Below are 144,179 nucleotides of genomic sequence, written 5' to 3' on the forward strand. Positions count from 1 at the left end.
GAGGCAAGATCAGACAGCTGCAATTTGTTAATCAGGGAGGATAGTGAGTGAATAACGACCTTGGTTATAGGTGCCCCTGACATATTGTTGTTATGGCTAGAAATACTAGAACTGTTTTGAGATAATTGTTAATTTGAAATTAGGAGAATTGGTGACCCAGCAGAGGTGGTTATGCTGACCCACTAGGAGTCACTATAGGTTATGTGCTTTGTTAGCATTCTAGATTAGTACAGGGGTCGGCAACCTATGGCACACGTGCCAAACACGGCACGCGAGCTGATTCTGAGTGGCATGCAGCTCCCTGCCGCGGTCCCGGCCCCCAGCCCCATTCAGCCCCCCCGCCCACCGCTCTTCCCTGCGGGGTCAGGAGGCAGAAGCTTGGTTCTGCGGCAGCCAAGCTTCCCCCGTCCCCTGCTTCTTCCCCCAGCGTGGTGCTTTCCTGCCCCTCCCCCTCTCCTTCCCTGCACCAATCAGCTGATGGCCCTAGCGAGGGGGAGGGGGAAGAGCGGCAGCGTGCACACAGCTCCGTAGAGGACGCAGAGAGAGGTAGGGATGGAGCCTGGGGGAAGGGGGTGGAACAGGGCATATCCCTTCCAGCCCCCTGCCTTGAGCCGCTCCCCACGAGTGAACCCCTACGAGCCGAGCACCCCAGCCCTCTGCCCTGAACCCCCCACACACTCAGCCCTCTGCCCTGACCCTTGAACCCCCCACACCCCCAGCCTTCTGCCCTACGCCCCACACACACCCCAGCCTTCTGCCCTGATCCCTGAACCCCCCCACCACACACACCCCAGCCTTCTGCCCTGAACGCCCTCCCTCAGCCCTCTGCCCTGACCCCTGAAACCCCCCCCACAGGTCTGGGGTCCTGGCCGCAGGCCCTGCTCAGCCCGCTGCTGGCCTAGGTGAACAGAACCCCCGGCTGGCAGTGAGCTGAGCAGGCTGGTGGCGTAAGATCAGCATTTTAATTTAATTTTAAATGACACTTCTTAAACATTTTGAAAACTTTGTTTACTTTACATACAATAGTTTAATTATATAATATAGACTTATAGAAAGAGACCTTCTAAAAATGTTTAAATGTATTACCGGCACGCGAAACTTTAAATTAGAGTGAATAAATGAAGACTTGGCACACCACTTCTGAAAGGTTGCCAACCCCTGGATTAGTAAATACCTTAGAGCAGTCCGAGGGAGCTTTTCTTTGGGCAAGGAGCTGACATCTAAACTCCCCATCTGCTGGATGGAAAGAGGGCTCCGGGAAGCCTGGCTGGTGATTTATTTGAAACATCTCAGATTGTGGGTAACTATATCTGGGATGTCCTAAACCGTGTGTGTGTGTGTGTGTGTGCTTAAAATCTAATAAATAGTAGTTTTAGATAAGAGCATGCTTGCTTATATCAATCTTTTATCAGACGGAAGTACTGTGTTCCGATTGATTTTATTCCTGACACCACCTGGAGAGAAACAGCTTTGGGTTCTGAAAACCCTGGGTAACAAACTAACCTCTTAAAAATGACCTGTAAAGATTATTGTACCAAAATATCAGGAACTGTATTAAATTCCAGTAATTTTAGGCCCAATTTTACTCCTGTGGGAGTTCTGCACCAAAAAATTAAAAATTCTGTGCACAATATTTTAAAATTTTTGCAAAATTCTTCATATTTTATTTGTCAAAATAACGCTATATAATCACACCACTTTCAATTATTTTGGTAATTTATTTCAAAATACCTGTAAGTAACTTTGTCTGTAACAATACAGACACACACACAAATTCCCCCAGGAGTAGAGAGTTAAAGAAACCCCTGTGACACTGCACCCCATAGTCTTCATAGCTGTATTATTATGATATGATTATGGCATAATTATGATGCATTTTGTACAAGATGGGTCATGTGAGGTGTCACTGAGCAAATCATAACTTTTCCAATATGATTATCCTGTTTGTATGCATGTATCATTTTTGTATCTGAAGTTATGAATATTGACTATGTATCTGTATTTCAAATGTCGTTACACCTGGGTGACACCCACTAGACAAGATGCTTTCAGTCTAGACAGCTGGTTGGGAAGGGCCTATTCAGGGTAATGAGCCATTAGGGAAAACAATAGGCCTTAGAAGAAGCTTCATCTCCCACCTGGTGAGTCTTCCTGAGAATGCTCCAGAAAGCCCGTAAGTAATGGCTGCTATGACTCAGCAAGGTATGCAAGGGCCTGTGACCAGGCCACATGACTCTGGACTCCATCTTGGGATGTCAGTGTTTTTCCACAAACTGAGTTTGGGACAAAGGGTTCCCGCCATATGCAAAAGCTATATAAGGCAGGGAGTGACATAATCTGGGTTTCTTCACTCCCAACACAAGAAGACTCCTGGAGACACCTGATGAACAAAGACTGAACTGGGGAAAGTGCCTGACCCAGGCAAAAGGGATTTCTAGCCTGTGTATGAAACACCTGGGGATTCCAAGCTGTAAAGCAAACGCAGCTTGTCCCTTAAGAATCTTCAGCCTGCTTGTATCATCTCTCAGGCTGAGAAACTACTAGTTCATATTCAGTCTAACTAGTGTGTTAAACTTAGTTTGCGTTTTTTGTTTATTTACTAGGTAATCTGCTTTGATCTGTTTGCTATCACTTATAATCATTTACAATCTATCTTTTTGTAGTTAAGAAATTTGTTTTTGCTTTATCTAAACCAGTGAATTGGAGTGAAGTGCATGGGAAATCGTAGCTCAAGGGGCAAAGGCTGTTGTGTATTCCTCTCCACATTGAGGGGAGGGGCGAACTCTATGAGCTTGCACTGTACAAATCCCTGTGCTGTACAAGACTGTATAATTTTGGGTTTATACTCTGGAGGGGGTGCGTGCCTGGGGAGCTGAGAATTACCTTGGCTGTAGCCTTTCTACTGTTGGTTCATGCAGTGGCTAGTCAGAGAGCCTGCATGTAACTGTAGCTGGCTGTGTCCCTACCTGTGTGAATGCTGGTGGAAGTGTAGGACCAGGAGCAGGTCTGCAGCTTGTCACAGCAGCACAGTGAGAGAGGGAGCCCAGGCTGGTGGGTCAGAGGGCTCAGTGGTACCCCAGTTCCAGGTGGCACCACAGGGGGAACCCATCCCCTACCCCGCCCCACCTACCTCCCCCCAGAGCCCAGGGATCCTGAGGGAGAAACAACCTGATGCTGGGTCCTGGGCTTGTGTGGATTTTCCTGCACACTACCTCCTTCCTTCAGGATATGCTGGGATATGCAGTTGCTGGGAACCCTCCAGCTCCTTCCTTCCTCCCCCTGGTAGGGTCTTCTATTTGTGAGCTGGGAAGCTGGGCTCTGCTGGGTCCAGCGGCCCCTAGTGGTGGCCACCATCTCTGCAGAGCCAATTCTATGGAGGAAAAAGAAAATTCTGTGCAGAACAATAATTTCTGAGCAAATTCTGCATTGAGGACTGGGGCAGAATTCCCCCAGGAGTAAATTATGCACCCTGCTCATTTGAGACTTCAAGAGCTGCAGAGATCAACCCCACTATCAGTAAATGCTGAATGCCTACAATAGCCAAGCTGAGAGGAACATTCAGAACACTAGAACCATAACACTTAATTCATTCAGGCCCTCTAATATCTCAAGCTGTGAGGGAACTGGAATTTCCATTCTGTGGAAATTTTTGTGTTTCTGAATTTGCTTTCATTCTGCAGTGGGAGGTGGACTAGATGACCTCCTGAGGTTCCTGCCAGTCCTATATTTCTATGGGTCTATGGACAGATCACCTGAATGTTCTACTTTTCATGCTGTTCAGTGTCTCTGACCTAATATTCAAAGCCCTGCATGAGATTGGCCCTAGCTACTGGAGAGATCACATCACCTGACATAACTGGGATCTGCCATGACAACTATATTGCAGTGGAACAATGAAACCGCCCCCAAGAGGGAGTGGTTTGTGAATGCAGAAGGCAAATCTTTAGCTAGAGCTGGCCCTGGATCAGGGGACTCATTCCTGCAAGAGGTAAGGATAATCATGGAACTAACCTCTTTCAGAGATAAATGCGAAACTCATCTCTTTGGCTTAGCTTTTCACACAGCACATACACAACAAAAAGAAATAAAAAAGAAAGACCTGTATGGGAGGCTGTCTACACCACAACCTATGTTGGCATAACTTATGTTGCTCGGGGGTGTGAATAAACCACCCTCCTAAGCAACATAAGTTACACGGACACAACCACTTGTGTGCACAGTTCTGCTGTTCGCCGAGGTGTGTTTTTATGCCAAAGGGATAGAATGTTGGCATAGATTGTTGTCACCAGACATGCTGCAGCGGCATTAGTACAGCTGTGCTCCTGTAGCGCTGTACGGGTAGACCTGGCCTAAGAGAAATGTATTATTGCTATTTTTAAATACTTGGGCAGCATTCAGATATAATTATTATGGAGCCATTTAAGCAGGTAGATGCTCATGTGGATAAGGCCCACAGTCAATTCAAAATTATGTTATCATGAAAATGGCAGCTGGTACAGAATTGTGCTTGGTGAAAATAACAATAACTTTGTTACTCTGAAACCAAATGGTGACTGGTTTCAGATAAAGCTTGAGGCCCAGAGCCTGCCAACACTTATACATGTGCTTCACTTTAATGGGAGTTATTTATGTTCTTAAAGTGAAGCACAAGTGTCAGTGTTTGCAGACTCGGGACTTAAATTAATTTGTCAGATGAAAATCTGTTTGACTTTCCTGGAGCCCCGCAGAATATCTGAAATGTAGATAATATATTTCTAAAATGTGCTAAGAATTTAAAAGTAGAAAATGTGTGTGTTTACGTCAGGAAAGAAAGAAACAAACAAAACCTCCCAGGCTAAAGCCAAGTTCAGCCTGAAAAATGTCACCCCCCTTCTCCAGGTTGTAAATAACTGAAAATAGGAAATCTTATCTAATCCTTACATGCAGTCTGTCGAAAGTGACTCTGTTATGAGGAATTGTGTCGCTTCATTGTTTAATTAATCATATGTCAAAAAAAAAAAGATTTAACTGAGCTTTTTAATTATGGAAAGGATATTCTTATTGAATATCTTGGTCTCACGAGAACATATAAACCATAAATGAGATGCCTTGTACCTACTAGTTTAAAAAAAATGACTACTGTAATATACATAAGCAAATAAGATTTATTCAGATTTCTTTGCAGGGAGCAAGCTGACTGTAAAGGATTATAAAAACCCCTATAAACTATTTAAACACATCCCACTTACATAGAAATGCAAATCTTGTAGGAGGAGAAATAAACTCAGATCAGAATTTATAGTACAATATACAGTGCAATAGAACTGATCAGAGTACAGTATCATGCAAACATTTTACGATGCCTTACACCAAAATAAATATTGAAATCAATATAGCTAGCCCACCAGCTAAATCAGTAAGGCTATGGCTACACTTGCAGACGCAGAGTGCCGGGAGTTAAACCAGCCCTCAGAGACAGCAGCAGGGGAAGCGCTGCTGTGTGTTCACACTTGCTCCTTGTGACTGTGAAGCATGTTTACATTAGCAGCTTTGGCAACGCCACAGAGAGCAGTGCGTTGTGGTAGCTATCCCAGTGTGTAAGTGACGGCAGCGTACTTTGGAAGGTGTTGCAATGCCTAATGGGGCAGGCACAGCATCACATGATGCAGGTTTCCCAATCCCATTGTTCCATGGGCATCCTATTAGATTGCCAGCTGCTTTTCAAATGAGGGGGTGAGAAGTGTGAGAGGGAATATGTTGTGTGTACGTGTGGGGAGAGACAGTGTGTTTTGGGGGTCAGCATGCTGTCTTGTAAGTTCAGGCAGGGGGAAGGGGGAAACCCTGACATCAGAACCCCCCCCCCCCACACACACACACACACAAACGCCTGCCTCGGCGGCAGCAGCAGCATTCCACAGTAATGGTTTGCTTAGTGTTCTGGAGCAGATAAGCAGCCAGCTGTCAGAAACTGAGCTTTGAAAGGGGATATCCGCATGCCTGCAGCCGAGTTCAAAACAATGACTAGAGTGGCTACTTGACTTCAGGGGATTATGGAACATTTCTGGAGGCCAATCACAGCTCAGTAATGCAACATGTTGTCCACACTGACACCCTGGTGCTCCAGCCGGGATGCAGCAAGCTCTATGCTTCTCGTGAAGGTAGATTACCAGGAGCGCTCCAGCAGCAGAGTTCAGGCGCTCTAAGTGCCTTGCCAGCATGGACGCCTCAGGAGTTATGGTGCCCGGGGCTGATTTAATGCACTCTAACTTGCAAGTGTAGCCAAGCCCTTTGACACCATTGAGTTTTGCATTTGAGAACACTAAGCAAGGAAGATTCCCTGAGAGCTTATGGAAGGGAATTCTAAATGATGGAAACATGGTGGATCACCGTCTATGGCCTAGTCCTGGATTTGACAAGACTGAACCATAAAAAGTTAATTTCTCATGTTTATCCTAACTTTGAGGCTCCACTCCTAAACTTCTCCATGACCCTCTAATTAATAGAACATAAGAACGGCCATACTGGGTCAGACCAAAGGTCCATCAAGCCCAGTATCCTGTCTTCTGACAGTGGCCAATGGCAGGTGCCGCAAGGGAATGAACAAACAGGTTATCATCAAGTGATCCATGCCCCGTCACCCAATCCCAGCTTCTGGCAAACAGAGGCTAAGGATACCATTCCTGCCCATCCTGGCTAATAGCCGTTGATAGATTATCTTCCATGAATCTATCTAGCTCCCTTTTGAACCCCGTTACAGTAGTGGCCTTCACAACATCCTCTGGCAAGGAGTTCCACAAGTTGACAGTGCGTTGCTTGACTTCTGCCTCCTTCCCTGTAATTCGCCAATAGTCCCCTTGCACCTCCCTGTTCCCTGGGTTCCTTTAATGAGAATTTCCTTATCTGTAACCTTCCAATAGATCCTGAAGCAGCAGTCAAAAAAGCTAACAATGTTAGGATCCATTAGGAAAGGGACAGATGATAAGACAAAACATATTATAATGCCACTATATCATCCATAGTATGCCCACAATTTGAATACTGCGTGCAATTCTGGTCACCCTATCTCATACAAGATATATTTGAATTGGAAAAGGTATAGAGAAGGGCATCAAAAATGATTAAGGGTATGGAACAGCTTCCATATGAGGAGAGATTAAAAAGACTGGAACTGTTCATCTTACAAAAAAAGACAACTAAGGGGGGAATATGATAGAGGTCATGAATGGTGTGGAGAAAGTGAATAGGGAAGTGTTATTTACTCCTTCACATAACACACCACCCCGGAGTCACCAATGAAATTAATAGGCAGCAGGTTTAAAACAAACATAAGAAAGTACTTTTTCACACAACGCACAGTCAATCAGAGGAACTCTTTCCCAGAAAATATTGTAAGGGCTAAAAGTATAATTGGGTTCAAAAATGAATTAGATAAGTTCATGGAGGATAGGTCCATCAGTAGCTATTAGTCAAGTTGGTCAGGGGTACAACCCCATTCTCTGGGTGTCCCTAAACCTCTGACTGCCAGAAGCTGGGAGTGGACAAAAGGGTCACTTGATAAGTGCTCTGTCAGAGACAATGGGCTAGATGGACCATTGATCTGATCTACTATGGCTTTTCTTATGTTCTTACATTACAGCAGTGTCTAAAGGTTCTAAATAGGTCAGATCCCCATTGTGTTAGCACTATACTAACACAAAGAAAACAATCTTTGTCCCAATGATCTTACACTTTAGATCCCACCAATTCATCCCAATAGGGTCTCCCTATCTTTGACCCCTCTTCTCTTCATCCTACATTTGAAGATTCAGCTTTTTTTTGCACTCCAGGGTGTACAGCACATTTTAGAATGCATACAATAGTTTCAATTTATTGAGGCCTAGGACAAGCAGAGAGAGAGAGATGCTGGATCCTACACTGGGAACTCCAAAGACACAGCAGTGCAAGAACAGGCCTACTGTATGGGATCTTCAGGTTGGAAGAGGCGGGAGTTTGGGGTTTATCAGAGGTTCATGAGGTGGAAAGAAACTAGGTGGTGTTTAAAGGTAAAAGGGTGGTAACTGCATTCATGCTTGGAGTCAGAGGGCAGAAGAAGGGGGAATTAATTGAAATTGGAACCAGTCTAAACCTGAATAAATATTTAGAGTCAGCTGTTTGGGTAGGGTGAAGATTTGAGCAGGCTATAATTCCCCCCCCCCCTCCATCCCTAGCCTTAGTTAAAAGAGGAATCTAAAATATAGATGGGCTATAGAGAGCTTATCCTGAGCAGGATTTATATGTGGGTAACAAGACTGTAATATCACATCACTGAGAGATCAGTGGAGTGAGTCAAAAGTCTACTGGAACAGTCATCGTAAAGAACGTGTGTGGGAGCAGCAACAACAGAATGCAGACAAGGCCAGCAGCATAAACAGTAGTGCGTACAGTAAATGAATGAAAGGCTCTGTGAAAACTGGCACTACTGTCCACAAATGAGAGCGAGCCAAGCTCAACCTGGTATTACTGTGCTTACCTAGTGCATTTACCAAAATGACCCAAAGGTATGCAAGAATGACAGCAATGGTATCCTATTCCATATTGCCCATAGTTTGCAACATGTAGGTGCTAGTGTTAATTTTGCCTTAGATACAGTAGATAGGTAATATTAGCTCTTGATATGCAGTATTACATAAATGGCCCCATATTTGCTATAGAGACTACCTAGAATACAGCAAAAACTGAGGTAAAGTTCTTTAGTTGCTGAAGGCAATTCATCAGTTGTTAAAGGTGACCACTTGTACTAAATATAACCTTTGGCAAACAGGAATATGGATACAAATAGTCCTGTTGATTTCACTGGGACTACTCACAAAGGTGTTTGTGGGATCTGGCTTTACATTGCAATTTAGAGGCTTCCATATTTTTTGTTAACAATTTAAGCCATCTGCGCTGGTGTAGTTTTACAAATATTGCACTAGCTCTTACTTAAACAGGTGGGGCAAGATCGACATCTGTTGTAAATCAGTGGCATTCTAAAGCTTCAATGGTGCTACACCAGTTTATATCCCCTGATGATTTTGACCCATTAATTACCATCCCCCCCTGCCACCTTTTTGTATACTTCATATATTGTGGTATATAAAGAAACCAAAATCTCACCAATAAATTAAATGTGGGCTGAGTTGCGATGATGCCAACGCTTCATTGCAAATGTATTAAATAAGGCCCCTGTCTGTAATTAGCTCTAAATGCTCTTTACAAGTTACATCAGCCGGTAACTGTATATAGCTTCAACAAGATAATCTTTAAAAACAGATAGAAAATCCTGATAGATAAAATATATTTACATTCAGGTACACCGCTTGGATACAAGCTGTACTTGGATACAGCTTCTCTGGAAATAGAGAGCCAAATTCAGTCTTGGCATAAGAGCATGCAACTTTCCTTTATCCCAGGGCTGAATTTGGCCCATAGGGTGTACAGTGAAAGAATTTGCAGTGTCATTCTGAAATCCATATGCTACAGAGCAAGAATGAGATGTCAGCATTCCCAAGGCAGTAATAGCGGGGGTCTTGATATATGCACTCTAGATGTATTCGGGCTTGGACACAGCCTGCATTTCCTGCCCATCAGTTCGGTCTTTGAAAGTTCCCCCTAAGTTTCTTGCTCTTCTTTTCCTAAAGGAAATAAAAGGTAAAAATTAAAATATAAAAAAAATAGAATTATCTACACACAATTGGTAAAGTTTAAAAATTGTATTTATGTCCCCCCCCCCCTTTTATTTTATTTTATTTCAGTTTTTTTAAGGGAAGAAGAATAGGTGATATACAGCAGCTACTGCAATAACGAAGCAGTACCCAAAAAAAGGACGGCAGAGGATGTTGCTGAAGATGCAGTAGATAAGGGGATTAACGGCACTGTTTAAAGATGGTAGATTTTGAATAATCACAGATGCATAGAAGCGTTTTTTGGTCTGAGGGAGTACATTGAAGTTGTCCAGGATATCAAAGAGAAAGTAAGGACTCCAGCAGAGGACAAATGCTGCAAAAGAGAGAGGGAGATTTAAAATGCTGAAGTTAGATGGGGTGAGTATTTAAGAAGATTACCATAAAACAGATTGGCCACATATATGTTTGCTTACGCAAGAGTCTCTCTCCCTATTAAAAAGTCCTAGTTAAGGGATTAGTTATTAGATCTTCATATATCTGCTCCTTTATTTTTATTGTAATAACCATAAAATATTGTGATTCTTCCAGTAAGTGTATTCATAAAGTGGTCCCCCTAGACACATCTAGGCATTATGAGAGAACTAGACAACTGAAATATAATCATAAGGATAAATAGATAGCCGATTAAAACATCATCAAATACAGTGAATGGCTGTGCTAATGGTCCCCTGTGCGAACAGCCAGTGTAAACTCAGTCACCGCAAAACTAACCCCATGTTAACTGCACTATGTTTACAAGATGTACGTAGGGTAAGAGACAAGACTCTCTTCTGCACTCTCACTCCAAACCACAGCAGACTCACTGTGGTTCTTCACAGTGGCTGGAGGGTGCTACAGAATGAATGCATGGGAGTACTCTTTGCCAGTTCAGCATAGGCCACCCCTGAAAGCAGGATTTGGAGAAGAAGAGGGAGGGTTGCAATAATGTAACATGCATGGTTCATGGCCCCTATTCTAGCTGTCCCAGCAGATATTAACAGGCTACAAAATAACCTCTTGCCTTGCCCGCAGGATGGATTCTGTCCTAAACAGCCCCCATGTAGTGCCCCCCACACAAAGAGTGTTGAGTCAAGATTTATGGGGAGCCATTGGAATGGGGGAATTCACCCTACAGAATATCACTCATTGGCTGTGAATGCATGTCTAGCTGTGGGCTCAGAAAAGAGCATGCTGCCCGATGTCCAGGAATACTTCAAAACAAAACAATGTTATTTCAGGCAAGCGCTACACTATAAACGTACATTGGTATAACTCCGTCGTTATGGGGTGTGAAAAATCTATGCTACAACAGCGCTAAGTCAACAGGAGACCGTCTCCCATCGACATAGCTACTGCCTCTCACGGAGGTGGATTAACTACACTGAAGAGCTTCTCTCGTTGGCGTAGCAGTGTCTTCTCTGAAATGCTATAGAGGCATAGGTGCACTGGTGCAGCTGTGCCGCTGCACTGTTTGAAGCATAGACCTGCCCTCAAATGCATAGCCTGAGCTTACATTTTGCCATCTTTGAATGTTGTTGTATTTCTCAGCTGACACTTGTCTGAGCACATTCAAGATATGCAAGGAATGTGCAAACTGCTTTCCTTCATATATATATAATGCCGGGTATTAACCCCCAATTCCCCAACATCCAGTGAAGTACAAAGCACAGGCACTGGCTTCCTCCGGGCCCTGGGGGAGCTCAACCCCCCGTTCTGCCAGTGGGTGCACTTGGTCTAGGCCGGTGGGTGCACCCATGGAGTCGACGCCTATGGTACAAAGGGATTTATGTACCTCTCTTGCTGAGTCTCCTTTGAAAATCCCAATCAGACATTTTTAATGAGCATAAGCTTCAACATTCAATAAGGTTAGCAGCTGTTATGGGCAGCCTCGTAGAGGCAGTAGACTGTAACAAAGGCTTTCTTTTATTGCCACCAGGGCTGGCTCCAGCATTTCTGCCGCCCCAAGCAAAAAAAAAAAAAAAAAAAGCCGCGATCGCGATCAGCGGTGGCAATTGGAAAAAAAAAAAAAAAAAAAAAAAAGCTGCGATTGGCGGCTGCAGTTCAGCGGCAGGTCCTTCGCTCCTAGAGGGAGTGAGGGACCTGCCGCCCCCGAATTGCCACAGGTGCCGCCCCTCTCCCTTGGCCGCCCCAAGCACCTGCTTGTTAAGCTGGTGCCTGGAGCCGGCCCTGATTGCCACACAGATGAGTTTAAAAAATAGCTGTGATTCTGTTCTTGTGAAAAGCATGATTCAGACAAATGTTTTTGGTAATTGCAAATTGTAGCACTAAACAATGAAACAAGCAACTACTGTATAGTTTTTTTCCCACAAAATATGTCAGTATAAATGCTGTGCTTGAAGAGAAAGGGTATGTGCATCTCTGAGTAAGCTACCATGAAAATACCCATCTGTAGATGCAGGCGTGGGTGTCAGCTGTATAAGTAAATGGCTACAATTGTCTTCCTGTGTAGCACTACCGGCTAATCTCAAGCCCTGGGTGCTGCAGCCTTTATTTATCTCCATGCAGTGTCAGCATCATCATTCCACTAATATAATTTTGTTTCCCTGGGAAATGAATGCAGAACGACACCTGCACCAAGACCTCCGCTATGCAGTGAGGTAGGGAAAGCTCACTGTTCCCATTTGGGCAATCAGCATGCTTCTAGCATTGAATCAGAGTGCTAAACTTTTCTCTCTTTACCCCCTGCTTCCCAGATGTCTTCACTTCTTAGTCACAGCAGATAGAACAGTAGAAAATGAAGTCGAAGTACAGTGGTTTTCACAGTGTCTTTTTATGCATGAATTGTGTATGCCTCACATATTAATCAGGAACACTGTGGGGTGTAAATATCTCCAAAAGAGGTCTCAAACCAGACGATGTCAACCATTTAATCTTCCAATGTGCTTGTTAATTTAAATGGTAATACATAAATCCGACATTCACTCATGAAGAACAAAAGACTTCAGCACAAGCAAGGATTGTGGAAGGCTCTGAACGCAGGTGTCACCAGCAGAGTTCCATTGTTCAGGAAGTGGGGAAGTAGATGATTGCACACTACAGAGCAGAACTCTGAGATAACCATGTAGGTCTATGCAGAGAGAGATGGGGGCAGATCAGATAAATGAGAAGAGTTGTATCCAATGGAGCCACAACCATACACATCCATCAACTACCTCCATTATTAAACATTCACAGAGTTCTTTTTAAATGACTGAGGGTAAGGAGAGACAAGGTGGGTGAGGTAATATTTTTTATTAGACCAACTTCTGTTGGTGAGAGAGAGAGACAAGCTTTTGAACTTACACAAAGCTGTTTTTCCAGTTTGGGAAACTTAATCAGAGTGTCATAGCTCAATACAATATGGGACAGATTGTTTAGCCTAAGTAGTTAACACATATTTCAAGGAACCATTCAAGGTGAAGTGGCCTGTTCACATCCCTACAGTCATAGGGAGGAAAGGGGTGGGTGGAAAGTTGTTAGTGGGTTACAAATTATTATAATAAGCCATAAACCCAGTATCTATCTATTCAGTCCCTGATTTTTAGTGTCTAGCAAAGTTATGGATTTAAGCTCCCAGGCTTGTCTTTTGAAAGCGTTGTGCAGGTTTCCTTTGAGGATGAGGTCAGATGATACTTTGATAAAGTAGAAAATCTCATTCTAGAAAGGAGTTGAACTTATCAGAGAGATCAAAACTCAGTGTGTATCCACTACATCACCTTTGGGAAAAGTCATCCTCGGGGCTCTACCCTTAAAGTGCTAGTTAAAATCCTTCCTTTGCAAATGAGTCCAGGTGGAACTTTCATTCTAACATCTCGCTCTGCGGGCCCGCCGACAGCAATTCCGGGCCCCTGGGCAGAGCAGTCAGTGTCAGCCTGACAGTTGGGGGGGGTGTTGCTGCGCCTGCGCTGGCTGGTGCCCAGCGAGCTGCCAGTTGCACTGCTGGGCATACTCTTCCGGCACGGCCAGGGCTTCCACATGTGCCCCCCGGTAGGGTTGCCAACTGTCTAATCACACAAACCCAAAGCCCTGTCTAATCGCGCAAAGACCATGCCCCTGTCCCGCCCCTTCTCTGAGGCCCCACCCCCTGCTCATTCCATCCCCCCTCCCTTCTTTGCTTACTCTCCCCCACCCGCACTCACTTTCACCAGGCTGGGCCAGGGGGTTGGGGTGTGGGAGGCAGTGCGGGGTGCAGGCCCTGGGAGGGAGTTTAGGTGTGGGAGGGAGTGCAGGGTCAGGCTCTGGGAGGGAGTTTGAGTGCGGGCGTGGGTGTGGAGTGCGGGCTGTAGGCTGGGACAGGGGGTTGGGGTGCAGGAGGGGGTCAGTGCTTACCTCGGGCAGCTCACAAAAGCAACCGGCACACCCCTCTGGCAGCGGCTCCTAGGCAGGGGGCCCAGGGGGTCTCTGCATGCCACTGCCCATAGGCACCGCCCCCCTACCCCCTCCCCCCCCGCAGCTCCCATTGGTCGCAGTTCCCGGACAATGGGAGCTGTGGAGTTGGCGCTCAAGCCTGGGCAACGCGCGGAGACCCCCTTCCAGGGGCTGCAGGGACATGCCAGCCACTCTGGGAACGGTGCGGAGCGAGGGCGGGCAGGAAGCCCTTTACCTATTGCTACTGTGGCACCATAGTCAGCCCTGAAGAGGATCTGGAATTATTTCGCTGAATGTTATGGACATAATGAGCTCAATTAACCAGTGACTACTGGAGTTGCTGCTGCTCCTGTTGAAGTCAGGGACACTTTGGGACTCATCTACAGCTGATGTAACCTGTTTTGTTCCATTGAAGTCAATGGTGCTACATTAGCTTATTTCAGCTGAGGATCTGGCCCTTACAGGGATGCTGGAGCAATGTGTATAGTGGGGGTGCTGAGAGCCATTGAACCAAAGTGTAAACCCTATATGATGGAAACCGCTTCAAGCCAGGGGGTGCAACAGCACCCCTACATCCTGCACTATGGGCCCTTGTCTTCAAGGGGTGCATGTTTAGACCTGTAAGGGTGAAAACTAGTTTGGGTTAGGTACCTGTATTTTATTTGTCTGTAAAGCACAATGAAGACACATGCCATTGTGGAAGTAATAATACACATACACTGGACAAATACAATTCCAAGTTAAAGTCATTCACAATTAAACATTTTCTAAATATCTTTACTATTTGCTGATGAACCATTTATATTGTCTATAGCTAAAAGAGCAGTTCTTCCATAAATACATTGTAACCAAAATTCTGGATTACAGTCAGTCAAATCCCTCTCTTATCTATACCAGCTCTTTTCATTCTCTTTACCTATATAGCTACCGACTGTATGGTTTTCACTTACCAAGAATAATTACAATGCTGTACTTGATAGCTTTAACTTTAGCCTTTGATATGATCCCTCGATGGGTGTAGCTGGCACAGAATTTGCCATCTGGGGAAATAAGAGGGAGAAAGGTTAAATGCAGGACTTCCGATTAACTAGCAGGAAATGCAGGGATCAATGGAGTTATAGAATCGGGCCAACCTTCCACTAATTGAAATCAACGTCCATCAGATGTTCAGCACTAGAACTGGATGGGAATCTTCTGAAAAACATTTTTAATTTTCAAAAATGCTGATTCATCAAAACCAAAACTTCCCAGGAAAGGATCAGAGATGTGATGGATTTTCCTATTTGAAACTTTTTTGGACAAAAGTTTCAAAATTATCAGTCGCCATTTTGACATTTTTGAAATGTTAAGTGTTGTTTTCTGGTTCAAAATGAGTTTTCATCTTGAAAATTTAATTAATTTATACTAAAAAAAAGTTTAAAAATAAAAAAGGTCAAAAATTAAACAAAACATTTCAGAATTATCAAAATGAAATATTTACGTTGACCCAATCTGTATATTTTTTTCTTTGGATTATTAGTTTTGTTTTATACATTCAAAAAAAATTTCATTGAGATTTTGACTTTTTGTACTGATTTTTGGGGCAGGTACATCTCAGGTTGGGCAGCCAAAAACTGAGCCACCCAAAATCACTAGTCACTTTTGAAAATCTTGGCCCTGGTAACCACTTACGCAGCAGCAACAATGCTACTTTACATGCGATATTTTGTGAAAGGTGTCAGAAATTGTCATAAAAAAAGACCTTGAAAAATACAATTACTATTCATTTCTTAAATGCATTTTATTGAGAAGAATTTTAAAAAGCTCTGTTCTCAGTTCCCTTAAATAATCCTTTTCTCTTTTTTATCCCTTAGGTAATCAATCATACATTTTCCCTTATTCATGTTTGTTTAATAATAATTAAAAAGGACTTTTGTTGAACAGCTTCTCAGAAACGAAATGTGCCTTGAATTTAGAAGCCATGAACCTGACTCTCTTCTCAGTTACAGTGATGTAAATCAGGTGCAACTCTGTGGAAAACACACTACGGTAACTGAGAGGAAAATCAAGAGCTATAATTGAATGACACCAGAGTGATTACTATAATATACATGATTTCTCTGTGATTATCCATTTTTCTTTTGTCTCTGTTGTGATGTCACAGGGTTTGAACCCAGTCTGAGGCCCCCCCAGACAGCTTCTACATCCTGGCCTACACCCAGGGTCTGCTGAAACTGGTTGGGATAAGAAGCTAGTACGACTATAGCCTCAGCCAAGGCTCCGCCCACAGGAGCCCTGATTGGTGGATTGCCCGGCTGCACTGGTTGGTCCAACCACGCTATTTAGGCCAGAAGATGGGACAGGAAGTTTCTCTCAGCTACAAGGTGATTTCTTGTTGTAGCTGCATTCAACCCTGCTTGTTCTCCTGCACCCAACCTTGTTCATGATTTTTGCTCTGTTCCTGCCTCACTCCTGCCTTTGGTCCTGTTCCCACTGTGCTCCTGCTCCATGCTTGGTCGTTATCTCTTCTCCATTTCCTGCCCTTATGTCTCATCTCCAATCACCAGTTACCATTCCTGGCTTTGATCCTGGCCTCCAACTGCTGACCCGACTCTGGCTTAAATGTTGGTTTTGGCATTTAGTCTAACCCAGACTCCGCTCTGACCTTCAGCTTTGATTCCTGGTTCTGACTCTGACTTGACCCCTGGCTGTGGTGATTGGCAGTTGACTCTGGTGCAGACCCTTGGCTTCATTCTCCAACCTGGATGCCTGCTGTGCCCACTACACCTGACTCCGGCTCTGACTACTAGCCCAGACCAGCTACAGCCTGGTCCATGGCAACTCTAAGGTAAAATTAGTTACATTCAATATAATAAACACATTTTGGGATCATATTTATTAACTGACCTCTTGTCTTGTGTAGCCTCAGCTTAGAAGTGAAACTTTAATGATCTCTTTGGTAATGGGAGACTGTGTATATTAATGTCTTCTGCACATCTTACAGCAAGAGCTTGTTGAGGCTACATAATTGGTGTAACTGGTAAAAAGGATCAAGATGGCTTTGTAGCCAGTGAAAGATCCCATCTGGAAGTTGAACTAGCTCATATTAATGTTAATGGGAGTTAAGGACTAGCCCCAAAAGGAGACTATACCTCTTAGATGATAAGATGGATTTATCTTTCCAGGCTACCTGAGCCTTGTTACATTATGAATTTGGGGTAGCTGGAAATCTAAACCAGCCCTGCTCAGACTTGCTGAGGGGAGGGAAATCTTTGCAAGTTTTGTGACTGGTAGGTTTGATAATTATGATGCAATGTTGATTGTGGAAGCATCATCATGTCATGTTTCTAACCCATAAGTGTTCATTGCTTATGTATAAATGGGCAAACTTCTGTATATTGATATATTCAAGTTTGCATAGCTGAATGTACCTGATTTATGCATGTCAGTGTGGGATCTGCTAGCATTAAAAAGGTGTGTGCAAATTTTGGATGCATAATTTTATTATTGGTAACCTAGAGTGTGCACATCAGAGTGGTATAATAATAAAATCCCGCTCCCATCCAGGCATTCAGATTATGTTACAATTAGTAATAAAATATAATTACAAACAATTTGAAATATGAGTTGAAGGTAAATCTCCAGAAACAGCAATGGCCTATGTGTAATTGGAACTGCAATTCAGGTGGTGTCACTGACTACACATTTTTGGTTTTATTAAATCATAGCTCTCCTTCCTATCTCAGTACTGTGGTTCCACTTAAGCTTCAGGGTTAATTGATTATTTCATAGCATGTACTGTTGTGAGTAGGGGAATGAGTAAGATGGTGACAGCTAGTGAGTAGGAAACATCCAGTGGCTGGTAGTTTGGGTTCAGAGCAAATAGCTTCCCCAAAACTCTCACTTTTCCAAATCACATCAGAACAGTCTGAGTCTCTTTGGCCTACAGAATAGGGATAGAAACCCCAGGAGAACATGTCTCTGTTACTTTTGCATTTGGGTATTTCTGATGCTGACTGGAATCCAGAAGTGCAAAGGCATATCAAAATGTAGCAAAAGTATTGTAAAAAAGGGTTGGTTCTAGGCATGGAAGCTTTAGAGGGAATAAGGGATCTCACTTTTTTCTCATCATCTATCCCCTGTGAAAATGGGCTCTCTGTCCAAGGAAAGAGGAAATTGTTCACAACTCATTTCTAACCTATTTGTGCAAACAGCCATTAAAAGAAAACAATTCCTTCAATAATAATAATTAGACATTGGGATCATACCAAGACTGAGTTCAGATGCTCTCAAACTTAAGGGGATCAAAAGTTAGAAGATCCACATCAGAATTGTATGGCTTTGGCCCATCTCTAAAGTCTAGACTCACCAGTACAGTTGGAAATAATCGCAGCATGAGGTTTACTTTTCATCCATATGGTTCGAATCACAATGAAGTAAATGACACTACAGGTGGGGAGAGAAGAGGAAAATAAAATAATCTTTGATACTATGAGGTGCAGTGAACTTAACTAAGGCCCTGGGGTCCTGCAATGACCTCTGCACCTACAGAGAGCTCTGGTTGTTTGGAGCTAATTGCAGGATCAGAATTTGATACTTAGCTCTTATTATCAGGAGATCTCAAAGTGCTTTACAAGAGAGGTAAGTATCAGTATCCCCATTGTATAGATGGGGGTCAGGGAGGAGAACCAAGGCACAAAGTTGAAGTGATTTGCCCGAGGTCACAGAGCAGATCAGTGGTGGAACTGAGGATAGATCCCACTTCTCCTGAGTTCCTGGCCAGTGTCTTGTTCATTGTCTCATGTTTAGGGAAGGACTCAGTACAAAAATGTCACTTTGCCTATGAAGTCTCATAGACTTTAAGGCCAGAAGGGACCATCATGATTATCTAGTCTGACCTCCTGCACATTGCAGGCCACAGAACCTTGCCTACCCACTCCTGAAATAGACCCATAACCTCTGGCTGAGTTACTGAAATCCTCAAGTCATGGTTTAAAGACTTCAGTTTACAATAGTTTAAACCTGCAAGTTTAAACTCCTGAGGGAATTCTGTGCCCAAAATTAAAAATTCTGCACCAAAAAATTAAAAGTTCTGTACATATCTCAAAATTCTGTAAATTTTATTTGTCAAATAAATGTGGAGACTCCAGCATGGCATTAGGGAGCACAGGCTACTGGCTGCACAGAGATGGGAGATCACTTTGCAGCTCCCCCCGGGACATGGACTCAATGGTGAGGTTACACCCAACCCTGACACAGTGCAAGGACCGGGCCTGCCCCAGAAACATACCAGGGCCCTGCCCCTCCATGCCAGGTGCACCAGGTGTGGGCAGGCAGGCTCAGCCCAGGAGGATCCAAGTATGGCGGGGAGCCAGGTGTGGGTTGGGAGGGTTCTGTGTGGGGTAATGTGGGTGTGGATGGCTCAGTGGGGGATCTAGATGCACAGGGGCTTGTTGTGGGGGTTCTGCATGCAACGGTAATGGGACTCTGCGGGGGGGTCCAGGTGAAAGTGGTTGGGGCTCAGTGGAAGGGGGATTCTGGGTGCAGGGGGTATAGAGCTCGGCAGGGGGGCCTGGGTATGGGAGGTTCAGTGGGGGGGGTCCAGATGCTGGGGGAGTGGGGCTTGATGTGGTATGGGGATCTGGGTGCCGGTGGCTCGTCGGTGTTCCAGGTGCAGGGGGAGTGGGGCTTGGCAGGGGGGCTTCTGGGTATAGGGGGTGAGGCTCGGCGGCAGGCTTTGCATATGAGGGGGTCTGGCTGCATGGCAGTTAGGCGGATGGGGGAGCAGCTCCCTGTACAGTGATACTTCCTCCTGCAGCTGAGGAGTAATGGGTGCAGGAAGTGGGGTGTGGGGGGGTGCAGAGCTTCTTGTAGCCTGGGGAAAAATCTGGGGGTGGGTCTGACCCAGCCCCGGATGCTGTGCAGGGGGAGAGGAAGTCCTGTCTTGCCCAGCCGGGACTAGCAGCTAAGCCCGGTGCAGGGTAGGAACCACCAGCTGGGTCTTCCCCAGTCTCATCCCCTGCCCCACAGTGATTTACCACTCTGCCAGCTGCCCTGGGCACCCAAAACATACTGCTGGGGAGGGTCACATGACTACTCTTGTGGCTTCCCTTTGCTTCTTCATCAAAATGATTTTTCTGTGGGGAAGCAAAAAAATCTGCACAGGATATGAATTCTGTGCATGAGCAATGGCGCAGAATTCCCCCATGAGTAAAGTGACCCATGCCCCAAGCTGTGGAGGAAGGTGAAAACCCCCCAGTGTTTCTGCCAATCTGACCCAGGGGAAGATTCCTTCTTGACCCCAAATATGGCGATCAGTCAGACCCTGAGCATATGAGCAAGACCCACCAGACAGGATACCTGGGAAAGAATTCTCTGTAGTAACTCAGAGCCCTCCCCATCTAATATCCTGTCTCCAGCCATTGGGGATTTTTGCTACTGGCAGTCGCCAATGGGCCACATGCATAGGCAGTCCCATCAGACCATGCCCTCCATAAACTCATCAAGCTCAGTCTTGAAGCCAGTTAGGTTCCCCCTTCCCCCCCTCCCCTTGGAGGTCTGTTCCAGAATTTCACTCTTCTGATGGGTAGAAACAGTCATCTAATTTCAAGCCTAAACTTGTTGATGGCCAGTTCATATCCATTTATTCATGTGTTCACATTGGCACTTAACTTAAATAACTCCTCTCCCTCCCTGGTATTTATCCCTCTGTATTTATAGACAGCAATCATGTCTCCCCTTAGCCTTTGTTTGGTTAGGCTAAACAAGCCAACCTCTTTGAGCCTCCTCTCGTAAGGTAGGTTTTCCATTCCTTGGATCATCCTAGGAGCCCTTCTCTGCACCTGTTCCAGTTTGAATTCATCTTTCTTAAATATGGGAGACCAGGATTGCACGCAGTATTCCAGATGAGGTCTCACTAGTGCCTTGTATAATGGTACTAACACTTCCCTGTCTTTATTGGAAATACCTCGCCTAATGCATCCTGGGACTGCATTAACCTTTTTCATGGCCCCATCATATTGATGGCCCAAAGTCATCCTGTGATCAACCAATACACTCAGGTCTTCCTCCTCCTCTGTCACTTTCAACCGATTAGACAACAAACCAAGATAATTGGAGAGATCTACTTTGAAGTCTGCTTATCTGTTTTCATAATGGCAATTCATAGTCATTCATAGTCTTTGGGCTAGGAAGGAGTTTGAGAATGACTCTACCCTGGTGGGGTTAGCACACTCACTTAGGATGTGGGAGACCCGGATTCCAGTCCCCCTATTCCATTGACTGTTTATAAAATATGGAACTGCTTCAACAGGAGAGGCTGAGCCGGTTCTGCCCCCCAAATACCCATAGATCAGTGAATAGGGCACTCTCCTACAATGGGGGAAGAACCAAGTTCTAATCCCTGCTCCATCTCAGGCAGAGGAGGGCATTGAATCCTGGTCTCCTACCTCCCAGTTGAGTACTCTCATCACTTGGCTAAAGGGTTCTAATGGTTTCTGTTGCCAGCAGACAGTTCATGGAGAGTTTAATGTCAACCAACAGTGAATTCTTTGTGAATAAAATATTTTTCCAGAACACTTGCCCCATTCTGTATACAAAGTGAGATCCTGTGCTGCACCTCTGAGAGCAGCACAAAGTCGCAGTCTAGAGGGAGAGGTTGCTACAATGGCTTTAAACCAGCTCTGCACCCTCCCAATCATGGGCTGCGCCAACCATCAGAGAGGACCTTGGTGTAACTTAGACAGCACTGGAGACATATCTAGGTAATAGCAGCCTCCTCGGGCTACCCTCTGGGCTCCAGTGCTGCTCAGAAGCTCTGAAATGCTGTGTGTTGGGGTCCCACCCTTGCATGCCTCTCTTATCCCCTCATTGTTCCCTGGTATCCGCCCCTATGCGCACACACAAGGGGTGGCCAGAAGGTCCTCAGGAGACATCCTTATGGCAGGCTTCAACAGTGGCTGCTCTGAAGGAATCCTCCTCCATCTTTCAGGGCTCTTTCATGTTGCTCTAGTTTTTACCCATTTAAAGGGGCCTGAGGGAATGTGTGAGGAACTGAATAATTCAAGTGGTAAAATATAAGATGAAACATCCCCTCTGCGCGTCTTTTAGTTGAAGAAATTGGACCTGGCCAGGGGTCGGCAACGGGTCTGTACACTGACACAAGTGTCCACAGTAAAAATGTTGAGGTCCGTGGGGGGTGCTCACGGACGGCTCCCCGCAAGTGGCTCCCCGTCCCTGTTGTTGCTGGCAGAGGTGCAGCCAGGCAGCTGTGCATGCTGCCTCCGTCCCCCTTTCCTCCCCGAGTGCTGACTCAGCTGCTCCCAGCCCATTGGCCGGGAACTGCGGCCAATGGGAGCTGCTGAGGGTGGTGCCTACAGATGGATGTAGCATGCCTGAAGAGCTGCCTGGCTGCACCTCCGCCAGCAACAGCAGGGACGGGGAGCCGCCTGAGATGAGCCTCCCTGCAAGCAACTCCCCTTCCCTGCTGTTGCTGGCGGAGGCGCAGCAAGGCGGCTCTGTAATCTGCACGTTGCCTCCGTCCCCTCCTCCCAGAGCGCTGACTCCGCAGCTCCCAGCCCATTGGCCGAGAACCATGGCCAATGGGAGCTGCAGGGGCAGCGCCTGTGAGCGGGGCAGCGCGCAGAGCCGCCTGGCCATGCCTCCTCGTAGGAGCCGGAGGGAGGACATGCCCCTGCTTCCAGGAGCTGCTTGAGGTAAGTGCTGCCCACACCCCCACCCGTGCCCCAACCCTCTGCCCCAGCCCTGATCCCCCTCCTGTCCTCCAAATCCTCGATTCCAGCCCGGAGCCCCCTCCTGCACTCTGAAACCTTCAGCCCCAGCCTGGAACCCTCTCCTGCACCCCAAATCCCTCATCTCTGGCCCCATACCAGAGCCTGCACCGGAGCCCTCGCACCCTGACCCCCGAATCCCAACCCCCTGCTCCAGCCCGAAGTCCCCTCCTGCACCCTGAACCCCTCATTTCTGGCCCCACTCCGGAACACACACCCCCAGCCCAGAGCCCATACCCCCTCCCACAACCCAATCCCCTGCCTCAGCCCGGAGCCCTCTCCCTCCCCCCGCCCATGTCCATCACTAAGTCCAGTAATTTTGTCAAGTGTCCATCACGCAACATGGTGGTTCTGACCCCTGCCTGTAACTGCACCTTCCTGGGATGAGTCCTGAGTTGGAAGGATATGAGAGAGAAGAAAAGCAGGTATATGGTTGTTTCCATTCTAGGACCTGATCATGCACCCATTAGACGACAATTACAGAGCCTCAGAAGCAGTTGCAGCTGCAGTCCCTGACACACATACATACTTCCTGTTTCCTCTTAGCTTTTCTAAACTCAAAGACTACAACTCCCAGCATGGGATCTGGATCTAGCAACTCCACAGTGAACTAGGCTGAAACTTGGGACTGTTTTTAGTAGCTTTATAGAGATCAAGAAGTGTCTTTCACTCCTATCTTTCTATCATACGGCTTCATTAACAATAAATAACCATTTCTTTTATAAGTCATCTTAATTTGAACTCACTTTCAGGTAGAGCTCGGAGAACAATGAAAGAGGCTTTTCTGTGGATATTCTCATTTTGAGATTTGCAATGGCTGTGCTTGCATCCCTTTTGGGTTCATTTCTGTAGAAATTAGTCATCTGGTTTCCATGCACAATATTTGTGAAAATTGAATTTCAGCATCTGAACCAGAAGCATTTGCAAATTCAGCCAATAAGGGTTTCATGTACATCAGCTAAAGATTCCAGCCTGCTCTCTTTGCTCCATTCATTCAAACATTTGGCTAACTCCTGGCTGACCTTAGAATTTTCCTTTTGATCTTCAGAGGTTTTCAATGACTGGATCATCTGCTTTGGCATGGGTGAGATTTCCTTTACATCTCTTTGCAACCTTTGAAAAATCTATTTCTGTCATTGACATTTCTCCTTTCATTACTCTGAGGCAAATAATTCATTCATTTTATTTTCTAACAAAGCCTACCTCTTCAGAAAAGAAATTATCTTGCCAGCTTGTACAGATCCTGTTTGTATTTTATTTACCTGACCTCTTTTTCTCTTTATGGGCCAGAACAATATCTACCTCATGTGCAATTTAGTCTCTAACCTTTGATTGTGGTGTTATCTTTAATAATTCATTCTCTTATATACTCTGTGTTTCTCATTCTTACCTTTAATTAATTCTTGCCCTTTCTAACATATTCACATAGGCCTTGATTCATTCTTGGTGCATTCATTGCTATCAGATGATACGTAAACAGTACTTAATTGAAATGGTTTGGTTTTATTATTGTTAGCTTTTTTCCCTTCTAGGCTCTTCCTTGACTGTTTTATCCCATTTCATCCAAAGTTTTCTGGTACCAAAATGGTGCTAAAAGCCATATCCTAAAGTTCTTGCTTTTTGTTTCCCCTCAGTCCACATTTGAACGCAACCAGAGTTCAGCTTGTTTAAGGGTTTATATAAGCTCTTGAGGATTTGAGATAATCAACAAAATAACAAATAGTAACAAACAATTTACATTTAAGTATCACTTTACGTGATGAAAGATCCCATAGTTTCAAAAACAATATACATACAAAAACATTTTAAATACAGCCACCTCTGGGACAGAGGGTGATGGTAGCACATTAGTGGGGCAGGAAAAATGGCACTCTTCATAAGAGTAGTGGTTTGTCCTCGTTATCTTGTCATGAGATTTTTCAGACTGTCTACAAAAAGCAATAAAACATATAGGATCAAATCCTGCCTTCACTGTCAAACAGCTGTGCAGCTGGTGTAGTGGGGGTTAACTAGTCCCATGTATGGCATAAAGAACGTCCTTCCATCCCATGGCAGAGCACCACAGTGTACTGGTACTTTCTGTCTAAGCATGGGCAAGGTGCAAGTCTGCTGCTGGTGAACCCTTGCCACTGAGGACATCCTACATAGTCTAGTTTGACTCCTAGCCTCACCCATTTTACAGAAAATGATGACCCTGTAGGTCATGAAGTACATCTCAGTGCATTACATGGCAGCAGCTTCCAGAACATTCTTGTGTACATATTCTGAAACATGCCGAACCAATTATTTTGGCTCTGCGTTTGGAGAAGGGTATTCTGAATTAGGTATTCAGTCTAAAAGTCAGAATACCTGGATCCCAGAATCTAAAACACTCTTCTGTAATCTCATTTAGGATATGTCCCTCTGCACTGTATTTAATTCAGGGGACACTATTTGGCCAGAGCTGATTTCCATTGTGGGAGAGAAGTATGAAGACCTGTGTTTATATCTAGTGCAGACTGAAGATGTGGATATCCTATTTTAATGCAGAAAAGATAAATCTGAGTCTTTAAGATTTCAGCCCAAAATAAATTGCATGCTATTCTATCTACAGTATGCAGAATGAAAGAATGAATGAACCCTTCCAGGATTTGAATATGTAGTTGCATCTAGGTATACAAGATCTGATGCTTACAACATCCAATTAGTACACTGACTTTCATGGCTACTATTATTCAGTTGTGCTCTCTAATGCACCCCCGGATTCTCCCCTGTGTATCTCACTGACGTTGAAATAAATGAGAGAACACTGCAAAAAATCAGAGAAGGGTAAACAGCTGAAAGGTAGTAGCTTCAAACAATGTCACTGAAGGCCTTGAGCTACTTGATGTACCATGCATAATGTTACTACTATTTCTATTTCTTTTTATCTGTGATATTCAAAAATCAGGGACACAGTTCATTGCAGGTAGCTTGTTCAAATATAGCTATACCATAAGTGATTTTCTTTTTGATGCTTCTATTTATTGTTTATTTTCTAGACTCATACAGCAGGCTGTATTTGGAAATGATTTGGGGATATTGGCTGCCTTGATTGACAGAGCCTAGATGTGTTGTAATGCTGCTAAGTTTGGGTTCCCAGGAGAAGCACATCACTCCGTGACTGCTTCCTGATGGCTGCTTTGTGGAGCACAGTGGCACCATGAGCTCAGTTAGGGCTCTAAGTGCTATTGTCATACAAATTAGAAGTACAGTTGCTGTTCAGTTCCATTGGTGTTTATTGTTCAGCTGCAAAGTAATGGAATTATAAATAATTGTAAAGTTTTGTACTTTTTAAAAAGTTCCACGTGTTATCAGCTGAAGTATTGGTTTTTGTTGTTTATTTTCAGTTTAAGTTAACCGAAGGCTTCTGCTTAGGTGTTCAAAGCCATGGCAAAATGAGAATGTATTTAAGACTCAGTCCTCACTTCTTTCTTAAGAAGGAAAAGCAAACAGAAAAGACAGTCCCAAAGAATAGGAAACAGTTCCCATTTGTGAGAGACTGAGATGGCAGACAAAGAAAATAAGACACAGATGGGGAATGTAGTACAAAAATACAGCCATCTTTATGCACTGTGCACAATTCCAGCCATCTCTCAACCTTGTTTACCATCTCTTTGTATCCGCGGTCATGGTCAAGATATAAGCAGACTTTGTAGATGGGCGCACAACCTTGTAGTCTCAACAGAACTCATTTAGCAACAGACAAGATTTTCTCTACACATCTCTTGATATAGATTTAATATTTCTGACAAGCCCTTTTCATAACCACTAGTGTGGTGACAGGAACTATGTGTGAAATCCTGGCCTCTTTGGAAAAAACTCCCATTGACTTCATAGATTTCATTGGGACCGAGATTTTGCCTGAGAACTCTAACCCCAACTTGTTACACCTGGAGGGTGTGGCAGCCTAAGGAAGGAGTTAAAAGAAAGGAGCCCAATGCAGTTGTGTGAAAGGGACTTAGGAGAGAGGTGGTTTGGGGGTGTTTACTCTGCGGGAAGGATGTGATGGCAGCCAGCCGGAGAACCCAAGATGGATTACAAGCTGAGGCCTGTGGTAGGCAGAAATTGCTTAGTTCCTATTTTTTGTTTCATTTTTGAGATTTGCTGAGGGACTCCAGAGGGACGCCCTGCAAGCTGCTGCTCTGGAAGGAGAGTCAGATCACTTTTCTTTGCTATAAAATGTCTGTTTGTTACAATACATACAGGTGTTGATGATCCTCAGAATCTGACAGGAAAACATTAGTGAAAATTAAATCTACTTAGTTTTAAAAAAAATAAAACTGTTGTATTTTTCATTTGATAAATATACTTTGGTAGAAGCTCATCCAGGCTCAATATTTATAGGCTCACATCACCAGTATGTTGTTGATAAACAGACTTAAATTCATTTTCTGTAAAATTGCTTACAGTTATCATCTAAGTTTGTCTATTGTTGCTTTTTCTCTGCTATGTGTAACACCATGCAGATGCATGGCTGTATTATGCCTTCTAATTGTTGACAATGACTCAGTGTTTGTAAATCGTTGACTAATTTGCTCTCACAAACCTATTATACCTACAATTATTTAAGTGAACTGTCAGGCTGACATTACTTGTAAAAAAACCTAGGTTCTTAGATGGACTCAGAAGCAGAAACTACTCAATCAAATCAATAAACTGGCTTTGATATTTTTATTCCTGTTCATTGATTTCTCACTAGCCTTTTGTCTTACCTAGCCTCTATTTCACTCCAGCATCTTGTTTTTAAACTCCATTTTCTTTTAAAATATTGATTACTTACTTTTTCTCTGCTTATTTTTTCCCTTGCTGCAGTCTGATTGTTCCACTGGAACTCTGATTCCTAACCCTCCCCCCCCCCCCCCGCATCTTGCAGATTTTGTTCATAGACTCATAGACTTTAAGGTCAGAAGGGACCATTATGATCATCTAGTCTGACCTCCCGCATGATGCAGGCCACAAAATCTGACCCACCCACTCCTCGAATAATTCTCTCCCATGACTCAGCTGTTGAAGTCCCCAAATCATGATTTAAAGACTTTAAGTCGCAGAGAATCCTCCAGCAAGCGACCCCTGCCCCATGCTGCGGAGGAAGGCGAAAAACCTCCAGGGCCTCTGCCAATTTACCCTGGAGGAAAATTCCTTCCCGACCCCAAATATGGCGATCAGTAGAACCCCGAGCATGCGGGCAAGATTCTCCAGCCAGACCCACATTGACCATTGATACTAATTACCAGCGATGGCACGTTATTGACTTATTGACTAAAATCACATTATCCCATCAAACCATCCCCTCCATAAACTTATCAAGCTTAATCTTAAAGCCAGAGAGGTCTTTCGCCCCCACCGTTTCCCTCGGAAGGCTATTCCAGAACTTCACCCCTCTGACGGTTAGAAACCGTCGTCTAATTTCAAGCCTAAACTTCCCGACGGCCAGTTTAGATCCATTTGTTCTCGTGTCCACATTAGTACTAAGCTGAAATAATTCCTCTCCCTCCCTGGTATTTATCCCTCTGATATATTTAAAGAGAGCAATCATATCCCCCCTCAGCCTCCTTTTGGTTAGGGTAAACAAACCGAGCTCCTCGAGTCTCCTTTCATACGACAGGTTTTCCATTCCTCGGATCATCCTAGTAGCCCTTCTCTGTACCCGTTCCAGTTTGAGTTCATCCTTCTTAAACATGGGAGACCAGAACTGCACACAGTACTCCAAATGAGGTCTCACCAGCGCCTTGTATAACGGAAGCAGCACCTCCTTATCCCTACTAGAAATACCTCGCCTAATGCATCCCAAGACCGCATTAGCTTTTTTCACGGCCACGTTGCATTGCCGACTCATAGTCATCCTGCGATCAACCAGGACTCCGAGGTCCTTCTCCTCCTCCGTTACTTCCAATCGATGCGTCCCTAGCTTATAACTAAAATTCTTGTTAGTCATCCCTAAATGCATCACCTTACACTTCTCACTATTAAATTTCATCCTATTACTATTACTCCAGTTTACCAGGTCATCCAAGTCTCCCTGCAGGATATCCCGATCCTTCTCCGAATTGGCAATACCTCCCAACTTTGTGTCATCCGCAAACTTTATCAGCCCACTTCTACATTCGGTTCCGAGGTCAGTAATAAATAGATTAAATAAAATCGGACCCAAAACCGAACCTTGAGGAACTCCACTGGTCACCTCCCTCCAACCTGACAGTTCACCTTTCAGTACGACCCGCTGCAGTCTCCCCTTTAACCAGTTCTTTATCCACCCCTGGATTTTCATATCGATCCCCATCTTTTCCAATTTAACCAATAATTCCTCATGCGGTACCGTATCAAACGCTTTACTGAAATCGAGGTATATTAGATCCACCGCATTTCCTTTATCTAAAAAATCTGTTACTTTCTCAAAGAAGGAGATCAGGTTGGTTTGGCACGATCTGCCTTTCGTAAAACCATGTTGTAATTTGTCCCAATTGCCATTGACCTCAAGGTCCTTAACCACTTTCTCCTTCAAAATTTTTTCCAAGACCTTGCCTATTACAGATGTTAAACTAACAGGCCTGTAGTTACCCGGGTCACTTTTTTTCCCCTTCTTGAAAATAGGAACCACATTAGCTATTCTCCAGTCCAACGGTACCACCCCCGAGTTTACAGATTCATTAAAAATTATCGCTAACGGGCTTGCAATTTCTCTCGCCAGTTCCTTTAATATTCTCGGATGAAGATCATCCGGTCCACCCGATTTAGTCCCGTTAAGCTGTTCGAGTTTGGCTTCTACCTCGGGTACTGTAATATCAACCTCCCCTCCTTTATTCCCCTCTGTCACGCTGCCTCTATTCCTAAACCCTTCATTAGCCTCATTAAAGACTGATGCAAAATATTCGTTTAAACATTGTGCCATGCCTAGATTATCCTTAATCTCCACTCCATCTACAGTCTTCAGTGGTCCCACTTTTTCTTTCTTTGTTTTCTTCCTATTTATATGACTATAAAACCTCTTACTATTGGTTTTAATTCCCCTCGCAAGGTCCAACTCTACACGGCTTTTGGCCTTTCTCACTCCATCTCTACATGCTCTGACCTCAATAAGGTAGGTTTCTTTGCTGATCCCTCCCCTCTTCCACTCTTTGTACACTTTCTGCTTTTTCTTAATCACCCCTCTGAGACGCTCGTTCATCCAGCTCGGTCTAAATCTCCTGCCTATGATCCGTTTTCCCTTTCTCGGGATACAGGCCTCTGACAGCTCCTGCAACTTCAACTTGAAATAATCCCAGGCGCCTTCCGCCTTTAGATCCATAAATATGTTAGTCCAATCTACTTCCCTAACTAGTCGCCTTAATTTATTAAAGTTAGCCCTTTTGAAATCGTAAACCTTAGTCTCCGATTTAATTTTGTTAATCCTTCCATTTAGTTTAAACCGAATTAGCTCATGATCACTCGAGCCAAGGTTGTCCCCTACAACCATTTCCTCAACGAGGTCCTCACTACTCACCAAAACCAAATCTAAAATGGCATCCCCCCTCGTTGGTTCAGCAACTACTTGATGAAGGAATTCATCAGCTAGCACGTCTAGGAAAATCTGAGCCCTATTATTGTTACTAGCATTTGTTCCCCAATCTATATCCGGGAAGTTAAAGTCTCCCATGATTACACAGTTCCTATTAGTATTTACTTCCCTAAAAACATTAAAGAGTTCCCTGTCCATATCCAGGCTAGATCCCGGCGGTCTATAGCTGTCATAACTATAAAGGGAAGGGTGACAGCTCTCCTGTGTACAGTGCTATGGAATCCCTCCTAGCCAGAGACTCCAAATCCTTTTACCTGTAAAGGGTTAAGAAGCTCGGGTAACCTGGCTGACACCTGACCCCAAGGACCAATAAGGGGACAAGATCTGGGGGGGGGGAAAGGCTTTTGTGTGTGTCCTTTGTTTAAGGGGTTGTTCGCTCTTGGGACTGAGAGGGACCAGACATCAATCCAGGTTCTCCCCATCTTTCTAAACAAGTCTCTCTTATTTCAAAATTGTAAGTAAAAGCCAGGCAAGGCGTCTTAGATTTACTTTGTTTTCTCAACTTGTAAATGTACCTTTTACTAAAGTGCTTATCTTGTTTGCTATACTTTGAACCTAAGACAGAGGGGATTCCTCTGAGCTCTTTAAGTTTGATTACCCTGTAAAGTTATTTTCCATACTGATTTTGCAGAGATGATTTTTACCTTTTGCTTTAATTAAAAGCCTTCTTTTTTAAAACCTGATTGATTTCTCCTTGTTTTAAGATCCAAAGGGGGTTTGGATCTGTATTCACCAGGAGTTGGTGAAAGGAAGGAGGGGGGAAGGGTCAATTTCTCCTTGTTTTAAGATCCAAAGGGGGTTTGGATCTGTATTCACCAGGAGTTGGTGAAAGGAAGGAGGGGGGAAGGGTCAATTTCTCCTTGTTTAAAATCCAAGGAGTTTGGATCTGTATTCACCAGGGAATTGGTGAAAGGTTTCTCAAGGCTTCCTAGGGAGGGAATTCTTAAGATGGTGGCAGCGGACCAGAGCTAAGTTGGTAGATAAGCTTAGAAGTTTTCATGCAGGCCCCTACATTTGTACCCTAAAGTTCAAAGTAGGGATACAGCCATGACATGGTGGCACAGCGGTGGGATCGTTTTAAACCCAAAAGCCAGTAAGATTTTTTTTTCCTTCTAGCTGCTTGGAAAGCAGAGCTGAAGGTAGATGCATATCTTATCTCTCCTTGCCTGAAGGCAGAGGTGTTAAGTTTTTTTTAACAAGGTCCTTTGTTAAGAGAAGGGTTCAATTAATGAGCAAACGACTGGTAAAAGGTAATTTACAAGGTGAATTGTTTTTTTTCTTTTTCTTTTTACATCCTCGGGAGTAGCTTGTTAGAAAGTCTCTGTTAACTCAGCAGCACTCAGCAGGAGCCTGAGCTAAGTACATCCCAGTTTCAGTCAACTGCAGAGGGGTGTGACCCAGCACAAGAAAACCAGGAAAATGACTACCAAAGAAGAAAAAGCTAAAGAGGAGGCCCACAAGAGAGCTATGGAGCTGAAAGAAAAAGAGATAGAGCTGAGAGACAGAGAAGAGAAAGCCAAAGAGGGGGCCCACAAGAGAGAGATGGAGCTGAGAGACAGAGAAGAGAAAGCCAAAGAGGAGGCCCACAAGAGAGAAATGGAGCTGGAAAAAGCCAAACAGGAGGCCCATAAAAGAGAGATGGAGCTGAGAGAAAGAGAAGAAAAAGCCAAACAGGAGGCCCATAAAAGAGAGATGGAGCTGAAAGAAAAAGAGATGGAACTGGAAGCAGCAAGGACTAGGCAGGGTGCATCAGACCATCCTAACAACTCCTCTCCAGGTACCACTTCCCATCCCAGGAAATTCCCCACCTACAAGGCAGGCGATGATACTGAGGCCTTCTTAGAAAATTTTGAAAGGGCCTGCCTTGGATACGACATCCCTCCAACCCAGTACATGGTAGAGCTGAGGCCGCAGCTCAGTGGACCCTTAGCAGAGGTGGCGGCTGAAATGCCTAAGGAACACATGAACAGTTATGAACTTTTTAAAAACAAGGCCAGAATCAGAATGGAGCTAATGGGCTAACACCTGAGCATGCCCGTCGGCGGTTCAGAGCCCTAAGGTGGAAACCTGATGTGTCATTTACCCGACATGCCTACCACATTGGGAAAAATTGGGATGCCTGGATATCAGGAGCAAATGTTAAATCTACAGAAGAGTTGCCCTTCCTATTGCAAATGGAGCAGTTTTTAGAGGGTGTTCCTGAGGAAATAGAAAGGTACATCCTAGATGGGAAGCCCAAAACTGTAACCGAGGCGGGGGAGATTGGAGCCAAATGGGTGGAGGTGACAGAAAAGAAAAAAGCTAGTAGCAGTTGGAGCGAATATCAGAAGGGGCAAACCGAAACAAAACCTTATCACCGGGGACAACCCAAGGCCCCACCCACATCCCAAGGGAAACCCCAGACGCCTTCTCACCCCACCACACCAGTCTCCATCAACCAACATCGCCCCGGTGATACCTTAGCAGGGCGATGTTTTAAATGTAATGAACTGGGGCATATAAAGGCTCACTGCCCCAAGAACCCCAACCGATTACAGTTCATTACACCCCAATCACACCAAAGAACCCCAGACCCAGATGCCTCTCTCATACCCTCGGAGCGAAGGGAAACCTTGAGAGTGGGCGGAAAGAAGGTTATCGCTTGGAGGGACACTGGGGCACAAGTGTCAACTATCCACCAATCCCTAGTGGACCCCAAACTCATCAACCCTGAGGCTACAGTGACAATTCAACCCTTCGTGTCACAGTCTGTAACCTTGCCTACAGCCCAGTTGCATGTCCAGTACAAGGGCTGGTCAGGAATGTGGACTTTTGCAGTCTATGACAATTATCCCATTCCCATGCTGCTGGGGGAAGACTTGGCCAACCACGTGAAGCTAGCCAAGAGGGTGGGAATAGTCACCCGCAGCCAGGCTAAGCAAGCTTTCACCCCCATCCCTGTTCCTGAGCCGTCCACCAGGGCCCCGTCTGTGTTACCGGAGACCCAAACACAGGTGGTGGAACCGGATCCCCTGCCAACGACTGCAACAGCCGTAGTGGATCCAATCCCAGAGACCCAGCCAAAGCCAGTCCCGGAACCGGAACTGGCAACGCACCCAGCACCAGAACCATTGCCAGCACTGAGTCCAGCGCTTGCAAGCCCGTCTACAACTCCAATGCCAGAGGGCACCAGCGAGTCTGAACTGGTGGAAGCAGCAGATAACCCTACCCAAGAGGCTCAGCCAGAGCCTGAAATACCACATAGTGCACCAGCGGACAGCGGTTCACAGTCAATGGAAACAGCCCCAGCACCTGCATCGCTTCCAGAGGGACCAAGCCTCAGTCCACAGTCCAAGGAGGAACTGATGTCTCCAGCATCAAGGGAACAGTTCCAGGCCGAGCAGGAAGCAGATGACAGCCTTCAAAAAGCTTGGGCGGCGGCACGGAGCACCCCACCGCCTCTCAGCTCTTCTAACCGATCCCGGTTTGTTGTAGAAAAAGGACTTTTATACAAGGAGACTCTTTCTGGTGGGCACCAGGAAGACTGGCATCCTCAAAAACAGCTGGTAGTTCCCACTAAGTATCGGGTAAAACTCTTGAGCTTAGCCCATGATCATCCCAGTGGCCATTCTGGGGTGAACAGAACCAAAGACCGGTTGGGGAAGTCCTTCCACTGGGAGGGAATGGGCAAGGACGTTGCTAATTATGTCCGGTCTTGTGAGGTGTGCCAACGAGTGGGAAAGCCCCAAGACCAGGTTAAAGCCCCTCTCCAGCCACTACCCATAATTGAGGTCCCATTTCAGCGAGTAGCTGTGGATATTCTGGGTCCTTTCCCAAAGAAGACACCCAGAGGAAAGCAGTACGTACTGACTTTCATGGATTTTGCTACCCGATGGCCGGAAGCTGTACCCTTAAGCAACACCAAGGCTAAAAGTGTGTGCCAGGCATTAGCAGACATTTTTGCCAGGGTAGGGTGGCCCTCCGACATACTTACAGATTCGGGAACTAATTTCCTGGCAGGGAACATGAAAAACCTGTGGAAAGCTCATGGGGTGAATCACTTGGTTGCCACCCCTCATCACCATCAAACCAATGGTCTGGTGGAGAGGTTTAATGGAACTTTGGGGGCCATGATACGTAAATTCGTAAATGAACACTCCAATGATTGGGACCTAGTGTTGCAGCAGTTGCTTTTTGCCTACAGGGCTGTACCACATCCCAGTTTAGGGTTTTCACCATTTGAACTTGTGTATGGCCGCGAGGTTAAGGGGCCATTACAGTTGGTGAAGCAGCAATGGGAGGGGTTTACGTCTTCTCCAGGAACTAACATTCTAGACTTTGTAAGCAACCTACAAAACACCCTCCGACACTCTTTAGCCCTTGCTAAAGAAAACCTAAAGGATGCTCAGGAAGAGCAAAAGGCCTGGTATGATAAACATTCCAGAGAACGGTCCTTCAAAGTAGGAGACCAAGTCATGGTCTTAAAGGCGCTCCAGGCCCATAAAATGGAAGCGTCGTGGGAAGGACCATTCACGGTCCAGGAGCGCCTAGGAGCTGTTAACTATCTCATAGCCTCCCCCACCTCCAACATAAAGCCTAAGGTATACCATGTTAATTCTCTTAAGCCCTTTTATTCTAGAGAATTAAACGTTTGCCAGTTTACAGCCCAGGAAACTGATGACGCGGATTGGCCTGCAGGTGTCTACTATGAAGGAAAAAGGAATGGTGGCGTGGAAGAGGTGAACCTCTCCACGACCCTGGGACGTCTGCAGCGACAGCAGATAAAGGAGCTGTGCACAAGCTTTGCACCGATTTTCTCAGCCACTCCAGGACGGACCGAACGGGCATACCACTCCATTGACACAGGTAATGCTCACCCAATTAGAACCCCACCCTACCGGGAGTCACCTCATGCCCAAGCGGCTATACAAAGGGAGATCCAGGACATGCTACAGATGGGTATAATCCGCCCCTCTACCAGTGCATGGGCATCTCCAGTGGTTCTAGTTCCCAAACCAGATGGGGAAATACGCTTTTGCGTGGACTACCGTAAGCTAAATGCTGTAACTCGTCCTGACAACTATCCAATGCCACGCACAGATGAGCTATTGGAAAAATTGGGACATGCCCAATTCATCTCTACTTTAGACTTAACCAAAGGGTACTGGCAAGTACCACTAGATGAACCCGCTAAGGAAAGGTCAGCCTTCGTCACCCAGGCAGGGGTGTATGAATTCAATGTACTCCCTTTCGGGTTGCGAAATGCACCCGCCACCTTCCAAAGACTTGTAGATGGTCTCCTAGCAGGATTGGGAGAATCTGCAGTTGCCTACCTCGATGATGTGGCCATTTTTTCTGATTCATGGACAGAACACCTGGAGCACCTGAAAAAAGTCTTCGAGCGCATCCGGCAGGCAGGACTAACTGTTAAGGCTAAAAAGTGTCAAATAGGCCAAAACAGAGTGACATACCTGGGGCACCAGGTGGGTCAAGGAACTATAAATCCCCTACAGGCCAAAGTGGATGCTATCCAAAAGTGGCCGGTTCCAAAGTCAAAGAAACAGGTCCAATCCTTCTTAGGCTTGGCCGGATATTATAGGCGATTTGTACCACACTACAGCCAAATCGCCGCCCCGCTGACAGACCTAACCAGAAAGAAACAGCCAAATGCAGTTCAGTGGACTGATAAGTGTCAAAAGGCCTTTAACCAGCTTAAGGCAACACTCATGTCTGACCCTGTGCTAAGGGCCCCAGACTTTGACGAACCGTTCCTAGTAACCACAGATGCGTCCAAGCGAGGCGTGGGAGCAGTTTTAATGCAGGAAGGACCGGATCAAGAATTCCATCCTGTTGTGTTTCTCAGCAAGAAACTGTCTGAGAGGGAAAGCCACTGGTCAATCAGCTAAAAGGAATGCTACGCCATTGTGTACGCGCTGGAAAAGCTACGCCCATATGTTTGGGGACGGCGGTTCCAACTACAAACAGACCATGCTGCGCTACAGTGGCTTCATACCGCCAAGGGAAATAACAAAAAACTTCTTCGGTGGAGTTTAGCCCTCCAAGATTTTGATTTTGAAATACAACACATTTCGGGAGCTTCTAACAAAGTGGCTGATGCACTCTCCCGGGAAAGTTTCCCAGAGTTAACTGGTTAACAATTGTTCTTAAAATAAAACATATTGTTAGTTTTTATATAATCAGTAGTATGTCTAAAGGTACATGTGTTTTATTAACTCTGTTTTCTCCTAAAGCTCCAGGAAGAAATCACAGCCAGTGTGGAACCGGACGTCCAACACTATCTGTGATTTGGGGGGCGTGTCATAACTATAAAGGGAAGGGTGACAGCTCTCCTGTGTACAGTGCTATGGAATCCCTCCTAGCCAGAGACTCCAAATCCTTTTACCTGTAAAGGGTTAAGAAGCTCGGGTAACCTGGCTGACACCTGACCCCAAGGACCAATAAGGGGACAAGATACTTTCAAATCTTGGGGGGGGAAAGGCTTTTGTGTGTGTCCTTTGTTTAAGGGGTTGTTCGCTCTTGGGACTGAGAGGGACCAGACATCAATCCAGGTTCTCCCCATCTTTCTAAACAAGTCTCTCTTATTTCAAAATTGTAAGTAAAAGCCAGGCAAGGCGTCTTAGATTTACTTTATTTTCTCAACTTGTAAATGTACCTTTTACTAAAGTGCTTATCTTGTTTGCTATACTTTGAACCTAAGACAGAGGGGATTCCTCTGAGCTCTTTAAGTTTGATTACCCTGTAAAGTTATTTTCCATACTGATTTTGCAGAGATGATTTTTACCTTTTGCTTTAATTAAAAGCCTTCTTTTTTAAAACCTGATTGATTTCTCCTTGTTTTAAGATCCAAAGGGGGTTTGGATCTGTATTCACCAGGAGTTGATGAAAGGAAGGAGGGGGGAAGGGTCAATTTCTCCTTGTTTTAAGATCCAAAGGGGGTTTGGATCTGTATTCACCAGGAGTTGGTGAAAGGAAGGAGGGGGGAAGGGTCAATTTCTCCTTGTTTAAAATCCAAGGAGTTTGGATCTGTATTCACCAGGGAATTGGTGAAAGGTTTCTCAAGGCTTCCCAGGGAGGGAATTCTTAAGATGGTGGCAGCGGACCAGAGCTAAGTTGGTAGATAAGCTTAGAAGTTTTCATGCAGGCCCCTACATTTGTACCCTAAAGTTCAAAGTAGGGATACAGCCTTGACAATAGCACACCCCAAGCACTATCCCAGGGGAGGCTCTAGTCGTTTTTTTACCCAATGTGAGTATTGCCCAGACAGACTCCGTCTTATCCATTCCATCACTTATTATTTCTTTACAGTTTACCTCATTATTGACTTACAGTGCTACTCCCCCACCTTTACCTTTGTTCCGGTCGTTCCTAAACAGCACATACCCTTCCATACCTGTACTCCAGTCATGACTACCGTTCTACCACGTTTCGGTTATTCCTACGATATCTGGTCTCATTTCTCGGACCAGGAGCTCCAATTCCTCCATTTTGTTACCTAGGCTTCTCGCATTGGTGTATAAACATCTTAATTTATGCCGTTTAGCCTCCCTCCCATTTGTTATCCGATTTGGTACGGACACCGTACAGCCAGTATGACCTATTAGTCTAGTATCCATCCCCCCCCGTCTTCCTTATGTCCAATCTCTTCCCCCCGGCTATGTCTGTTCTTGTCTCGTCACCCTCCTTCTCAATGTTGTAATTAGGCGTGGAGATTAACTGGACATCTCCCAACCGTCTCCCCTGAATTCCTAGTTTAAAGCTCTCTTGATGAGATGAGCCAGCCTCCCTCCCAGAAGTCTATTTCCTTCCCTACTTAGGTGAAGTCCATCCCGTGAGAACAGTTGCCTGTCCCCGAAAGCCTCCCAGTGGCCATACATCCCAAAGCCCTCCTTATAGCACAACTCCCTTATCCAACTATTTATCATCACAATCCTGTCAGCCCTTTGCTGCCCTTCTCTAGGAACAGGCAGAATCCCACTGAAAATGACTAGGGGTTATTAATACTACACATATATTTAACAGATTAAAGTACAGGAAAGGACAAATTGTGAGTTAAATAAACCACTAAACAGAACACAAACCTTTCACAGATTCTGAATTTCTGGAGGCACAAAGTTCTAAAGATCTCAAATGTGAGCTATTAACTATAGTGAAGCTCTGACACAAGAGTATTGCAAGCAAGAAACTTTGTCTCTGTCCCCTTTCACTGACTCCAGTGGCTACCGTTCCACAGAAATTGGCCCGTCATTAACGGGTGTGCATAGCAAGCGATTCCCAAGAGGTAATCGGCACCTTTGACTCCTATTGAAATTGCAGTATTCAGCATTTCTCAGAATCTGGCCAAGTGACTTCAATCACAGATGATGGCACTCTGTAGCAATGGACCCAAAATGAGACTGGACATGTCACTACTGCAGTTTTCTGATACTCCTAGTCATCTTGGTTTCAGGCAGGTTGGAAATACCACCTCCAGAATAGTTGGGAATTTTGTCTGAATAATGACTGAAGGAACAGGGCCACTGTGGAAAATGGTCTGTTTTGTCATGTTCTGGCATTTCTGATTCTCACCTGACAAAAAGCAATAACTTAGGAGGAGCTTTTGTAATGAAGAGTACATATAACCCACACAGAATTCATCATGTGCTTTGGGAAGAGGCTCCGATTACTTCTTTTTATATTTGAACTAGTTCTGGCTCATGCTTAGTGGAGCTGAGTAAAACATTCACACCAAAATGCATGAGAAACTGATTTTCATGGTGTATTGCAAGCTCCCAATTCAGCCCACTTTGCTGAAAGATTCACTAAGCCTTGTGAATGTTTTGAACAATCCTGGGCTGATTTATCATTTTGTGTTGAAAACATTATGGTTTTGAAGCAAAAAAAAACCAAAAACCCACCTTTTGTTGTGTAGGTTAAATTTTTCCTTTGTGTTCAGGTTTGTTCAAACCCTAAACGTGCACCTTGTAACTCAAGGTATACTAGATTTTTAGATTATAGATCATATTAGCTTATAACTGTATTAAGTGTTGCCTAACTGGTTCTTTAAATAAATGTATAGAAGAGGAGGAAAGTAAAATATATTAATTGGTTGCTGAGACTGAGGTTCTGAGGAGATAATTGTAGGAACAGATCTTCCTAGATTTAGGTCACTCTGGACCTTTGCAGTATTGCCATCCCCAACTGTGCAAAAGTGATGAATCCAGGCCCAAAAATGAGCTCTTAAGTAATATCAGTATATTTTTATTCGTATTGTTTACATTTTGGTTTCTGAGCCTTTAGGGTACACTCAGGTTACATTTTGGGGGCTTCTCTCTGCAACTAGGAGGGCGAGAAATGTACTTTGTTTTAACAAAAGCTTAGGTTCCATTCAGGGGCTGGGCCATTATCGAGAACACTAACTATTGTGAGACTTGTGATACAATTGCAAGAGTTGGTCATGTTGCCATTGCCTTAAATTTCAGTGTCCTGGGTGATGTTCCAGTGGAAGTAGACATTGATGAATTCTACAGTTTCCTTGTAAACAAGATTGCACCAAAGAAAATACCAAAGTCCTGTTTCTCCAAACTCAGAACAGACTAAGAACAAAAGGAGTGATTTCTTAGTTTACAGCCGAAGCCTTGTTGGCCAACAGACCTGTAAGCTCACTCTCCAGCTTTCTCCAGGGTACACACTGTGCTCACAGGTACTGCTCGGCTTTCTTGCCTCTGCGCCCCCGCCCCCCTGTTCTTGTCTGTTCAGTTTCTGTGTTCTCTCTTTTCCCCTCCCTACCCTTGTCACAGTACCCAGTGGAACCCTTTGACCACATGGTGCTAGTTTCTGGGCAGATTCTATTAGGCCTTGCTTTAGATGCAATCCTTTCCCTGTCTTTACTTATCTTAAATGAAGGTCTTGCTCGTGCATCAGTTTGAATGAGATTCTAATTCAACCCATAATAAGGTTTCACCCAGCTCATTACAATAGCAGGTGCTGTAAATCAGCTGCAGTATGAGAGAAACCTGAAAGACATGTATGGTAACTGGACTATGACAAGAAAACTGTTCAGTCAAACTTGCATATTTATAGTGAGTTACGTTTTGTGTCTGAAGACTTAAAAGCTTATCCCTTGGTTACACTATGGATGTGTCCTCCCAGACAATGTAATATCATTCTAATCAGTACACTTCTGTAGAGCAAACAGTCTTTATAGAGATTCAGACAGAGCTAACTTAGAATGAGTTGCACCTGACGGTGCCTTCAAACATGTTTCAAATGTATCTGCAATGTTGTTGAATCAAGAGTTGATTTGAAGAGTAGATGAAGCAGGTGTACAAAAGTTTATTAAAGAAATGTTCTAATGAAAATAGGGAGAGAACATGTTTTGTTGTGTATATTAAAAAAAAAATCTCTTTCTAAGTAAAATGCAGTAAGTTGTCTGACTTCCTGTCTAGATATATTCCTTTCTTCTGTGACACTGTGCTTGTGTGTTTGGTGGGGGTATTTGTTTCAAGTAAAATTGAAGGAGATGGGGGTGGGGGGATTTGACAGAAACAGAGGTGTGGGGGATTTTAAATGGCATCTTGATTTAAAGACAGTTTTTCTGTGTGACAAAAGAAAAGCCCTGTTCAGTTTACTGAATTATGGCTCTCATTTTTGTAATTACTGTAATATAGGAATATTACAGATCTAATACAAATTCCTCTCTCCCTCCTACTTTTGAGATGCTGCCTTCTTTGTGATCAAATGTAATATGCATCTAAAAGCATTAGCCTAATGCTTACATACATGGGAAATATAAGCTTTATGCACAGTTATAGTTATTTCAGAAATTTTTTAAGTGCAAATCTCCAACTGACTTGGCTTCATAAACCCATCAATATGGCTCACATAGGCACTTAAAGCCTTTTAACTAGGCCCTGATCCTGCACCCATTGGTCCCGATCATCAGTTAGTACATCCAGATGCTTAGCACAGGCATGGAAGAGGGGAACAAAGGTGACCCCTTTAAGTATTTTTGAGTTTCCTGGATACAGGTGTCATTGGGAGCCACTGCAATTCCTGGTGTCAGAGTAGCCTTGACACTGCTCTAATCTATGGTCTGCATCACATAACCCCCATGAGCCCTAACAATCAACGAATAGCAGAGGCTGGAGCATGTTGAGCTCTGACCATACCTCCTCCCGCCCCAGACTTCTCCTTCATTCCACTCCACATAAATGAAAGGCCCTGTATGTTGTGGGCTGGCATAAGCTTGCTCTGGCAACTCCACATGGGTGTGTTTTGAGGCCCCATTTAGGCCCCGTCTATGCCACCAATAAAGCATTAAAGGGGCCTTAGTGGAACTGAGGACCAGCCCCATCATATTCAATGAGAGTTTTGCCATTGTTTTTTTTTTTTTAAGGAGGAGTGGGGTGTGTCCCCATGAAATAGGATCACGCCTACAATACTGTGCAGCGTTGGTAGTTCCTATTGTATATTGTGTGTGACAGCCTAGAACATAGCAGTTGCCCCCACCACTCAAATTTTTAGCTGATTCTTGAGCACCACATTGACCATAGCTGACTTCAGGATCTTCAGATCAGAAAGGGCATACATCTTCCTGGAAGATCCACATTAGGAAACCAGAAATGTGGGATGGGTCCAATCTCCAGGCCTGCTCAGACCACACAGAAGCATGTTTGAACGAGCACGGTAACGTGCTGCAGTGCAAACATTTCCCCTGTTGAGACATCTCTGTGGAGTGGAAGGTTGTGGAATGGAGGGAGTCTTCATAACAGGGAGGTAATAATTTATCAAATCAAACTTTTGTTGGCCACCTCCACCCAGAGAAACACTTTTCCTCTCCTCCTCTTCCAACTAAATGGGTAAATTGCTAATAATAGCAGAAAGGGTTATTTCCCAATGGCCACTAGCAATTTTGGATATCCGAGTTTATACATTGCAGTTAGTGTAGATGGATTAGCTTTTTAAACTCCTGGGCTTCCAAGAAATAATACAATAGCTAAGGGTGGCTTGATACCATAGTGATGAGCACCACACACACAAAGCTTTTGAGGCTGGAGGTTGCAAAATACACTGTTCTCTGAAGAACTGAACTGAAACACATTTTAAAAAATAAGAAATATGTTTATGTTGCATGGCATTTGCTCACCCTTATATTGCTACTGATCTTATCATTGTATCCTGACTCTAATCCTCTGTAACAGTGTTTGTATTCATCTCTCTCCATCCTACAGGAAAATGTCATCGACATCTAGAAATGGCAATAAAAGTACTTTTTTGTTGTTTGTTGCAAAGCAACCAACCAAATAAGAAAATAAAGAGCCCCATTCACAGCACCTAGAACCTGATGTGAATTGGCCTTCCTTCTGCCATGAGTTGATACTTATGGTATTGCAGGGGTAGGTAATAATGAAAAGAGAGAGAGAGTGTGTAAAAGTAAGATTGGCCTAGCCTAGGACTTGGGAGACAGAGGTTCAAGTCACTGCTCTGCCACAGGCTTCCTGTGTGACCTTGGAGAAGTTACTTAGCTTCTCTGTGCCTCAATTCCCCCCTCTGTAAAACAGGGAAAATAGGGAAGTTCTATCTCACAGCACTTTTGTGAGGATAGAGAAAGATTTTGAGGTGCTCGGGCACTATGGTGAAAGGGGCCACACAAGTATCTAAGGTTGTATTCATGTAGCACATTTTCTTCTGTTCAGTGATTTCATATCAAAATACTGCAATAGCATCTTCCATACAAACTGTATCCACCAAAATTATAAGCTAAATAATGCAGTTACAAAGTTAAAATATAATTGTAATAGCAAAGATAGTGATACATTAAGAGGGATAGACAAGGGAGAAAAATGTATATTCAGCTGATGGATCTAAAAATAGTGAAAGCAGTAAAGGAGAAATAATGTGTGTGTATGTGTCCTTGTCTGAGATGTTGCAGTGCTGGAATCTCCTGGAAGATTTCTGTATTAGATTCTACATTGCCCTGGCGGTATCCTTCTCCAAAAAGAAGTAGGAAATTGAAGTTTTTGGAGTTCTGATGTTTTCCATGTTGCAACCTCTGGCCTGAGCCAGAACTTTTAAGAATTTTTACTGAATGGGTAGGCATATGCGAGTTCTCTACAGGCTTCCAAAATATTATGTTTGGAATTAACTATCTGCAAGAGACCATGATATTCACCTACAGAGCGGAAGGCTAATGTCACTCAAGGAGTGTAACCACCTGAAACCACAATCATTGTGAGCTAATATGGAGCCCTCCCCCCCTCACACACACACACACGTCTATGTTTGGACAAGAACTAGTCACCTAGCTCCACTGCTTAATTCTATAGCTGTGTCTTCAACAAAAACAATCAGCTCAATGCCATTCCAAATACTGTCTGTAAATTTGTTTCAATTGATGTAGTTGGTCCAGTTATACCAATGTCCATTTCAGGATTAGGCCCTTTCCTTTCAAAATCTAAGGGACAAATGTTACGCAGCACCTTTTTAAAATGGAAGGCCATGTTGATTCTGGTCACTTTCTTTTCACTCATTGTCCCCTTTTCTTCCATGTACTTTAGTGTCTCTTGAAGATGTGATTTTATTTATTTTTTACAGACTGGATTTTCATATGAACAAGAGTAAAACCACAAAATTAATATTTCCACTTTTCTGGTTTTGTCTCACTGCCCCTTGGCTCCCCGCCTAAGAGCCGGACCTGCTGGCCACTTCCGGGGCGCAACGCAGTGCCAGGACAGGTAGGGACTAGCCTGTCTTAGACCCGCAGTACCACCAACTGGACTTTTAATGTTCTGGGCGGCGGTACTGCCCGGAGCCGCCAGGGTCCGTTTTCGAGCAGGTTATTCCAGTCGAAAACCGGACAGCTGGTTACCCTAGGGCAGTGCTTCTCAAAGTTAGTCTGCCGCTTGTGTAGGGAAAGTCCCTGGCAGTCCGGGATGGTTTGTTTACCGGCCGCGTCCGCAGGTTTGGCCGATCACGGCTCCCACTGGCTGTGATTCGCCGCTCCAGGCCAATGGGGGCTGCGGGAAGCAGCGTGGGCTGAGGGATGTGCTGGCTGCCACTTCCAGCAGCTCCCATTGGCCTGGAGCAGCGAACCGCGGCCAGTGGGAGCCGCGATCGGCCGAACCTGCGGATGCAGCAGGTAAACAAACCGGCCCGGCCTGCCAGGGGCTTTCCCTGAACATGCGGCGGACCAGCTTTGAGAAGCGCTGCCCTAGAGTATACCAAGGATAATGTTTTGCTTAAAAATTATTCAACAAAAGGAAAGGCATTTGTGAAATATACATGTAAGCACATTCCCACCTGTGATCTGAGTATAAGGTTTTGAAATGCAGACAGAGCGAATATGCCTAACTCTCATTCATGAACCATGCTGCTCCCTCTTTCTTTCCTCCCTCCCTCCCCCCATGCTATGGGCCTAATCCTATGGGGTTCTGAGGTCCTTCATCTCCCACTGTGAGAACACCCGAGTCATGAATGTCTGTTACCCTGCAGCATGTGCACTCATTTACCCCTGTGTAAAGAGTATAAAATGCTACCACTCTGCATAGTACAACCCCACCTTGCACAATGTAAATTACTACTACAAAATTCAGAGCAACAGAAAATTAGGCTCTGATTACTGTAGGCATACAATGTGCTCCAGGGCTGGAGCACCCACAGAAAAAAATTAGCAGATGCTAAGCACCCATTGGCAGCCAAGCTCCCCCCTCCCTCCTAGCACCTTCTGTGGATCAGCTGTTCTGCGGCATGCAGGAGGCGCTGGGAGGATGAGAGAGGAGTGGGGATGGGGCATGCTCGGGGGAGGGGGCAGGAAGAGGCAGGGAAGGGGTGGGACCTTGGGGGAAGGAGTGGGGCGGGGCTAGGAGTGGAGTGGAGCAGGGGAGGGAGTGGGATGAGGTGGGGTGAGGGTGGGGCTTGGGAGAAGGGGTGGAGTGGGGGCAGGGCCTGGGCCGAGCAGGGGTTGAGCACCCCTGGGGAAAATTGAAAGCCAGCACCCTCATGGCCACCTGTCCCTGCCACTGTAATACAATAAGTATAAATTCATGGTAGAAGGAAGGCTAACGTCTATCTGGTCCTAGGTGCTGTTTGTATTTTCTGGCTTGGCTGGTTGCTCTGCCAGTGAAGTACTTTTATTGCAATTCATTTCTTAATGTCAATGAGCATTGGATTGATGGGGAGTTAAGGGTGCTCAAATTCTCCTAAGAGGTTCTTTGCACCATACAGGAGTGAGCCTATGTACAAAGGTAGCTTCTTGTTAGAAAATGCCAGGATAAAACAAAGTACATTTTGTTACAGTTCAGAGTGACTGCACCTGTATTTTCCCCCTCAGTGGCCCACCCAGGGCATCCACTCAGGCTTCCAGCTTCCAAGCTGTTACCTCTCCTGGGTGGAAACCTGCTCTGTCCTCTCTCCTGTCTGACTAGGGTATTGCCTAGCTGCATAGTTCCCTGCCTTCACTGTGTTGTTCTCAGCAGAGACAGGCTGCCCAAGCACACCTGTTTTCTACCTCTTCAGAGACAGACAACAGCATAATTGCTATATTATAAGCTACCACACAGCCCTTTCTGTGCAAGCCTATTTTTTTCTTAAGGTAAAAATCACTAGAGAGAAAACATACAAAAAACAATACATGAATACTAATAAGCTTACCAGAGTTCACCCCAACCCTAATGTAGATTTTGGCAGGAGCAGGAGCAGTCCTTCAAATCACCACACAAGGGGTTTCCTTATTGTTATAAGTGCATCACAGCTTCGGCTCACAACAAGCACACAGTCTTGAGGCCTCAGCAGGTCCAGTCCTTCCAACCCTACCCTAAGGATTGGGGCTCTCCATGGAACAGAAGTCCTGTCCATTTTCTGGATAAGGAAGAAGGCCCTGATCCAGTTTAAAACCAGGCTATTTATCCAAAAAAACCTTTCTCTGTCTGTTGGTCCCTGGGGAATCCAGTTTGAACAAGTATATGTTCATCTCTGTAAAGGGGGTGGCTTCAAAGGACTGCTAATGGAGAAAGAACATTAGCATCTGCCCCCTTCCAGAAAAAGTGCATACAATTCCACAATAACCTATATACAATTGATCTTTTAATATGATGTACCCCAAAGATATTAACCCTAATTCAGTAAGGTCTATCTTAATTCAGCAAAGTTAATCTTAATTCCATACAATTTGTTCAGGATACTGTCAGTCTGTTACACATTTCATTTGTTAATGAATTGCATGATGTGGAGGAGTGAAAACCATGTAATGCTTCTCTCACTTATATATGAAATTAGTATAATTAGGAATGTTTAGATTCAAGTATGCTTGTTAATGCATAATTCCACAGATGAAGGATCAAAAAAAAGCTATGATCTAGTCTCTTCAAGTACTTAGGCCATGATTCAGCAAACCCATCCAGTTCAGGAAAGCGCCTAAGTACTGCTTAACTTTGAAATAGGTGCTTAAATCTGATGGACCTTAATAGGGCTTAAGCACCTGCTTAAAGTTAAGCAGGGAACAGGGATGGAAATGGATTTAAGCACATGCCTAAGTACCTTCCTGAACTGAAGCCTTATTTAAAAACACATCTCAATATATTATATTTTGAATTAGAGGTGTATTTAAAGTCTCCTTGCTTGCTTTCTGATTCTGACTAGCTAGATACATCTAAGTCTGACCGCTAGACACAGCACAACTTTACAGTCAATGTATGTTATCAGCCACTCCCTATGACATTCTATGTAATGAGAAGTATACCAACATGACTAGGAAAGGGATGTTGATATCTATAATAGAGGATGTAGGAGTTTTCCCATGGAAAACTTCTAAATTTCAGACACAATTTCCTGAATTTTAGCAGTTCTTAAGACATTCCTGACCTCAAAATTATTCCCAAATTGTCTGTTTCTCTAGAATTTTGTCCTAGAATTGCAGTATAAAACATTACCCACAAAAGACACTATGCTTTTAAATTGCTTTGTATGTGCCTTGTTTATCCTTTTTTGTTCTCTAACTTCATTCAAGTTTCATTCTTATTTAAAACTAGGCTACCTTTAGAACGCTAAAATGTACAAGAAGAAACAATCCTTCCTGGGATGAAAGAATGATCCAGCAGGTGTTTTCCATCTGAGGCTTTTTTTTTTTTTTAAAGAGGAACAAATGATGACTTTGTTTGTTACAGCTGTGCAATCTAGAGCAGAGGATGGATGGCTTAACAAAGTTAACTAGGCTATGAGCAGAATTCAAAAGTTATTGCTTTTCGCTAGAGAATGACTTTAGGCCAAGTTGTATCAGCAAAAGCTTTGGTTGACAGATGCTCAGCTGAAATTGATGGTTTGAGCCACCAAAGGTCCCATGATCTTACAGTTATTTTGTTCTGCTGGAGATGTCAGTTGCTCCTGGAAGCTGCAGAACCAATCTCTACGACTAAACAATAAAGCTACACAACACTAATTGCCAAAGAAGCTGCAAACACAACACATCAAGCTACATCATCACATGTTCCCATCACTTTACATCAGCACCAATAGGCTTTAGCATTTGGCTTACCTAGGCCGTAGTATTGCAGTCTGGATGAGATGATCACAGCATCATCTGCTGCCACTTATGGTATAATGAAACAAAAAGCTGATAAAGGCCCACATGCTTCCTGCATCATCTGTGGGATAGATCAGACTGGTACTACTGTGTCTAATGAGAATTGTTTGAGAGAGACACAAACACAATAGCTCTTCTGTCATGTCATATAGGATGACTCACCAATTCATGTTGCCACAACTGTGCTTTTCTATTAACTTAATGAGGGACAGAGACAACTAAGAAACCCTCTTGGAATATTTATTCCAGAAGACAATAAAAGAAACAAAGCAAAACAACAAAGACTGGCTCCACCAGCCAGGAGAACCTACTGCTATGTATCCTGGGACCGACATGGCTACAGCTACACTCCATACAGCTACCTGTGGCATTTTCAAGGCTGTTAAGAAATGTGGTTCAATGTCTAGATCAGCAGCAGTGGTCTAGGCTGTGTGTCTAACACCACACTTCTCTGGATAATTACACATAGGACAAACACACTCTTTCATATGGTGGAGCTGCTTCTTTCACTCACAGGTAGGGGTCTGTGTCTGAGGTTAAATAGCTTCTGTAACTCTGGAAATTCCATCTGTCTAGTCACTCTATGTATATCCAAAATAATAGTCAATAGAAGTTAACCGTGTATTTGTGGTATTGAGGGAGCCTATTTAATGTTTCTCTTCCCCGTTCTTTAGTGGTTTCCCCAGGCTTTAGGTAGACTAGAATCACAACGTTAACAGTGTCTTATGGGAAAGGACTACCTGAGCTGTACCTTTAGCCATGAACCTATACTGGTCTTAGCCTCTGAGGCTAAGGAATCATTGACCTCTCCTGGGGATAGACAAGGAATATCCCTCAAAGCAGACTAAAACCAGAAGTATACTTAAATAAAGGAAAATGTATTAGAAAATTGACTCAAGTTCAAAGACATAGGGAACAAAAATGCTTAGGTCTAAGGCTGTATCTAGCCTTGGCTAGGCAGGCCAGAAGCTCTGAATTTACAGTAGAGAAGGAGAGTATGAGTCAACCTCTGATTCATAAAACACTCAGCCTGTGTCTATTCTGCTCTTTTTCAGGGTCTTCTCTCTCTCACTTCTGTTACTAGCCACCTAACCAACTTCTAGTATCCATGATGATTGGCCCCATACTCTCCTTTGGGTACATTCTTCCTACTTCTCCACCTGAGGGACATTAGGATATGTTCACACAGCAATAAAAACCTACGGTACCAAGTCTCAAAGCCCTGGTCAGTTGACTTGGGCTTGTGGGGCTAAAAATAGAAGGATAGACATTCTGGCTCAGGCTGGAGTGTGGGCTCTGAGATCCACCCTCCTTGTGGGGTCTCAGATCCTGGGCTCTGAGATGAGTTCTCCCCTGGGGTGCCACATGGAACTGGGGTTACCACTGAGCCCTGTGACCCACCAGCCTGGGCTCCCTCTCTCATTGTGTTGCTGTGAGATGCTGCAGACCCACTCCCAGCCCTACACTTCCACCAGCATTCACACAGGTAGGGACACAGCCGGCTACAGTTACATACAGGCTCTCTGACCAGCCACTGCATGAAGCAACAGTTGAAAGGCTACAGCCAAGGTAACTCTCAGCTCCCCAGGCTCGCACCCCCTCCAGAGCATAAACCCAAAATTATACTGTCTTGCAGTGCACAGGGATTTGTACAGTGTAAGCTCATAAAGTTTGCTTCCCCTCAATGTGGAGAGGAATATACAACAGCCTTTGCCCCTTGAGCTATGATTTCCCATGCACTTCACTCAAACTCACTGGTTTAGATAAAGCAAAACCAAGTTTATTAACTACAAAAGATTAAGTGATAGCAAACAGATTACCTAGTAAATTAACAAAAACAGCAAACTAAGCCTAAGCTACTAGAAAGATAGGATATGAATTAGCAAATTCTCACCCTGGCTGATGATACAAGAAGGCTGCAGTTTCTTAAGGCACAAGCTACACTTGCTTTACAGCAGTAGTTCTCAAACTTTTGTACTGGTGACCCCTTTCACCTAGCAAGCCTCTGAGTGCGACCCCCCTTTTAAATTAAAAACACTTTTAAATATATTTAACACCATTATAAGTGTTGGATACAAAGCGGGGTTTGGGGTGGAAGCTGACAGCTCACGACCCCCCATGTAATAACCTCATAACCCCGGAGGGGTCCCGACCCCCAGTTTGAGAACCCCTGCTTTACAGCTTGTAATCCCCAGGTTTTCATACACAGGCTAGAAATCTCTTTAGTCTGGGTCCAGCACTTCCCCCAGTTCAGACTTTGTTCCTCGGGTGTTTCCAGGAGTCTCCTTGTGTGGGGAGTGAAGTACAACAGATGATATCACTCCCTGCCTTATATAGCTTTAGCATATGGCCGGAACCCTTTGTCCGAAACTCAGTTTGTGGGGAAAAAACTGACATCCCAAGTTGGGGTCCAGAGTCACGTGGCCTGGTTACATGTCCTTGCATACCTTGCTGAGTCGTAGCAGCCATTACTTACAGGCTCTCTGGAGTATTCTCAGGAAGGTTAAGTTCTTCCAGGGTCCATTGTCTTTCCTGATGGGCCATCAGCACTGTCTGGCTTCTTCAATTTTGTACTAGAAAGGCTAGTTGTGGGTGTCACTCAGAGTAAGCATGATTGAAATACAGATACATCGTCAATATTCCTAACTTTAGATACAAAAATGATACATGCATACAAATAGGATAATCATATTCAGCAAATCATAATTTTTCCAGTGGCACCTCACATGACCTGACTTGTACAAACTGCATCATAATTTATGCCCTAATCATATCATAATAATAATATTACTGTGAAGAACATGGGGTGCAGTGTCACAGCGGGGTCTCAGATCCTGGGCTTCAGCCTGAGCCCAAATGTCTATACTACAATTTTAGAGCCCCAAAGCATGAACTAGTAATAGCCATGCCGCAGGTCTCTTATTGCAGTGTAGATGTACCCTTAATTTATTTCCTTGCTTAAAGAGATTCTGAGCTATTAGATTGAATCACTTCAAATTACGTTTGGGGCTCTCCAGTTGCTTGCTCAGATTGCTTCAATACACAATGTTAATGGTTCACCATTCAGGCCAACTAGCTTGCTGCTCTGCCTTTCCAACCAGATCAAATAGCTAATATAGCAGTATAGTTAATTACAGAAATATTGTCCTACAAAATTGCTTTCCTATTTCTCTAACAAATAGGGCACCCCTTAGTCACTATCCAATTTCCCAGATGATACAAATAAAGTATCATCTTCGTTGAACTGCTTCCAGGCCATAAATGGCTGAAATATCCTGTTCAGATAATCATAGAAGTTTCCTCTGGCCTTAACCTGTCCCCCCACCCCAATCTGACCTGCTGTATAACACGGGCCTTACACCCAGTGATTACTGCAAGTGAAATGGAAAGGAACAACTTTGTATCTGATTCTCTTCTCATTTACATGGATGTAAAACAGGAGTAACTCAACTGAAATAAAAGGAGTTACGCTGTAGTAAAACCAATGTGAGATGAGAATCAGTCCTAACTTAAAGCATGAGACATTGTAATAAAAAATGAAACACTTGACCCAGGAATAGTCCTGTAAAGCAAATACATGTAAGGCCTGATCCTATTCCCATTGAATGGGAGAGCTGATCCTTAACAGGCATCTTTGTCCTGAAACCATTTGCTTTTGAAGAGCAAACGCAGGAATTTGCCATGTCAATAAATATCCATCCCCATGAACTTCACAGTGATGGACCCATTCACTTCTCAAAATGCTCTCTTGTTGCCATTGCTGTGCATGGCTTACTAAATTCAGCTCTTTCTATAGACTTCTGTCAGGCCTTTGATTCAGTGCATTGAGTATGTTTGTGGCTCTGCAGAGACAACTCTGCATGCGTAGAAATAGTGTCACTGATAGAGCTCTACAATGGAACAGAAGGCTGTGTTTGAGACAGAGGCAGATACACCATGTGGTTTCCTGTCTCCATGGAAGTTCAGCAAGACTGTGTTTTGTCACAGTTGTTCAATATCTGCAGTGATTGGTTGATTCATAAGTTTGAGGAGGCAGCTGTTGGCATTGCGCTGAATACCATTCTGCTTTCAGATTCTGACTATGTTAATATTGTCTTGTTGGCTCGTCTGGTAAATCATTGCAGCGGATGGTGGATTTGGGTGGGCAAAAAGCAGCGGGCATTTGTCTGGTTATTAATCAGAATAAAACAGAGTTCCTGGCCATTGCCATCAAGAAGCCTCCAGCTCCAATATTAACTCTCTGGATGTGACATTGAGTTGGTGGCAACTATCAAATACTTGGGCAGAATCATAGACAGTGCTGGAGGATGCTTGCAAAATGTAGACGCTCAGATAACAGAAGCTGTTGCCATATTTCAGGACCTTCTATGGCCTCTGTGGGGACATCGTGACATCAAGCTTGCAATAAAGCTGCAGAGCTATAGAACCACAGTTATATAAACTCTGTATCAATGCTGCCTCCATCAGCACTGGTTTGGTTTCAGTAGCTTTCTTAGTACAGAGATTGGAATGAAAGACCAATGAATTGCAAAGCATGTTGTCATAACTATAAAGGGAAGGGTAACAGCTCTCCTGTGGACAGTACTATAAAATCCCTCCTGGCCAGAGACTCCAAAATCCTTTTACCTGTAAAGGGTTAAGAAGCTCAGGTAACCTGGCTGACACCTGACCCAAAGGACCAATAAGGGGACAAGATACTTTCAAATCTTGGGGGGGGGGAAGGCTTTTGTTTGTGCTTTTTGTTTTGGTTGTTGTTCGCTCTTGGGACTGAGAGGGACCAGACATCAATCCAGGTTCTCCACATCTTTCTAAACAAGTCTCTCATATTTCAAAACTTGTAAGTAAACAGCCAGGCAAAGCGTGTTAGTTTTCCTTTGTTTTCTCAACTTGTAAATGTACCTTTTACTAGAGTGTTTATCTTTGTTTGCTGTACTTTGAACCTGAGGCTAGAGGGAGGTCCTCTGAGCTCTTTAAGTTTGATTACCCTGTAAAGTTATTTTCCATACTGATTTTACAGAGATGATTTTTACCTTTTTCTTTAATTAAAAGCCTTCTTTTTAAGAACCTGATTGATTTTTCCTTGTTCTAAGATCCAAGGGGTTTGGATCTGTATTCACCAGGAGTTGGTGGGAGAAAGGAGGGGGGTGGTTAATTTCTCCTTGTTTTTAGATCCAAGGGGTTTGGATCTGTATTCACCAGGGAATTGGTGAAGGTCTCTCAAGGCTTCCCAGGGAAGGGAATTAGCTTTGGGAATGGTGGCAGCGGACCAGATCTAAGCTGGTAGTTAAACTTAGAAGTCTTCATGCAGGCCCCCACATTTGTACCCTAAAGTTCAAAGTGGGGAAGCAGCCTTGACACATGTGCATCAAGAGATGCTGCTACACAGCTGGTGATCACATGGGCTCCAAAAGGCTTCAGTGGCATGATAAGATTGCCGGTGTTACAGACAGACTGAATAACTAGCCAGACCACCATAAGGAGTTAGCCAGAGATCAATCTGGTTGATACTTGAGCTGTAAGGAGGCACGTCCCTTTGGGATTTGCCATGATGATCCATTACGTAATGAATGGTCACACGAGAGCTATTGAAATTTATGTAGTTTGCATGCTGTGTCTCCCTTGCAATGCATATTGGGAGTGATGCAGCCACTATTTTAGTCTAGTCTCAGTCCAGAAAGTATGTAGTTTACAACAGAATATTTACATTTATTCTTGCCATGTAGAAATGAACCAATAGTCCAACTACTCCAGTATTCTGTCCTTAACAATGACCAATGGCAGATGCCTCACAGGAAGGCATTAGACCCCTCAAATCTTGCCTCTCCAATCCCCTAAGTGCAGTTTGGGCTATCAGGAAATCCATGTTCTGTTGCAGACTTTCCGTGCGACACTGGGCAAGTCACATAACCTTTTTGTGGCTCAATTTTTCCCCACTTGCAAAATGGGAATAATAATTACCTACCTCACTGGAACGTTAGAAAAATTTTAATTCATTCATGTTTTTAAAGCACTTTGAGATCCGCGGGTGGACGGTGATCTACAAGTAGAGTATAAAATTGTATTTATTTATTATTATGCACCCAATTGTACAATACTATCATGGGGGAGGAGGGAAGAAAACTTCCTTACCTCTACTGGTAATCAATTTTTGATACACTGACATGAAATTGAAAGTGTCCTCACTCCCTAAGTTTCAGGGTAACTAGAGTAAATGCCGTTTCTGTTCTTTTATTAAAAATATTCTTCAATAAATATCAAGGGTAACCGCATATTATAAAGAGTCCTTTAAAAAGCCTGCAGTTATGGAGAGTCATCCACTTGTGGATTCTATTCTTGTCAAGATAGATGCTGATAACTATTACTCTTGGCAACTTCTATGCAATATTAAGTGCAGGGGCTCATACAGTAGGAGAGACCCATTAATAAACTGGACAAGTATGGAGTTCTACTCTGGATCAGTTATATCAAATCCGTTTAGGATAAAACATTTATATAAAACAAATGCCAAATTAATTAGTTTTAAAAACTACCTGCACACCTGCCAGCTAGATGTTTTCAGCAGGTATCCATTGTGTATAGTATCCCTACCGGGTCCTTACCTGATGATAATCAAAGGAATGAAATATACCAGGAAAGCGACCACAGTCATGTAGGGTATCCAGTAGGAGTCATCAGGCCAGAGGGCCCAGCACTGCACTTCCCCATTGGATAGCTGCCGTTTCCCAAATATAATCAGAGTCGGAATCGAAAACAGGAAAGAGAGGCTCCATGCCACCATGATGAGAACTTTCGCCTGCCTTTCTGTTCAACAAATCCAAACAGATTTTTGTTAGCATAGCTTCTGGCCCTTCTGTGATGTTTCTTTGGACATATACATCAGCCTAAAGGAAGGATAGGTAGGGGGGAATTCTAATTTCCAGGCTGATGCTGAAAATGGAAGGAGCTTGTCAGCTAATGTTATGACTGAATTTTTTGATTTCTTTGTTACTTTTGTAACAGAAGTCAGTTGATCAAGAAGTCAAGTGCTCTGTCAAAGACCCAGGTCACTGGCAACAAGTCAGAAATATAAGCTTTGAGAGATACCACCTAGACAAAGAAGTTTCTTCAAACAAGGATGGTATGAATTTGTGCAGAAGTGCCCACTTGTCTGGGCAAAGCAAGATTGAGGTCAACATGATGGCATGTCAGAAACAAAAGAAGCCTTCGCCCTGCAGGTGACAGAGGAAGGATGTTTTTATGACTTTAACCAGCACTGCAAGATGTAGATACTGAATTTTGAGAGAGTGGGCCAGCTAGTCAATGGAGCTACACTGACTTACTGCAGCCAAGGATCTCACTTACTGAGAATGCTGGAGGATTGCAGGAAGAAAGTTCAATGGGAAAATCATATCTCATACTGCCTGGGTACTCAGATATTTTGACAAGTGTTGTTCTAAATCCCCAGATGACTGATTGTATGCTGAAGTAGAAAATCCCATTAAATTGTGCCCAGAGGAGGCTATTTTTAAAATCTATACTCCTTGAAGCTCAATCATTTTAAAAGAGCACTATAAAAGTAAATAGAAGCATTTAAAAAAAAATTGCGGCATCCAACATCAGCTATAATATTTACCCTTACTTTTAAATGTTACACATGATCAGCACAATAGAAGCTTGATTATCTAAAGTGCTTTGAGGAGATCCGTAACATTTAGATCTGTGGTTTTCAAACATTTATGTTGCATACCCCTTTTCAAATGTTGTCTACTCCAGAGGTTCTCAACCTTTTTCTTTCTGAGGCCCCCCCAGCATGCTATAAAAACTCCATGGCCCACCTGTGCCACAATAACTGGTTTTCTGCATATAAAAGCCAGGGCTGGCGTTAAGGGGTAGCAAGCAGGGCAATGGCCTGGGGCCCCACGCCACAGGGGGCCCCATGAACTACATTGCTCAGGCTTCAGCTTCAGTCCTGTGTGGTGGGGCACAGGGACCTGGACTTCAGGCCCATGCGGTGGGGCTTAGGTTTTCTGCCCTGGGCCCCAGCGAGTCTAATGCTGGCCTTGCTTGGAGGCCCCTTTGAAACCTGCTCGAGGCCCCCTAGGGGGCCCCGGACCTCTGGTTGAGAGCTACCGATCTGCTGCATACCCCCATCTGAGATAGTGTCATACTATATCTACGATTAGATTGCCAAGTCTTACTAAATAAAATACGTTGTCTGCCATTATAGGATTTTTCTTGTGTACACCCTGCTGAGAGCTCGTGTACCTCAGTTTGAAAACCACTGATTTAGATAAACAAGAGGGTTAGATGAAGGAGGTAAATATTATGCAGGGAGAAGGATTATGTAAAGAAATACTGAGTGATAACAATTACATTTAATGAAAAGAAAATTGAGGGTACATATTGGGAATCATCTCCTGACAGATCTTTCAGTTAACCAGGAGATGAGGTTGAAAGTCCAAATGTTTGCAACTCGACTAGGCAAAGTGCTAGAAAATATTCTAGAGAAAAACCTGAACTGGCAGAAAAAGAGGCTAGATAACCTTCAAGGTCTTTATCTCAGATTTCTATAGGAACTGCTTATTTGCAATGAAGAACTGAGGCAGCAAGGTTGTCTAGTGGCTAAAATATTAGAATAAGGAGCTAGGAATATGAAGCTCTAACTTTTGGCTCTCCCATAGAATTTCTTACTGGCCCTGTGCAGCCTCTATAACCAGTTTTTCTCAGTATACCAGCCTGTAAAATGAGTCCAATAATACTTAACTGTTGTCCCTCGCTAAGGCAGGGTGTATGTGTGTGTGCACAGGCATCACATGTGTTTAATTATGGCCAGATTCTAATACCCTTAATTACCACAAGCAGCATCTTACTCAAGTAGTCCCTCTGAAATCAATGGAAACACTCATGGTGGAGGTACATTAGAGTCTGGTCTGCTATGTCTGAAGAACTTTGATATTAAGGCATGAAAGGTGCTATGTAATGTAAAGGGTTTATGTCCAGAGTTCTGATGTGATCATGCGAGATCCTGCTCAATGCACATCAGTGACATTATTTTTCTTTTCCTTTTAAAAACCTCCTAATTACAAATTAAAGTAGCGTTCTGAGAAATTCATGTCTCTTGCTTGTTTTTTGTATTATAATTTTTTTCTTTGTTTGCCATTAATGAAAATTTCTATTAAGAGGCTTTGGAATTTTCTTCCTTGCCCCTGGCTCCAACAGACCTTGTGCTTTTGGAGTACATGGCAGGGCTTGTTTCACAGTCTTTCCCTGAGGGCTTGTCTTAACTGGAGTGTTAACTCTGGTGTGGATCACTCAAGCCAACTCTTAAGTTAGCCTAGCTCAAGTGAGAGCAATTCCATTGTGCTGCTCACGTGTTGTTTTGCAGTGTTTAGATTAGTTGCACAGAGTAGCTGTGTCCCCACTGTAATACTAGCTCCAGTGTCATTAACACTTGAGCTTCCACCCACAACCCCTGATGGGCCAGCTAGCTCATGCTCAAAGCCAGAGGCAGATTAGGGTTTGTGGGGCCCTGGGCCAGAGAAAGTGGGGGCGCCTCCCCACCGCTTCTGCCTGCAGTTCCCCCCCTGCTGGGGAAATGGAGTCGGGGTGCAGGGGCTTGTCCCGCCCACCCAGTGCTCCTGTCGGGGAGTTGGTTCGAGGCACGGGGGCTTCTCCCGCTCCCCAGCAGGAGCACCAGGCAGGCAGAGCAGGGCATGCCCCTGTGCCCCGACCCCACTCCACGGCAGGAGCACTAGGCAGAGCGGGTCATGGTGCGGGGTGCCCATTTTTCCAGGGGCCCCCAATTGGCCAGGGCCCCTGGGCACGGGCCCCCCTTGGCCCAGTGGCTAATCCGCCACTGCTCAAAGCACCACTTAACTTGACCTAGAAATTTCTGTGTGAACAGGCCAGTATAGGGTAGCTGCCTTACATGTGTTCTTGTTTTTTGTAAATGCTCCAGTGCCTTGTGGCTGGTGTATCCTATAATTAGACTATGTAAAGTATAAATAAAACCTGTCTCTGAATAGGATGTTTTAATTGACAGATTTGAGAAACTTTTCTTTTACAAAAAATAAAATCATGACTTTGCTGGTTTAAAATGAGATTTGGATGTATTGTAGTGGTCATGGATAGAACTTGGGAATTTCAAACTTATAAATTCTAATCCCAGCTCTGACACTGACTCTTTATGGCTTTGATCATGTCACATTGTGTCTCAGCTCCATTTTCCCTGTCTAAAACTGAGACAGTATCACTTACTGAATACGTCAAGTTGTTGAGGATTAATTATATAATGTTTGAACAGCTCTCTAAATATGACAGAACTGTTTAAAAGGTCTGATTCTAGATGATCATTATCCTACCATTCTTTATTGCATGTTTTATTATTTCTGATGTGTTTTGTTATTGAATTAGATGTTGTGTATAGAGTAAAAGTTGGGGTTAGGCTATGGGCGGGACTTGATTTTCCACTGTCTTGCACCTTCTCTAGTCATTAACACCCATGCAAAGTGAGAGTAAAACACTTATCTTACTGTCAAAACTAATTTTTGTAAAGGACATGCCAAGCGCAACCTCTTTCAAAGCACTTTCCTGTCCTAACCTGATGTTAGTAACCATAGTCTCTGGTCTAGCACTAGATCTTGAACTCCTTCACAAAGGATGTTAAGTATACTTCTTTTCCTTTGCCTGCTTCTTTGCGATTTGCTGGTATGCATGTGGTCACTCCTGATTCTCTTACTAAAATTCACTATTTGGCTGGCATCATACTAGTAGGGTGACCAGATGTCCTGATTTTATAGGCACAGTCCCAATATTTGGAGATTTTTCTTATATAGGCACCTATTACCCCCCCACCCACGTCCCGATTTTTCACACTTGCTATCTGGTCACCCTACATACCACTGACTAACCAAAATCTGGCCGTGCACCTGAATGAAGCAGCATGCTTTGCAAAGGGCTTCTTCTCATCTGTGTCCATTGTAAATTCAGAAGGCTCTCCCAAGGTGTGTTTGCAGCTTGGCAGTCAGAATAAAATAGAAGGGTTAAATGCTGATTCACTGAGCTACTGCACTACAAGGGAGGGGGTTTGCTTCCCTTTCCCTGGAGTCAATTGGTGGCTCTTGGGCAGGGGGGGGGGGGTGGGGGGGAGGAGAGAGGACAAAGGAAATTGGCCCATGGGATTGTGGGATACTTCTAGTGAACTCCCAAGTCGGGGGTGGAGGGGACTGCATCTACATTACAAAGCAATAGGGTATGAACACTGGGTCTTCTCTTGACTCTGGTTCAAACCCTCCACCCTCATGCACTCCTAGGATCCTGGGTCTGAGCCTGAGTTTGAGAGAGGTGTGCAGACAGAAAGGAGCTTTGTGCTCAAGCCTGAGTCTGAGCCTCGGCTTCCGTTGCAGTGTAGACATAGTAAGGCAGCATGCAAAACTTGGACCTCAATAGGTCATTAGCAACAAGTTTGAAAAAATAGGCTTGCTCCTTTTCAATATGATAAATTATTCTGCGGCCCTTGGCATCAAGGGTATTATATCAAATACAGAGAGAACTTGATTGAGCATGTCAAGGATAACTCTGCATGGGACAAAGAATACTACCCTCCTCATGGAAGGAAAGGAAAAGATAGATATGATATGGGATTAATTCTTTAATGTAAATAATTTGCTATAATATGAAGCCTGTATTGTAGCTATTTATACCCTCAAAGTGCTCTACGAAGATTAATTTATAAATTCCTCACAATTAAACCCCTACACCGAGGAGGAAGTCTAATAACTACTGCTCTTTCTATTTCACAAATGAAGATACGGTGGCACTGGCAGTGAGGTTCACCTGCTCCACAGTTAGGCCCTCAAATAGCTGGTCAGAATGTGAGTAATGTTGAGCACCCAACAGCTTAACTTCAGCAGGAACTGGTGGCTGCTCAGCCCTTTTGAAAATCTGCCTCCTGGAGCTGAATTTTAGCCCCCTGGTTTTGAAAATGTTGTCCTAAGTGCCTAAACAGGGCAAATATTAGGATAAACTTCAGATTGGTATTTGATCTTATTCATGGGCCTAAATCACACAACTACCTAATCTGATGGATTCATAGATATTGTTTTCAGGCCAGAAGGGACCATTCGATCAGCCAGTTTGACTTCCTGCATAACACAAGCCAGAGAATTTTACCATGACGCTTGTAATGAGTACAATAATTTGAGTTTTGATTAAAGCATATCTTAAAGAAAGCAACCACTGCTGTAATCCTTGTTCTTCCTCACCTCAGCCCATCCCTACCTCTTTCCCCCAACACATCACATTTAATATTGTAAACTCTTTGAGTATGGAAACCTCCTTCTGTATTGTACAGCAGCCAGCATGCTTTTGGGTGTTGTAAAATTAATAAAAATAATAAAATTATTCCCAACATCTCTCTACACCTTCTGAATGTCACTTATCATGGAAAAGAACTACCCCTTTACAGATGGTTAAAACTCAACCTCCCCCAACCCCAATAATTTCATATAATGAGCCAGCAGATTGGAGGAGCTCATGCTGTATTTAATAATGTATTTATTTCCCCAGTTTTACCTATTTACATTGAAAAAGCTCATTCAAACACTATATGTTAAATTAAATGGTCCAAATTAATCCCTGCTGTGATGCCTGTAGTCAATGGAATTGCACTAAGGACAGTTGTTTGTCCATTGTGTATAGTAATTATTTTCTGAAAATGCTGGAAGATAATGGGAAACCTTTACACTTTTTAAAATAGTTTTATTCCACATAATATAATATTGCCAAGACCAGGAATTAATAAAGGATCTTAGTACGCTAATCATGATAACACTGCTTTCATTGAAAAGTTGTTTAGTGAAATAAAGATGTTAAAGCCACATCTAGAGCAGTAGCAAGGTACAAAATTTCTCCTACCTCCCTGAAGGAACTTCATTGGATAAACTATGGCATGGTAACGGTCTATGCTGAGTGAAACCAGAACATAAGTTGAGGCATACAGAAGGACAACCTGAGGTAGAAGGGGGGAAAAAAACACACTTATAAGCAATTTAAATTACAATGGGTAGAATTCACAAGGGGAACTTAGACTGAGCATTGCAGTGCCTAACTTTTAGGCACCCCGTGTGAAATGTACAGCCCTGAGTTGGACGCCCAGGCTCCCTATACAATGCATGGGGAGAGTTAGGTGTCTAAAAAAGATTCACAAAAGCCAGCACAATGAGTGGAGAGGTGCCTACGCTGCCAATAGGAAATGCTGAGAAGAGGGATGTGGCGTAAGCCCCCCCCATCAAAGGGAATTAGCTGCCTATGTCTGGATTTGAATGAAGTGGTTCCCTCCACTTGGGATTCACAGCCATGAATCCTCTTGTGGAGTTAGGCACCTAAACCAGGTCAGTCCTTCCTCAGGAAAGAAATCTGAGGTGGAGGAGCTGCTGCTCCCACCCCATGCCCAATAACAAGAGCACTCAGTTGCAGTATAGGGGACACAGGTTCAAATCTCCACTGTGTGAGAATGCCCGAACCTCTAGGCTATAGAGTATTGTGAGGGGCAGGTTTCTCAAGCTCTCCTGCTGAAGCTGTGCCACTTTCTCTAAAATACTTAAATAGTCATTGGGCCAGAAAGAGAGAGAGACTGACTCTATAACCCAGGGGCTAGGGCACTGACCTGGCATGAGAAGTTCAAGGCTTTACTCCAGTGACTATTTAAACTGGCTTCTGAGCACATCTGCTGGACCAGGCCATCAAGGCAGTGTCCACTTTGTGAATCCTCCTTGGGCTTAGGTGCAAGTTAGGTGCCAAACTACTAGTGGTGTCAAGACTGAGGCAGTTGTGTGCATGTCCATTGGCAGAAATGTAGGACTTTACCAGTGGAAATGTAGGCAGCTCATCAGGTATTCTGAGGATCTACATTTTGGTTGAGGCCACTTTAGGGACATAAGTCCCGCTTGTGAATTCCCTCCCCTCCCCCCGTATTTCTCAGTAGGTGATATTTGGCAAACACTTAGGGCAAGGTTCTGCCATCCTTTCTTTGAGTAGTACCTTACTCCATGAGTAGTCACACTGAAATCAATCAGTGAGACTACCTTCTGAGTAAGGTGCTACAGAGTGGTAGAATCTGTCCCTAAGATTCCATTTGGGATGTCCCCATGTGGAATTGTTTTAGATTGAGGAATATGAACACAGTATTTAAGTAGCATACCCTCTTGCAGCTCATTCAGTTATAATTTCCTCTCCCCGTCTCAAAATTTGGCTGTAATTGGCAAGGTCCAACAATCATAAAACCAGACACGCAATTTGTATACAAAACAGAAGCCCTATTAAATACCATCATTCTTCATGATCAAACTCCAATCGCGTGCGGGATTACTAAGAAGATATGGTTGGGCCAGCTAATAAATAACTATTGCTTTTGAGCCTTCTGCCACCCAGACATCCTTACTCGTGAGAATGCAAACCTCACTGTTCAGGATAATTTCTAGAACTGGACCAGATTTTTGCTCCCAATTACATCACTGTGAATTTGAAGTAACAGCACTGATTTCTGTGGAGTTGCTTTGGGTTTACAACAGGCTAAGTGAGATCAGACTCTGGCTTGCTATTTTTGGACTGAGATTAGAAATAGGTGGGGGGGAGAGAGACATGAAGAGAGAGCTTTTCAAAGACACAAATGTCAGCTAGGCACCCAGCTCCCAGGGAAGATCAATGTGAATTAGGGGTCTCTGACATTTTTGATTTTTGCAAAATCTCTCTTGGAGACTAATTACTTTTAAATACTGGTGTTATTGTCATTAAATGGCACTTTTAAAAAGTTCCTATGCTTAGGGAGTAGGAGACAGGGCACTACATACATTTAATGGCTAAGATTCTGGGACAAATTCAGCTCTGATGTAAGCAAATTCAAATCTATTGTCTTGAATGAAATTTGCACCTGCTTACAATTCTCTCCATGACTTTTTCCATTATCATATCTACCATTTAATATATAAGCAGTTAAACTTTCATGCCTTATTCTTTAAATGCCAGTTTTGTTAGCTTCTTTGATGATTGGGGGTGATTTAAGGGCTTTTATACAACAATTTAACAAGCACTTAATGTTACAGTACATTGGGATACAAGACTTTGAGCTCTTATCTAGTCAGGGTGTGCAGCTGTGGGTACTAGATATTGAATAGTTTCTGTACCTGCAGGTAGCGAACAACTCTGCAGACAATATCAGGGGCCATGAAATCTCCTGTGAAGCGCCAAATTATATCAGTCAGTATATTTATGAATCCTGTAAAGCAATCTGCAAACAAAAATAAATAAAGATACATTAATGGAAACAAACACATGGCAGTAGTTAGTTTAGTTATTTACTGTTACATCACTTACTTTGTACTGCACCTTTAAATCTCTAAGGACATACCTGTCTACTGAGACACACAGCCATTTTGTGAACAGTTCAGTGCAGACTGTTAGTCTGGAAATGCACCGAATGGAGACTTTACGTTCTGTTCTTCTTTTAACTTGTTCTCTTAATCTAAAATAAAATCCATTCAATTCATGACAGTATTTGGCACCTAAGTTCCATTTTTAGGCACCACTGAGATCCACAAGACTCCCACTCAGCTATCACCTAGCCCCTAGGTGCTTAAATCTTTCTCAGGCCTAAGTTTTTGCACTAAGAGTTCCTTTGATACCTATGTTTCTGCCTCTGGGCATGCCCACTTCAACCTCACGCTAGGCACCTAGACTCCTATTTCTCACTGAAGCACCAGAACGATTCCTAAATTGGGGAAGATAGGTGTTTCAGACATGCCAAACCCGTGAAAAAAATGCAGAAATTGGGCTTGTTTTTGGCTTAATTTGCTTGAGTTGCTTGTTGGCTAGTTTTTGGATTGTAGCTTGTTGCTTGTAGCTTGTTGCTTCTTCTTTTTTTATCAGCTCCCGGCAAGCAGGAGCAAGGGTAGGGGCAAGGGGGGAGAGAGTCAGAGGTGCCCAGTGGGCCCACCACAGTCCCAGACTGCACACTGGGGGGATCTAGTCACAGAGTGTTGGGGTGCTTAGGGACTGGCTTGTTTTGGCCTTGTTTTGAAATGGGATTAGCTTGATTTTTGTCTTATTGTGGAAGTTGGGGTGCTTATTTACTGCATGAAAGCTCGCAACTGCGAGGTGTTTAGCTGCCTGAGTCGTGGTGAGGGGAGTGTGTGTGTGGGGGTTAACGAGTAGGCATGCTCAGAGGGAGCCTACCAGATTGAGCCCCCCAGCTGAGTTCACACAAAACAGTTTCAGGGTGGGGGGGGAGGAAATAGACTCAATCTAACCAGGACCGGCTCTGGCTTTTTTGCCACCCCAAGCAAAACAAAACCTGCGGGGCGGCCGGAGCGGTGAAGCAAAAAAAAAACAAAAAACCTGCGAGGCGGCCAGAGCCAGGGTGCAGGGGGACTCCCTGCGTTGCAGACGTGCCCCGGGCAGCAGAGTGCACGCCCCGGCTAGCAGGGGGCGGGATCGGGGGGGGGAGAGAGAAGGGGGGTGGCAAGGGCTTCCTTCAGCGGGGCGCTCACCACGCAGCCCCTCCTGCCGCGCCGCCTGCGGGAGGGCTCCGCGCCGCTCTGGTCAGCGGGCAGGGAAGGACGTGGGCTGCCCTGCCGGGCTTGCTGCAGACCTGGCACCGGCTGGGGCAGACAGAGCGCGCAGCCCGCTCCCAGCAGGGCGCTCCCCTCCTCCGCGCCGCCGCCCCCTACAGGGCGGACGAAGCGGCAAAGCAAAACAAAAAAAAAGGATTGGAGGGAAGTCGCCCCTTAGAATCTTCCACCCCAAGCACGAGCTTGCTGGTGCCTGGAGCCAGCCCTGAATCTAACTCCCTCTGGTCCAATTAATAATAATAATAATAATAATAATTCAGTTATTGAAAGTGGAACAACTTCTATAGAAAAGACTAAGGGAGACCCACATCAGAATATCCAGTAGCCCAGTGAGACTTTGTTCAAATCCCTTCACCACCTCAGGAAGAGTGGGGACTTGAACCAGGGTTCTTCTGCATCTTGGGAATACCCTGCCCACTAGGCTAAAGGGTATGAGGTGAGCTCTTCCCCAGTGGCTATTTTATTTTTGGGTCACATACACAATTTAGGCAGCTGAATGCCCTTCTGTCCGGGTGCCTGAAAGTTAGGTGCTGTGACACTCAGCATTGCAATGCCCAAGTCCTTTCATGGACCCCACCCAAAGTAACTGCTTGCTTTTTGCATACAAAGAAACATAACGTGTTAGTTTCATGTATGAGTAACTGTTAAGGATTAGTATCAGAGGGGTAGCCGTGTTAGTCTGAATCTGTAAAAAGCAACAGAGGGTCCTGTGGCACCTTTAAGACTAACAGAAGTATTGGAGCATAAGCTTTCGTGGGTGAATGCCCACTTCATCAGACGCATTCACCCACGAAAGCTTATGCTCCAATACTTCTGTTAGTCTTAAAGTTGCCACAGGACCCTCTGTTGCTTGTTAAGGATTATTCACCCAGGGCTTGATTCTCAATATGACTATTCACATGCTTAAATTTAAGCATGTATTTAAGAGTTTTGCTGGATCCTGGACAGAGTGCTCAGCACCTTGTAGGAATGAGACCATGATGTTCTGGTTTTGTTACAAATTCCAAAGTAGGCCTAACCTAGAGCATAGTTTCAGTGTGATTTGTAAAGCATTCCTGTGAATGTTTCCCGGTAAGTCAAAAAGTCTGGGCCACTTTATGGCTTTGAATTGCATTTGCTTAGTTTTTAAACAGAAATTGGATTCGGTTTTGGTTTTGTAAAAGAAAAGTTTAGGTTATACTAAACCTAAACTGGGATTTTCCAAATATCACTTATCTGCCTTCTCAGAGTTGTTTTGTTTCAGCCATATGGGTCTGGATTTGATCCATCCCTAACTTCCACACATTTTCTATAAATTAGCATTAAAAGATCACATTTGGATAAGGTGTGGGATGTACAGGTATTTATCTCAACTGAACCAAATACCTAATTGTTTGAGGCTCATCCATCATTACATTTATTGTTCTTTTCACTGTAAAAGAGAAATATCTCTGCAGGAAAACATCTGGGGTGAAATCATGCCCCTTCTCTCCATTTAAGTCAATGGGAGTGTCAAGGCTGATTCCCCATTCTGGCACTTTGAGTGCAGAAGGTGGGGGCCCGCAAGGATTTTAAAAATTAATACTGGCCACTCCAGGCTGATATTAAACTCCGAAGGTCATAGCTTCTCTCTGACCTTGGATGGGTAGATGCTGCCACCACCCAAGTGCAACTCCCCCCCCCCCCCCCCGGCCCATTTTGAGAACCCAGGACGGAACACTTGGGAATTCCTTCCTGTGGGGTATCCTCAAGCCCTTTCACCCAGCTCCCTCCCCTCCCCACCAGGGAAGAGCTGAGAAAGAAAACAAAGGAAATTAGCTGTTGCCACCAGCTAATGAAACAACATATGCACAAACCTCTTAGGGACACAAAAATCCAACCCTGTTCTTAAAAAAGGTAAAATTTATTAAAAACAAAAAGAAAGGAAATACATTTGGAACTTAGGCTTTTTGCTAGATCTTAAAAAAAAAACAATTAAAAAAATTAAGCATCAAGATAGCTCTCTTGAGGTTCAGCTTAAAGGTTACAAGCAAAACAAAAGCATCTGGGCTTAGCACAGAGGAGTCCACAAGCCTTACAAAATACAATAAATAAAACCTAATCACATCTTTCTAGACATTTCTGATCTACTTACATATCTGAGTTTCAGATAAGTAGGTTTGAGGTATGAATTAATGCTTTTTCATACCTGGTTTTAAAGCTGCTTACAGCATTGCTGCTCTGTGTCTCCGCTCTCCGGAGAACAACAACACACAGACAAAGGGAAGGTTTTTTCCCCCCAATTTTAAAAAGTTCTAGCCCTCCCACTGGCTCCTGTGGTCAGGTGCCCACTCCTTTCCTTTTACCTGTGTTTTTTTTTTAAACTTTACAGGTAAAGCAAGCAGAGAACAGCCACCAAGAGGGACTTTATAGCTAACTGGCTGGATGGGGGTCCATAAAAGGGAGCTCCCACCCTCCCCCCTTCATTTATCACAGGGAGTTTTGCCATTGATTTTGATTAGGCCATGATTTCACTCCTGGACTAAGTATTTTGCAACCAACTCTCTTGTCACCTTAAAGCTAACCTCCTTATGTCTGTTTCTGGTCATGTAGCTCACTGTCACCGATAAATTTATGCCCCAAGCCCTGTTTTTGGAGTAACCCAACGCCAGTGCTCATAAAGGTAAGATGGTAGTTTCTCTGTTACCCAGCTGAACACATCAACATTCTAAGCAGTTCAGTATTTTATGAAAAGCTTTATACTGAGAGTCAACAAAACTGTGTTATTCCTCATAACCTGCTAAACAGTACTGAGTTCCTGTATTTTTTTTTAAATGTTCCTTCCTGGAGGACAGGATTAATTTTAAAGTGCTACAACTGCATGCATAAAAGCCACTCTTCAAAGGAAAATGATGCATCACTCCTGAAGCTTTCTACCATGCAAAAAGATGCTATGGGCAGGTTTCTCTGCAGAAATTGCTCGGTGAACTGGATTCTATTAACTGGATCTAGCTAATTTTTTTACTTCTCTTTTCTGCACATAAGGCATATATGAAATTAAAATACAAATGTTCTCATTATTGGTGCAAAAAATAAAATGAGACTGTATTCATGACTTTATCTTTCTTTTAATCCTCATAAATTACTTCTGTCCCTGCCTTAATTGTCCTTCCTCCTCCATTTCCATTTTCCCTTGCGTCTCTGCTCCCACTCCTTGATGCTTTCCATCCTCCTCTGGTCTAGCTAGGATTCTCTTTTGGAGCCTTTATGGTGAATGCTACTCCTTAAATTAGTGGAAGTGCCATATTTACATAATGTGAAGCATTCACCCTGATGCTTTAATGAATTCTTTCCTGCTGACATATCCCATGATAAAGTCAACTGTGCTTCACAAGGTGGTCCTTGTGAAGAAACCCCCATCACCCTTGTCTCTGCTACAGAACCAGCTGGGATTCAATTATTGTGTTTGTTTAGCAAGTGGATCTTGTTAACTTGCCATGTAGGGACTATAACCTCCTGACTCTGTCTGTGTGTGGCCTTGGACTCATACACCTGTAGGGAGTTTACTCAAGACAGCTAGCCCGGGTAGTTGGGAGGGGTGAGCATGCTATGTTATTGGAGTGATTTAGATAATCTACAGATGAGTATCCAAACTTTTGGGTGTTTTCTTGATTAGATTCAGACTTCCAGACACTTTGATGTTTGCCGACGGGTACTGTATATTGGTTCTTTCTATCAGCTAAGGGAATGGATAAACTCTTTGAGCTCATCACCTGTCCTTTTAGGTGCTCAAAGTGTTTTGTTTGAATCTTTATGCAGTACAGCATGTGTGTGATAGAGAGTGTAAATGCATGAGCCTGAATACAATACATAGTGTTCAGTTCAAAGCACCTGTAACCAAATGTAGAGATATGTAGATTCTAAATGTATTGTCTTCTCCTCTAACTTCAGAAACTCTCCCATGTAAAACCCAGTTTATTGCCTTCTGGAGATTAGATTTCAGAAACCCTTCTGTCTGTTTTGACCACAGCACACAGGTGACCAGCTCCTTCCCAGATGCCGGAAACCCTACTGCTCCTTCCCCCCAAACAAATCTGAATGTATTAAACATATATAGCTGTGACACAGATTCTGAACCCAAAGCCAGAGGTAAATTGCTCCTACAAATTCCTAGTCACTGATAAATAAACAGAATGCTGGATTATTATAACTACTAGAGTGACTCCTTAAAGAGTGAGGATTTTGTGTTCCTAGAACTTGCCTTCACAAAGATCAGGAACTTGGAAGTCAGCTGATTTCTGCTATAAGGTGGCAGCCAGACTGTGTTTGTATTTGGTAAGCCTTTTTTATTACCTGTATTGCTAGATTGCAGAATCAATGTACTATCCACAGTATGTGTGGCTCTAGGAGCCTACGATATCTGATTTATCTATCTGATCTTCAAGGTTCTCAGCACCATGGTACCAGTGCACACACCATTTAAACAGTTGGCTTCCTTCCAATGAATAGTCTTTTAATTATATTATAAGTTCAAAATGTAACTAACCTTTCCTTCCCCAAAACAATGCAATCTGTCCAGACTAGTCAACTTTCACTCACATCTGTGAATGTTTTTTTAATGCCAATATCACCTACCTTCCCTTCTTCAGAGGATCTTATCTGTGTGCCATACGCCTTCTGCCTATGTTGCTAGGCAATTGAAACAAACTGTAAATAATTATATTGTTTCTGTTTCTCCCCTCAAAGTAGAGAAAAAAGTCAGACTACTTCTTTTTCCTCTCCTTTTGATGGGAAAAATAATTGCTTACAATTGGTGAATCTGGAAGTATTCCATGACTCATAACAATATGATCTGACTCTGCATATACACAAAGACCAGACAAGATGTTTCCTTTTTAAACAAGAAACTATAATTGCAGTGATGTGGGGGAGGAAGGTTAGTGGTTCTATATATTGAGAGGAAAGGAATTTTTGTTTTGTTTTTTAATTGCTTTAAAAAAATTCCATGCAACATTAAATAAACAAATAAAAAATCTTAGTGGGATGGGATGGGTGAACTAGCATCTGCTGTTAGTAAGGACCAAATCCTGGTTGGGTTTCTAAGGTATGTTCCTTTGACTTAAGTGGAATTATTTGGCAAACAAGATTTGGCCTTCTGAGTATGAGGCTTTTTGTTCTTAAAGGACCTGATCCAAAGGGAGCTTAACTCGTTAAAGAAAATTTAAACTTTACAAAATGCAACCTTTTTTTAAGAGATTTATTAAAAAGAGACAGAATCACTGAAAAATGGAGGTGTGGAAGATCTTGTCATTTCTAGGAGACATGAAACAAAGCACTGACAATCCAGCTAGAACTTTTATGGCTGGAAAAGGTTACAGGGGCTGAGGCAAAATCTGAAAATAATGGACACCACAGGCCATTTCTGCTCTGTTACATATTGTGTTCTGTGGAATTACTTTGCATTTTCACTAGTGTAACTGAGAGCAGAATTTGGCCCTAGAGAGTTGTGACTGATGGAGCAACTAAATGCATAAGATGACTACAGAGATTCATGTGGAACAGCTTCCTGAAATGATTAAAGAGAATATAAAAATGAAAGGGGTGCACACTTCTGAATGCAGATATGCCATTGAAACTAACTAAACAAAAATAGAGACAATTCCATTACCCAGAACAAATGAAGGTAATTAATAGGGCTGTCAATTAATCGCAGTTAACTCACGTGATTAACTCAAAAAAAATTAATCGCTATTAAAAAAAATTCACTATTAATCACAGTTTTAATTGCATTGCTAAACAATAGAATACCAACTGAAATTTATTAAATATTTTTGGATGTTTTTCTACATTTTCAAATATATTGATTTCAGGTACAACACAGAATACAAAGTGTACACTGTTCACTTTATATTAGTATTTTTGATTACAAATATTTGCACTATAAAAATGATAAATAAAAGAAACAGTATTTTTCAATTCACCTCATACAAGTACTCAAGTGCAATCTCTTTATCGTGAAAGTGCAACTTACAAATGATAAATGCGTTATTCTGTGTTATAAGTGAAATCAATATATTTTAAAATGTAGAAAACATGCAAAATATTTAAATAAATGGTATTCTAATATAGTTAACAGTGCAATTAATTGAAATTAATTTTTTTAATTGCATGACAGTCCTAGTAATCAATAATCTAACATGGGAATACAGTTATGCATGGTCATCCTTACTGGGTCAAATTCAACCTTATTATATGGTCAATGGAATTGCTCATGTGATATATCTGGCTCAATATGGAGGATGGCTAGAACCAAGGAATGTTCAAAGAGAAAATGGCCTAACACCAGTGGATAGCTCATTCTAAAAACTAATTCAGCACACCATCTTGGTAACAAAAAGGAGGCAGACTCTCTCACCCAGAACAGCTCGATTATTTAATTATCTGTAATGGCATTGCTTTGTGTAGTCACGTCCCCTGAGGACTCTGCAGGACTTTTCTGTTGGAAGCGGGAAGTGGATTTCTATGAAGCCATCACTTTTTTCATATACTGTACATGGTTATCAGTTACAAATGTAGTTCTGATTATTGTTGAGAACAGTCCTGTTAAGCCAGACATGGTGACCTACTAGATTTTACTGAGGCTTTCTACTAAGTTGATTTTCTGCACTTGATACCATTTCGTGGTATTATTAAATTACTTTCTATAACATGGAAGTACAGTAAAGAGAACATAAAAATGGGTGTTTGGGGTTGTTTTATTCATAGCACCAAATTGCATGAGGTAAAACAGCAGCAGGTTTTGTAATGTAAGACAGAGGGCATTTCCTTGTAATGATACAGGGTTTCCCTTAGCTGAGTCTTCTGGGGGTTTCCTTGCATATACATTTTCTTCACCAACCTCGGCCAAAAGGACATTTCTTTCATGAATGTAGGAATCAATAGTTTGTTGTGCCTAGCATGTAAGGGAGGGATATAACTGTGTGATTGCCCTATTGAGCCGATAGGGCTCTACACCCATAAATACTGTGTCTTTGAAACGGCTTGACAGCTTTTCCCAGAACACTGTCTTGCTGGTTAGCTGTTTGTTGCTTTAGAGTCTCTTGATTTATATTTTACAGTTGGCATTTTGTGGCAGAGCTGCCTTCCAACTTGTTAAAACAGCTGATTTCATTATAACCCTTGAGACCCAGATGGACATAAAGTAAAATGAACTGAGTGCTCTTAAGGTGCTAGATTATCAGACCTGGAGACCAAAGTTTTTCATTTATCCACAGAATGGGTATAATATAAGCAGTAGCAGTGTAAGCTTCCATGTCCCCACCCTCCACACATGCACATCATCTGCTTATGTAGCTCAGAGAACTAGAAGGGCTCCTATGAGAGTAGAAAGGTCTCCATGCTCATCCATTCTTTGGACTGTCTTCTTCACTAACCCTGCTAATAAGGGTGCTAGTATTCCTGGCTTTGGAAGGGCCTCTGTGATATGGACTCATCCTTTCCTCTCCATCCCGTCACCTATCAAAACAATTTGATCACTTCTAACCTGGGTAGGATTTGAATGGTGACCTAGAGTGAAAGACTCCGTATCCCATTAGCAGCCTCCTGAATCATTCGGACAGAACATTGCTATATTCTGCAAAGGATTTTAAAGCCTGTTTTGTTTCTCTTTATTTTCTTCCTCTCCCGGTAACCAATCATTTAATCCTGGTTGCTAGCACTTGAGTTTGCAAAATCTCCCTCCAAACGTCATAATACCATTGCTTAAGCCCTGGCTTTTTATAAGCTAATGGCTAAAGCACCACAAAGCAGCTGGCAGTGCTCTGGCAGCAGCAATGAGTGCTATTTCTCCTGCCGTCATGCTGGACAGCACCACGAGCAGGTGGCAGAAGGGTCACAGATTGTGAATGGAGCCAAGCTGAATTTATTTATTGAAATGTTGATGAGAAACAGATGGAGATATTCATATTTCCTACTAGGTTACTAAGTCCCCAGTTAGGAATGCATTGCTAATAGCAGATGTATTGGCCCCATGGCATGTTGCTCTGAGCTTTCCTTGGAAACCAGCAAAAACATCCACAACTGCTTTGTTGTGGCACAGTGCTACATTAGTGTGTGCACCAGGCAGTATTATTGATGCTGAGTGTGCTCCATGCTTCCCAGAAAAGAACATCCCACCTGTGCCAATAAGATTATATCATAAATACATAATACAAAATGCACTGTAACATGGGTTGTAAAATGGGTGACAGCAGTGTTAATTGCCATGGGATAGCATTTTGGAGCTATTATTCTTGTGCTAAATGCTGTACAAACACACTGAAAGACACGGTCCATGGCCCAAAGATTTTACAGTTTAAAAAGACAAAAGGGTTGGGGAAGGGGTATAACATACAAGAAAGAGATCAGATATTTAAACTTTCATTTATTAATAAACCAATCCCTATCTGTCCCTTACCCCACCATTGGAACACTCAGCAACAGCTCAAAAATTACAACTGTGTGAACAAACCAGCTGTTTTGCCGTATGTACCATGCTTAACCTAGCATTCCACTGATTTAAAAGGCTACTAAAACAGTAGCAGTAGAGCAGATGTAGCAGAGGATTAGTAATAAAAGTGATCTTATTAATAGCCCCCCATAACATTCTACATTGTCTATGGTTTTGAGCATATGGTTTTAAGAGTCCTTCAGAAAAGTGGAGCATGTGCCCACATATGCCTGGAAGGATCAGGGTGTGGAATGGAGAGTACTGCCAATACAAAACTATGCTTCCAAGATCTAGTGTACCAGGGAGCCAGGCAGGAATGCAGAGGCAGGGGACCTTTGCCTCTGAAGGATTTGTAATGATTCACAGATCTGGAATATCCAGTTGCCTGTATGGTGGGAGTGAAGGGAAAACCCACCCACTAGACTGAAAATGTTCAGGGAAACTTCACTTGTTAAAATGGAGTTGCCACTCCCCTACCCTATTTATTTCCATGTAGAGAAGAATGTGGCCCTTCTACTGGGGAGGCCACCAAGACCAAGCAAGCATTTTGACTTTTTTTTTTTTTTTGTAACTCACAAATATTAGGTGTCAAATTGTTTTAAAGTAACATACAAAATCCAGTTGGGTGCTTATTGAATGAACTTATTGAATGAACAAGAGAGGAGCTTCAGATTCAGAACACGTCCACTCAGCAAGTCCTGACAAACGATGTGACATTTTGTGGACTATAGTCAAAGGATCCCCATTTATGGGGTCTTTCAATGTTGATCCAGGCTTTGCAGTGCAAATATAGGTGTACATATCTCTTCTTAACTTTTGTGTTCATATTTTTGCATGCTAAATCAACAAAGTTCTCAATCGTTAGTGTTAGGACAATTTAACCCAAATTCTCTTTCAGGTCATGAGAAGGAAGAAAAGAAAGAAATGGCAAGAGTTACAGAACAGGTACAAAGAACAAAGGCTTCAGGGAAATAATCCATTATATTGCAAACTACAGAGGGCCAACTTCTCAGGTGTATTTATGGGCGTAGTGCCTCTGAAATCACCAGCTGAGGAGTTGGCCCTAAGATTCTGAACAGATAAATAGAAAACAAAGATGGAGTTCCTCTAATCAAGGATATGGAATTCAGATTAATTTAATTACATTTTCAACATTTTCAGACATCTCTATCTTCCCTCCCCTAATACACAGTTTATTTTAAGATGCTGCCTAGATTTTTTTTCCAGATTCATTTAAATAGTTTCCTTCCCCAATATTTTACATATTATTTTATTGTCATCCCCAAGTTCCTTCCTAGGCCCTTTCCTGAAAATCAAAATGTCTGTCTCTGTAGTAATTCTAAAACTGCTCATCAATAGCTAAGGCTATGTTTACACTTAAACTGCTCCACTGCCACATCTGCACCACTGCACTCACTACGGCAAAGGATCATGCTGTTCCTATGACTGACAAATCAGGGTTAATGTAGTTTGACTCAACACAGGACAGCTCAGAATAATGAACTGAAATCACTACCTCCTCCTTAACTTCTTCACTGCTCTTCTAACATGCCAGGAATATCCAGCAGAATACTCCTCTACTACTGCTAGATGTCTCGAATGCTTCTGAAAGTGTGCCGTGGCTTTCCACTGTGATTTTGATGCAACTTCAGTTAGAAAGGCAGCATCACCAATGCTAGAGTGGAAGATGTTAAGGAGCTATACATTGATGAAAGATTCAAACCAGATCTTGTCACAAAAGTTTTCATGGGGAACTTGGAGGAAAATGCAGCTATTGCCATGCTATTTGTAGTCATGACATTGTGAAATACAGCATAAGGTGATGTAATTTGGGAGATAACTCCTGTGCCTCTTTTCTCAAGTACAGTATGATTGAGCCAGTCAAATGGGTTGAAGAACTTGTTTAATTTGTAAACATGTGTAGACTAAACCTAGTGAAACTGTACATTGGCTGACAGTACTACATGTGCTTTCAGCTCATTAACACAGCTGAGAATTAAACTGGGAACCTTATAATTCATAGGCAGCATTTCCCCCAGGTGAGCCAGAAGGGGACAGCGTCCCATTAGCTTACATGATGGACCATAATGATTACACAGCTTGTAATAGAAAGCACCCTGGGCTAGATTCACTAAGGAACTTGGGTGATCTGACACTGAGCATCAATGCATCTAACTTTTAAAGAGCTGGAATATCACAGGAACAAAACTGGAATCTGCAAAGCCTAGGCTCCTATACAATGAATGGGGAGAGGTAGGTGGCTTAGAATGCAATCCACAGAAGACAGCATATTAGGTGGGGAGCTACCCAAGATAGCCGATGGGAGATGCCAGCAACAGGGGTGTGTCTTAAGGCCCTCCCTTCTCTCTGAGATAGTCGCCTAAGCCTGGAATACTAGGGAGCACCCATCTCTGCTTAGCTATCCACAAACAGGAACACCTCTCCTACAGTCAGATGGCTTAGGTGCCTAATTCTTAGGTGTGAGATACCTGCCTCCACACAAAACAGAAGGGGGAGGTAGTAATGGTGTTGCCCACCTTATAACTCTTAGCCCAATGGTTAGAGCACTCAGTATGTGGGAGGCACGGGTTAGTTCTCCCCTCTGCCTGAGGATCAGAGGATTTGAGTGGGGTATCCCACACCTCTCAGAGTTCTCTAACCACTGGCCTATGGGATATTGTGACCTGGGGTTCCCTCAGCCTCTCATGTTGAAGCTGTTCCACTGTGGATAATTAATTAGTCATTAGAGATGGGGGACTGGACTCTGCGTCTCCCACCTCCCAGCCCTGACCACCAAACTACACAGTCGTTCTCTTTGATTCTTTCATTATTTATCCACAGTGGAACAGCTTCAGCAGGAGAAATTGAGGGAGCCCCACATCAGAATATCCCACAGTTTAGTGGTTAGAGCACTTGCCTGAGAGGTGGAAGACCCTTGTTCAAGCCTTTCTCCCTCTCCAGGAAGAGGGGGGAATTGAACCTGCATCTCCCACGTCCCAGATGAATGCTCTAACTGCTGAGTTAGAAATAATAAGGTGAGCAGCACCCTCATTGCCAATGCCACTGGTTCCCATTCCATATTTGGCAGGAGTTCTTCCATGCACACCTACCAGATTGGGCCCTGCATGCAAGCGAGGCAGGTGAATGCCTATCTTCCCTCAGTTGGGGGATTGCTCTGGAGCTTAGGTGGGAGATAGACATTCAGATGTCTAGAGGGTAGGGTGACCAGATGTCCCGATTTTATAGGGACAGTCCCGATTTTTGGATCTTTTTCTTATATAGTCTCCTATTACCCCCCACCCCCGTCCCGATTTTTCACACTTGCTGTCTGGTCACCCTACTAGAGGGAGGCAGCAGGGTGCATGCCCAGTGGCAGAAACTTAGGTACCTAGGGAACTTTTACCCTGAAAATGTAGGTGCCAAGTGAGTTTAGGCATCTGCAGGGTGTGGTGGGAGTTTTGTGGATCGCAGTGGAGCTAAAATGGGGACTTAAGTGCCTAAGTACCTTTGTGAATCACACCCCTTATACTAAAAGAAAAAAAATCCCAGCAGCAACAAAAGCGTCTTGTGGACGTGAACATCTGAAAAAGGCTGAAGGTGTAGGAAATGCAAGATCAATCCTTCTAAACAAGAAAACAATTGCCCAACGCTGTAACTGTCAGAACAAGAATGGTGTTTTGCGCTAACCTTGCAGAAAAAACAGACTATCTTAATTTAAAAGTACACAGGCCATGTTATTGGGTGTCAAGTGAACCTACACAGTACAAAAGCCAGAACAATCAAACAGGAGGCAGAAATGGCTGTTATAATAAGAAACATCATGGCATCTATTTTTACTCCTGGGAATCAAAGGAAAGCCTATTGCCCTGTATGTGTTTTTGTGGGAGCATATTAGGCAGGGAATGTAATAAATGTAAAAATAGCTGCTGTTTTTGCACCCTGGGACTGCAGAAAAAATGGTTTGTTATGAAGAGCGCTACATATAATGTAATACAGTGCAGAAGCACTAACATTTTGGTATCTGGGGATTATATTAAGAATACTTAGAATTTCACATTTTCAAAGCACTTTATTAATATTAACTAAGAGAACCAAACCCAGTTGGAGCTGTAAAGTTCTAAAGAATGTGATTAACCTTATATACCTGATCCAAAGCCCACTGAAGTCAATGAAATGTTTCCCATTGACTTCAATAGGGTATGGTGAGGATCAGGCACTACTTTTGGTTTTGAGGCCAGGCCCCAAAGCAGAAATACTAAAATACTGCATAAACAGCCTCTGCCATTCTGTTGTATTTCCAACCCAAATGAAACCACAAAAGAATTGACAACATTGCAAAAAGTCATGTGGCTTCAAGATTCTCAGCATTCTTTCTAAACCAAAGAGATGAACTTTGGATGAGTATCCCAAATTGTGGACGCTGACTTTAGCCAAGTTAAAGATGTGAACTGAGTGGCAAAAGCGCAAAAATATTCTCATTTTAAAAATGAGTTCATTGTTCGTGCCCTTCTTGTGTTCTTTCCATCAAGCTCCTAGCAAAAATCTTAACTAGCAGGAATGTTTGCTGAAACAGTGAGTTTTAAGTGAATGCTGAATGTTCACAGTAAGAGAATTTCAAATTTGTGGTGTATTCACACTGGCAACCTGATTCTAAGAGGTAAGCTCATCCCATCAAAACAGCCTGACTCTGTTTTTGAATAAAGAACAGTCAAATCAATATTGCAAATGAACAGTTTGTGACAGTTGATCAGCTAAATATATTGGCATAAAACAGTAATTGAATAACTTCCACCAATGAACAAATTTGATGAAAATCATCTGTTTGTGGACAATTTGTGAAAAGCGTAAAGAGTGAAGTTTGAAAAAACAAATCCAATTGATGCAAATAGTTAACCTATAGAGTTATACCTACCACAGCATTAAATTAAAGGCATTTTACTTTAACTAAGAGTCAAGCATTCTGGGTTCTATTCCAGGATCTGAAACTCACTTAACCTCTTAGTACCTCAGTTTTCCTGTTGTAAAATGGGGATAAGAAAACCTACCTGGCAGGGATGTTGTGAAAATTAATTTTGCATTTGTAAAGTGGTTTGAGATGCTCAAACAAGAGCAAAGTATTATTTATTTTTGTGACATTGTCTATATACAGCAGTCTAATAGGAGAGGTCAAAATCATTTCCCCCGAGGTACTCTCATTCTGCTTGTATTGTAAACCATTTTTACATGCAGGTTTATTTAATTACAAGAATATCAATAAGGGATTTGAATTAGATAGCCTCTACTTATTTTTCATGTGTCAGATCCACTTGAATTAATTTGTTCAATTCATTTGTATTAGCTGTGAAAATGTTCACAGAAATTGAAAGTTATGTATTCTAATGTCAGTTTGATTGTAGTAAATTCTCCCCTCCCCCGCCAACCCCCCCCCCCCCCCCCGCATTAATGTTATGGCAGCAGTGGATGTTGAACTGCATGCAGATCACTCAGCAGGGCCGGCTCCAGGCACCAGCTTATCAAGCAGGTGCTTGGGGCGGCCAAGGGAGAGGGGCGGCACCTGCGGCAATTTGGGGGCGGCAGGTCCCTCACTCCCTCTAGGAGCGAAGGACCTGCCGCTGAATTGCCGCCGCCAATCGCGGCTTTTTTTTTTTTTTTTTTTGCTTGGGGCGGCAGAAATGCTGGAGCCGGCCCTGTCACTCAGACAGTGCATATATGGCATTATTAAAGGTGAATGCCCTTAGTGTTCCTAAATTTTAAAAATGTGCAAGCTGAAGTGCTTTAATGCTTATTTCAGAAGGTAACACATTGAGAGACACTGCAGTTGAACCTGTGCTATGATTTTCCAGCTAGAAGCTTCTGCTGCCCTGCCAATCAAGCTGGTTTGACTCTCTGATTCGCGGTCTAATTCAGGGGCACTGCTGCTTGAATGGTGTTTGATAGGGAGCATGATGGAAAGCAGGTGATACGCTCCATGAAGCTGCCTCCAAAATCTTGAACATAAGGCTCTAATTAAGAGTGTACCAAACAATTTGGCTTGGTTTGATATTGACAAATGTAATCCTCCCAGACCTCAAGGTTTTGAAGAGCTCCCTGCTGAAATGAAGCGTCTCAGGCTAATCTATTTTCAGAAGTGTGTTGTGAAGACCCTGGCTAGTTTGGAGAGTTCTGAAGAACTTCCATCCCACTCCCAGAAAGAAAAAGCTCTCGGGCTGTCACTTCAATATAGGTGAATAAATGCTGTAGCGGTCTGTTCAACTGACCTGTGAAATCTCCCCTGTGTAAAACAATAATAGCTTTACTTAAAAGTAAAATATATTGCTGCCTGCAGGAGCTGTGACTTGGCTAAAGTAAAACAAATATTTCCATCAGGTCCTATCTTGCTCGACTTTAAGCATCAGCCTGATGTTCAAGCATGCTGGATGTGCTCGACTCCAACTGAGGTCTTTGGGAGCTTTTGTTGCTTGATGCCTCTGAAAATCAGCCCATAGCTGGGTAGCTAGTAGCTTGCCTGGACAGAATTGTGTAGTGTAGTGTAGTGCAGTGCACCATAGTTGCCAACAATATTTAAGAACTAGTGTGGCCCACGGATCAAACATGGGTTTGATGTGGCCCTTTGGCATCCAAAAAAAAAAAAAAATTCTAACGCCACTGAACCATTTTTTGCATCTTCAATTCAAACAGCACATTTTGACCACTGCACTGAGCATTGTGAAGCAGCCACAGGCACTCACTCTGCTAGCAGGCAGCTACCCCCTAAGGCAAAGTGTCCTCATTTCATGGTTTGAAAAGCTTTGTGTTCGTATCTAGCAACATATTCTTCTGCGCACAAATGGAGTTGTTTCAGGACACGAAACTTTTACACCATTTCAGACTGGTTCTTTGCAGGGAGTGAATCCTAATATTTAGGTTTCTTGATGTTGTAAAGATTTGTGTTCAGTTCCCAGAACATACAGGGTCTTTGGAACAAAACTATACAGGTGACCCCCAACGAGTTGTGCACAAATGTTTACATAAGATTCAGGGTCTACTGGGATAGTACTTTTGTGGCGCCTATTGCTCAGTGTCCTATGAAAGCTCAGTGTGTCCTAAAGTGGTCAACTTGCCATGTGCGATGTATTCAATGAATTTAACTCTTTTTTTCTAAACTTTTTGAAAACAGGCTGAATTTTTAATTTGTTTGCTATTTCGTGTTGTTCATTAAATGTTAGCTTTCAACCAATGGATGGCTCTCAAACTGTTGGCTGTGAATATTCCTCTGAGTTATCCAGATCAAATTACCAATATTTCAGCTGTGATTGGTCAGAAAGTCACATGGTGTTGTTCCTGTTCCCTGATTTGATGATGTAGTTTTTATAACAGACTTCCACTTCTTCCTGAAAATAATGTTGTTTCAATATATAAAAAGTTGTTTTGTCTCTAGATAAACTTCGGCTGCAGGCCAGAAATTTATTTTCTACCAACATCAGTCTGAACAAAAATTCACTTGCATAAGTGACAGGTTACAAAGTAGCAGCCGTGTTAGTCTGTATCCGCAAAAAGAACAGGAGTACTTGTGGCATCTTAGAGACTAACACATTTATTTCAGCATAAGCTTTCGTATGCTGTAGCCCACGAAAGCTTATGCTGAAATAAATTTGTTACTTGCATAAGTGTTGGTGCAAAACAAATAAAAAGAGGCTGCAAACCTAGTCTAATTGAAACTATAATTAGAAGCCACCTAAATATTACCTAATATTTTTTAATGCCAACTACCATTCCAGTGATCAATTGATACCTGTCCAGCAAAGTGAGGTTCAAAATAGTTACCTTGTGTTGGGTAATACCTTTTGTATTAAAAAAAATTATCATCTTTACTTTTTTGTGTAATATGCAGGAGGTCAGACTAGATGATCTAATGGTCCCTTCTGGCCTTAAAAACTGGCTTGGTCTACAATATCCATAGTAAGTCTGCTTTTTTCCTGCTTCCTTCCTCCAGTTCAGCCATTACTGATTTTATTCCCACTAACAAAATGTCTCTAACATAACAGGGGAAAAATCAGAACAAATGACAGTAGTAATAGAAGGAATAACAACAGAGTGTGGGTTGTATTTACTCTCTGTAAACAGCCCTGTGTAAAGTGTTGCCAATTGCCATGGTATAGGATTCATGTTGTACTTTGCCAGCCCACTTGACTCTGGGTGTATCATAGGAGATGTAATCCAGGGAGGCTGGCCTACACAGGAGAATGAGAGCATCAGGGATGGACTATCTTCCGCAACCCACCCAGACTAATTTCCGCAACCCACCCAGAGACACGAGTGTTCCCTAATACACCAGGAAGCTCAGTTAGCTGCCTTCATATTGCACTGTGAGAAGTGTAGTCCTCCAGGGAGCTCAGCCCATAGGAGACAATGGAGGTCTGAACTACAATCCCCATAAGGCAATGCACTAGGGAAATACAGTTTAATTATTTTTTAAATGATTCAAAGTTAAACATGTTGAGTAAATTCATTAAAATGAAATTCAAACTCAGGTCAAACTGATTCAAATAAAATATGCAGTGTTGTTGTGACCATGTTGGTCCCAGGATGTTAGAGAGACATGGTGGGTGAGGTAATATCTTTTACTGAACCAACTTCTCCCGGTGAGAGAGACAAGCTTTCAAGCTTGCACAGAGCTCTTCTTCAGGTCCTTCCAGGAATTGGTCCAATAAAAGATATTCCCTCACCCACCTTGTCTCTAACTTTGACTTTCTTGGCAGAAAATTTCAATTTTACAGATGTATTTTTTCCATTGGAAAATATTATCAATGGAAAATTCCTGACAGCTTTATAGTTGATACCAGATCGGTCCCTTGTGCTTACATTAGTTATTCTGCTACCAAACAATTATCATTCATAGGGTTTGTGGGATTAGAAGCAAATTAGTTTGCTGACAGGATTTTCAAGGATCTGCTAAAAGGTCTGCTATCTGGCCATGATATGATTTAATTTAAATTCAGAGTTAATCCTTCCCCTTCTCTCAAACCTTGTCATATCCAAACATTGCAACCTCTCTACCATTTCAATTTCTCAGGGGCTGATCTCCCCAGCCCCTCCCCTCAAAATCCCCACACAGGTTATGCTTTATACTCTTCCTCTGCCCCTTTGTGTTCTGAGGCCTTTTTGCAGTAAGCAGCAGCAACCATTAGCTAAAAGTGGGGAGTCGTGTCACATCTGAACTGTAAAAAACAATAGAATATCTGACTTGATCAGTTGTTAATAAATGTAGGTTAAGAATATTACTGTGTAAGGCTCTTCAACTGGGAAAAGGTCCTGCAGACCCATAAAGATGGGAGCCTTATGCCCTGAGTACCCACGAGAGGATAGGGGGACACTGAATTCTGGACCCAGGGAGGATAGGGGGGTGGGAGTCCTAAATTGTGTGGGTAACACCTGCGGCAATGGATACCCCTGGATAAGTCGAATCAGTGTGTGTGGAAAATTAGTATCCTCCCCATTATCCCTATTAACATAATAGGAAATCCACAGAAAAGTCAAAGTAGCCTGAGGCTGTTTTTTCAACAGCACATCCCTCGGCCTGCACCACTTCCCGCAGACCCCCATTGGCCTGGGACAGTGAACCGCAGACAGTGGGAGCTGCGATCGGCTGAACCCGTGGACGCTGCAGGTAAACAAACCATCCTGGCCCACCAGCGGATTTCCCTGGCAGGCCGCGGGCCAAAGGTTGCTGATCCCTGCTCTACTGCATGAGCTAAAAGCCAACTGGCTCTTAGTTAAGACTGCAGAGCAGACTCATTTTATCTCTCTCTTTAAGTCGTCTCGGTGCCACTAGATGGGGCAGAACACCGCACCCAGAAGGTGTGTGGGTTATACCATCTTAAAATTATATTTTATACAAAGATACCTTTTTTCATTACAGATCCAAAGGCGGAAACTACCCTGATCCATTTATGGATGATCTTGTCTTTTTTTCCCTCCATATTCATGAGTGATAAATCTCAAAGCAGATTTTGCCTGTTCTTGTGTCATGGGATCAGCTGGCAGCTAGAGATAAGGATACTCAATTCCAAGTCAGAGCCTGGGGCTAGCCTGGGGGAAGGGGGGGATCTGAGCAGGACAGACCTTTGCTGCTTGGGAACAGGAGTGGTATGTAACCCATACCCACTCTGTGCTCTCTCCCTATCTTGTGGTGTCTGGGCCTACACTACCAGAGAGGAGGTAGTTTGCTCTTTGATTTAAGATAAAGGGTTAGAACGACTGTTAGTTACAGTCAGCCTATGAATATAAGTGATATGTTAGCTCAAGGCTACTGGCTGCTAATATTAGACTGTGTTGCTCATGCTCAGTAACTGTATGCTTTAGGTTCTGTCAAATAGCCGAGCTCTGGGCTAGTTTTGACAACACCGTGGCTACAGTGCTGGGGGATTGTCTGTACTCTGACTATAGTGTATTCCCACTACAGCTAACAGTAGTAACGCTATATTGGGGTTCACAACACTGGGATTTTTTTCAGACAAAAAGGCTACTGAACACAAAGTCACTGTGGTGAAAACAAAGAAAATGATCAGTGTATTCCCCCTTTCTAACACAGAGCCCACTGAAAATGAGAAGAAAATGGATTTCAAAGAAGCTGTTTACTGTACAAGTATGTTTAATAACAAAGCAAAAATAGATTGGGAAGTGCACTGTACATGTTCCAACATGTTAAGCAATGTTATAAAAAAGGACTCTCATGCACCAACCACTTTACTGTGAGGATTGGCTTTTATATGATCACTGGTGGGTAAAGCTAGAAAAAACGTTTTTCTAATAAAAGCAGCATGAGGGAACAATTTATTCAGAAATATTTACCCAGTGACTTGATGGATACTGTTAAATCTGGAGTTAACTGGGACTCAGTCTATGGGCTGGATTAATCCAAAGTGGTCCCAATAGGTGAAAACCATATTCTATGAATGGGTTCACCCTGTGGGAGGGAAGGTGCTGGAATCACCACCATATGCCCTCTGTTGAAGATTCTGTTGAGGGAGTGCAGGTTTAGTTGGCAGAGTTTGCTCTGATTCAGTGCATCGCCAAGTCACTCTGTCTATACCCCCTCTCTGGTCAGCACAACCCAGTTTATGAGCTGCACTGGCCTCACTCAGAGTGGGGATTGGGGTTGCTTTCCTTCCACCCTCTGACAGACTTTCTTCTTTTCACCGTCCCTAGGAGACTTTTCTCTCCCTGGAACCTGTGGCAGGGATATTCATGCTTTGTAGAACCTCGGATAAATCTGCATCCAAATTTGAGATGAGTTCTAATTCAGCATTTGAACTGCAGGTGTGGAACCAACATGACGTTTGCTACCATCCCAATGATCGCTTGGCTTGTCTATTACTCTGTACAATGCCTAGGATCATGGGGCCCTGATCTTGGTTAGTTCTTAAGCACTGCCATAATAAACATGATAAAATAAGGTGTAAAGCAGTCAGAGATGCAACCATCCAAGCTTGCACGTAAACTGCAAAAGGACTTCCCCACAAGTGTAGTGGAGGCATTGGTCTGTAACCTGGTGTCACTGTATCATATCACCTCTGGAATTGGAGAGGCATTGCAAGATCCCTGTTCTGAACACCTCAGAACTTTGCAGAAGTTCAGATCCAAACTGCGTGGCTTAGGCCTGTCTCTATTTGAAATGAGAGAATGATTTTGAGGTGGTTCCCTTCCTCCTCTCACCCACATAGCTATGTAACTTTAAACACAGGGCATTTTGTCCCCTGTACAGCCCAGAGTGTACCAGATGCTTAATAAGGAGCTCCATTACTGTGCATAATGCTTTACTATGTGACACAGGTAGACCAGGTGCCAGCTCATGCCAAAGTCACCATGTCTCAATTGAACACTGAGAAATATGTAACTGGAATCAGTCTGGTTCACCTGTGTGTTAGTATTGTTAAAATAGGTCTTAGCATGATAGAATGTGTTTAGACTTTCTTGAATGCATGTGAGCTGCTGCATGCATTAATCTCATTTATAACATCTGTATCCCATATTGTAAGGTAATATTTGAGCAGTTGTATTGTGAGCCTCTGCGACTGTATAAGCCACCAGACAGGAGAGAGGCATTAATTAATGTAAAGTGCTGATCTTCAACAGAAGGTGTTACATCCTTCCCAGCAGGAAAGGGTCTATTGACACCACACAGACTATTGTGGGATGTTAAAGGTAACCAAAGACATTTGTTGTTCTACTCTCCTCCTCCCTCGAAGATGAGTCATGCAAGTGGGTTCCTCCTGTCAGCTGAACTTTCAGCTCAGAGCACAAGGCAGGAGGGAGGATAAAAATCCCTAACAAATAGGAACTGATTATCTCTATGTTGCTTGGACTCGTGGGGTGGGGGGGGCACATGTTTTCTAGGCAAAAGCAAGGGCTCCCCAGCTGCATTGAGCCTTGGGTAGCCCAGGCTAAAGGACATGACATATAAGCAAGCTCTGTAGAAGATTCTATTACCTTTTGAAACTTAAGATTGTAACTCATTTGTTTGTGTATGTTTACCTGCTTTAACCTTGTAAATAATTGTTTCCTTCTCCTATTTAATGAAGATTTATTAGTTTATTACAGGATTGGTTACAAGTATTGTTTTTAGTGCAAGATCTATGTTGCAACTGACCTGGGGTAAGTGACTGGTCCTTTGGGACTGGGAGTAACCTGAATATTGCTGTGATTCTTGGTGTAAGGGACTATCTACCACAAAAGTATGCGCCCATGGGTGGTGAGCTAGATGGGTGTAGTCCAGGGGACTGTCTGACTTGATGTCAAGGCTGCTATAATTCCTGAGAAGTTTACACTTGATAATTGGTAGATGAAATCTGAGTACAGAACTCACTATCACTTTGAGATTTGTGCCCGGCTTCCTAACAGTCTGCCCTGAGGTTGGTACTCATGCTCTTGAGTTACTGCAGGCAGCATTAGAAAGTGTAGCTATGGTTCCATAAGCTCCCCAGTGGTGTAAATCGCTCTGGGAATACTCTGAATCAGTGCATCTTATAGCTGCTCTAGCCATGCCTGCTTCCCAACCAGCACTACCCACTTTGGCTGCTCTGTCAGCAATTCCCAACCACTTTGGCAGATTTTCCACAAGCTCTGCTCTCCCTTCCAGAAAGTGACACATTCTAAGTAAAAGTGCTTCTAACTCATGACTGAGTAAGGACCTCCTCAGGATTTGGCACAGAGTTTGGGCTCAGATCCAAAAGAGAAAGCGACTTCCTAAGTGAACTCCCTCTGATTTCAAGGTCACTCATGAATCGAGCCGTCACTAGCTGATCCAAGATTATCTGTTTCTCGCATACAAACATAATCCCCTGCCTCCCTAGCAGATTTGTTCTGAAATAAGGCACAGAGAATAAAAGCTTGAAAATTGAGTGGGTTTGTGCAGCGATAAGCAGCCAAACATCATCTCTCTCCTGCACGTCACTACAAAGGTGAGAGCTACCAGTATTGATTAGAGCCTAGTGTAGGACAGGTTGAGTATTTAAAAATAGCCTGGACATTACTCAAAAATCACTCTGATTTTACTACAGAATAAGTCAGCCTCAAACAACCAGAGCAGGAGCTGTTCAGCCAGCTTCAGTACCAGACTAATTTAGAGGAAAAAGTCTTAGACGTGCCAGAGGCAGCAAATTATATTCTCCACTAGTCCCTGAAACGCATTATTTAAAAAACAGAAAACACGGAAGTTAAAAATGTATTTAAATACAACTGAGGCAAAAAAACCTGTTTAAAAATGGGTCTAGGCTAGTTAGAGCTCATTCTGTTTACATGAGCATAGAGAAAGCAGGGAACTATACTTGTCCTGATTCTCTACCACTTTGCTCCTTGTGTCGTACGAAGGAGGTGTACAGTGCCAGCAAATGAGCTCTGCATTCACTTTGCACATACATAAATGACTATGAAAGGTGCAAGGCAATGGAAAATCAGCTGAGCTGCTGCATTTTAAAGGGTTTTCCATTTATTGCCCCCTGTGTGTTTGTTTAGGTACCTTTTAAAAATGCCAAACATCCGGTTTGGTAGAACATTTCCCACTAAAATGAAAACAAGCTGTAGGTGCGCCCCACACTGAAAGAAATCCAGAGAATGTCTTTATTTAGATGCCTAGTTCCAGCACCCCACGTTTGAAAATATTGTCCTTCGGCTGTTCAGTGATCCAACAATTCTATGTCTAGTCAAGTATCTTAACATAACAGGGCTTTCAGAAGCAGCACCATCTACAACCTGGATCTGCAGAAACATCTATGTAAAGTGTCTTAGGCCTGGTCCCCACTAACCCCCCACTTCGGACTAAGGTACGCAAATTCAGCTACGTTAATAACGTAGCTGAATTCGAAGTACCTTAGTCCGAACTTACCGCGGGTCCAGACGCGGCAGGGAGGCTCCCCCCGTCGATGCCGCGTACTCCTCTCGCCGAGCTGGAGTACCGGCGTCGACGGCGAGCACTTCCGGGATCGATCCGGGATCGATTTATCGCGTCTAAACCAGACGCGATAAATCGATCCCAGAACATCGATTGCCTGCCGCCGGACCCTCCGGTAAGTGTAGACGTACCCTTAGACAAAGAAGAAACACCATTGTAACTGTTAATGTTTTACTTCCTTATATTCTCAGAAGATCTGCGCTCATACATTCATACAGGGTCTTTTGCAATGCCTTTATTTCCCAAAATAACAAGAATCTCTCCATTAACATCTGAAGCATATAATTTCCTCTCAGTAGGAGTACAGTTTGCTGCCCTCCTGCTCTAAATTCAGAAGTATTGATATGTGGTTCAAGCTGTTCCTGAACAATGTTCTCCTGGGTCTAGAAAATAGAACAAGAATCCATCTTGCCTTGCCATGGGAAGTACTTCTGAGTTTCCTTTTAATGATGTAACTTACACTGCCAACTTGTTTACGAAATGTAATTAGTACAAACTGCTTTCTTGGTCATTTCTAGCAGCTTCCCCATCACAAGGGCCGACTTTCAGCCGACCCCAGAGCACCCACAGAATTAGCGCCTATGTTTCCCATTTGTACTGGGCCAATGAAGAGTGTTAAAAGTGGAAGATCAGTTCCTAATGGAGATTGGCGAACCAGTTATTCTGGTGAGATTCTGAAATTACAGTTGCTGCTCTTCACAGAAACAAATTTTACTATTTGGAAAGCAAAGGTGGCACTGGGAGAGTTAAACAAAGCACCAGCCTGTTCATTGTAGGGTAATTTCTATGCCAGTGTTAACTTACAAAGCTACAAATACCACCGCCATGGATCAGCTAGGTGGGAAGGCAATGGAAAGTGTATTTTGGTGAGATAATAAAGACTCTCTTCTTCTGTTTGGTTGTCTTATCATTAGGACTCTCTTCCCCCTGCCATTCTAGGACTCTACCCCTTAACTGTAGTAACTGGCAGCCTTTGTGATATGCAGTTAGCAGTGCATGGCTCTGAGATGTATTTATACATTTTCAGGCCAGATGTTAGATAATATATAAAGGGGTATAAATTACACCTTGAATGGGGGATGTGGGGGTGGATAGATGAGTGTAAGGTCTTATTTTTAATGCTGAGGGGCTAGAAGAACATATGAGTTAGCGCATATATCTGCACGGGGGCTCCTAGTGTAACCTACACATTGTTGTAAGTGCCTCTTCCTGATAGACCCAGCTCTTCTGTCACTTGGACATGGACACTTAAAGCTGTGTGCAGTCACCTAGCCTGTGGCTTGCTGTCTACTGTGGATTGATGGGACTCCAGCCCCTAGAGTCCTTGTGACGTCTTCAGAGCCAGATGCATGCATCGCCCATCTGTTGTCAGTTCTTTAGTGTGCACGCGTACTTCTGTGTACTACAAAGCACAGGTGCAACGAAAGGAGAGGTCAAGTGCCACAGGGTCTACCGCACAGAACTGTTGGCTCATCATTTGTGATTGGGAGCCACAGATGGCAAATCACAGCGCTGTTGGCAGAACTGGAGTTTCTGATTTGAGCTTTTACTGAATGTAAGTATGTATTTATTATTTTGCTAGTGACTGGATTCCTAATCTTTGCGTGCGCCCTTTTTCATGGTAATGACTCCTGTGTTTGACAGAAGTGTGTTTTTGGCAGCATTTGAACTTAGTTTTTAGGAAAGAATAAGTGACAGCTGTAAACCTCCACTGCTTAGTCCTGCTATGAGTGCAGGGGACTGGACTAGATGACTGCTCGAGGTCCCTTGTAGTCCTGTGATTCTATGAGTAATATATACAGGCAGTTGCAGATGCATTCATATAGATCATGAACTGAAACAGCTACTTTAAAAAAAACTTTGTATGAAGAAGAAAAATCAGGCAGCATGAAGATCGTCAGAGTCTTCTGCTATTATATGACATGTAGTTTTAGGGATTAGGGAGGGAGTAGATGCTTGTGTGGTTAAGAAATGTGAGTGGTAGTCCGGATTCAGTGCCTGGCTCTGCCAGACTTCCTATGTAATCTAGTCAAGTCGCTTGTCTGTTCCTCAGTATCCTAAACTATAAAATAGGAATAATACTTTTTCTATGGTGTCAGGCTATTCATGAATATTTGTAAAGCATGTTGGATCCTTGGATGTAAGGTACTATAAATATGCAAAGGATTATCATAGCTATGCCCTTCCTGATCTTAGAGTGACAGTGCTGTTTTGTTGTTTGTGTGCGTTTGGGCTGGAGCTCTGGCCTTGAACCCACCCTCCACCCTAAGCTTCCGAGTTCAAGTCTGAATGTCTACACATCTATTTTTAGCACCGTAGCGTTAGCCTGTAGACCCAGCCTCTGAGACTTGCTGCAGACTTGCTGCGACTTGCCAGAGCTCACAAGGAACTGAATCCAGAGCTCCCAAATCCCAGGACAAATTGCTCTATTTTTTTCAAGCTGTCCTACTTTTCTTCCCTGATGTTATTTTTGCTCTTGATACATTGATGCTCAGGGGGGAGTGGAAGGGGAAGGAGTTTTATCAAACCTTATCCCTCCCTTTCCTTCAGGAGAAAGCTGGATATAATCCATTGCTTGCTTTTTTTTTTTAAGTCTGTCATTTAAGAAAAGATTCATCTCCTATACAGAGCCATTAGCCTCTTGGTTGGATTTTTGGGAAGCAAGGCAATAGTCACTTTAGATACCTTGATTATTTGTTCTGGGATTGAGGCTAAATTAACAAGAGCCATGGCAATAAGTTAAAACTTTTTCACTTTGCTATGCCTTGTTGGGACATATATTTTCCTGCATTTTTTCTATCCATATGTTAATGAGTTTCAAGAGTTTAGGTGTGTCCTGAGTGACTGATCTAAAGAAGAGCTCTGGGTAGCTTGAAAGCTTGTCTCTCTCACCCACATAAGTTGGTCCAATAAAAGATATTACCTCAACCACCTTGTTTCTGTAACTTGTTGGGGGGGAAAGATAACGTGATCCAAAGATGTTCTCTTCACTAAATGATACAGAAAATGCATAATTGCTTATGGGCTGAGTTCTTCTACCATATTCTATCCCTTCATAACTGAAGAAGTTGGCAGTGTGAGAGAGGGACCTTTCCAAAATGATGATGGGTGATCACTCATTACCGAGTATGATCATCTTCCATGGGAGTTATGGGTCCTCAGGTGGCTAATAAGGCCACTCCTTGAACCACAAGTTCTATTGCAATGAGGGCAGATGTTTTCAGGCTCAGCAGGAGGCTGTTGACCATGACTGGAAGCCAGTCTCTCCTTCCTTCTGCACCTCTTGTCCTCTTCAGCTTGTCGGCGAGCAAGTTCAAAATACAGGGGACCATCACTTAGGACTTCACTCCATTTTAAGCGATCCTGGGCAAGTGTCTCCCAAGTGTCAATGTCAATAGTACACTTTTTTAGGTTGTCCTTCTTCAGTAAGTCCTTATAATGCTTCCATTGTCCACCCATGTTATGGTACCCTTCTTTCAGCTGAGAGAACAGGACCTGTTTTGAGAGGTGATGGTCTGGCATCCGGACAATGTGACCAGTCCAGCGGAATTGCTGATGGATGATCATTGCCTCGATACTGGTGGTCTTTGCCTCTTCCAGGACACTAATATTAGTGCGCCTGTCTTCCCATTTGATCTTCAGAATCTTACGAAGGCAGCGTTGATGGTACCTCTCAAGGACTTTCAAGTGGTGTCTATAGGTTGTCCAAGTTTCGGACCCATACAACAGTGTTGGGAGAATAACAGCTTGATAAACAAGAAGCTTGGTGTCTGTTTGAATGTTGTGATCTTCAAAAACCTGTGCCATAAACGAGAAAAAGCTACACTGGCACAGCTCAGGTGATGTTGAATTTCTTGGATGAAAGATGACTTCCAAGGTACAGGAAATGATTGACATTCTCCAGTGCCACTCCATTGATTTTGATAGATGGGGCATTTGGAGCTCATTTGGAGAGGGCTGATAGAGCACTTTAGTCTTCTTGATATTAAGAGTGCGACCAAGACATGCGTAAGCATTGGCAAACACATTCAAGATAGTTTGAAGATCTTTCTCAGAGTGGGCAAAGATTGCGTTGTCATCAGCAGACTGAAGTTCCACAATAGATGTTTTGGAGATCTTACTCTTGGCTTTCAGCCTGCTAAGCCGGAACAGCTTTCCATCCATTCTGTAAATGATTTCAAGGCCAGCTGTAAACTTCCCAGCAACGAAGTAAAGAATGACGGCGATACAAACCGCAAACATGGTTGGAGCGATGATACAGTCCTGTTTTACTCCTGTTTGTACTTTGAAAGGTTTGCTCTGGGAGCCAGTGCTGCTCAGAACAGTCGCTTTCATGTTATCATGAAGCAATTTTAGGACATTGATGTATTTATCAGGACATCCAATCTTAGAAAGTACAGTCCAGAGGGCAGGGCCGGCTCCAGCATTTCTGCCGCCCTAAGCAAAAAAAAAAAAAAAAAAAAAGCCGCGATCGATGGCGGCAGTTCAGCGGCAGGTCCTTTGCTCCTAGAGGGAGGGAGGGACCTGCTGTCCCGAATTGCCGCAGGTGCCGCCCCTCTCCTTTGGCCGCCCCAAGCACCTGCTTGTTAAGCTGGTGCCTGGAGCCGGCCCTGCCAGAGGGCATGGCGATTCACTGAATCAAAGGCTTTAGTTAAATCAATAAAAGCCATGTACAGTGGTTGGTTTTGCTCCCGACACTTTTCTTGCAGCTGCCATGCTGTGAAGATCATATCCACAGTTCCACGATATGGTCGGAAACTGCTCTGTGACTCTGGTAAAATTTCTTCTGGCAGGGTCAGAAGGCGAATTGCAAGGATCCGTGCCAGAACTTTGCCTGCAATGGCTAAGAGGAGATACCCAGTGAAATGAGGGATGCCCTGATTGTCACCCTCTTCAAGAAAGGGGATAAAGCAGATTGTGGAAATTTTCGGGGTATCTCCTCCTTTATCCAGATTTTAAGGATAAGCAGGTAAATCTGCCAAATTAGCTCTGGTCCACCGTCTTTAAAGATTTCAGCGGGATCCCATCTAGACTCGCTGCCTTGTTGTTCTTCATCTGAGATAGAGATGGAGCTAATTTCCAAAATATCTTCCCTACTAATTATGAAGCCATCTCATAGGATTCAGTACTTAATTTGAAATTTAAAGTGATTCAAGACAAAGATTTGAACTAAATCTTTGATTAGAAGAATGATCCCAATAATATTACATTTGGTAAAGGGAGAGTCACACCTGAGACCTGAATGTTAACTCTTATTTTATAGTAATTAATTTAATGCAGAATTATTTCATTGATACAACATGGCCATTGAGTTACACTATCTTTTGTAGCAAAATGTTTTTACAGCACTTGTCACCAACAAAATGAAACTTGTATGGTGCTGTTCAGGAGAAGTGGTAAATCGATGTTCCTGATTCTGTATTGTATTTCTGTACGTGGTCATGGCTCTGATTTTCAGGAAGCATGCTAGTAGCACCATTGAAGTCAATGAGACTATGGTTATCTACACTGCAATCACAGGGAGTAATTGCAGCATGTGTAGACATACTCAAGCTAGCTCAAGTACTGGAGCGGTGAAGCTGCAGCAGCATGTGCTTCAGTGGAGGCTAGACACCTGAGTAATTACCTGGGCTTCAGGGTGGGCTTCTACAGCCTGCACTGGTTCCACAGCTAGCTAGATTAAAACTAGCTCCGCTAAGTCTACGAGGCTGCAATCACACCTGTAAATGCAGTGTAAACATACCCTATGCCCAAAGTTAGGCATGTGCTAAAGTGACTTTCTGAACTGAGGCCTATGAAAACAGAAGTTCTCAAAGCTCTTCTGATAGTATTTCTGGCTCCACACAAAGCAAAAAAAAAAAAAAAAAATCACAATAAAGCAAGATTTCCAGTTCAGCTTTCCAGGAGTAAGTTTTGAATAATATAGCTAAGATTTTGTATAAGCTTCTGAACTTTTGGACACTTATGTGAACCTTAATAGGTTCTGTAATCACTAGTATCTAGAGCTGGTTGAATGATAGACAAATAACGTGCTATTTGTCAGCTATGTTTTAGAGATGGAAAATTAGATGAATAATTTATCTGACAAATAGCATCATTTGTCCAGCTCTGCTATTGACACAAAGAGACACATTTGTCAACTATCAGAGCAGCGGAATAAGAAAAGAGCTCCCAAGAGCTCTCATTTGGTAGGGTTGGGTAAACTAATCTAAATTCATGGAATAATTATTCTCCAGAAACACTGTAATTCATTGACACTTTAAAGCAGCATTGCTGGGATTGTGCTATTGTAAATTGGGCAAGCGCTTTTAAAGAAAAAATATTCAGTATCCGTTTGTGCAAAGACTGCTTTACAAATTGCTTCTCATCATCTGCTCTGATACAAATCAATAGCACCCCATTCAAACTACATTCTCATTGTACTGTCCAAGATTTAATATCTACAGTCCAGTTACAAATAAATGCTAGTATTTAAAAACTGCTTTGCCATGTGAGCTCTGGATTTTCTCTTAGGATACAAGTCTTAATCTTAAAGCTACCTGCACAATATATTGCTAGTCAGCTTCTAGAAGAAGGAAAACTGTAAAATATTTTTATAAATGTAATTACACTATAGCCCTAATTCACTCCTCACCTTAGTTTTACTCTGGTGTAAATTTGTTGATTTCAGTGGAGGTACTCCTGATTTATGAGAGCAGAATCATGTCCTATGTTTGATAACAAATATAAAGAGAACAGGGTACAATAGAGTAAATTACGTATGAGCTTAGTACAGCTCCTCCTTGTTCAATCAGCTGAGGCTTAAGGATTAATACCTCAGTTCAGCACAGCATTTAAGTATATCCTTTACTCTACTCTAACGTCAGAGGGGCTTAAAGTTAAGCATATGCTTTGCTCAATAGGGATGGACTTAAGCATGATATAAAATTATTCTGCTTAACTGCCAGGGGGCAAATTTGTCACATACACATGGGAGAAAGAAGAAGGACAAAATGCAGGGTCAGCTATAGGTAGTCAGGAAGTTCCTTCAAGAGGAAATGTAGCCAAACTCCAAACCTGGAGACAATGGACCTTTCTGTGCCTGCGTCCTGTAGATAGCTAACCGCTTAGTTTGCAAAATAAGCAAGGAGGAGGGGGCAAATAGATGAACAATAAGGGGTCATAAGAGGGGCAGATACATGTAGCTTGCTAATTATGTATGGTAATGATGGCAAATTTTGGCCAATCATAGAGCGATAGCTTATCATAAGCAACTGCATATAATGCTTTGGTGTAAGTGTTTTCTTTGTTCTTGCTGACTTATGAGCTCGAACCCAATTGCAATTGAAATAAACGGATCGCCCCTCCCGGGGCTCCTTGCTTGATTAGCTGTGTCCGTCTCTCCTTATTCCTCAGCTGGAACGGACAGAAATTTCTATGACAAGCACATGTTTAAAGTTTTGCTGAAGGAATACCCATCTGAGTAGTTCCATTTTAAGTCGACAGGACCTCAGACATGTATAAACTTTGGACCATCTTTAAGTAGCTTGTTCAAGTGGGGCCTCGGAGAGGTCCAGTTTGAGTCTCATTTCTATGAATTTGCAAGTCCCCAAGCAACGTGAACCACTGGATTTTGGGGGGCGGGTGGAGGAAGTGCTCTAATTAGTTTATTCCCACTCTTGTGTCTGGTATAGCAGCTCACTGTCAGGCACAACATCGCTCATTAACTAGCCAGGTACGAAGGATGACACACGTTGTTGTTTCTATTCCCTGTGTTCATTTTATTTTTTTGCTCAGATAATTAAAGGACACATTCTCCTAACCATGCACCCAGCCACAGTTGAGGATAAAAAAATAAAGCTTGGAAATAACTGCAATAGTAAAGCAAAATCCACTTTCCACCTCCACAGGAGCACAAACAATAAATATTTTAAGAATCCAGAAACGGAACAAAGTAGTAATGTTGACTAAGCAGAAACCTCTTTTGCTAGAAGATTAGCAATTCAGGTTCTATCTTACAGGATCTGAATGTGTACCACCTACTGGCATGTCTCAAAATGATGTGATGAGCCATTGTTTTTCATAATACACTGAATACCATTCATAGTCTGGTATAAGCGCATGTTGACCACAGCTGAGTTTTTATGTGCCCTGATATCTTCTTTAAAAAAACCCAACAGCATCAAAGTTAAATGCCTACATTAATTAATGCCATTTCTTCACTCCAAAATAATCACAGGGACTCAATCCAGGGTCTGGATGTGAATAAATTAAACTTAAAGATCTGGCTCCTGCATCATAAAATGAAAGTCAACTCTAGTCTAAAGGACTAGACTGTTCCTAGCTTATGACAGTTTGCTTTAAATTGCAGACCTGAGTTCCAGCTGTGTTTGCAAAGAGTACTGCTGCAATGTAAGGGGAAACAAGCGGTTGAATGTATGTGAGCACTTATAGGGTTTGATTTTGAAAAGTTAGCTTGAGGGTTAATGTTAGGAATGGGCAAACCTTTGAAGGATCAGAGATTGTGTGCACCACACCCTCCTGACTGCAAGAGGGTTTGAGTCTAAACTTAACCTCTTGAATTTTAATCTTTACTCTACTCTCTTTGCAGCGAAGAATAAGACATCCTTTTCCTCTGAAACAATAAGCTAACTTCAGCTGCTTAGCTTCTAACCCTTGTCCCCTTCTAATGTGTTCACAGCTAATATTATTGTCTGGCTACTGAATTCTCTTCTGACACCTATGAACACTTTCACCAGTCACCTCTGGCCCTTACCCTGTCCTGTCTCAAACGACAATGCTATTCTCTATCTATGGAGCACATCCCTTTTCTAAAAGTGAGCTGATGAGAAACCTTGTTCTTTTCCCTGTACCCCTTCTGATCCCTTGCATCGACCTACAGAGTTAGGTCGATGCAAGGCAGCTTACATTGACTTCAGTGTCGACACTAAAATTTCACCCCCACTGATGAAACTTGCCCACTACACTGACTTAATTCCACCGCCACAAGAGGCATAGAGTTTGTTGATGTAATTAGGTCAACACAGTGTCAGCGTAGATACCGAGTTACTTACATCAGCTGCTGCTGGCTTTCAGAAGCCATCCCACAATGCCCCACACTGACAGTTCAATAGGTGGAAGGACACACATCGCCGATACAAAGAGCAAAGTGTAGACACGCACAAGCAGCATAATTACTATGGAATCTGTATGCCAAAGTAAGTTATGTCACTTCCATTTTGTAGTGTAGACATACCCTAACTTTCATCCACAACATTCCAAAGATACACCCTTTTGTCTCTCCACACTGTCAAAGCTCTTGTTTGTGCCTTTGTCTTGTACCGCAACTTCTGTAATCTCCACCTCTCAGGCCCAGGTTCCTCCAGTTTTCCCCTCCTTAAGTCCAGTCAAGATGCTGCCATTGGAACTATCATCCTGGCTCATTGCTCCAGTCAGGTCACCCACCTATTTGCATCCTTTCACTAGCTCCTCCTTTTCTACTGCATCAAACAGGAAGTTTGTCTTTAGGATAACACCCTTCATCTAGTGTTCCTAAGGGGCTTCATATTGTATTACAGTGCTGATGCCTGCCTTTGCTCTGACAACAATGCCAGCCTTCCTGTGCTGCCCCTTACAGGTGAGGGCCATCACCTTCTCCTCCTTTAAATCTCTCCTGCAGATGTTCCTTTGCCAAGATGTCTACAAGACACTGCTATCCCATAATGAGTAGTCAGGTAATAAACAGAGACTATCAATTGATTTTGCAAAGCATGCTTCACTGACTTTTGCCCCATCCTCCCTCCTCCCATCCTGCCACTCCTTTGTCTGTTTTTTTCCACCTGGTGTGTCTTAACCCTAGAGGTTGAGCTCTGTGGGGCATGAACTCTCTCTCCTGCTCATTTGTACAATGCCTAGCACAACAGGTCTCAAGCCTTGATTGGGGCATCTCAGCCAGTGCTTAATTTGTGCCGGGGCGTGACAGTTCATAGCTCCAGCACCTCTTTCATTACAAATGAAGCACTGATCTCAGCACTACTATAAATACAGTATCCTCTTATCCATGGGTGCCAGGTAAAAGAGGCCCCAACTAGAGGCGTGTCGGCCACTGCTCTGCCTGTGCTGCTCCTCTTCCTGCCCTGCCTCTTCCCCCCCCAAGACCCTGCCCTCACTCCCCCTCCCCCAAGGCTCCCACCGTGGGTAGCGGGGTAGGACCTCAGGGGAGGAGGCTGAGCAGGGGCGGGCCTCAGGGCACAGCAGGGGGCATGGCCTCCCACTTCTAGGGAGCTTCCAGCGCTTGCTCCCAGCCTCCCCAAATGCAGGAGTCACACGCCGCCCATGCTCTTATCTCCTTGAAAGAAGAGGCTTTCTAATGAAAAATGCTGCTGACGCATCCTTAAAAAGAGTGATAAGCAAAATCTTTCATTATGTATGAAATTAACAGCAGTAATAATCTGTCAGTATTGTACAAAGGAACTACCACAAACATTTGCTTCCTTAGCTTGTAAAAATCCTTGGCCCAGCTTGTCTACAGAGTTACGGACTGGCCCCTTTGCACCACTCAGCTATCTAATCTAGATATCTAATCTAAGCGAGAGAAGGGAACTCCCTGCTGGTACAAGTGTTCCCATTTCCAAACCTGAAGAGTTCCTGGCAGATGGGATGTGTTCTGGAGGCATGGCATGGTGGAGCAGAGCTGCGCAACATCTGTCCTTCATTGGCATAAGGTGCATTAAGAATGTTACACCAGTGGTGCAACTTAGAGCTGCTGCTGGGCTGCTCTAAATCACATGCAGGATGGGCCGGCCCTCAGAATCAGGGAGCAGTAATGAGCTCTTTGATTCTTCACTCACTTCTGTGCCAAGCAGAGCTCTAGTACAGGAGAGAATCTAGCCCCCTCTACTTCCCCATTGAGCAGGAATTCATTTACTTGTAAAGTGAGGGGGTAAGAGGCTGAGGAAGCTGTGCAGTTACTTTTCTAGTTTAAACAAAAACTGCATCTCCGAATCCTAAGGATGGCTGCAAAGTCATTGGGCAGGGGAACATATGAGTTTGTTCTTTATCGGAAATGTTTTGTTGTTCCTGAAACATATGCTGCATATGATGATAAATATAGCGCAAACGTCAACTTGCATCATTTTGTAGAAGGGATTATTGGGAGGACTTTTTTATGGGTTCTGGTTCTATTCTCACTGGAGGTTTTTTTTTTTTTTTTTAAATACCTGCAATCCAGACATTCCGAAGGCCACGGAAGAGTCTTCTTTAGACACAGGTGTGGACCATATCTGCACTTTTCATTGTCATGGTTTGATTTCATTCTTATCTGGCATGCTTACTACTTTACCAAACACTGATTTCCTATCAACTTTCTTTATACATTTAGGGCCTGCTGCAAAGCCCATTGCAGTCACTAGGAGTCTTTAAAACAGTGCCTCCCTCCTCCCATACACATTTTTGTGACAAAACAGAACCCCTGATTTTGCAGATAGGAAGCTGTTTTCTTGCAGCAGCGTATGCATGCATTTAGGGATATTAGTCTTTTAAAAGGTTTTAGCAGAAGAGCACTGGAGCCTCATTCTAATCCAGTGTAATATAAACAGGTCTGTGATGACACCTGGGAACTGGGAAGTGGCACAAATTTAGACTCCCAGATAAGCCTCCATTAAGCTGTCAAATTGGCACCTGTGTCCATCACAGCTAGTGGAGTGTCTTTTTAGATCAAGGACCAAATTCAAGCCTAGTTCAAACAGATATTGCATTGAATTAAATGGAGATGTACCTGCTTACTCCAGGGCTGAATTTGCCCTCAAGAGAAGTCTTTAGTCTACATGGAAACGGAATTATTCACCTTTCATCTTGCATTTTCATATCAAAGTAATGAAAACTGCTGATCTTAACCCTACCCCTCACCCCGGTCCATATCCCCCTTCCCAGACAATACCTGTGATGGCTAACTGTGTTACAAAAAAGGTCATTCGGGATTTCCTCTTCCTCTTCCACGTGGAGAGCAGCACGATGGAGTTTCCAGCAACTGTGACAATAAAGAGAATCCAAAGAGTAACCAGCTGCTCTGTCTGCATGGGGGAGGGAAAAAAAGAAACCAAGTAAATGGATCAGTGGGTGGGTGAAAGTGGCTTGGGTTAAACAAGGTGATGAAGACTTAGCTATAACAAGCAGGCTGGGAATTAATACAATGGGATTTAAATATGAGTTGACAATTGGTTTTTCACTTAATCCAAAAAGTCTATTTTTCATCAGAAAATGTTAAAATGCAGCAGCGTTTTTTTAAAAATGGAACAGTGAAGTCCTGGTTTTAATTTGATAGCAGCTAAGTGTGTGGGGTGGGGGTAATAATTTCACAAAGCCATCAGAAGCACATCATCAAGAATCACTGAAATGGGAAGTAACGTTCAGTTTTCTTATGTTGCTCTAGTGGACCATTCTGTCTGACTGTAGAAAAGAAATTTACAGATGGGCTCCTTGAAGAAACTAGAGGAATAAAATGCTTTGCTTTCTAACCCGAGCAAGTATGGGTCATGCAAGTACATCATAAAAATCAACTCATTATATAAGAGGAGGGCACTAAGACTAAAAAAAGAACATTGCCATATGGTACTAGTCAGTGGAATCTTGCTGTTCAGAGAAATTAATTAATTTTATTATTAATTAATGGAGATATCCTATCTCCTAGAACTGGAAGGGACCTTGAAAGGTCATCAAGTCCAGCCCCCTGCCTTCACTAGCAGGACCAAGTACTGATTTTGCCCCAGATCGCTAAGTGGCCCCCTCAAGGATTGAACTCACAACCCTGGGCTTACCAGGCCAATGCTCAAACCACTGAGCTATCCCTCCCTCCATACATAATGGCAAAATGCCCCTTAGCGGTAGTATGTGTAAAAATAATAGAAATGAAAGAAAGGTTACCCAAACCTTTCAATACCTCAAAGATTGAGCAACAAAAGTGAAGGACGTGTGAGGGAGAGAGAGATGCCTGTGTATGCAACCTGGGGTTTTTTTTAACCCATTTGCTCATGCTGAGATATGGATACAATTTCTGCGTCCACCCCCACTTTTTAGTAAAACTTCTTTCAGTCATTGGGGAGCACAAAGATCATGTTTTTTTCCTTTAATACCCATGCTGCTCAGTTCTTAGTTTTAAGAAGTACTGAACCTGGTGTTTAATGAGATTAAAATGGAGAGCAGACGTAGCATTTACACAATAGTTCATTCACAAAAACCTTGCCACTTATGACGTTGCCCATGACAAGTAGATTGTACTCCAAAGAAGGATCGCGCTGTTCTTTGACAGCTTCTCTTAATACACTGGCTGTTAACTGCAGTCCCATTCATACTAGAGTGAACTTTTCATAGTATATAACTTGTCTGGTCAGGATGTATTGCAGGATCTTAATGAAACAAGTTATTAAAATGTGGTAACAACAAAATATAGTGATCTAATCTTCCCCAGCCTCTCTACTCCCACAATTCCCATTGTTACAAAAGTGTAGCTGGTCCGGATTTTAACCCTAATGATAATGTTAAAATTCAGGCAGTTCCTAGGCCATGGGTGGGCAAACTTTTTGGCCCAAGGGCCACATCGGGGTTGCACACCTGTATGGAGGGCCGGGTAGGGAGGCTGTGCCTCCCCAAACAGCCTGGCCTCTGCCCCCTATCCGCCCCCTCCCACTTCCCATCCCCTGACTTCCCCCCACAGAATCCCCAACCCATCCAACTGCCCCCCCCCCGCTCCTTGTCCCCTGACTGCCCCCTCCTGGGACCCCTGCCCCCTACCCAACCCCCCTGCTCCCTGTCCCCTGACTGCCCTGACCCCTATCCACACCCCCACCCCCTGACAAGCCCCCCAGGACTCCCACCCCCTATCCAACCTCCCTCTGCTCCTCGTCCCCTGATCACCCCCTCCTGGAACCCCCCCACCCCTAACTGCCTCCCGGGACCCCACCCCCTTATCCAACTCCCCCTGCTCCCTGTTCCCTGACCGCCCTCCCACCCCCTATCTACATCCCTGCCCCCTGACAGGCGGCACAGGCCTCCCCGGGACTCTCACTCCCAACCCTCCTTGTTCCCCACCCCTTGACCGCCCTCCAGAACCTCCACCCCATCCAACCGCCCCCTCCTCCCTGACTGCCCCCCAGGATCCCCCGCTCCCTTACTCAACCCCCCCCTCCCCGGTTCCCCTGCCCCTTACCAGCAGCAGGAGCTTGCAGTCGCGACACCCGGCCAGAGCCAGCTGCGCTCCCCATGCTGTTTTTCCCTTCCCCGAGTCACTAGCTGCAACCCCAGAACGTAGGGCACTGGGAGCTGGAAATGAGGTGATGAGCTGCAGATGAACGAAGAGCTGAACTTGTAGACACCTCTGGTGAGCTAGAGGAGCTGCTGGAGGGTAGGGTCTGCTCATTGCCTAGCCTGCTGGGTGGAGATGGGGTACACAAGGCTGCTGCTAGTGTTAGTGGCTCTCCTGAATTGCTTGGTGGGGATGGGGACAGGAGAAGGTCTGCAGAAAAATTTCCTTAAGCAGCACAAAACAGAGGGGAAACATCTCTCTGACATACCTCTCTGCAACACAGCTGAGCAGGGAGGAGCCAAGTGGGAAGTCAAGCCCTGATGACCATAGCCAGGAAATACTCAGCCATGGGAGTGGAGAGAGAAGTTTAGAAGGGAGCAAAGCCAGGTGCATCTCACTCCACTGAGCAGTGCTACGAAAAAGGGAAAGTTTTGCTCCTTCTAAACTTGTGTCTTGGGGTTTGGCTTGCATCTTCTGTGTCTGAACTGGTTCACTATTCACTAGATAGGACACAATAATCATAGGACTGGAGGGGACCTTGAGAGGTCTTCTAGTCCAGTCAGTGGCGCCAGAACCGGGGGGGGCCAGGGTGCTCCCACTTTTTGCCAAGGCTGACCCTGCCCCCTTCCCCTCCGCTCCCCCTGAGGCCCCACCCCCCAGCCAGGCCAGCATGGAGCCCAGCTGGGGAGGGGAGCCTGGGCCCGGGGCTGAGAGCAGCTCCCGGCCCATATCCCCGCCCCCCAAGCTCTTCACCCAGCCCAAGGCAGGTGGAGGGTCCACGACTCCGGGCCAGTTCCCCACAACTGCCTGCATGGCTCTCCCTGACCCGGCTCCAGATGGGAGGCGGGGGCGCTTCGGAGCCGCAGCCCGGTTATGGTAAGAGCAGCGCCGCGGTCAGCTTTGGGGAGCCACTGACCCTCCACCTGGACTGGGGGCCTGGAGACATGGGCCAGGGGCTGCTCTTGGCACCCTACCCCCACCCAGGTTCCCCGGTCCTTCTCCAGCGTCTGGCTCGGCAGGGCTCGGAGCCTCTGGGGGGAAGGGATGGGGCTTCTGGGGGCAGAGCCCCAGGGGATGGGAGCCTCTGGCCCCCCCACCTTTGGGAAGGTTCCGGTGACCCTGAGTCCAGTTCCCTGCTTTTTAATTCCCTAGTTACAATTTGTTTTCTTTACGGCTTGCCATGATGTTTGTTGCTGAAAAGTGACCTTTACATATTAGCTCACATTTGTCACTGAGGGCAAGAGATTGACACAAGGGATGAGTTCAGGATAGTGTTTCTTGCTGGGAAGTGATGTGAACTATGAATGAGACCATCTGCGGTCTTCCTTTCAGTGGTGCAAGTCAGGAATATTTCCTCAGAAATCAATGACTTTATGCTGGTGACGGTGAGAGCAGAATCGGGGCCTTTGTCACTAAAATCTTCTTGAGGTTTTGCCGGAAGAAATAAACGTGGATTTTAAGATAGCATGGCCCATTCATCTGGAGTACAAAGCACATTCAGCGTAAGAAGAACCAATACCATATAAATCCTATCTTGCTTAATTAGGGAGCAATACCTGACTGCATGTAATTCAGTATTCTATGGAAATGGACAACAGAACTACCCACACACAGATAACTCAGTTAAATGAAAGATGAATACAAAAGGGAATAGTTTCCTGACATTAAGATTACTCAAAGGAATCAAATCAAGAAATAAGGCTTCCATTCTTCAGTCCAGCAGGGATTTACATCACTGAGAGAAAACAGAAGAGGTGCACTAATATGAATTAAGGATCAACAATGACCTGTTTTAATTATCATAGCCTTTGCAGGCTGACTTCAGCCTTCATTCAAAACTGCACCCTACTGACATCAATGCGATCCAGGGCAGCATCTGGCTCTATGCTTACCATGCTAATGATGTATAAACATAGATTATTTAATTTTCATTTAATTTACTTGTTTGCTTTTTAACAAAAATACTTGTACAGCAACTTCCAGCTAAGATTCTGAAAATTATTCACACATCACTTACAATGGTCTCCATTAAAAAGTAATTATTTCCCAACAGATGTCAATTACTACTTATTCTTTAAAAAAAGGGGGGGGGAGGAGCAGGAGATGGGTTGTCTCCCATACCACAGCATGGCAACTCTTGGCAAATGGTAATTTTGTAAATGGTGACTGCTGTAATTAATCAGCACAACATCACTTTGAGGTAGGTATGTATTCTCAGCCACTGCTTACAGATGGGTACACAGTTTAATTAAGTGACATGGCCATGGTCACAAAACCAATCAGTGGTAGAGCTGAGCATGGCAGTCAGGAGCTCACGGATGTTTGTAATCTATTGTAACTACTACTGCTCTATGATATGACTGGAGTTGGAATGTGGCAGTATTTGTCACCTGAAGCTGATATGAATATTTTGCTAATTTACTTTACGATTAAGAACAACCTTTGCCCATGAGCCAAATTAGAAAATTGCATCGGAAACAAGAGGAACGCTGAAATTGGCCTTCTCCTGCATTTTGTATTCAGACAAAACTCCATTTGACTTCAGGGAGTTTTGACTGGATGAAGACTGCAGGACCAAGCCCCACATGGATCATTGTGGCTATTTTGGAAGTACGTTAGCTCTTCCACTGTACAGCATTTGAATCTGCTCGGTGTGTTTTACAAGGGAGCGTAGGTATCATTATCCCCATTTTATACCTGGGGGCACAGAAGTGAAGCGACTTGCCCAGGGACCCACATCAGGTCAGTGACAGAGCTGGGAATAGAAGCCAGGGCTCCTGACTGCTAGTCCAATGACCCACCCATTGGACCAGGGTGCCTCTCAAAAGAAAAATGCATAACTTGATTACTCTGAGTACTTTTGGAAGCTGTAAGGCTGGTATTTGCCTTTTGGTGATGCTCTAATTAAAATGAATGGCCTTCGCTCTAGTTGCCCCCAGCATGGTCTAGACAAAGGCAGTACATATACTGTGTGAGAGCTGCTGCTTTTTCTCCACTAACAACTAAAACAGCATCTGGCATTTTGTCTCACATGGCAGGATGTGATTGGAATAGAAAGACAGACATTTCTATCAATAATAGATGTCAACAATGTCATTTTCACAATACCTAGCTCAGAAGTGCCACTCTGCTATGTTTGGGTAGGAGATGGACAGTAAATGGGGACAGCCTTACTCCAGCTGGATGATTTACTCACCCCCACCCCTCCACACAGGCACCCTTCAGGAAAAGGATAACATCCGAAGAAGTGGGATGTAGCCCACGAAAGCTTATGCTCAAATAAATTTGTTAGTCTCTAGGTGCCACAAGTACTCCTGTTCTTTTTGTTACATTTCTGAATGTCAGCAACTAAGCAGCATTTCTTTTTCCTTCTTTACCTTTTCATGTAGTGAGTGTTCAAGGAATAATTACATAATTTCTGCATTTATAGAAAATTAGCTAATAGAGATATACTGGATCAGTCAATGGTCCATCTTATAGTTATGTTACCGATGTGTGAGTAAGTGTAAGCAGGTCTAAAGTGTGTAGATTAGTATAAAGGAATCTAGCCCACATGTCACAACTGCATTTAATCTGTAATGAAATTGTCAATCCTGGTTAACAAGTGCCCTCAGAAAAATTCCCTTGTACCTATTGCTCCTGCAGAAGCAATGTATTCACATGTATGCACAAACATACACAGCAGCATACATGGAAATAAAGTATTTCAATGCATCAATACTTTCACTATTACTTAGCACTTTCAAAGTGCTGTATAAACATAAACTAATTTATTCTGACAATGCCCATGAACTAGGTATATATGTCATCACCACCATTCACAGACTGAGAGACCAAGAATCAAAAGTGACTTGACAAAAGCCACACCAAGACTGATGGGCAGAACCAGGATTAGAACTCTGGAGTTCTAGCCCCTGGTCCAGGGTTCTGTCCATGAGATAACACAGCCTCCCAAATGTGCTTCCCCCACTTTTTTTCAGGGACACAGGTAGTACATTGATGTTGTTTCTGGGCACACCCATTGCACCCTAGTTTGACATTTTAGCACTTCACTGAAATTTGTTCCTGAATCGAATTGTTTAATTTTCTTTCCCCAGCAGGTCACTCATTGTTTTTGATGTGGTTCCTTACCATAAAAGGATTGGGCCTATTAATGTATAACTCATGCTAGTAATGTTCTATTACCATTATAATAATTGAGGGGTTTATCAAATACTTAGGGGACTCTTTCTTTGTCGTCTCTTGATGTTGATGCATGTTTCAGGAGAGTTACATCGATATTAAGAATTGGATGATGAATAAACCATATCAATAAACCACAAATGATTCAGTGATTCATCTAAATTCATAATTCAAAAACCAAAATCTGTGCCCAATCCTGCCCATCCCACTGTTGAAGCAGTTCTCACTAATTGACTCGGATTAGCTCCTTTTCAAGGAAGTGAAGCATATTCCTGCCCACATAGATGATATAAATAACTTAGCAGAATCATAGTAACAATGATAGAACAAACATAATGCCACCTAGCTCTTACAGAACATCTCACCCAGAGATCTCAAAGTACTTTATAAAGGAGGTCTGTATCATTACCCCCATTTTACAGATGGAGAAACTGAGGCACAGAGAGGTGAAGTGACTTGCCCAAAGTCACCCCACAAACCAGGGTCCGAACCAGGAATTGAACCTGTGTCTCCCAAGTCCCAATCCAGTTCCCTATGTATACTATTTTGTTTCATTTATAGCACCTGGAAATGATTTGCATATTCCATTGTTTATTCTGATTTTGAAACAACCCCTATGTGACACATGGCCAGAAATCACCCTGCAGGATAAATGACCCAAATTCAACCTTTAGGGACATACTGGTAGATAATGTTTGTGTTTACATATACATTGTTAGAAGTTAACAATGTAATCAAATAGTACCTGTCTATGCTGTATTCTGTTAATTCAGAGCTCAAAATGAGATCTTAAGATTTAAATGAACTGTAAATAGAGTGAGATCACTGTATTGATCTCTTTGAAATGTATAGCAAATCACTTGCAAATGGTGGAAAACAGGCAATTGTTTTACGTTAATCAGTGTAGCTAATCACTGGTGATGCTTAGGAAATAGGTCTACTTCAAAGTCTCAATGATTGCCTATTGTTCACCAAAGGACTCTGAGCTATTAAGAGAAAACCTGAAACTGTATAAAAAACCCCTTGGGTCCTGATCCTTTTTATCTCAGATCTGATTGATGCTTTATGCCAAGGAAGCTTGAGTCATAAGACTGAGATCTCCAGTCCCACCTGGATCACCCTGGATATGAACATTGGACTATAACCTATGGACTAATTCTGAAAGAACTTTTTGCAACTACAAAGCTCGCCATCTCTATGAAACTAATCTCAAAACTGCACTCATGTCTGTATGTATATTGGTCTTTAACCAATGCTCTTTCTTTTTTAATAAATTTTAGTTTAATGAATGAGAATTGGCCATAAGCGTGTATTTGGGTAAGATCAGAAATACTCATTAACCTGGGAGGTAATGTGTCTGATCCTTTGGGATTGGTAGAACTTTCTTATAGGATGAATACGATTTTCAGTAATCCTCATCATATTTGACTTGGGTGTCTAAGTGGAAGCCCAAGGCTGGGTTGCTTTAAGGGAACTGTGTTTTGGCTTCTGGATAACCAGTAAGGTACTATAGCTGTTTTGTGCTGACTTGGTAAATCTAAGTATTGGAATATCCACAAGCTTTGGAGATTGTCTGTGCCATTCTTTACAGTTTGTCCTAATTGAGTAACCTCAGTGTGGCTCCCCTGGGACCCCGGTCACACCATACAAAACATTTTTTTCTGCTTATATATCGTACTTAAGTAACCTATGCATGTTTGCATTTGCATCGTGGGAAATTATACAAATACGTGGTAAGTGCCATGCACCCTTTTCCTTGCAGGGGAAAGAATTAAGACAAAACTTTTTTATAGTTCCAAGTAGTTCTGGAGTAGTCTGGTTTGAAGGCAATGTATTAGGCTAGCTGCTAAGAGCTGAAGCCCAGATTCTCACAAGTTATTGAGGTACCTAAGTAAGTGCCATTGTAATCAATGTGAGTTAAGCTCCTAAATATCTTTGAGGATCTGGGCCTAAATGTCACCTGAAGGAGATCTGTTCTCTTCTAGTAGTTTGTCTGGGGGAAAGACAGGGTGGTTTCTTGTCCTCCACTTAGAATCTGTAATTAGTAACCTGGATGAGGAAAAGTCAGCATGGTTACATAGTTCAGGGCATGTCCCATTGCTGTGTTCCCTGCCCCACCATGATTCTGTATATTATCCAAATGGAACCCCCAGACAATCTATGGCATGTAACGGCCAATTCAAACTTTGCATGTTAAGTTCCACTTTGGACTTCCTGAGATATGAGGAGTGGATATAAAGCAGAGAAGGGACTATAGGTGAGGTGAACTAGTGAATCCTGTCACTACACTTTTCCCTGCACTGATCATTGCATAGTATTAAAGTTTAACCAGGGACTGGTGCTGTTGAATTACTGATTATTAAATTCATACTAAACGTAAATAATCAGGCTCTGTGGAAGAAGCAGGGTGACAAAGAAGAAAGGAACCTGAATAGATGTCACAATTGGGCTTTCATGGATATTTTTACCTGTACAACTGCAAGACTTAAGCGTAGCAGTGATGTGACTATGCTGAGAATGGGCCTCCATGTATATTTTGAGACGTATTGGCCCATCTTACCCACAGACTCCACTGTAGGATCTTCCGCACTGAATGAGCAGATGGATTCAACACCTTTCAGAAAAACAAAGACAAGGGTCATGATGTCTGTATCCAGGATGGATATTTTATAAGGAAGTTTTAGCGGGCAAGTTCTCTGCTGCTATTCACTGCTAGTGCAGCTAGTCTTGAGGACTATAAAGGAAGATGCTTGTTACTTTGAGTAGGAGAGATGCTTTGTCAACCAGAAAAATGAAAAAGGAGAATTAGGGTGAAATCCTGGCCCCACTGATGTCAATGGCAAAACTCCCCTGAATTCAATGGGGCTCGGATTTTGCCCTTAAAGGTCTAAAGCATAATTGTCTTATGTGGAAGAAATTCAAATACTGCTGAACAAGGGAGCAGGGAGGCATTCAGTGACTCTTCTGTACAGTTATGATGCCAGTGTCCTTACTTCCACTACTGGACACAGCACTCCAGAGAAAATATGCCAGTTTGGCCATTGATATAATGTCTCCTGAGACAGGTGTGTAAGAACACTTTGCACTTATCCAGTGTCTTTCCTCTGGGTCTCTCTTAGTGGGGGAAATGATGTGCAGAATGACCTGGCAAAGGTCACAGGCACAGGCAGTTACCGGGTAAGGAATAGAACGTCGGCCTCCTGAATCTCAATCCTCTGCTCTAACCTGCCTCCTTCATATCACCTTATGACCAGGAATCTCATTTTTACAAACCATTAAGTCTCAGTTCGCCTTACATCAGTATTTACCATACCTATTTATAGCTAATCAAAGGAAGAGGTCAAAGGACTAGAGCTGGTTGGAAGTTTTCCAACAGAAGGTTTTTCTGATGGACGAGGCCACTTGGATGAAATTTAAATGGTCTGCAAGACTGTGACTGTTTTGATGAAATTCCAGTGCAAACCTGCCTGGTTTCCTGCCCACTCGCCGGCCAGACTCTTGAGCAGCCCACCTGGTAGACTGATAGTGAGCCTGGGCTCCTGGCTGCAAGGCAGCCTACCAGGATGTACAGGAAGGATGCAGTCCAATCTCTTGTACACTAGTGGAAATTTAGAATAATTCCACTGACTTCACTGGAGTTACACCAGCTCTACACTGGTCTGTCAGCGATCAGAATCTGTCCCTGAACATATCCATCTATATCTCATTCATCATCATCTAAACGAGTACCTCAATCTACTTGTCTGAATTCATGACGGCACAGAGATCACTTTCAAAGGTAGAAATACCCTGTCTTCCACAATACTGCATATATTTCTACTTACATATTTTATACTGGGAACTTGACTGATACCACATATCTACCGTAACAGAAGCATGGCATGTATGCAGCCTGAACTTAAGTGTATAAGGATGACAGCAGCCAAAGCAATCTAAATTAAGGATGTCATTCATTATTTCACACTGCGCAACCTGTTCCCTACATTCACATGGTACAGAGCTGGAAAAAACAGAGCTGCACTTGACAAAATGCATTCATTCTTATGAGCTCCTTCTCAACATCCCTTTCACTGCCATGCTTTTCCTCTCCTAGAGAGCCCCCAAAAGTCAGCCAGCACCACTCCTGATTAGAAACAACTTTACTTGTCTGTGTACAACATGTTGCTGGGGCTGATAGACAATGGATATCAAACCCTGCAGATTCAGGTGATAGTTGCAATACAGAGTTTAGCTAAGAGACTTAATTCCAATAAAAAGCTACTGAGATGAAAAAAAATCTGTATAATGACATAGCAATCATAGGAATGCAGCACCATGCTATCATGCATGATTAAAGATCTTTTAGGGCTTCAATTACATCGGGCCCCTCAATAACTGCCTGATACAGGAAATAGTCCTTACAAAGACAATCACAAATTTTAGGCATAAACTCATAGTATGAAGCTTTTAATAAATAATCTGAGTCACACACACACCCCCACCACCAAGCTACTGAAAATTCAGAGAGCTGCAAGCAGGTGAGAACAGTAAAGCATGCTGTCTGTACCTTAAAGGAATAGTAGAAGGATCCCCAGTCCTCGTCTTCCACTACTTCAGTGAAAGTCATTGTTTCTGTGCAAGTTACAAGTGTAAAATCCAGCCTCTCTCTGCTTCCATTTAAGCTGCTGCTGGCTTCTGTGAAACTGGCTGGCATTGCTAGGTTTTGTTCTGGTTAAGTTGTTGCTGCTGTGACAGAGAGTTAAACACAGCCAAGCTCTCCTCAGAAGAGCACAGCAAAAACTACAGCTTCACTGCTCCACCACTGGCTACACGAGGCATGAGGCTTCCGTGCAGCTGAGTGATTAAAATCCAAGCTGGACACTTTCCCCCAAACTGTCCATATTGACAGAATTCTGATGACAGCTGGCCATACACTCCTTCCAGTAGCAGCAGCAGCAGCCAGTAATGTACCTAGTGCACGTGGCATCATCTTGAAGCCTTGCTAATGCTTGCTTGTCCTACAGCCAAAGTTTCTAACCCTAGGAGTTAGGATTACCTGGAAAAATGTTAAGTGCCATATGATGTTATAGTCCAGCACCTTGGTTAGTCCACTCTGCATCTTAGCTCCTTAGCTTTAGCACAGCCCAGTCAGTTTTTTTACATGGACTGATTGTGTTTTAGTCACCCCTCTTGGATTATATAGCCATTGGAGAGGGGCACCCAGTTCCATAGCACATAGGCTGAGGAATGACAGAGCACTGGTAACTGACATGCAGATTGTGAGAAATGTTGTACACAAAGTGAAGACTGATGGCCAAATCAGCAGAGAGTCAAAGGACGTTTAAATTGGCCCATTTAGACTGCAGGGCCAGGTTCTTATGTTACATTGGTGGTAGTCTGGATTAAATTTCACTGTCGTCAGTGGCGATACTCCAGAATCACAGCATGTAATTGAGGAGATTCTGCACCCCTCCCCACACTTGAACTAAAATCTGATCTCATTTATAACACAATACATTCAAAGTAACTACCTGCTTCAGTGGCATTACTTTGCCTTCACACTGATGTAACTGAGAGCAGAATTTCGCCTATTTCAGAGTCAAACACTCACATGCCAATATGTAATTTCCCCTTTGTTACATAATCACTGATTCCAACCCTGGATTTTCAACAGTCTAGCAAAAGAAAAAAAAAATCTATTTTCCATATATTTCTGTTTGGTCCCAAATTGAGTCCCTTGATTTCCCAAGGGGAGCAGGATTCTATTTCCAACACTGCCATAAATTTGCAACGTGACCTCGAGCAAGCCACTTCAGGATAGATTCCGATACCCTTACATATTTTGTGTAGTTCCTTATCTGGGCCCTGATCCAAAGTCCATTAGATCAATGGAAAAACTCTCATTTGCTTTAGTAGGCTTTCGGTAACATCCTTTGCAAGTAGTCCATTTTCAGCAGGACCATTTGAGGAGTAAGATACTACTCAAAGTATGTAAGGGCAGGGAACTCTGGCCCTTAACCTCAACGTGCTTGAGTTTCTTCCTTAGTAAAATGGGGATTATATTTATCTCCCTTAAATAAGTAATAGGACACTTAATTAATTAATGTTTATAAGACTGAGATTTTCTGTTGGCAGGGGCTATAAAAGTACTTTTTGGTTTGTTTGTTTGTTTGTTTGTTTTCAATATACTTGGCTTATTTTCACCTTGCTCTTAAACACGCAGTGACTTAGGGCTACATCTTGCAATTCCTAATCATGTAAGTACTCAGTCCCATTAGTTTACTCATGCAAGGGCTTTGGGATGGTGTCTTGACACCATCCAAGCTGGTATTCACATAATTAGGGGAGTGTATGGAATCTTCCACAGGAAAAGAATGAAGTTTCTTATAAAAGCCACAATCATGACACCAAAGTCACCAGCAATTGGGTACAGCATGAATCCCTTGTCATAAGAGCCATGGAGTGTGTTTGCTAATGGGAATCTCAGACCGACGACAAAGGGGTTTTTCTAAGGCCTCAGGGGACAGTCATTCTCACATGCACAAATCCTTAACTCTTGCACCTTCCAAGTTATTGAATCATAGCCCCATCAACAATCAATTAACCTAGTTTATTCTGAGCTAGTGAATGATGGGAGTGGAATGAACAGGCTCTTCTTCCAGATGAAGAATCTAAATTCTCTATAAAGAAACCAAGAAGAACTAGGACAAAGGGGGCAGAATGAGCCCCATTGCAATGAGACCAGGGCAGCAGTGTGGGTGAGGGTAAACTTCTCGTTTGGGGAATGGTGTAATGGTAAGACTTTGATTGCTGCATTTAGATTGAGCTCTCAATTTCATTGGCCAGCAGCAATTCAGAGGAGGCATCAGCAAGAGGACATCGCACCACCGCTGACCTCATCACTCCAGGGTGTTCCATCTGGACTGATTTTTTCCCCCCTCACAGTGTCAGTGTGTAGCAGCAGAGGAGCAAGTAACAACTTGCTTCTCCATGCCACCAGGGCTTCACCAGCCAGGAGTTTTTCCTAGCAGAGTTTGGCCCACACCAAAGAATTTGGATCTAGGTCTGAATTTTGACCTCTTTCATCTGCAAAATTGGAGGCACTAATTGTTTAACATCTGTCAAGGCTGCTTCTCCACTCTGAACTTTAGGGTACAAATGTGGGGGCCTGCATGAAACTTCTAAGCTTAACTACCAGCTTAGATTTGGTCCGCTGCCACCACTCCCAAAGTGCTAATTCCCTTCCTTGGGTAGCATTGGGAGACTCTTCACCAATTCCCTGGTGAATACAGATCCAAACCCCTTGGATCTTAGAACAAGGAGAAATTAACCATCCCCCCTCCTTTCTCCCACCAACTCCTGGTGGATCCAGATCCAACCCCCTTGGATCTAAAAACAAGGAAAAATCAATCAGGTATTAAGAAAAAGGCTTTTAATTAAAGAAAAGAAAGGTAAAAGAAAACCCTCTGGGAGAGATTAGCATACCAGCTACTCTCACAGACAACAGATTCCAAACACAGAGGATGTTCCCCTGGGCAAACCCTTAGTTACTCAAAAAAAATACTCAAAATACCCAATTTGACTATTCCTCTAATTGCACAAGACAGGTTACAAAGAAATAAACATAAACCTATTTATTTCCTTCACTAATACTCACTACTTAATAAGAGGCTGAATTCTGGAGCTTTCCCCCTCTGGTCCAAAGTGAAACTCCCCAGACAAAGGGAACTTTTCTCCTTCCCTTTGAACCATCTTGTCCTCCCATTGGTTCCTCTGGTCAGGTGTCAGCTAGGCTAGGTGAACTTCTTAACCCTTTACAGGTAAAAGAGGCATTAACCCTTAACTATCTGTTTATGACAACATCTCTCTCTATTTGACAACACTCTGGTAATAGAGCAGAGGAATGCAGACCATCAGCAATGTGCATTTTACCCTATAGGTAAGTCTACTGAGTCTCTTGAATGTACTTTGAATAGGGAAGTGGATTCCCTGTGTGAGAAAAAGAGGAAGCTTCAGGGTCTTCCTGAGCTCACTCTGAGTGATGTGGCAGTAATATCATAGGATTTGGGGGAGGGGAGTTGAGTTGTAAGATTCCGCTCCAGGTTTTGAACACCCCAAAGTTTGGGTGTTCTGGATCCAGGGGGTTTGGTTGTCCCATTCTAGGGATGTGGAAGAGCCCTGAAATTCAGGTCAAGGTCCCCATTTCAAGCCTCCGCAATGATTGGGGATGGGAGGGGGTCTTTGGATTCAGGATTTTGGCTCAGGCCCACCTCTAGCTAACACAATTCAGAGACTGAAGTGAGGCAGCTTAGTAAAAAGTGAGATGTGGATAGTGAATAAGGGTGCTACATTTCTGTAATTTAGCAGGAAGAAGACCCATGCAGTGATTGGACATGATCAGCCATGATAAGTATGCACCAGGTAACAGTATAAGAAATAAAGGGGATTATTCACAGAGGGTAATGCAATAAACAGTGGCCTGATGCCGTAGGGAGAAAATATTTAGCTGAGAAGTGAGGGGACATGTATTAGGAATTAGTGGAATAAACTAGCAAAAGAGGTTCCATCACTGCAGAGACAAGGCTTTAGGTAAGACAGGAAGGAAAAGGAATTAATTCAGATGGAAGGTGGGTGTGTGAATAGACCTAAATAGCATCCTGGGGAGATAGATCAGTCAAAATGCAGCAACATCACTGTCAATGGTACAGCATTGCTGGGGTGTCATGAGGGTGATGATCCCATCCATGCCTTTCAGACCTCTGTCACTGGGGGAGAGACAGTCAGCACAAGGTGACGTTTAACATTGTTGCCATAATAAGAATCACTCTTCATCACTCTGACAATTACTCCTGGGGGAATTCTGCGCTACTGCACAATGCAGAATTTTGCAGAAATTAACATTGTGCGCACAATTTCTTTTCTCCCACAGAAATGGGCTGCAGTGCTGTTGGCCACCACCAAGGGCTGCTGGACTCAGCAGACACCAGCTTGCACATGGAAGACACTGCCGGGAGGAGAGTACGGGGAGCTAAAGGGTTCCTGGCAGCTGCAGTTCCCAGCATGCAGGACGCAGGAGAGGGCAGGATGCAGGAAATGCCATACAAGCCTGGGACCGAGCATCAGGCTGTTTATCCCTCTGGATCCCTGGACTCTGGGGGGAAGGGGGTGCAGGTATCTGGGCTAGGGGGAACCCGTAGCTGGGCTTCAGAGGGAGGAGGTTTGGGTGTATGAGCTTGGGGGGGGGCAGCTGGGATCTGCGGGGCGGGGGGAAGGGGATAGAGAAATAGGAATTGGGTTGTCATAGGGGTTTCTTTAAATCTCTACTCCTGGGGAATATTTGTGTGTGTCTGTATTGTTATAATAAATTACCAAAATAATTGAACGTGATTATATAATTGGTGTGATTATAGAGTGTTATTTTGACAAATACAATTTGCAGAATTTTGCAGAATTTATAATTTTTTGGCACAGAATGCCCCCAGGAGAAGAAAATGCGTAAGTAGACAATGCAGAAACACTATAAATCAAGAGAAAAATAAAGAAAATGCAAGAGAGAGAGAGAGAGAGAGCATGCGCAAGCACACAAGTGACACAGCAAGAGACTGGGGGCCATCAGCCAGGCCTGAGAGCCCAGGAGGCACTTCACTCTGTCTTGCACACACTTGTAGAGAATCTGGGATTGAATGTTTCTCTTATTTTATTTAAGCCCAGTTTGTTTCCACTTTACTCTCATTGAGGAATAGTTACTCGCAGAAGTAGTTATATTCACTTCAGTGGGACAATCCATATAAATGCTCACTGTGGGAGCAAGCGATCCACAATCTGACCCCCTTTCCTGTAAGCTCTGAGGGAGAAACCAGCCTTATGTACCTGTTCTGTAAAGTGCCTTGTGTATTTATGGCACTAGATTCTGCCACCTTTACTCAGACTGAGTAGCCCTTTACTCAGCAAGAGATGCAATTGGAATGAATGGGATTGCTTGCAGTGTACGGTACAGTAGAACCTCAGAGTCACGAACAGAGTTATGAAGTGACCGGTCAAGCTCACCCGGAACCGGAAGTACGCAGTCAGGGAGCAGCAGAGATGAAAAAAAGCAAATACAATACAGTACTGTGTTAAATGTAAAGTTTAAAAAGAAAGATTTGACAAGGTAAGGAAATCGTTTCTGTGCTTGTTTCATTTAAATTAAGATGGTTAAAAGCAGCATTTTTCTTCTGCATAGTAAAGTTTCAAAGCTGTATTAAGTCAATGTTCACTTGTAAACTTTTGAAAGAACCATAACGTTTTGTTCAGAGTTACGAACAACCTCCATTCCCGAGGTGTTCATAACTGAGGTGCTACTGTACTATTCAAGGAGAATACGGATGGCAGAATATAGCCCTAAACTTACCTTGCATAGCGTCTTATTCCTTGTGTACTCCCATGGTAATCAATCAACAAATCTGAGTAAGGCACCCTTTCCAAATGTTTGAAAGCTAAGTCCCTTCAGGAAAATGACACTGTTCCTGCCCCTTTAGCCCTGCCAGGTGGTGTTAAAGACCAACCCATCTTAATGTGTACATCTTCCATGCCCTGCTGGTTAGGCCTTTGCATCATGCCTCACACTATGGGAAATGTAAGGATGGCAGTATCAGCTCCTGTAGGATTTAGGAGTCACACAGACATCCCACATCCCTCCCTTTCAGGCCATGCAAAAGAAAACAGACCTATGGTTTGCTTCCACAATGTTAAAACTTGCATTTATATAGATACAATAAGTAATATCAATTCACATGCTTCAGGGTTTCAACTAGTTACCTGCACAGAGTGCAGGAAGGAGTCCCTCCCTCACCCTCATCCACAATTGGCTAGATTAATTATGAATTTTCTTGCCTTCCTCAAAAGCATCCAATATTAGTTGTCTACTCCACCAAATTATGGTACTACTTTGGTGAAACTAGAAAATAGTTTTAAAAATGTCCTTACTTTCTACTTATTCTGAGGCCTGGAAGTGCACTAAGCTGAACCAACAGCCTCATGCAGTACACCAAATCTTATGGTCCTAGATGGTTAGCTGCATGAGCTTTGCTCATATCACCATTGTCCGGCTTGTCCACATCCCTACCTCCGTGAACACAAGTTGACGCCACACCATTCCATTTTGTTGCGAGCAAGTTCTTTCCATTTGTGGCCAAAAGTTTTGTCATGGGATTGGCCCAGCGCAGTCTTCCCAACAGTTGCTTCTGGTCTCTGGGGATCCAGTCACTGATGTGGGTTGCCCACCTATTGTCTTGCCTGCGAACTACATGACCTGCCCATCTCTGCTTTGCATCATACATCACCTGAACTACATCAGTCACCTCTGTGCACCTTCTGATCTCCTCATTCGGTATGTGATCACAGAGCAATATCTTACACATTCGCCTTTCCATTGCTCTCTGGGGGATAGCGAATTTTTCTTACTCCGCTTTCATCATTGACCAGCTTTCGGCTCCATATACCATTCCCGGCAGAAAAGTGGAGTTAAACAGTTCTTTCCTTTTCTTCATGAGCAGTTCATCATCTGTTAGAGATGTCTTTATTTTGTTGAAACTTGCCCATCCCGCCTTTCACCTCCTACTGCATTGCCCTTTGAATGAGTTGTCTCTGTCAGCTGCTGACCCAGGTAAATATATTTGTCCAAACTCCCTCCCAGAGCCTGTGCCCTGCACCCCCTATGATTATGGTATTAATGTAGTGCTTAGGTGCCCTGATGTTTGGTGTATAAGAAAAACCTTAGAAATGTAGATATAATACCATACATGCCAAAGAGCCCCAAAACACTTTGCAAACTATACACATACAGCATCACTGAAATGATGGAGAACATCAGCCTGGTGGACAACTTGTTTCACGGTAGAAAGGGGAGGGGAAGTTTTGGCCAAACACCGGGGAAAGTTCTGTTCTGACAAAAAGTGCATTGGGATCTTCAATGTTTTTGCTGAGCAGAAGTGCTGTGGTAGATAGGGGAATGGTCTGTACTTCCTCCCACCAGCCCTTATGCAGAGCCAGATGGAGTCTCATCCCTGTCTCCTGCAAAAAACCTCTAGTTTTGATTTGCCTGAGTGCTTTGCCCTGTCTTTTGCTGCTATAGGGTTCCACAGCTGCTTATGCCAAAAGCATGGGTGGGCAGCTCACAGGAAGAAGGGGTCTTAATGCCTAGAAGTCTCCCTGTTGAAGAGGTTTGCAGGAGATAGGGAAGACTGGAAGTGAGAAGTGTACTGTCTGAAGGGGGAGCGGTGATGACAAGGGATATAGGGTTATGGGAAGGAGAGCTGTTCTCAGAGAAGGGATGGAGAAGGTGACAGTAAGAATAGTGAGGGTGGCAGGGCTGCTTCAGGTAGGTGGAGAGAGTTAGAAGAAATAGGACCTGAATTTACTTGTCTCCCATCCCTTATTTTGTAAGAGTGAATATACTGTACTTGGATTGTATCTTGCAAAGGGAATTAAAACCAATAATAAAAGGTTCTATAGCCATATAAATAAGAAGAAAACAAAGAAAGAAGAAGTGGGACTGCTAAACACTGAGGATGGAGTGGAGGTTAAGGATAATTTAGGCATGACCCAATATCTAAACAAATACTTTGCCTCAGTCTTTAATGAGACTAATGAGGAGCTTAGGGATAATGGTAGGATGACAAATGGGAATGAGGATATGAAGGTAGATATTACCAGACCCGAGGTAGAAGCCAAACTCGAACAGCTTAATGGGACTAAATTGGGGGGCCCAGATCCAAGAATATTAAAGGAACTGGCACATGAAATTGCAAGCCCATTAGCAAGAATTTTTAATGAATCTGTAAACTCAGGGGTTGTACCGTATGACTGGAGAATTGCTAACATAGTTCCTATTTTTAAGAAAGGAAAAAAAAGTGATCTGGGTAACTACAGGTCTGTTAGTTTGACATCTGTAGTACGCAAGGTCTTGGGGAAAAAATTTGAAGGAGAAAGTAGTTAAGGACATTGAGGTCAATGGTAATTGGGACAAAATACAACAAGGTGAACTGTCAGACTGGAAGGAGGTTACTAGTGGAGTTCCTCAGGGATCAGTTTTGGGACCAATCTTATTTAATCTGTTTATTACTTACCTTGGCACAAAAAGTGGGAAAGTGCTAATAAAGTTTGCGGATGACACGAAGCTGGGAGGTATTGCCAATACAGAGAGGGACCGTGATATCCTACAGGAAGATCTGGATGACCTTGTAAACTGGAGTAATAGTAATAGGATGAAATTTAATAGCGAAAAGTGCAAGGTCATGCATTTAGGGATTAATAACAAGAATTTTTGTTATAAACTGGGGACGCATCACTTGGAAGAAACAGAGGAAGAGAAGGACCTCGGAGTATTGCTTGATCACAGGATGACTATGAGCCGCCAGTGTGATTTGGCTGTGAAAAAAGCTAATGTGGTCTGGGGATGCATCAGGCGAGGTATTTCCAGGAGAGATAAGGAGGTGTTAGTACTGTTATACAAGGAACTGGTGAGACCTCATCTGGAATATTGTGTTCAGTTCTGGTCTCCCATGTTTAAGAAGGATGAATTCAAACTGGAACAGGTACAGAGAAGGGCTACTAGGATGATCTGAGGGATGGAAAACCTGTCTTATGAAAGGAGACTCAAAGAGCTTGACTTGTTTAGCCTAACCAAAAGAAGGCTGAGGGGAGATATGATTGCCCTCTATAAATATATCAGAGGGATAAATACCAGTGTAAGCAGAGTCAGGATAAGCTCTACCCTGACATCTGGTGGTGAATTATGGCGAGGGTGGAAAAGAACTTCAGGGGCTGATCTAGTTTGCATAGGCACACCCACCCGCCTAGCCTGGGACAACAACAACTGAAAGTGGTTACTTTGGCTGGTGTGGGATCCCCAGTTTCTCTGTTATTGGGGCAGGAAGAATAAAGTGTTGTTACTCTGATTCTGTGAATCAAGGCCAGTGGAACTGTTGTATGACAGAGGGACTCACCAGTAACTAAGTAGCACTAGCTAGACAAGGGGCATGGGTTACAAAACCCAGTGAATTGAGAGAGATTGGGGACAGGTATGTGTACTTGATGGTATGGCCCTTTTTGAGGGCCTGGAACACGAATTGTACTATCTCCCCCCCCCCCTCCACTGTTGAATAGCAAAGCTAAGTTTGCTTCTATTAGGAGTCTAGCTAGAAGTTGCTAAACTGAATTCACTTTGGGCCAATGGTGCACCAGCACTGGGGCTCCCCTACTACAAGCTGAAATCACTAAAAGAGCTAAAATTGCTGAGCTGAGATCACTGAGTGCTGTGTTAACCAGTGGGGGAGCCTGAAGATATATTGCTAAGCAGCTGGCAGAGCGGAGCAGTTTGTGGGACGGTTGGAGCAGCCCATGGAACGGCGAGCAGAGCGGTGTGGAGCTGAGCCATTTGCAGGGGCAGCTGGAGCGGTTCATGGGATGGCTGGAGTGGAGCGGAGCGGCTGGCAGAGCTGAGCAGTTTGTGGGATGGTTGGAGCGGCCCACGGAACGGGGAGCAGAGCGGAGCAGTTTGCGGGGATGGCTGGAAGAGCGGAGTGGCTGGTAGAGCGGAGCCATTCGTGGTAAAGGCTGCAGCAGAACTCCACGGAGAGGTGGGGCAGTCAGCCTCGGACCACGTAAAGTGCCCCTTAACATCCCGTGTGGCCCCCCCCCATTTCTGCCCAGGCTGTGGGGGGGGGGGGTTAAAACTCTGCAGATAAACTTTTGAACTCTGGGGCGGCACTGACCAGGGACAGAGACTTTAGGGTTGTTGGACTTTGGGGTGATTGGACGTAAGACCCTGAGGGGAAAAAGACACTGCCAAACTTACTTGGAGGTGGGTCTTTTGCTCATGGTTTGTGTTATGAATCCTGTTTGTGGTGTTTCCCCAACATAATGCCTCATTGTTTCCCTACTTTATTAAAAGGCTTTTGCTACACTCAGACTCTGTGCTTGCGAGAGGGGAAGTATTGCCTCCTAGAGGCACCCGAGGGGTGGTATGTAATTGTCCCAGGTCACTGGGTGGGGGCTCGAGCCGGTTTTGCATTGCGTTATTGAAACGGAACCCCTAGATACTGAACCCGGCCCTTGTTGCTGCCAACTGAGAGGGGCAGAAGGGTTACACCAGGGAAGGAGAGGAATTATTTAAGCTTAGTACCAATGCAGACACAAGAAAAAATGGATATAAACTGGCCATCAGGAAGTTTAGACTTGAAATTAGACAAAGGTTTCTAACCATCAGAGGAGTGAAGTTCTGGAATAGCCTTCCAAGGGGAGCAGTGGAGGCAAAAGACATATCTGGCTTCAAGACTAAGCTTGATAAGTTTATGGAGGGGATGGTATGATGGGATAGCCTAATTTTGGCAATTAATTGATCTTTGACTATTAGCAGTAAATATGCCCAATGGCCTGTGATGGGACACTAGATAGGGTGGGATCTGAGTTACTACAGATAATTCTTTCCTGGGTGTGTGGCTGGTGAGTCTTGCCCACATGCTCAGGGTTTAGCTGATCACTATATTTGGGGTCAGGAAGGAATTTTCCTCCAGGGCAGATTGGCAGAGGCCCTGGGGGTTTTTCACCTGGGGCACAGGTCACTTGCTGGAGGCTTCTCTGCACCTTGAAGTCTTTAAACCACAAGTTGAGGACTTCAATAGCTCAGACATAGGTCAGGGGTTTGTTACAGGAGTGGATGGGTGAGATTCTATGGCCTGCGTTGTGCAGGACGACAGACTAGAAGGTCATAATGACCTTAAAGTCTATGAGTCTAACTGTAGACATCTGATCCGGGGAGCTAGAGACTGTGTTTCGTTTGGCAATAAACCTGGCTAGATGCCTTCGTACCTTATCAGAGTCTGTGGTCATTGGGGGTTCTCTCGGGGTCTGCTATGCTACAGCACCGCAACCACCACCTTATGATGAGAACACAGAGACAGTTAATAACGCCACTGTATGGGATGCAGCAAGTCAAGTGCAACCCATCAGAACTGTTTTGAAATTAGTGTGTGAAACTGAAGGAAAGCGACAAATGGAGCACATCCTCAGGGTGTCACCCTTTGCCATCATGATGGCTTGGGGATGGACTGTTGGAGACCATAGTGAGGCTCAACGTGTTCCTGTCCAGGAGGTTGATAATGCCCAATGACAGACTGAAAAGGAACTGACTTTGAGTAAAGAGACAGGGAGAATATGCATGCTGTTGATATTGTTGTTAATTGTGATCAGACCATTGTTCTTACTGCACTTCCTCATGCAGATTCCATTAAGACTCCTAACAGTAATACGCCAAGTGAACATGAACATATACAAAGTCACTCCAGAAATGGAGCGGGTTCTAGTGGCACCAAAGCAAGTAGTGGAGTAATATTTCACTGGAGTGGTGGGGGAGGATCTGACTCTGGTATGTGTTGTCCAAGCACACAAGCTTAAGACCGACACAGTATACTTGGACTGGTTTCGAGCAGCAGTAGACACAGTAATTAGTTACATAAATGGAAGTGTAAAAACATACAGCGATTGGAGAAGCAGGGTGGAGTTTACTGACTTGCAGGATAAGTGGAGTGCGTCTATTCACATTCATAATGTTCAATTAAAAGATACAGGACAATACACGGGAACTTGGTCTATAACCCCACACATCAGTAAATGCATCTACCATGTAGAGGTATGTGAAGACGCCTGTCCAACAACAACCCCAACGCTACCTCCTTCCACTCCTCCACACACTGACATTACTCCAAGGAGGGAGTGTCCCACTGTACAACCATGGCTTACAGGGCCGGCTTTAGAAAGAGTGGGGCCCGATTCCGGGGGGCGGGGCTTGCAGCAAGCCCCGCCCCCCGGAATCGAGCCGCGGTCCGGCCGGGGTCGCCGGGCTTGGGTCCGGCCTGGAGCTGCTTGGCGGCCGGAGCCGCGCCGGGGGGGGGGAGGGGCGGGGGGGCCGGAGCCGCTCGGCGGCCGGAGCCGCTCCGCAGGGGCCGGGCCGGGGGGGCCGGAGCTGAGCTGCGCCACAGAGGCCGGGGCGGGGGGTGGCTGGAGCCGCGCCGCGGGGGCCAGGCCGGAGCCGAGCCACGGGGGCCAGGCCTGAGCCAAGCCAGACCCGAGCCGAGGGGGCCGCGCCGCGGGGGCCGGGCCCAAGCCGAGCCGCGGGGGCCGGGCCGGACCCGAGCCGTGCCGTGGGGGCCGGGCTGGAGCCGAGCCGGGCCGGAGCTGCTGGGGCCGGCGCGCTCGGCCGGAACCGGGGCCGGACTGGGCCGTGCCTCCCCGGAGCCCTTCTTGCGCCCCCCGCCACCCCAGCTTACCTGGTGCTGCCTGCCCACCCCTGCTTCTTTTCAGACTTCCCGCGAACCTCTGATTCGCGGGAAGCAGGGGTGGGGGAGGAGCAGGGGGCGGAGCGTTCACGGGAGGGGAGGAGGGGGAAGTGAGCTGGGGGCGGGGTGGAGAGCTGTGGCGCGGGGCCCTCTTAGCGCGGGGCCCAATTCAGCCAAATCGGCTGAATCGGCCTAAAGCCGGCCCTGATGGCCTACTTCAGGACTTTTCCTACATCCCGCTGCAGAGTATATGGTAGAAAATGTAGGCTGGATCTATGTGCCACTAAAACTCGATTTTGCCGGTATGACCATGCCAAGACAGTTCCCCAGACACAGGATTGGTTTAATTCGGAAATAGAAATGCAATTACAATTTTGGAAGGGCTCCCAAATCACCCTACAAAATGATAGAGAAAGGAGCGATTTATTAGGAACAGCGTTGGGGGGCTCAAGTCTTGGCATGTCCATATGGAACTCTGCAGATATTGAAAATCTTAATTTAAAGATAAACACCATTGTGAATGGAAGAGGCAAAGCAGTTAAAACAAGAGGAGGCATTAGCAATTTATTATTAGACCAGCATGCAATCACTATTGATAATATGCATTTGATTGCTCAAGGGTTTAGCCACCTGAATGCTACCATTCTGTCCCTCATCAACAGCATACAAAATAATGATGTTTCATTGGCAGTTGCTTGCACAACCTATGGTAACAGAATAGAAATAGCAGAGCAAAGTTTGTTGCAGTTGCAACTTCAGAATTGGCCATGGATTTTAAACCCCACATCCATCTTAAAACAAATACAACAACAAGGCATAAATCATATTGTGCCTATCTTTTTACAATTTGCTAAATTTGATTGGGTTCCAAGATTGGACCAGGTGGACGGTAAAAGCGTATACCTCATGATGGCAGTCCCTAGATGGTTGCAAGAGCCAGTTAAGATATATTACACAAATAGTGTGGGGACGCTTGTAAACAAGACAGATGTACAGCATTATCCCACCGTGCACTTAGTAACTGAAACTGGCTCGGAAATTAATCAAGCTTGTTGTGGAAAACGTAATGGATGGTGGCTGTGTGAATGCTACGCCACAATTGATATTAATAACGCAAGAAAAGGCTGGGCTCGACTGGTACAAAAGGAATGGATTAATGAGATAGTACGAATTCAGGACGTGGCCTGTGCTATAGGTTATCATAATTTTTCCATAGCTGGCAACATTTGCCCTACAAGTGATGCTGGGTTCTGCATGCTTGTTACCAGTACCATTCAAATAGAAGCCCATGCCTTCTGGCCAACAAGCAAAGGCAGTACTGTCATTGATCATCCCACATGAACGCTTACAAGACTTATTGATTGAACTGTGGAACACTTGCAGTTGGATATATATGGTTTGGCAGCAAGAACCAAAGAATCCCTAATACCCATAACTCAATTGATCCAGCAGCAAATGAATGAAATAGAAAACGTGCAAAAAGAGGTGGAAATACCCTGGTGGGCAATTCCGGAGGATGTGATTTTACATCCAGGGGTCCGAACCCTTAGCCTAATCCTAATGGGAATCCAGGCTCTAACAGTTGTTGTTTTCATGGGAATGTGCTGTTATATGTTACGTTGAACCAAGAAAGCTAAGCTACAGCACCAAGTGAAGAAGGGGATGGAAATGGCAATCAATACTGTTGTGGTACAACCAAATAATCATTTTAAGGCGTAAGATGTTGAAGCATATACTGCTCAGTATATAAGCCCCTCGTATATTATATATAATCAGTTATCATCCATATGGTAAGCATAATAGATATTCATTTATGTCCATATATTCATGTTATTTAGATAGTTCAGATATGTTCTCCTTAACGAAGCCCTATGGACTAACAAATACCAACAAAGGCCAGCTCATATCCAAGTGAAGTTAACAAGCCCAGACCCCACACATCAGTTGAGGTCCCGGGCCTAACATTCCCAGGCAGGGCCGGCTCCAGACACCAGCTCAGCAAGCAGGTGCTTGGGGTGGCCAAGGGGAAGGGGCAGCACGTCGGGCTCTTCGGCAGCAAGTCCCTCGGTCCCTCTCGGAGGGAAGGACATGCCGCCAAATTGCTGCCAAAGAAGAAAGCGGCGTGGTGGAGCTGCTGCCGAAGTGCCGCCGATCACAATCGCGGCTTTTTTTTTTGCTTTTTTTTTGCCGCTTGGGGTGGCAAAAACCCTGGAGCCGGCCCTGTTCCCAGGCCCACCCGAAGAGACTAAAAATAATTGGATAATAAAATCTATCAGTCATACGAGAGAATGTGCAGACTAAGGGACAGAAGAGGCATGAATGTATGGATGGCAAAATAAAGGTAACCACATAACAGTGTTTAGCCCACTGGGTTATCTTTAGTCCACATAGTATGCTTTTCTGGGACGATGGGTAAACATTCTCCCCATAAAAAGACTAAAAGTGGGGGAATGTAGAAACGTAAACATTTATATCAGAGGCCCAGTATGCGGTCTAAGGCCTGAATTAAAGTAATGGTCAAGACTTTGCTAACATAAAGCAAAGTTAAGCTGTGAGCCAGAGGCAGGCCCTGCTCACAGAAGCTGGCAAGGAAAGGGCTGATGTTGCAAAAATATACATACCTAAAAGACACTGGACACTAGAGATATAAACATATACTAGGATGGTACCAGAACACTCCAATACTTGCACATTCCACACAGATAACAAGGAACAGGTTGACCCATCCTAAAGACAGGGGCAAAAGGGTAATATGATGGATAGAGTTGTTTTATTCGAACTAACATGTACAAGGTGAGAGGCGGCACCTTACTGCATGGAGGGGTTGTACCTTGCTACGTAGAGGGGTTGCACCTCAATACGTCAGGAGTGATGTGTAACTTGTTTGTACCTGTGTATACGAATGCATCCCTGGGGCGGTATCTCTGTCTGGCCTAGGGGGCAGTGGTAAATCCCGCCACTGACTGAGCCGGTCCATTGTCAGGGAGCACACATGTACTAGCAGAACTGTAGACATCTGATCCGGGGAGCTAGAGACAGTGTTTCGTTTGGTAATAAACCTGGCCGGGTGCCTTCGTACCTTATTGGAGTCTGTGGTCATTGGGGGGTTCTCTCGGGGTCTGCTGTGTCGACTATCTGTGCAGAGCCGGGGCAGCACACAGAGGGAACACACACATGCAGCTGACTATTATCAACATTGGACAGAGCAGAGCACCACACCCGTGACATCTGACAACACTTGGTTTTAAGTTTCTGTAGCTTAATGTATGATTTGGATATTGGAAGCACGCTGCCTTTTCCCTTCTGCTTTACTACAAACTGGAAGTATGTATTAATGGCCATATAAAGCATGCATGGGAGCATCTTTTCCCCTAATTATTATACTGTACACTAACTTCATAGTATTTTTTGACATTCTAACATTTATTTTACAATCACATGGTGCAAGTAGCCTCTTAGCATACAATGGTATGATGCCAGAATGATGGAACTTTAGCAATATGCTGCTGTGACATGAGATGCCTGAAAACAAAGAGCTGTTGTTTTAGGATGGTCAGAAACATCAACTCTATCTACATGCACATACACACAGTTTTAATTACAGTAAAAGCTGAGTTATCCATCACTGTATCAGCCAGAAAGCTCTATAAACCGACATTTCTGATCTTCATTGAAAGTCCGGTTTATAGTCCAGTTGGCGTGGGTCCGGCAGGCTCCCTATCTGGCTCCGCAGGGCTCCCCGGAAGCAGGGACATGTCCCTGCTGCTCCGAGGCAGAGGAATAGCCATGGGGACTCCGTGCGCTGCCCCTGCCCCGCCCCGAGCGCTGGCTCCACAGCTTTCATTGGCCGGGAACCTACCAGCCCCACCCCCTGCTCCTTTCCCCGCTGCCCCTCCCAGTGGGGAAAGGAGCAGAACCCCCAGCCCTGTGCTCCGGCGGGGCTGCTGCTGTAGTATACACAGACAGAGATGCAGCTCCGTGGAAGGGAAGGGGGTGGGGCTGGGAGTTCTGCTACTTTCCCCACTGGGAGGGGCAGCGGGGAAAGGAGCAGAATGCCGGCAGCTCCTCTGGCAGCTGTAGTGCCCCCAGCCCCGCTCCCCCAGTCCTGTCCTCCGGCGGGGCTGCTGCTGTACAGATGGAGCTGTTGGAGAGGCAATTCCATGGAAGGGCAGGGGGTGGGGCTGGGGGCAGTACAGCCATGCCAGAGAGGAGGCATGGGGCCGCCGGCTCCTCCTGTGTCTTTCTGGTACGCCGTACCTACTATAAATATCTTGCTGGTACAGTGTATCGGAGCGTACCGGCTTACTTGCACTGCTGCAGATAACAATGCTTTTACTGTAGTATAGTAAATGAAAATTAATTCACACTACTGTGGTTCTTTTGGGTAATGTTGACCACTAATTCGGCTCCTGGACTGAGGTCTGCGTATCACTGGTGGAACATTTTAGGGAGAGATTAGATAGAAAAAATGTCTGAAGCAGAGGGCAGACTAGGTGAACTAGAAGATCAAGAGAAAAATCTAACTTTCTAGAATTAGATACTTATATGGTCCCCATCTCCTAAAACATAGAACCAACAGTAGCTCTGCACAAAAAGGGAACTATGTTGCATTCAATGCAACTAGGGAGAAAATAGGCTAGATAAACAATAACCAGACACAGGGGATCCTGGAAGGGGAAGAAAAAAGAAATAGACTTCATCTAAGCCTTCCTTAATAGACTACATGGCTGCATAGAGCTCTAGATTTCAAACCCCAGGAACTCTGCTTCCCAGAATTCACACTAGTGCAGTTTGCAAACTAGCAAAAATGCAAGGCGGGGAGGGGGGGAGGGAAAGGGAAAACAAGAAACAAAAAAACCCTAAAAGAATGTAGAATTGATTGATTGGAAAACAGATATTCTTTGATCAAGTCTACTCCACCAAATTAAGGTGCTACTTTGGTGAAACTAGAAAATAGTTTTAAAAGTTTCCTTACTCTCTAACCATTTTCACACCTGATGTACACTAAGATTAGGGAGAAAATAGGCTGGGTACACTAAGATTTTATATAGGTATAGCTGTGTCCTTCAGGAGTGTGAAAAATCCACACCCCGAGACACACAGCTATACCATCCTAACCCCTGGTATAGACAGTCCTAGCCGATGGCAGATTTCTTCTGTTGACCTAGCTACCACTTCTCGGAAAGACGGATTATCTACATCAGTGAGAGAACCCCTCCTGTCAGGGTAGGTCATGTCTACCCTGAAGCACTACAATCAGGGAGATTTTCCATACCAAGGCCCAAGTGCCCATAAGAAGAAACAAGATCAAATCGGAGCAATTCTTCTGAAGAGAATTATTAACTTGTTGGTTCTCCACACTGACTTCCTAGTGTCTCTCTTCCTGGACTTTGGCAAGAAGATACCATTTTGTGAAGAGGAAACCTACTGAGCAGCGTTAATGCCTCTATTTTACAGAAAGAATTCAGTATACCTGCTTCCCTAGTATAACTTGCTCTCAAGCTGTTCCTCTCAGATAAGGTCTTCTCGTTTTCTACACAATGTGATACCATTTTCTTCACCTGATTTGTGAAATTTTAACTTCAGTATTCCGCTGTGAGCATTCTTGATGAAAGAAAGATTAAATTAAGGGAGTTTATTTCCCAAATTGTTTAAGTAGAGAGAAAGCACAACTGGAAGGGAGATAGGGATGGAAGGAGACTAGTTTCAGAGGGTATTAGGTATTCTCTTCACACTAATCCCTAAAGGCTACAGAAAGTCTTGCTGACTTTCTAAATGCCTTAGCCCTATCTAAATAAAAATTAAATCCCCCGTGGTATATAGATTTGTAGCATAGTTTCCCCTGTAGGTGAATGAAGTTCTGGGAAGAAGACCAGAATACTAATGGACTGAGTGAGGAGGAATTCACAAACCACTTTTGGAAAAAGTTTGGATGAGGATCTGGGATAATTTTGTCCCTGTGGCATACAGTTAAAGGAGGATCAGCCAATTAAGCCTGCAACTCACTAACACCACACAGATGTAGTTGGGATTTAAAATGCCATCTTTACTAACAATTGGAGTAAAAAGCACATTCCCAAGCACTCAAATGGTGAGTCGCTGTACTTAGTCAGCACCTGGATGATTTCTCTGACAAGTGGCAAGATGTTTAGGAATCCTGTGAAGTTGTGATGATTGAATGAATATATTTGTGAGATGATACACTGAGATGGTGGCCTTGGAAAGAAAATGGAGAGGACGAAGCCTGCTCTACACTAGGAAATTAGATTGGTATAACTACGTTGCTCAGGGGTGTGAAAAATCCACACCCAAGTGACACAGTTAAACCAACCTAATCCCCAGCATAGACCGTGCTAGGGCAACTGAAGAATTCTGCCATCAACCTAGCTGTCGTCTCTCAGGAAGGTGGATTACCTATGCTGACACGAGAAGCCTTCCCATTGGCATAGGTAGCATCTTCACTGCAGGTCTACAGCAGCATATCTGCACTGGTGCAGCTGAGCCACTGCAGCAGCAGTGTAGACAAGCCCTGAGAGACTTTCAGAGCAGGAAACAGGGCAAAGTAGATTTAAACAAAACAAACCTCTCAACCCTTGAAATTTCACCAGCATGGAGACAAGGGCCCAGATCCACCAAGGTATTTAACAGGGCCGCTCAGAGGATTCAGGGGGCCTGGGGCAAAGCAATTTCGGGGGCCCCTTCCATAAAAAAAAAGTTGCAATATTATAGAATACTATATTCTCGTGGGGGCCCCTGCGGGGCCCGGGGCCTGGGGCAAATTGCCCCACTTGCCTTCCCCCCTCCCCCGGGTGGCCCTGGTATTTAAATCCCAGACATAGGTGCCTAGCGTCCACAACACTCCTGCTCAGCTGCCACCTAACCTGTGGCAAACTCACCTGGCACCTACGTTTCTGCTGTCAGAGTTCCGTAGGCACCTACGTTTCTGCTGTCAGAGTTCCGTAGGCACCTACGTTTCTGCCTCTGGTTATGTGCACTGCTGCCTCACTCTAGGCAGCCAGGCACCAGTCTCCTGCCTAAGCCCCAGGGCGCTCCATGAACCAAGGGAAGACAGGCAGAGGCCTGAGCCAGTCGGCATGCTTAGAGGGCACCTGTGGAATCAGGTGCTATCCAAAGTTGGGAGTGGGAGAGAGGAGGGGGTGGTGCGGCCACCACTCACTTTATAACATTGAGCTCAGCTGTTAGAGCAGTGATACTCAGACTGCGGCTCAGGAGCCACAAGTGGCTCTTTAATCTGTCTCCTGCAGCTCTTTAAAACACTGTGATTTGATTATTAACTTAAGTTATTAACCAATCAGGAGGCTTTTACTACATTATTACCCAACTGTAGTTGATAAAAATAATACTACTTGGTCAGTCATTTTGCTGTAAGAATAATTTTATATATAAAAAAACTAAATATGAATATAGTATTATAGTAAATGAAACAATGAATTCACATTACTGTGGCTCTTTTGGGTAATGTTGATGGCTAATTTGGCTCCTGAACCACTGAGTTAGAGGATTCATCCAGGATGAGGGAGATCTGGGCTCACTACCCTCCTCCCACCCCCCCCACGTCTATTTGATGGGAAGATTATCCTATCTCCTACCTCTCAGGAGAGTGCCACATGGGTAAACAATGACTATAGCCAGGTGCTTAGCGCACCCACCTGGGAAGTGGGAGACCCAGGGTCCAGTTCCCCGCTCCAGTGACTATTTATACACAGAGTAACAGCTTCAACAGGAGAGACTTAGGGAGCCCGCTTCAGATTATCCCATAGCTCTTATATCATCAAACGGGGCAGGGGAGGGGTGAGACACTCAGCATCACAACGCCAAAGTCCCTTTTTGGATCTGTGCCTCCACCCACAGCTGAGATGGCTGGGGCCACATGACCCTTGTAGAACCCCAGCCCTGAGCACCCAGTGCCATGAGAAAGGGCCTGTGTAGCCCCGTTGGGTGCTGCTGACTAGGAGGTTGCCAAAGCTCACAGACAACCAAAGAATGGGAATGTGAACAGACACCACTCACAGAAATATTGTATTCTTTGAAAGGGATGATTTTCCATTCTTATAGTGGGGGTGCTGAGAGCCATTGAACCAAACTGTAAACCCTGCATATGATGGAAACCACTTCAAGCCAGTGGGTGTGGCAGCTCCCCTAGTTCCAGCACCTATGAAATAAAGGGACAATAATTAACAACATTCATTAATGCTGATGGCTTGTTATCCTATTAACTAAAAATTGAAACCATGATAACCTATAGAGAACATTAAATGTAGAGAAACTTGTATGTTCAATGGGAATACTCATGCGTTCAGATATCTGAGTATTATAATCTCATTCAGCAGCCAATTTGTACAAATTCTGTTATATGCCTCTACAAAATACAAGATCTTGACAGGTGGCCATATATGCCCATATCACTAACAGATGGAATACATTCACATAAATCACACATGCAATCAAGAAGCACTTTCTTTATGATCCCCCACTCCCAATTCCACAGACATTTTATTATTATGCAGCTCAACCAGAATGGAAAATATCCCAGATATGATCTGCCAAGTGGAAAACAGCTGCAGATAACCTTTTCTCTTTTCCATTGTGGATGGCAAAAGTCAAGAGTTAAAGCTGATGAATCCCATTCAACAGGTCTCAAATACTTTTACAACACAAAGCAAGAATATCATTTGCAGCCTGTCTATGCTACAGGGGGAGCGGGCGATGCTTTGCCTCCTCTCCCCACCTTACAGTAGTTGCATTGAAAGTGTTGATTCATTGTCAAAGATTTGACTGGTTTGATAGATACTGTCTTTACTTTAAGCAGGGGCCAGTGGTGCTGGTGGACTCTCCAATGGAATGGAGAGGGGGAGAACGGTCTTATGGTTAAGGCAGCAGACTGGAATTCAGGAAGGATCTGTTGAGTTCCTGGCTCTGCCACATACTTCCTTTCTGACCCTGTGTAAGTCACCACATCTGTCACACAGTCCTCCACGTGACAAAGGGAGCTGGTCAAGACAAAGGGTTGGGAGGAAGGAAGTATTATCCTATTTGGACAGTGAGCTCTTTGGGGCAGGGATTGTCTTAGTATGTCTATGTGTACAGCATAGCACAAGGCATCCACAATCTCTGCTATGAATGTATGGCAGAGTGTGTACTCCTCCTTTGTAAAATGAGGATATGTTCTCCCATAGGTGTCAATCAGAATCGTTGGTCTCCAACTTCAGAACTGCAGAAACTTCAAGGAGCCAAGAATATGCGAAGATGTGATAAGAGATTCCAACTCCTCATTCTAATTTGAGAAAGAAATTTAATCTGGAGCAGTAATGAATAAAATCCATCTTTTTGTGATGATAAACTGAAAGCAGAAGTATAGATTTATAATGGAGAAGGGAACCCATTAGATGAAGTTGCATAACTTTCCTATTGTTAGTTATTACACATAACTAGAGAGGTTATATATCCACTATATAAAGGCTACAGAAACTGTGCCTAGCCAGACCACCAATAATCTGCAGTTACCCATTGCTGTCACATTTCCACAAAATAGCAAGAATAAGTGTACTTGGACAGAAGGGAGCAGGTTACACTCAATCCTCCCTTAGTAAAGCATAAGATAGTAAAATAAATGTCACCATACTTCTCTTATGAATAGGCAGGTGGGATATAATGTGATGTGCACAATTTGCTTACCTCTTATAAGCCTAGTAGGAGAGGCCTTCCAGAGAAAAGGATGGCATGCTTATAACGGTATGCTCCACTCCAAAAGCAGTTCATAAACAGGGAACAAGCTGTGTGCAATTTAAATCAGCCTGAGGATAGGCTGGAACTGCTCCTGGACATCAGAATGGGACATCAGAATATTGGCAGTGGGCTGTGGTCATTTCTCTTTCGGGGACAACTTGTACTGGCAACAAGCGGATATGATTTTTGAGCTATGGCTGTCATAAGGACTTTGTGCTACACTCAGTGGAGCTCATATGCACTGGTTTGTGTAGCAGGAGTGGGGGAAACTGAATGATGGATCCATCTCAAATGCAGAGATGGATATGGATATGGATGTAGTCTCTGTTCCTTTGTGTTTTTGCTGTGTATGTGCAATAGCATATTTCCACAGACTCTTTCTAGTAACATACATAAATGAGAACATCAGTCCAGAGCTGGCAAGTAACATGACTTATGACACACACCTGTTAGCTAAAGCATACAAGAGTATTTAATATTTCAACACAGATCATATCATCTCATAACTGAGTGACCACGAATATAATAAGTTATTCTGTCTACTGGGATTCAAGACTTCATTCTCTATATACACTTGCCTTCTGGCACACGCTTTCCAGGCATGACTTTCTGGGTACTATTTGTACACTGGTTAGCTTTGAAAACAAAAGCAGTATTAATGTTACTGATGACATTGTGAAACTGTTACAATGGACTCATTTCAAAAAGTAAATTCAGAATCCGTTTGCTTGCCTGACAAGAAACTGTAGAATACCTATTTTCCATTGAAGCAAATGTACTGTATCCATTTCCCAGCATAACCAGATAAATCAATATATTACCATGGTTATGCTGAGAAAATGGTACTCAATATAAGCAGTAAAACATTACATGTGTCCAGATTTAACCAGTACACCAGTAGAAACAGTGGGCCAGATCCTCAGCAAATAATAGCATGGTTCTATTGTTTCCAATGGAGCCAAGCCCATTTCATCAGGTGAGGATCTAGCCCAATATGTCTATTTCTTAGTGTAACCAGGATATTGAGTTACAAGCATAGCTAGTAATGCCAGTCTAAACATGTACCCAGTAAGGCAATTACACTCATTTCCAAGTACAACAAGTTTTCAATTAAACCACTAGAACCTTGAATTACCCTCTTTGCTTAGCAAAATAGATCTCTCTCACACTGGATTGAGTTGATGTCTACAGTTATAGGCAGTTTGCTACTTGTTGATTCACAAGACGATGCAAGCATTTGCATTCATGCTTCCAAACATTTGCTAAATGTTGCTTTCTCTTTATATGGAACATCTTTTCTTAATGGAACCACATAACATGGATGGGTTGCTGATCATATTGCAAAGTTGGATGCTCCTGTGTTAAAATGGCTTGTGGAGTATCATTTCCCCTTCTTCCGTTATGGGACAATATGCCCCATAGAGTTTGCTATCCATTTGGGGGAAGGGCTTTGAAAATGGGCGCAGCCCCAAGAGAGACAGAAGATTAAAAGAAGGATGATCCTGGGTGTATGCAGCACTTCCATCAGATGAGCAAAAAGTTAGCCACTTTCTGTCCAAGAAACAGGTCACACTGTTCCTACCTATGGAAATCTGAAATGGGCTCAATACAGGAGCCCAACTAGTTATTGGCCTCAGTACAGGAGTAACTGGATGAAATTCTATGGCCTGTGTTATGTAGGCCGTCAGATTAGCTGACCCAGTGCTCCCTCCTGGCCTTTGAAACAAAAAGCTATGAATATAATGAGTACCAATGCTCCGGAGAGCACATTGAAAACCATCCTTGAAGAGATTAAGGTAATGCAGGAATAGTATGAGCAGAAACATGAGATTTTTGAACCATGCATAATCAAGTGTTCACACTTGCTGCTTGTAAGATGTGTTATGACTAAAACCAAATTAGATATTAAAAACATTTCAAAGATTGTCATAACTATAAAGGGAAGGGTAACAGCTCTCCTGTGTACAGTACTATAAAATCCCTCCTGGCCAGAGACTCCAAAATCCTTTTACCTGTAAAGGGTTAAGAAGCTCAGGTAACCTGGCTGACACCTGACCCAAAGGACCAATAAGGGGACAAGATACTTTCAAATCTTGGGGGCGGGGGAAGGCTTTTGTTTGTGCTCTTTGTTTTGGGGGTTGTTCGCTCTTGGGACTGAGAGGGACCAGACATCAATCCAGGTTCTCCAAATCTTTCTGAACAAGTCTCTCATATTTCAAACTTGTAAGTAAACAGCCAGGCAAGGCGTGTTAGTTTATCTTTGTTTTCTCAACTTGTAAATGTACCTTTTACTAGAGTGTTTATCTTTGTTTGCTGTACTTTGAACCTGAGGCTAGAGGAGGGGGGGGTCCTCTGAGCTCTTTAAGTTTGATTACCCAGTAAAGTTATTTTCCATCCTGATTTTACAGAGATGATTTTTACCTTTTTCTTTAATTAAAAGCCTTCTTTTTAAGAACCGGATTGATTTTTCCTTGTTTTTAGATCCAAGGGGGTTGGATCTGTATTCACCAGGAGTTGGTGGGAGGAAGGAGGGGGGATGGTTAATTTCTCCTTGTTTTAAGATCCAAGGGGGTTGGAACTGTATTCACCAGGAGTTGGTGGAAGGAAGATGGGGGGATGGTTAATTTCTCCTTGTTTTAAGATCCAAGGGGTTTGGATCTGTATTCACCAGGGAATTGGTGAAGGTCTCTCAAGGCTACCCAGGGAAGGGAATTAGCTTTGGGATGGTGGCAGCGGACCAGATCTAAGCTGGTAGTTAAGCTTAGAAGTTTTCATGCAGGCCCCCACATTTGTACCCTAAAGTTCAAAGTGGGGAAGCAGCCTTGACAAAGATGATTAAGGAAAATTCTGTTTGTAGATAAATGGAAGTGCTAAAAAAAACTCTTGTACAGTAAATAGAGTAAAACCAAAAGGGTTCTCAGCATAAAGGAAACAAAGGGAAAATCCAACACAGCAAAAAGGATACATTGTTTTGTTAAACAGTTTTAGAAATAAAATTTGAGTCAATGTATTGCTTATCCTGCCCATAGCCAAGTTTTCAAAGTCTCTCATATCACTGAAAGGGGAAAACTTGCTGGAGAATGATGTAGCACAATCATGGTTAATTAGCTTTTCTGCTTGGTACAGACAGGAGTATTTTGGGGGGGAAATTAAAGATAAAGAAAATGCTTTATTGCTATTAGGTCGCAGGTCCTTTCAGGGAGATATGAGGTGATGAAAAGTAAATGGTTTCTGTAGCTGCAGAACTTGTACCCAGTATAGGTTACAATTTTAGGAGAAGGATTTTCTATGATTATGAAAATGAGAAATAACTTTAGACTCTAAATTGAAGTACTGCTCTGGGATAAGAGGAGAAATTAATATCCTCCTGAGAACGAGGATTCATTAGAGATCCTAGTCTTCAGAAGGGAAAAGGGGGAAAAATGCATGTGTATATAGCGTCTTTGATTTTTTTTTTACTCTTTTGGATGTATACATTAATAAATGTTAATTAGCTATTTCTCATGCTTTTTCCCTTTTCTTTAGAAGATTAATCATCATTTTATTTTATTAATTTATCATAGAAATCCCCTTTGAAATGCCAATTTAAGTTAGATTTGGGCAACTGTAGGCAACATTATGTAAAATATTTAAGGTCTGCTGATAGATGAATTGAAGCAGTTCTTGTACAGCATTTATCTATTTGTTCTTTCACTATTTCCCCTGCCCTTCATCCCAATATTCTAAACTGAGGAATTAGTTGGAAAGCCCTTGTTATTTCAGGCAGGGCCTGGCCATACATGTTATGTGAGGCACTTCAAGTTCTTGACGGAAACAGGAAACCCTCCCTGCCTCAAAAAAAGGAATAACTGCAACAGATTATAGTTGTTGTAGCTATTTCATAGCACAACATACCACTCTTTCACACTATCCACTATTACAACAGACATAGCGCTGAAATTCACCACAGACACAAGAAGGCAGAGGGCAGTTTCCCCTAATATGGATGCCTTATGCCCCTAAATGCAGCAGGAAACTGTCTTGGTTAATAGACCTGGCTGGATTTCCTCCCGCTCCCACGCCCCCCATAGAAAATTTCATTTACATTTTCAGTGGAAAAATTGACCTATCATCAAAAAACTGAGATCTGAAAATTTGATTATTTGCCCTCCCAGAATTTCAGTTTTCTGATTAAAATTGAAAGGAAAACACACTTTCCATATTTTGTAAAAAATAAAACAACCCAAAAAAACAAAAAATAAACATACACACCCAAAATAAGTTTCAACAGAACAGATTTGACCAGCCTTAGTTGTTAATGCTTTTCGCCATTCTGTAGGAATCTTTCACACTTTAGGCCTGGCACAGTGGAGTTTGGGTAATTGATTTGGGAGGGATAGCTCAGTGGTTTGAGCATTGGCCTGCTAAACCCAGGGTTGTGAGTTCAATCCTTAAGGGGGCCACTTAGGGATCTGGGGCAAAATCAGTACTTGGTCCTGCTAGTGAAGGCAGGGGGCTGGACTCAATGACCTTTCAAGGTCCCTTCCAGTCCTAGGAGATAGGACATCTCCATTAATTTAAATTTAACATGTTAACTAAACCTGACCTCAACCATGTCTTTTTCCCTTCGTGTTGACTCAGCTTACCATCTTTTACCTCCTAGGTTTGATCCAAGCCAGTTTGATTGAAGCAAAGAGGGTTAATCAATGTCTACACTAAGGAAAATGTTGTAGCGAGGTTGGGTTTAGCCCTTTTCCTAGTCTAGATATATCCTCGGACACTGGTACAGTGGCTCACAGATCATCGGCTCCTCTTGCCGACACAATTAAATGTGAGTATTTCATTGACAATGTCCAATGATTCTTGCGACCAGTTTTCTCCTTAAGAAGCAAACTAGATACTTTGAGTGCAGGTGTGAGGATTATGGTACTCTACACCTGGCCCAGGTCTTGTGAGCCTCAGGACAATGCTCCACTGTCTCTCCCATACAGATCATTAGCATTTTCTAAACATTGGGGGGAAAAAGAGAACATGTATTTAAGAGAAGATGTTCACTGGGGCAGATCTTCAGTTGGTGTCAACTGTCATAGCTCCACTGAGGTATGAACTTGCACCAGCTGAGAAATCAAATAGAAAAAAAAATCTGCACAGAGATTCAATAGAGTTAAGGTTTTTTTATGAGAACAGAAAGTACGTAAATTTAGTGAATTTACGTTGTGTAAGCAAGGCATGACTAAAAGTGCATCAAAACTAACATGTATATGGTTAGCAAAAACGGTTTGAAAGGCTTTGAAAATAACCTAAACAAATGCATATCAGAGATCAGAATTATCTTGCCTGCTTAATTTGCAGCCAGTGATAATATCTTGATTGACCTTTTCAGGAGTTTCTCAACTCATTTCAGCAATAATTTAGCTACAGACATGCCAATAATAATAATAATAATTAAAAAATGTTTCAATCATTTTAAACATGATTGCCCCCATTCCATCTTTCCAATAGTGGAAACTGGTCCAACTTGCTTTCATAACCCAAGAAAGGGTTTCTTATTTGAAACACTGTCAGGACTGTTCACACCTGCTTCCATTCAAGTTGATAGCAACACTCCCATAGACTTCAATGGAATGTCTTCAACCAATCGTTGGTAGTTTATAGAAGAAGGAGTGACTATATTTTGAGAGACATGCTGGTTATCACTTAGGTAATGTTTTTTTGTTGTACCTCATTACCTGAAGTAACACTGTTGAAAGTAGTTAAACTGTTTTTATAGTGGGTACTATGGAGAAATCTCAGTCCTTGACAAGGTATGCATGAAACAGACTCTACAGGCTGTATCTAGTTCATATTGACATGTGCAATATTACAAATTGGGAGTTGGAACCACCTGACAACGAAACATGGTATTTATTACAATCCATACAATACTATGGAACTCTTGCATCTATAATTACAAATAGGCCTGATCCTGCTCACTTTGAAGTCAATGGCAAAACTCTCATTGAAGCAAATGGATAGTATGGAACCTATCAATTTGAATGGGGGTTGTAGTTTCTCAGAATGTGGCCAAATGGAAGATGCTTGTAGTCAGCAGTTCTGGGGATTTGATCCTTTGTGAAGTCCATTCTCCCCAACCCCACCCCACCCCCCACCCCCAAAATAACCCAGTGTTTCTATAAGTGGAATTTCACTACAACTACAATTATGAATTGGCCAAGTTATTCCAGTCCTACTACACTAAAAATGGAATTTCCTTATAGATAAGTTAACAGTCTCAGCCCTTCCAGGGCATCAATGTCCAATACAATACTAGTCATCCGTACAAAATCTTGCACTCCTCCTGGGCTTATCTTCAATCCCACTCTTCTTTCAGTGAAACAGGCTGCCAATCTTGTTCCGAGAAGAATTCAAAAATTTTACATGAAACCAGGGCCAGATTTCCAATTAGGCACAGTAGGGGCACCGGCATTCTAGGGGTGCCTTATCTCTCTAGAACCGTGTGCAATGCGAAGGTCAGCTGTAGGCAGGGGGGCGCTGAAGGTGCTGTGCCTAGAGGCACGTAAGGTGTAAATATGGCCCTGCATGAAACCCAACACATCTTAAAGCACTGCTGCCAACCATGGGCTCCTGCTTTTAATCTCCCTGAGTTCTCCCCAGCTTCTCGTTCTTCTTCCAGAGCACCAACCCATAGTGCTACCTCCCTAGAGTCCTGCCCTTCACTCAGGGCCCACCACAGGGCTAACTCCACTACTGTAACTTCCCCCATAGTTCTCTTCCCAGACAGCAGGAACTCTAGACCCCTTCTCTCCTGGGTCTTTTATTTCATTGCTGAGCTCCTTCCTTACACAAGCCTAACTCCTCCCCAGCTGGGTCTGATAAGAAATTAAGCCTGATACACCATCCAGGTGTAACAAGGTGGGCTAAATGAGCCTTGAAGTTCCTGTTAACTCTTTATCTACCAGTGTGGGGTTTATACATGGCATCACAGGCAGCATGAGCCAATAAACTTAGGCCCAGTTCCTCAACTGGTGTAAATCAGCATAGCTCTATTGAAATCAATGCAGCTACTGATATTTACATCTGCTAAGGGCCTGTCTCACAGAATTCAGTGGGGCTGCTATAAAGATTCCTCACTGGAAATGGCCTTTGCCAATTTGTAATATTTTTGAGAGGCATTGGGGATGAGATGTTGGTGTTATTCTGAAGTTTAATGGGCATATTCCACACAATGTTATGTTGGGCACATGCCTGCTGCCAAAGACACCTGGCATGTTCTACAAGCTTTACTGAGGGGGAATTAAGTCACTCAAGCCTTTCTGAGTGGAAGATTCTCCTGGGATGGAAGCATAGTTATAGGCCATTTCTGAATATTCTTTGAAACAGGTGATACAGAAGCTAAAGTAACAAAGTTCTAAAAGGTGGGCTGGGCTGCTCAAGCATGAATCACTCCAAGTTTACTTCCAAGCTCAAGTGTGGCCTTTGGGGATGGCCACACTTCAAAAGATGGTCATGCTTTCAAGCCTCAGATGGGCCTAATCAATGAAGGAGGGAAAAGCCTAAGTAAAAAAAGATTACTCTGAAGCTCAACACCAGGGCTCAAACACAGGAATAAGTCAAAATACAAGAGTCAACTAGCTGTGCTAGAAAAATATCTGAACATTTTCTGATTTTACCCCATACAGCAGGATCCTGCAAGATGCTGAGTGTTGTCAACTCCCACGAACTCCCATTCAAATAGAGGACACTCAGCAATTCCTAGAATTGAGACATACATGAATTGAACTAAATTAAATAACTACAGTGAATGGTCACATTTTCTGTTTCCTTTCATAAACTTCCTTTCATAATTGTGCTCGCAAGGTAAAGTAACAATAGGAGGGGAGGCTAGAGGAAAAAGAAAAATGCTACATAGGAAATTACACTGACAGTCATCAAAAGTTAATCTTTTACTATGCAGTCTTCTCTTCCTGTTTTCAATTCTAAACTCATCCTGATACTAATGAGTCATATTGTCACTATGAAGGAAGAAAGTTAAAGCCCAGATAGAAATATAATTGGTGAGGTGATGCCAGTCACTCTTCATATCAGTAATTAGGCTTCTGGGAGGTGGTGCGAATAGAGTGTGGTGGAAACTGTGACATCCTGATTGTGATCACAGCTTATGAAGTATACTGATTCTGAAGGAAAGGTCTTGAGTAGGGCTGGATGGCTAATGTAAGTTGCCCACTTTCAAACTCATTCATATATCATTGGCTTGGAGTTAGTATGAGCATTTGGAAATAACCGCAGGCAGGGGAGAGTAGTCTCTCAAGGAAGAGAGACAAGAGGGCGCCCTCCAACAGTGTGTGAGCCAGAGATAGTTTCCAATACTCTTGAACTAAACTAGGAAGAAATGAAACTCCCTGGGATACAAAGCTTAGTGAAGGGCGTTTCAAATTCAAAGCTACTAAAAAAAGAATTGAAATGTCTGTTATGAAAAAGCAAACAAAACAATAGCCTTACGCTGAGTTTATTTCGGAAACCTCTTAAATTTGAACAGTGTCCCTGCAAGACACAGGAACCATAGGAAACAAAATGTAAAAATAGCCTATTAGGACCAAATACAATGGGGACGAATCCAATGTAGTGGAGCAGTTTGTGACACTCTGTACCCCAAAGCAGCACCCTGGAACCCCCATATACACCACTGTCATATAATTATGATATGTTTTGTACAAAGTAGGCCTTGTGAGAGATAATTTTAAAAAGCTTGATCTGTTGAACATAAATATCCTGTTGGATTGTATGTGCTATTATTGTATAGGAAGTTATAAAGTTTTACTATGTGTATGTTACTGAAATGTGTTGTGAGGTTGGGAACACCCATAACCAGCCTTTCAGGTGCAACAGTGGAGCAGCCAGATGCTGATGATGGCCCATTAAAGGGAGTCCGCACCCACAATGACTCTCCCAGGGACTGTGTACAATGGAGACTTCTCAGAGAGAGCACCTAGACAATGGAGAGTGCTTGACTCACATCACAAAGGATCTTTCCAGCAAGCTGGAAAAAACTATAAAGGAGGGGAAGTGACATCATCACTTGGCTTCTCTCCCTCCACAACTCAACACCTGGAAATACGTCTGGAGGACAAAGACAGAACTGGAGAGGTGGTCCCAGTCTGGAAAGGAGAATCCCAGCCTGTGTATTAAGGAATTATACCACCAGGGTGAGACACTGCTTGATTAAAATCCTGTCTAGTTTATAGAACTCAGATTGCGATTTTATTTTTATCTGTATGCTTATTACTTATAATCACTTAAAATCTATCTTTCTATAGTTAATAAATCTGTTTTATATTTTACCTAAAACAGTGTGTTTTGGATGAAGTGCTTGAGAAATCTGCTCTGTGTACAAAAACTGGTGCATGTCCTCTTCACACTGAGGAAGGGGCGGACTGGGTAATAAACTTACACTGGTCAGGCTTCTGACCAGAGCAAGATGGTACAGCTCTGAGGTCCTAGACTGGGGAGCCGAGGGGAATTGGTTGGAGCCTCTCTATTGCTGGTTCATGAGTGGCTGGCAAAAGGATTCATGTAATTCAGCTGGGTGTGTCCCTATCTGAGGATGACTGTGTAAGTGCAGAACCTGGAGAGGCTTACAGCTTGTCACAGCATCACAGTGTGAGAGGGAGCCCAGGTTGGTATGCCAGAGGGCTCAGCGGTACCCCAGTTCCAGATTGCACCCCAGGAAAACCGTCACACAGTTCTCTTGGCATCCAGTCACTAGTAACCCTATTGGCAGGGTTCCCTTAAACACTTTATTAATTATGCATACTTCTAAAGCTAAAATAGTAAGAGCATTTGGATTTTGCTCTATTTAAGTACACTAGGCAAGTTCCAGGACATGGTCTGCTACTACTTCCATCTTAATAGAATTATTAATTATTATTATAAAACACTGGACCTTTTCAAAGAACTTTATAGATAGGGTCCTGATCCTACACCTATTTAAACCAATGGCCTAACCCCTTTTGACTTCAGAAGGGAGACGGAAGGTCCCTTCAGATGATTATATGAGACCACACACAAGCCCTACCTATGTGGTCGCAGCATGAAGCCTGGGGCGGAAAACAGGATGAATTGCTTAAAGTTTGTATAGACTACTAGGCACCCCACTCCACAGTTCCTCCATAAATCAATTTCCCCCTCATCTCTCTCTCTCTCTCTCTTTCATACACCTTCATTTATTCCAAGGTCCCCCAGACACATTTCACCATTATCCCTCCAAGTCCATCAGTAACCCTTTCCAGAGTCTACAAGGACTCATGTCTATAAACCACCAGCTTCTTGATGCTCCAAATGAGACATTTACTCTACTAATAAGGGCATGTAGTGGTCATTGACAAAGCCCGAGAAGAGGGTTTATTTGTTAATGCACTGAACACGGTTAGAACACTTAAGGAAAGTGCCTTCACACATGTAACATTTCATATATTGTCTCAATCTTGTAGTTCATGGTTTTCTGGAAAAGGAACAGAACATATTGAATCACTATGACTCTTTTTAGTCATTTATCCTAAGGTCCTTAATATCCTGTTTAGTATGCAGCCAAGAAAAGTTTTCCCATGAAAAGTAATTCTAGACGGTAAAGTCCACCTAGCTTATCAAATCTTCCTAGACAAGGCTGTATATCATAGTCAGCATGGGCAGCTTTAAGTTAGAAACACGTTGGGATAGGATTCATAAAGGGATTAGGTGCCTAGAAAGTCACAGGAACAACAGTGCACGCCGCAAAGTCTGAGGCCATGTCTACACTACCGGCTAAATCAGCACTGCTGCGATTGATGCAGTGGTGTCAATTTAGCAGGTCTGGTGAAGGCAGGGGACTGGACTCGATGACCTCTCGAGGTCCCTTCCAGTCCTAGAATCTATGAAAGACATGCTAAGTCGATGGAGAGCGCTCATCGACGTCTGTACTCCACCTCCCCAAGAGGCAGAAGCTATGTTACATAACTTATGTAACTGAACTAGCATAACTTAGGTCGACTTATAGCTTTAGTGTAGACCAGCCCCGAGTTAGATGCCTAGGGTCCTATACAATGAATGAAGAGAGATAGGTGCCTTAGACTGTGATCCACAAAGCCATCACAGTAGGCAGGGAGCCACCTAAGCTTGCCAATAGACGATGCCAATGACAAGGGTATGTCCTAATCCCCACCTCCCTCACAGAGCTAGACCCCTAAGTTCAGGCTCCAGGGAAGGCTCCAGGCTCTATCTCTGCTTGCAGTACACAAACTGGGGAAGATAGGTGGCTAAA

General features: G+C 43.7%; 1 protein-coding gene across 3 annotated transcripts; it reads right to left on the bottom strand.

Moving 5' to 3' along the window:
• Positions 1-9,541: 9,541 nt before the first annotated feature.
• Positions 9,542-110,559, bottom strand: NPSR1 (neuropeptide S receptor 1). Of its 3 annotated transcripts, none has more exons than XM_065399408.1 (9): positions 110,413-110,559; positions 99,324-99,456; positions 63,090-63,193; positions 60,823-60,916; positions 54,528-54,729; positions 18,379-18,455; positions 14,981-15,070; positions 9,813-9,996; positions 9,542-9,632 (listed from the first exon to the last, which is right to left on the bottom strand). In XM_065399408.1, the coding sequence occupies exons 1-9, from the start codon at positions 110,557-110,559 to the stop codon at positions 9,542-9,544; spliced, it is 1,122 nt and encodes a 373-aa protein (XP_065255480.1). The 3 variants fall into 3 exon arrangements, with proteins under 3 accessions (XP_065255480.1, XP_065255482.1, XP_065255483.1); XM_065399410.1 differs by lacking the exon at positions 9,542-9,632 and adding an exon at positions 9,656-9,681 and having other exon boundaries at positions 9,841-9,996; XM_065399411.1 differs by lacking the exons at positions 9,542-9,632; positions 60,823-60,916; positions 63,090-63,193 and adding an exon at positions 9,656-9,681 and having other exon boundaries at positions 9,841-9,996.
• Between the last annotated feature and the right edge of the window lie 33,620 nt (positions 110,560-144,179).

The sequence above is a fragment of the Emys orbicularis genome, chromosome 2 (assembly GCF_028017835.1).
Source record: "Emys orbicularis isolate rEmyOrb1 chromosome 2, rEmyOrb1.hap1, whole genome shotgun sequence".
In the NCBI taxonomy this organism is placed as follows: Eukaryota; Metazoa; Chordata; order Testudines; family Emydidae; genus Emys; species Emys orbicularis.

What these genes read in the sequence shown, in the direction of transcription:
- NPSR1 (XM_065399408.1), bottom strand. Translation starts at nt 110,559, where the DNA reads ATGCCAGCCAGTTTCACAGAAGCCAGCAGCAGCTTAAATGGAAGCAGA. An exon ending in AATGAAGTTCCTTCAGGGAG is followed by an intron (nt 54,730 to 60,822) that starts GTAGGAGAAATT and finishes TTTGTTGAACAG; the next exon opens with AAAGGCAGGCGAAAGTTCTC. An exon ending in CAGCATTGTAATTATTCTTG is followed by an intron (nt 9,997 to 14,980) that starts GTAAGTGAAAAC and finishes TCTCTTTTGCAG; the next exon opens with CATTTGTCCTCTGCTGGAGT.